Source organism: Fundulus heteroclitus, chromosome 10 (genome assembly GCF_011125445.2).
Source record: "Fundulus heteroclitus isolate FHET01 chromosome 10, MU-UCD_Fhet_4.1, whole genome shotgun sequence".
Lineage (NCBI taxonomy): Eukaryota > Metazoa > Chordata > Actinopteri > Cyprinodontiformes > Fundulidae > Fundulus > Fundulus heteroclitus.
The window spans coordinates 32,623,838-32,729,891 of record NC_046370.1 but is presented as its reverse complement, the minus strand read 5'-3'; the positions used below and the strand labels follow the sequence as shown (position 1 = coordinate 32,729,891).

The 106,054-nt window shown below is 41.3% G+C and overlaps 3 protein-coding genes across 7 annotated transcripts; all 3 read left to right on the top strand.

Moving 5' to 3' along the window:
- The first annotated feature begins 11,390 nt into the window (after nucleotides 1–11,390).
- On the top strand, nucleotides 11,391–76,200 carry abcc3 (ATP-binding cassette, sub-family C (CFTR/MRP), member 3). 5 transcript variants are annotated; one of them, XM_036142545.1, is made up of 31 exons: nucleotides 11,400–11,778; nucleotides 31,544–31,720; nucleotides 34,727–34,852; nucleotides 38,514–38,651; nucleotides 43,110–43,235; nucleotides 43,397–43,458; nucleotides 45,919–46,050; nucleotides 51,179–51,436; nucleotides 54,207–54,384; nucleotides 54,515–54,676; nucleotides 54,815–54,907; nucleotides 55,705–55,908; nucleotides 56,719–56,865; nucleotides 56,959–57,046; nucleotides 57,255–57,321; nucleotides 57,412–57,538; nucleotides 59,392–59,568; nucleotides 59,966–60,133; nucleotides 60,401–60,584; nucleotides 60,678–60,786; nucleotides 60,885–61,038; nucleotides 61,974–62,181; nucleotides 64,883–65,196; nucleotides 67,367–67,566; nucleotides 69,911–70,037; nucleotides 71,768–71,869; nucleotides 72,272–72,418; nucleotides 72,513–72,671; nucleotides 73,188–73,354; nucleotides 73,437–73,631; nucleotides 75,441–76,200. In XM_036142545.1, the coding sequence occupies exons 1-31, from the start codon at nucleotides 11,743–11,745 to the stop codon at nucleotides 75,550–75,552; spliced, it is 4,644 nt and encodes a 1,547-aa protein (XP_035998438.1). In that variant the 5' UTR covers nucleotides 11,400–11,742; the 3' UTR covers nucleotides 75,553–76,200. The 5 variants fall into 5 exon arrangements, with proteins under 5 accessions (XP_035998440.1, XP_035998442.1, XP_035998441.1 ...); XM_036142546.1 differs by lacking the exon at nucleotides 64,883–65,196 and adding an exon at nucleotides 62,602–62,912 and having other exon boundaries at nucleotides 11,401–11,778; XM_036142547.1 differs by lacking the exons at nucleotides 69,911–70,037; nucleotides 71,768–71,869; nucleotides 72,272–72,418; ... (2 more) ...; nucleotides 73,437–73,631; nucleotides 75,441–76,200 and having other exon boundaries at nucleotides 11,391–11,778; nucleotides 64,883–65,102; nucleotides 67,367–67,462.
- A 3,427-nt stretch (nucleotides 76,201–79,627) lies between these two features.
- Nucleotides 79,628–85,446, top strand: LOC105927365 (putative cell agglutination protein pfl5). Its single transcript, XM_036142601.1, has 7 exons — nucleotides 79,628–79,754; nucleotides 80,732–80,797; nucleotides 80,875–80,958; nucleotides 81,125–82,764; nucleotides 82,900–83,124; nucleotides 83,170–83,517; nucleotides 83,914–85,446. Exons 1-7 carry the CDS (start codon nucleotides 79,700–79,702, stop codon nucleotides 85,444–85,446), a joined length of 3,951 nt encoding a protein of 1,316 aa, XP_035998494.1. The 5' UTR covers nucleotides 79,628–79,699.
- A 7,165-nt stretch (nucleotides 85,447–92,611) lies between these two features.
- LOC118564313 (WAP, Kazal, immunoglobulin, Kunitz and NTR domain-containing protein 2-like) lies at nucleotides 92,612–96,472 on the top strand. The gene is made up of 2 exons (XM_036141703.1): nucleotides 92,612–92,878; nucleotides 94,303–96,472. Exons 1-2 carry the CDS (start codon nucleotides 92,693–92,695, stop codon nucleotides 95,848–95,850), a joined length of 1,734 nt encoding a protein of 577 aa, XP_035997596.1. The 5' UTR covers nucleotides 92,612–92,692; the 3' UTR covers nucleotides 95,851–96,472.
- The last annotated feature ends 9,582 nt before the right edge of the window (nucleotides 96,473–106,054 follow it).

Here is a 106,054-nt window from a genome sequence, read left to right as displayed (position 1 = left end):
TGTAAGGACTTTAGAACTGGGGTTATGTGCTCTACTTTCTTAGTCTTAGTGAGAACGCGGGCAGCAGCGTTCTGGATCAGCTGCAGCTGTCTGATCCACTTTTTAGGCAGACCTGTGAAAACACCTTTGCAGTAATCAATTCTACTAAAAATAAACGCATGGATTAGTTTTTCCAGATCCTGCTGAGACATTAGTCCATTAGTCCTTCAAAGCAACTGTTAAACACAATTGTTTGTGAGTTTGTAAAAGTACAGTTTTGTTTTCAAAGTGTTCAAGGTGGACATCGGAAACTGAATAAAACACTTTTTGTAAATGTCATTCCAGGCCAGAAGGACGTTCTGCCTGGCGGTAGCAGCTGGACTGATGGATGGAGGGGGATGAGAAGGATCTTCTCTGATCAGGGTGGCCTTCCTGATCAAAGAGTGGTCGTGAATGTTTGGAGAGGGGGGTTTGGTGGGAACCCTCTATTTTCCTGGCGTGCTTCGTGATCCAGAACAGTTTGGGTTTTTTTTTTCACCGTGAGCAAGTTGTACCGGGGGAAAATGCTGACAGGGATGACAGATTCATTGACTTTTGTATAACAGCATTGGAATGTCCTTCTTGATATTAAAGGTCATATTGGAGTTGAGACATTAATATTAAAGGAGACGCTGCTGTGCTTTTTATATATATATATATATATATATATATATATATATATATATATATATATATATATATATATATATATATATATATATATATAGATGTAAGTTCCTATCCCAAGGTATCGGACACTCCACCTGCTGCACCAGCTGGCCCTGGATAACAAGCGGCTGAAAGAAAGATCATCTGGACTCAACTCAAGAAATTCATCTTTTTGGGTTAGATTCTTGTAAAAACTGGATGTGTTGACATAAGACCTTTTAATTGCACGTCATGATTTGATTCATATATAAATGCCACCCTGTAATGTTATCTCTGACAAGTGTTTCCCAATGTAATCCATGTGAAAATAGTTGATTGTGCTAGTCATGAATTCATTGTTTTAGATGCTGTACAACCTGAGGGATCTGAGACGGTTGGTTATTATTCAGTTTAGGTTTGGTTTCCAGCCTGAAAATTCTTCAGATTCCTTAAATTGTTCCACTGTAGAGGGAGACGATGGCAAATCTGCATTAGACTGTCATTTAGTGCCTTGCAAAAATATGGTATGAATGAGCCATTTGCATTTTTTTTTTTTTTACAATAACCCCCCAAAACCAATCAATAAAAAAACAACACAAAAAAAATGTTTTATAGGGATCTTATATGACTGCAGTGATCGGCATTACTGTGAAGTGGAAGAAAAATACAGGTTTGTCAATAAGAAAAAGAAAAAAAACTCTGAAAAGTGTGGTGTTCATTTGCATTCATTTTGCTCATAGGCCCCCTAAATAAAAACAATACTAATCAACTGGCTTCTTACTAAATCTACTTTGTAAACAGAGTCCGCCTGTGTGTGATTTAATCTCAGTTTAAATCCAACTGAAGGCCTCAGAGGTTTGTAAGACTTTAGAGAATAAACAGAAACACAGCAGACGGGTCAGGGAGACAGCTGTGGAGACATTTAAAGCAGGGTTACATTATGAAGCAATGATGCTTTTATGTAAACACAATCACTTCAATAAAGATAAATAGGTAGTCTTTTTATGTTTAAATCTTAAGATTGTGGTACGTATTACCGTGGCTTGTTGTTTTTTTATGTAATGTGTTACAGCACTCCCCTCTGTCCAACATCAATTTCTCCGAAGGGAGACTAATAAGCTTACCTTTACTTGACTTTGACTAAGCTTTCAATGTTACACTTAACAAGACAGGGTCTCCCCGCCTAAACTGATTGGTCGGGCAAAGAGTTCATTAATCAGGGAATGAGGCCCATGGTGACTTTGGAGGAGCTGCAAAGATCAACAGCTCAGACTAGAGAATCTGTTTGCAAGACAACTGTTACTTGTGCAATTAAAAAAAAGGTGTACCAAATTATTGAGGAGTGCCAAAAAGAAAGCCATAAGAAGTCCTGTCTGCAGTTTGCCACAAGCCGTGCACTAGGGGTCAAAGCAAATTTGTAGAAGCAGGACAGAGTTGACGAGAAGTCAGCTGGAGATAATTACAGGGCAGTCCTAGATGAAAAACCTGCTAAAGAATGCAAAAGACTTGATGCTGGGGCGGAGGTTCACCCTCCTATGGAATGACTCCAAAAATGTAGCCAGAAACACAATGGGATGGTTTAAATGACCCCACCTTCATCAATCTGAAAATCTGTGGTATCATTTGAAAATTGACTGAGCATGACATTTCAAAGTAAAAGTGGCAAAATGGGACTAGATTACAAAGGTCTTGGACACGTTTCAGTTTTTTGGGATAAATATTTTAAAAACCACGCATCGTGTCCAAAATTACACACTGGTTTTCGTTGGCATCGCACACGAAATCCCAATGAAACACACTGCAGTCTGTGGCTGAAACGCTACAAAATGTGTATCAGTTTAAGGGGGATGAATATTTTTAAAACATTATAAATCTTTTGGTTGTTTTTTTAGTACCTGAATGGTGATAACTGTAAATAACTTTCTTATTTTTGTGTGATCCAGATCAAACAGCAGCCTGTTCGTGGGGGGGAAATCCCTCCTGGATTGCCCAGAGAGTTTAATAAGCTTAAGTAGGGGTGGGTGGAGCCTGATCGCATATAACAGGATACTGCTGATACCTGAGGACCTCCTGTCCTGTAACGACAACTTGAGGCCTCCTTCACAGGCCAAACCAGCTCCACCATCTTCAGGTAGCTTCCCACAGCGGGACGTCGCCCAAACAGAAAGCCATCTAACACGGGGTTATAAGAACCTTCCTGCAGCCGGGCCAAGGTTAACCGCTCTAACCCTGTAAGAAAGCGAGAACAGAAGGGCTTAACGATTCGTAATCAGATCCCCTGGTAGAGAAGGAGAAGGGACACCCACTGTATGCCGCCTGGAAAATCTCCAGCAGTAAATCTGGCTGGCAGCGCACCTGGTGGGTGGAAAAGTAAAACTTCGCAAAAAAATGACCTTTTCATCTGAAATGTAACCGCCTGTTCCAGGACCCTCTGAACAGCCGTGCAAAACTCACTCGCTTCAGAGGCGAGACACGGTGAAGAGGACCTTCATAGTGTCTCCTGTTTTGGTCTGATGAGTCAAAGCGTCACCACAACTCAAAGCTGAGAACATTGTCTCAGTATCTCAGGGCTCCTTATCTCCACTTGAACGCGCTCACGCTGCTCAACGGCTGCTTCAGGTACGCTTCCCTTTTGTTTGAGCCGTTACTTTACCAGACAGAGGTGGGGCGATGGAGAGGATGGGGGGGGGGGGGGTGTTCTTTGTGCAGAGTAGGCTACGGTGGAGTTTCAGCTGTTTTTACGAGCTGAGGTTTTGAATAACGCTTGATACGGAGTCGCATAGACTCTGAATGGACAAAAGAGCTGGACAGACTTTTTACAAACGTGTACTTAAGCATCGGCCCTGTCACACTACTTCTGTGCTCTCACATCCTAATAATATACAGTCCAGTCACGCAGAAAGCAAAGCCTGATTTCTCAGCCTTTACAAGAGAGTAAATTAGAAAATAATACAGATAATGTATTTTTTCAGTAATTAAATTCAAACAATAGGGTCCTTCCACACAGAGGGGTAAAAGTTGCTCATTTGTATATTATATATCCTAATTTGAATGACTATGTCTTCCAGCGAATTGTTCCGTTATTCAGAAAACTGGAATAAGACCACTAAAAACGACAGACATCCTGCAGACAGGCATTGACACTATGCATAGGGAGGGAAAGACACAAAAAGTAATCGCTAAGTGAGCTGGCTGTTTACGGAGGGCTGTATTCAAGCGTGTTTGTGGAAAGTTGAGCGGAAGGAAAAACTGTGGTCGGCGAACAAGCGACGGGGATAACCACATGTTTTGACAGGATTGTGAACAGAACCAATCAAAGAGTTTCAAGGGGATCACGAGGTGCAGACTGCTGCTTAAAGAGCCATCTCACACAGACGTATCTGGGACTCAGGCTATAGTTTTCCCATTGGTTCTGTTGAGCCACTCTGGAAGCAGACAGGACAACGTGAGAAGCATCTTCGTGGGCTAAAAAGAAAAAAATATCTATCTTATCACAGATATGTTTCACAGAGTCAGGAGGAAGAGTGGAAAAAACACAGAACCCAAGCTGCTGGAGGTCCAGTGGGAGGTTTCTACAGATGCTGATGATTCAGGGACTCCTGTCATCCGCTCCTGTCGGGCTATTGTGTTTTTATCTGGTCCAAAGTCAGCACAACCGTCTACCAGGAAATGTTACAGCTTCCTGCTTCCCTCCTCTGACTTTAAATGCTGATTCATTTTCTGGCAACATCTGGCACCTGCTCACACTGCCCAAAATACTATAACCAGCCTTAAGGACTGTGGTATCACTGTGTTTGATTGGCAAGCAAACTGGGCTGACTCACTGACAATCATCAGTCTAGAATATCTGAGGCTTTGGGACTCTAGTGAAAACGTGAGAGCCATAATCCACACAGAACAGTGGGGAACCTTCCCAGGAGAGGCCAGTCTGCCAACACTCTGGAGATCACAAGACGTTGTTCTAATGTAGTGTTTCCTAACCCTGGTCCTCAGCACCCACAGTTCTTCAGGTTTTAGATTCGTGTCCCCTCCAGCATATCCGATCCAAATGATTACATTATTTCTTCAGCAAGCCAGAACGTGCTGCAGAACCCTGTTAATCACCAGCGTACTTAAGGCTGAGGGGTGTGACTGTAGCGAAACGCCTAAAGCATACAGGACAGAGGTCCCTGAAGACCACGGTCCATAAACCCTGTTCTAATGATCCAAAGCCCATCGGCAAGTCCACTTCCTAATCTCCTACAAAAAGGCAAACCGTCCAGGAATTTGGAGATGCCTAGTCAAAGTCTGGATTTCAGTCAGGCCAACATGTTCATGCTCAGGAACTCTCCGAACTCCGCAACAAAGAGTTAGCTACAATTCCTTCACAGTGATGTCAAAGACTCGTTGTCTCCACCGCTCCAGGACAGATGTTTCCACCAAAATGCCGTTTGAGAACAAACATTTTAGCTACACAGGCTATCTGTGTCTGGTATTAAAACGGGTTTGATGATGGGAAACATTTGACTGAGCGAAAATAGAAAATCCCAGAACTATAGCTGTAATGCTGGCGTGGTGCAACACACCCTGGGCCTTATATTTGTATTACCATTGATCTCTGTGTGACTCCAATGTTTGCCTGCAGCCCACTGTGACTGATAGGAGGCAGCTACAGCCCCAGGGGAGCGGTTCTGAGATCACTGCAGTCAAATAAAACCCTCGCTGATATCTGTTGGAGTCACAAGCTGTGTGCATTTTAAAGCAAACCCGGATTTTGTGTTTTTTTCCCCTCATTTTCTTTTCTTTACATCCTCTGTGTCTAAAAGGCAAACCGGTAACAACCGTAAAGTTGCACGCAAGGTAACGTGCATTTTAGCTTTTCCTGAAGTCTAATTTCGCACTACTGACAAAACATGCAGGAAAGCAACACGACGCAGAAATTTGTCCTTATGGTATGCAACACAATTAATATCTCAGTTATTCCTAGAAGACTTTAAGACTGACGCTTTCTGTGAGGGCACACGGAGCTTTGTATTTATCACATCTTGTAGAACGGATATGATCAAATATACAATACTTGTGTAAACCTTGATTTGGGAAAGGGAAACTAGATACCAGTGCAGCTAAAGTTAATGTATGGAAAGTTCATTATGCACCTACAGTTGTGCAACCCTGCACATTGCTTTTTTTATTTAAAGATAAAGAAAAACTTTAGGCAGTCGTGTGAAAGCGAGCAGTTCTAATGGACAGACACGTCTCACACCTTTCAGGGAACCGCTGGGACTGTCTTGCTGTCATTGCTGCCAACTTGACTGTCAATGCTGTCTGACAACAGGAAGACAACTGAGTCATAAGTCCTGGGCCAGTGGCGGAGGGTTGGGCTGATCAGAGGGTGGGTGGAGCATCTGGTCCTTTCTCCCAGTAAATTCTGATCAAGGATACATTTAAAAGAAAAAAGAAAGTGTGAAAAAAAGTTGAAACAGTTAAGATTCTGAAAAGGTTTTTTATTATATTTTTTTCTCCTTAATTGTCCCTGAAATAGTTCTCAGTTGGATTGAGGTCAGGACTTTGACTAGGCCATTCAAGCACTCTCTAAATGTTTCTCCTTAAACCACCCGAGTCTTTCTTTGGCTGTCTGCTTTGGGTCACTGTCCTGCTGGAGGGTGAACCTCCATCCCAGTCTCAAATCACAGGCAGACTGACACAGATTCTCCTCCAGAGTTTTCATGCATTCAGCACCCTCCATCTTTCCCTCGATTTAGCCAGTGCCTCCCCACATTATGGGAGTCGCGCACATGTTCTTCTCCAAACTCAGAACATACATTCTTTCCCTTATTTCCCCCCTCTTATTAAAGTCCTATGGACAGATACTCCAGTCCTCTCCTGTGGAGCTCTGCATCCCCTTCAGGGTTACCTCTAGTCTCTGTGCTGCATCTCTGATTAATGCCCTCCTTGTTCATTCTGCTATGGTCAGTATGTGATTTCACATTTGAGGATCATGGATTCGATGGTGCTCTGGGGGAAGATCAAAAAATTGGTTATGTTTTTTTTTTTAAAACTCCACCCTGACTTGTTCTTCTCAAAAACTTTATCCCTGACTTGTTCGGAGAGGTCTTTGGTCTCCATGGTGTGATGCCTCTTTCTTTTGTGGTGCTGCAGCCTGTGGGGTCTTTGAGAAAAATATTTTTTTACAGCTATATATCAAGAGAAAACTAACCTCCAAAAACAGTTAATATGTCCCAGGTGATATACAGTGCAAATAGAACCATAGAAATGGTTTGTAAAATTAGGGTGTTTGGTAAAGAGTTAAATACAGCTTGTAGTTCTAAATGCCTCTACTGTTTTACAGAATGCCAAGTTTTTCTTTTTGGTTGGTGGTATCTAAGGGGGAGGGGTTGTTATTTGTCCCCACCTGTCAATAAGTGAAAGGCAGGGTACACACTGTACTGGTCGTCGCAGTGTCGTGAAACCTTCTGATCTTATCGCTTGTTCCTGAACTTTGATAAATAATTCTTTCTAGAAATGTTATTTAGCCCGTAGAATCATTTGTAAATGTCTCCAACACCCAGCAACCACTGGAATTCCTTGGATAAGGGGTTTGAAGGGTATGTCAGGAAGCTCTAACATGCATTTCAAAGTGAGTCTTTTCAGTCAAGCAGGTTTTAAGGTGCAGATTGCTGCTAAATAGATGGGGCGTTATGAGTAGGTGTGTGTCTTTGTTAGACTGTGAACAAAGGTTACGGTTCTTGGCTGAAAAGAGCTGTCAGGTACACAAAGAGCATTGTAAAAAAAAAAAAAAAAGTTTTAAGCTGTGAACCAGTGGGTGAGGCAGTTGTTACAGAAAATGGCTTTAGATCCTAAAAGCTTAAACTAAAAGAAACATGGCGTTTTGTAGGAAGGAAGGCATTTTCTTATGGGGAATAAGGATGCCTTACGTCTGCCTAAAAAGTCAAATTACTTCATCCATTTACCTCAGAAGGTGGATTGTTGAAGCAGCCCTGGGACCCTTTCCCCACCACAGCCTCAGATCCTATGTTGAGTTGGTCTGTTATATAAAATCCCAACAAAAATAAATGGAAGTCAGAGGCCACAGCCAACCTCACAGAAAATAACAAACATTTCCGGAGAGAAGAGAACGTGCCCAGATTTGACTAGAATCATCCATGTAATGACATTGTCAGGTTTGATGTGTTTGTAGCAGGACCAAAGCACAGACAAGAGCTGGGATGTTGAATAATGACTGATTAAGTTAAATAAAGAAAGCTTACAAGATACAAGGATGACAGGAACCAGGAGCAGGACACAGATGAGACCAGAACAGGGTGGTATGGCGGAGGACCTGACAACTGATGGCTGAGCTAACTGAATATATAGGAGGGGAGACGGCAGAAGCAGCAGATGGAACACATTAACGCAGATGAAAGGAGTAAAAGGCAATTAAGAAGAAGGAAAAGGAGGGCAGTGAGTTGGCAGGGCAGAGGGAGAACTGAATCTAAAGGAAACATGAAGACGTGAAGGAATAGCCTATCTAAAGTAAGGACGGGTAGGCAGAAAGTAAAAATCTAACAGAACTACTGAAATCATAATGAACAGAAGATGGTAAGGGCTGGTTCACGTGGCAAGATATTCCCCTTCTGACAGGCCCCAACTATCAGGGTGGCTCGTGAGATAATCTTAAGAGATTCCTGCAGTGTGTGGCGTGTTAAGAGCGATCTGGTCCGCTCGGGAGAATGTCGAGACCGCTCCCACCTAACATCGGGGATATTCAACATGTTGGATTGTCTTGCACTATTATCTTAGCGTGCGCTGTGTTCCCGGAGGACAAACCAAGCGTTGAATGTGACGTGCAGCCATGAAAGTCAGGTGAGGGAAACCCGGAGGAAACAAAAAACGGCTCACCTCTATATGCAGCAAACGCAGAGCCTCCACCCCCCGTTAGCGCTCTCCACACCCCTTTAACCAACCCCTTTTCTTTCTGTTATGTCTTTCTCGGTCGCCTTTGTTCTTCCTCACCATCCACGTTTACTTACTCTGGTCTCACGTTTCATCTTGAAAGGTTACGCAAGATTTCTTGTCTGACATCTGAATGACCCCGGGTGAAATCTGCTCGGGTGAGGTGTATGTTGTCCTTGGTGTCTCACCGGACACCACACACTGTACAAGCATACCTGTCTTATCTACGATTCTTTTCTTTCGTTATGTGTGGTGTCTCTCAGGCTTTGAAAACCGGCCGACTATTTTAAAACCTTGCTATGTGAACAGTTACTTAACGCAGTAACTGGGTTTAACAGATCCAAGAACGAACCACAGACATAAATACTGAACAGAAAACTAAACTAATGACAGAAACAAGGATCTAAGGATAGAAAATACTAAAAGTAGCAAAAGATAAACAGGCTGCAGGATCCCCAGAGTCAAAGGCTGTCTGAAATGGGCACAGCAGTCTGAAGCTCCTTTCCTCCCCATGATAGAGTTCTTACTGTTGACCTCATCAAAGGTAAAGGGACAGGAGCTAGGAGCAATAATTGGAGAGTTTCAAATGGAGCAGGGTTGTCAGGAAGTCTAAATTTTCAGTTCACATTTCCATGTCTAGTGGGCAGTCCTGTTGAATTCACTGATTTCAAACTCAATCATAATTTTCTCGATTTTGCGTCCTGTGATCCAAACTAACAAATATAAGTGATGCAAACAGATTTTAATGTGTTCCTTGATACGTTATTTATTCAAACTCTAAAGAAAAGAGTTCACAAAGAGTTTTAGCACCATGCTATGACTTCAAGTGAATGCATAACTCAAACAATCAAAATGCAAATAATAATATTTTACTGCAACTATGCTGTGCTTTAAGTAAGTACAGCATGTATAGTATGTTATAGTTTAGTTTATTCCTTAGTTTCATTACTTTCTTTATTCCAGACTCATAAGTGTTGAGACCAAAACTACAAAACCAAAGTCAAATGATTGTTACATTTTCCCACAAATCATCTCTCTATTTTAGATTCTTCAAAAATATAAACCCCTCACCCTGTGTGTGTATGTGTGTAAAAATACTGCAATAGTGTTCACAGAAGGCCTACTAGGTACTGGATAACTTAATCATCATCATCATCATCATCATCATCATCATCATCATCATCATCATCATCATCATCACCATCACCATCATCATCATCATCTCCCTGCCACTTTCAATTAGTCTAAGCATTTCGTCCCATAAAAATATGCATCAGGGGCCATGAAACTCCAATCCAAGTGGCCAAATGTTTGCTGTCAGATGATCGTTAACTCATGCCTCTTAGAATCCTATTTGATAGCCTGCCACATGTTGCATCTGAGCAGCCGTGTGCAGTTGCAATGTTGCATCCATAGATTTCGCACTGACGGTTGTGAGCGATCCATTTTAGTAAGGGTTTGTCGGAAACCACAGACTTAAACTCTGAAGTCCAATTACGGGAAAATAATGAGATATACAAGGACACGAAATGATCAAAAAAAGAATGACATATAAATACTATCACTATATGTTCCTACCCGGCACATGGACTGTTTCCCCTCCTGCTCTCAGGAATGCGCTTCAGAACCCTCTGGATGACCACCAGACCTAAGACCACTGCACTACTGGGCTGTTCAGCACACACACAATTCTGTTTTAACAGCACGCCTACTATATACTGGATATTGCACTAGCATACTATCATTAGGTAGCTACTGCTTATTATTTATGCAGTGTTTAATGCTCACTCTATCTGTATTTATATCACCTAATTTATAATATGCCTATTTTTCCCCTTTGTTGTGAATTATTATATATAGTCCCTGTGTGTAGTCTACTCGCATTTAGCACACAAATCCGTATGTTCATAGTACCTCAATCAATCATTGTATATGTTTTGCTCACTGCCTTTATATATGATCTGACCTGTATATAGGTTTTCATCTGTAATTATTATTGTCCACATCCTATAAAAAGAACCTGTACCAAACCTCTTATGTACAACACTAATTATTCTGGGTGCACTTACTGCTTATTGCACTTCTGCATTTCGTTTCTCTCTACCTGTACGTGGGTAATGCCAATGAAGTCGAATGAAATCTAATCTTAATCCAATTTTTGTGGTTTGGCAGCCATATTGGGTTAGATACCAGGATTGGGAAGAAATCTCAGAACTGTAAATTCTGAATTAACTTGAAATCTTGTTCACTTTGTCCAACATGGAACCCAGAAATTACAACTTACTATTAATGATCTAGTTACAAGTTGCAAAACCAGTAGAATTAGCTTATTTCTTGTGGACACATCTGTGTCGGTGTTTCACGTAATCTCACACAGGCAGCAGGATGTGACTATCATTGCCAACGGGGGCCAGCACCATCTGTTGCAGGATGAGGTAGCTTTTTATGGCTCTTCTTGTTTGCTTTGCTCAGTGCCAACTTTGGACCTTTGGCGCTTCACTTTCTGAGAACTTCAAACAACAATAATACATTTAGACCACTAATTAACTAATTTACAACTCTTTAATTTTGAGGGAAAAAAAATATCAAAAAATGTTTTGCCTCAAATTTTATTTTTCTCATGCGTCATCATGACTCTGGCTGCGAACCCTTTTCCGGGCGTCCGCTTTACTAGGGTGGTTGTGTGTTAATAAGGCGAAGAGTGTATGGCAGGCTGTTTTAACATAAAATCGGCTTCATCACAACAGCCTTCCATACTTTGGGGCGACTTGGGTCGAAGGGGGGCGGGGCCTAGTAGTAAACTGACGCCAGCCTTTCTTTTCCATCACCGTAGAATAGCCTCCTCCTTTAGAAATAACTCTCGGCTGGATCCGAATGACTCCCGTCCCTTCGCCAGAGCGGAAGGAGCTTCCCCCCGTGATACGTCTGCTCGCGCACGCACAGAAAGGAGACCGAGGAGCCCCTCCGTCCGCGACGCGTACCTGTCCGAGTGGCATGTGACAGCTCGCGAGCGCCTTTTGCCGCGTGAAGACGGGACCACAGGACAGCGGCTCCGCGGGGCAGGGCTCGAAACCTTCCGCGTAGACCGACGGGGGTAAAAGAGCTCCGACGGGGATACCCGCTCTCGTTCCCGCTGCGAAGGAGATGGAGCGGCTGTGCGGAGCAAAACTCCCTTTCTGGGTGAGTGCGTTTCTCGTTACCGTCGCTGCGAAATGCTCGGTATCTGACAGGGTCTGCTGCATCTCCCGGCAGCCGAAGTAACCGTCTCAGCTCCCTAGACTAGAACCGTCCCTCCTTTAAGGTATTTACCGGGTTAACAAAGCCCCCAATTAACCACGCCGGGAGGCGCTTTCTGGATACCTTTACGGGAGCAGGGGAAGACGTCTGTCGAAGCCAATGAGGTGCTCTGCTTAAAGTTGTTACACCTGGCGGAGGTTCAAAGCGCTTTGCCGACTTACTTGCTTGCAAGCCTGATAAGTTTGAGGAACAGTAGCCCTGGTCGGGATTATTAAAGCGATGGCGCCACGGTCAAGACAACTGCGCAGGAGTAGGAAATGACTAAAGCCCGTTAAGGTCAATTAAGCCAGGCGGGGAGCAAACAGTTGTCTGTTGTTGTTACAGTGGCCTCCATCATTTGGAGGCAAAGCTGCGCTCTTCTTTGAGCCTCTTCTCTGTAGAGTAAACAAAAACAAAATACCACAAAGGTTAATAGTAAATCGCGCTGATCTTTATTTAATGTCATCCACGTGCACTCCAGTTCCACCCTGCTTTACAATGCATGGCTTCGATCGTTTGCTGCAATGATAATATTGTCCCAGTAACGATGCAATAACATTACAACAGGGTTGCAAGGTGTCAGGAAAACGTGTAATCATTGTTTTCTTCCTGACCAATACTGCGATGACGCTGTCGGTTACAATTACCACCGTCCTTCCTCAATGTCATCATCATCATCATCGTTTCCCTGCCACTTTCAATTAGTTCAATTAGTTCGGCCATTAAAATGCGCCCGAAGGCCAATGAAACTCCAACCAAGTGGCCAAATGTTGTTTGTTGTCAGATGATCGTTCACTCATGTCTCTTAGAATGTATCATTTGATAGGCTGCCAAGTGTTGCATCCGAGCAGTCCATTTTGCACCGATGGTTGTGATTCAGCGTGCTGTGCAGCCTTACAGTCAAGCAATATTGCTCAATTCTGTGATGCATGTTGCTGGCATGCAATCATAACTTGTAGTTTACGATTCATACTTATCTCTGGTGATGTTCTGATGTTTAACACATAGATTCTCGCTTGTACTTACAATGTGTGTGTGTGTGTGTGTGTGTGTGTGTGTGTGTGTGTGTGTGTGTGTGTGTGTGTATATATATATATATATATATATATATATATATATATATATATATATATATATATATATATTATACTAGTGAAAACTGATTTGCATAATAGTCAAATCTGTTTTATTTTTAAATAAATAAATATGGTTTAAGAAATTAAAGACTACAATAGTTTAGATTTCATAGGATAAATGTGCTAATTTAAGATTTTGGTAAAGCTTAAAAAATACCTGACAGTTATAACTGTTTTTTTTTGTTTTTTAGCATAAAAAGAGCCCACGCGTTTGATATAAAAACAAAGAAACAGTCTAAGGATGGATCTTGAGCGGTTCCTTTCTTTCTCCACGCCTTTCTCAGTCCATCATTCTGCTACTGGGTCATTGTTGTCTGCACGTAATAACTTTTTCCAGTATTCTGCTGTCTGTGTGGTGAACTTTTCCCCCCCAGAAACTGCTAACTAGTCGTGGTCTCAGGCTTGCATTGTTGCCTCTATAGTTCAGTCTTTAGTAGATCGTCTGTGATGACACAGTTGGCTCCTGAGGGCTGTTTCGGGTCTGTTACTGCGGTGTTTGAGGCTGTGAGAAGCAGTACTTTTGACGCTCTCGATTTGACAAGCTTAGTGGATTCATGCTTTGTATAATTTCTAACCACCGAGGCATCAGTGCAGCTTTATTTTTTGTGTGCTTTTGCCGTAACTCTAACCTCAACCACTAATATCAACAGTACAAGTCTGTGTTTGACCTTTTTTTTCCCCCCTGTATTTGAATCAGAGGTGAAGCGGTACGAGCGCAAGTTCATCAGTGTATATAGAAAGGGGGAAGTGTTTTTGTTTTTTTTGGAAAGGGCGGCGTTGGGAAACGGGGAAAAATGTGCAAATGGTGTGATGTTGGACGGCGGACAGAACAGAGTCTTGTCTGTTGGATAAAACCAGAACATTTGCAAGCGGCTTGTTGAGGCTCATAATGTTCAGGTATCTGGTTTTGTCTTTGGAACCGATTCAAGAGCGAGTCAAAATGCAGAAAACTAAATAAAAAGTAAATGGCAGCTCTGAAACAGCTTCACCTTAACCTCCTATAGCGTCTGCTTTCTGCCGTTCAGTCAGACACAGCTATGCGTCTTGAAGGTTGATTCATGCACACAGCTCCTTGTCAAAGTATTGATGGTACACTTAGATTATTATTTATTTATTTCAAATTTTGGCTCAACTGCAAACTTAATAGTTTTATTGGGATTTTATGTGGCTGACTAACATAGCATAGGACACGCTCGTAAGACTTTTGGTTTTTACGTTTTCTTCACAAGTCAATCCCTAAAAATTTATGCTAGAAACAGGTGGTGGCAGCGTCATGCTGTGGGGATGCTTTTCTACTAAGAAGGTGGTTAGGGTTGATTTTTTTATTTTATTTTTTTTATCCAAAAGATGCAACCAGAACAATAATGGAAGAGCTTTGATCAAAGCGTTGCTAAAGCGCCACGCAGAATGGCCCAGTCAAAGTCCAGGGCTAAATCAAACCCATTCCCTGTTGCAAGGCTTAAAACATTGCTGTTCAAAAACACTCTCCAGTCTGAAGGAGCTTTGGAGGAACGGACAGATGAGTGAAGCTGGGAGACACGTGTTCCAAAGGACTTGCGGTGGCGTCTGTAGCTAAAGGTGGTCGGACGAAGTATTGACTCAGTAAGGCTGAACGCTGACTTCACTTTTCAGGTGTTTATTTTTGGAAAAAAAAAAGTGCAATTTTCCTCCGATTTCACAATTACGTCACATAAAACACAAACGTTTGTGGTTGTATGAAAATGTGAAGAAAGTTAAGGGGCATGAATACTTTGCAAGGCACCTTACCATTAACAATAACCGAGGGCCCCTATGCTATACATGAAACTAGAGACGCTGCACCGCGTTGCTGTGTGACTCAGAGTCGGAGCTGGTTCGCCGTTAATTGCATTTCCGGGACCGTTTCTAGTATTCTAAGAGGAAGCGCCGGCGTTGTTTATTTTGGAGCGATTAAAAAAAAAAATCTTGCTTTGCTACATGTTTTAAGCTAGCTTTTCAGGTTGTTGGATCAAAGCACCCGAAGCCCTATTTATCCAGCAGTTAGGTGACTAACGGTTGCTTCCGTGTCCTCGAGGACGGTTGTCGTGCGGCAACGCGTCAACAGCCAATCAGACGAGAGGCTGTCAGGAGTCGGCTTTGCTTCCATACCAGGTGACGTAACGTTTCTGCCAAACGGCGACGTCACAGTGCAGTAGTTACCCAAGGTGTCGGCATTAGTGGACAGAAGCGACTGAAAGTGTTCTTTGTTTAGGCTTGTTGATCTCATGGGAGATTACGGAACCACAGCAGTGATTCCCAGGCGGGTTGCACCACATCTCATTGGTAACTCAATGACGAAAGCTCCAGAGGTGTCCTGATGAGGATTGTCGTGTCCCTCCACAGATCCAAGGCAACTACGTATATAGCAAGAGGGTCAAATCCCAGCCTGGGGTCTTTCTGCATGGAGTTTAGCTTGTTCTCCCGGTGCATCCATGGGTCCTCTCTGGGTTCCTTTCCCGGTCCAAACACATGACCGTGAGGTTAATTGGTCTCTGTAGATTGCCCTTAGGTGTGCAAGCGGGTAGAAACGATGGATGGATGAATATATTTATATGAGCAAATATCAGTTTTCATGTGTGCAAAGAGTCATAAAAATATGAACTCAACAAATGAATGCTGTCTCTGCAGACGTGACAAGCTTGGGGGTCTCATTCACGCTGTACACGGCATGTCAGTGATTTGCAAATTTTGGTTTCATTTCATTGTCGAATTGCTTCTTTAACTTCTCCAAAGTTCACATTGTGTACCTCGCCGCCCCCTTTTCGCCGCACAGAGCAGTCAGCATATTCTCTTCCTCTCAGTATGTCTCGGGGTCTTTAAAGAGAAGTTGCTTCAGCGTTGCGCGTGACATAGTAAGAAAAGTCAGGGACTGAAATCACGTTATCAGCGTAATTCAAATGAAAGCCGCTGTTTGCACGCACCCGTGTCAGACAGAAAAGATAGCAGCTCGTTCTTCTTTTTCTTAGAAATGAAAGGCTTCAGGTTTTTTTTGTGTTGTTTTTTTGGCGTTATCGTGGTTCTTCTCTGTGTTGCAACATGCTTGTTACATAAATTCAGTAGTTTCAGTCAGCTTTGCCCGAGCAATATCTGCTTATTCGGTTCTTCTCCACCCGCATCTGTATAGCCTATATACATTTAACTAAAGCTGAGGACTTTGCGCGGACGGAAAGAAACGTTCACCATGAACGCATGGCTATGTACCTAAGTGATCCGCTCTGGGTCGACCTCACCCCCAGACGTGGCTGTTTTGTGGGGCGACAACAAGTGGTTTAAAGTAGCTGCTGCTATTCACGTCCACTTCAAACAAGCAGCAGGCATCAGTAATCCCCCAGCCTTCAGGAGTGGCTGCTGAGTGTAGGTCAGAGCTAATGCTTTGGCCTGATCAATTGCCCTATTTACAGTGTTGTTCTTTTTAAGACGTCTAAGGAGCAGCTTGAAGTCCGTTTGACAGCCCGAACAAGATTTATATATTACAAGTCCGTGAACCACCAACTACTGCAGTACATTTTGACACGATGCTAAGAAACAACAACTCGGTGTTCCTCAGTGGTGACGCAGAGACAGGAGAAGTGCAATGTCGTGAATACATTTAAGAATAGCAGGTCCATCAGTTTACTTGCCGTCAACGTGTGTTTTTTTAAGGAATTTCAAAACCATTGAGGAACACATCAGGAACTCGGCCTTCAAAACGGATTCATTCCCAGATGAGATGGGGAAAAAAAAAAGCCAAAGAAATACCGTTGGACAAACGTTATTTTACTAACTACACATCAAACTCTCTGCCGCCCCAATTTACTCAGATACCAGGAAAATTATTGCATCATTTATTTATTGATTATTGATAAATTGATCAGTGAAATGTTTTTTTGTTTACAAGCGATCAACACCATTAGCCATCCTCGAAGCAAGAGAAGACACAACTGCTTCTGATCAGAAGAAAATTGTATCTTTATTGATATCATAAAGACTTTTTGACACAATCAACCCCAATGTATTAATAAATAAATTGAACAATATGGGATAAGTGGAAAAGTGTTGAATCGAGTTACAGTGACAGAACAATATGTACCGTAATACTGGTAGAAGCACGCTCAAAATATATGCATCTTTCTCATGGGGTTCCCCAGGTTTCAGTGCTGGGCATTAAGTTATCTTAATAAATATTAAGGATGTACGCAAGATATCTAAAATAATAAAACTGCTTTATTTGGCGATGACCCAAATATTTTTTTTCATGCCAGAGATTATGTTAATCAACTGATAAAGACCCTAAATTAATATGTTTAAATAAAATTTGTGGTTGGATGTAAACAAACTAAAATAATGTTGTTGTTTTTTTGGGATATTTAGGTTTAATGTGGAACTGTCTGACTCCACGTTTCGCGGCTTTTATTGATGAACCGCTCATATCAGATATGCGAACAATAAAGTGTCAAAGAACCTCTCTGTATTGACGCACGCCAAAACCGCTTTTGGATTAAAAAGCACTCCACTTTCTGTGCTGTTCCTTAGTTTTGCCCTACTTGAGTTACTGTGCAGACATCTGGGGCAAGATTTATAAAAACGTGCTACAGTCACTATCCCTACTGCGAAAAAAGAGCAATAAGAGTCAGTAACAAAGCAGGTGTCTAGAAAACACCAAGCCACTATTCATAAAATAAAACGATTAAATGTTAGTGTCATTACTGAACAGCAAACAGCTCTGGGAAGGTTTCTTTTCAGCTCAGAAAATTGTAAGAGCCTTCCTGAGCCCTCTTTCAGCCAGCTGTCTGTCAGGGCGCAGCAAAAGGTGCAGGAGGGGCAGCAGCGCATTGCTTCTTGCTCTGTATAGCTAAACAAAATGTGAAGAAAACAAGTTATCCTTTTTTCCCAAGATTGATGTTATGTTGCAACTCTGTTAAGAAGAAAGCCGTATAAACTCAAGTTACCAGTTTGCTCTAAAGCGTGTCGGGAATAAACCAGGAAAAGGATAAATCATGTTCATGTCTCCGAATGGCCCAGTCAAAACCCACACCTAAATCCAAATTAGAATATGTGTCGTGAAAATGAATGTTTCCACTCTGTTTGATCTGACTGAGCAGGAAAAATGGCTGCGATCATGTGCAGCGTTGGTAGGGACATACCTAAAACAGACTTCCAGCTGTGATTGCTGTGAAAGGTTCAAAAGAATGAGCAAAAACGTCTCAAGGAAGTGTGCAGGTGTAACGTGGCACCATGTGGTACACCTCAAGGAGCAGGGCAACTTTTGCAAGGCACCACAAAAACCAAAAAGAACGAAAATGTTCTCTTCAAAGGGAGGTCTTATTATTCAAAGGGAGGTCTTCCCACATTGTTCCTTTACTGAACATGACACGGCAGAAGCAGACAGACTGCATGGCATCGAGCGCACACGTTCCCAGGCTCACCCAAAGCCGGCTCATCGGCAAGCTTTACAAAGCAGCGACGCAGACGGTCCTGCAGCCGCTTGGGTTACAGCTGAGAGGAGGAGCAGCCCGGCCGGAGGAGCGCCGTGCTTCATCCGCGGGTCTGGACTCGGCCAAAGCAGAAGCTGAATCGAAACTGCAAAGAGGAAGCCGCTGTAACGTAAGAAGTATTTGAGACACGTCGAGCTCGGTGGGAAACTTCCCTGCAGTTGACGAACGTTTTCAGGATCTGTGTTTTGTCTGTTTGGAAATGTTGCATCACAAATTTGCAGGAAAATCCCTGAAATGCCTCTGTATGACTTCAAGAATGCGAACCAGCCCAAAACCTGTAAGGGAGAGTTATGAAATGGGTATTTTCTATATTTCAACATTTGAAATAAGGAGGAATTTGTTGTTTAAACCACAGGTTATCAGAGTAGAACAAAACTAGCTTAAAAATTGGCACAATACCTTTTTTTTTTTTAAATTATTTTTATGTTTAACTTTAAACAAACTCCATGTGTGGGTTAAAAATAAAAACAGTTTTATTTCCAAAGTTGCTCAGTGGATCCCCTTTAAACGGCTGAGACAGCTGCAAATTGTCTGGTCCACTCATCGTTTATGATTTGTTAATGATTTCCATGTTGCCATGTTTGTGAACGCAGCTGGGAGAACAAGTCGCCATCTCTTCTCCTGAACTGTTCACGTTCAAAGCGCAACACCGATCACATACTTTAAAACGTGTTATTTTAGAGATTCACAGAGACAGCTGGCCCAGCCAAGAACTTAGGGCTGGGCAATATATCGAGATTTTAAAAATTATAGAAATTTTTTAAAAAAGAGATCTAAGATGAGACTATATCGTTTGTATTGACATGGTCTATGCTACATTATAGCTATACCTTTATATGTCCCAGCAGGTTATGTTTCAGCTGTTTCTCATATTTGTTTGTTACATTTTTTTAATACTTTTATGAAAGGCAAAACATATTGAGATAAATGACGCATATTGGTAGGGATGGGTACCTTTCACATTTGAACAGATACGGTACCGATTTCTAGGTATCTGTACCGGTTATCAACAGTACCTATTTTCGGTGCTTTTGTGTGTTTTATGTTGTAATAAATGTTAGTTCAATAATACAATCTCAAAAATGTTTATATGTACATAACGTCTAAACTTGTTTGGATCTACAAAATAACCTTATGAAATTTCTGAATTCATTCTGAATTCATTTCTGAATCATTTCACAAATAACAAATATTTACCAAAACAAGTAATCAGAGGTACACAGAGTGAATGAAGTGAATATGTGACATTTTCTTACTCAGTGAATGCATTAAAAAAACATCAAAATCTCACTTTTGTCAACCAAACCATCAAACAGGATGTTCTTTGATTCACTTTGATAAAATCAGATGAAGGCTTTCATTTAGAAATCTGGATAATCTTGCAATCCTTTCATTGTTGTATTGAATTCAAAAGGAAATACCTTTTTATCCTGGAAGCTCAAACAACATAGTTAGAATTTTTGTTCACAGCTGTTAGAAAGAAATGTAATAGTTATAAAGTAATACATTTTGAAGGTTGTGTAAAAATTTGATTTTGCTGTTTTTTTGGGGTTGATTTTACAAAAAAAGTTGACCTAAAGTTTCACCTGCATTGTAGGTTTGTTCCTTATGAAGCAGTTTCTGACCCAGTAGTTCACAAAAAGGAGGTTAAAATAATAATTTTCTGTGGGAACTGCAGGCCTGTAATAACTTGCCTTTAGGGTTACCTTTGGTCTCTGTGCTGCCACTCTGATTAACGCTCTCCTTGCCCATTCTTTTGGTGGGCAGCCCTGTCTTGGGAAGTTTGTTTTGGTACCATGTGCTTTCCATTTGAAGTTGATTGATTTGATGGTGCTCTTGGGGAACATCAAAGACTTTGGTTATTTCTCTCTAACCCCACCCTGACTTGTACTTCTTAACAACTTTGTTCCTGACTTGTTTGGAGACCTCCTTAGTTTTTATGGTGGGATGCCTTTTGCGTTGTGGAGCTGGAGCTACTGGGGCCTTTCAGAAAGGTGTGGTTATACTGACTGACAAGGCAAGGCAAGAACAGCCTTGCCTTTTTTGTCCAGAAAATACAAGCCTTTTAAAATCTTTCTAAATGTGACAACAGCACTGCGTGTTGTTGTGTTTGTACCTGCGGTCAGTAGTATGATGAGTTCTATTAATAAACATCTAAAAGTATGCAACTTAATGTTAGAGTGTGTTCCGATGGCGGAGGACTAGTGAGCACGACCCATATACGGAGGCCTTAATCTTTGACGTGGCTGACCCGGGGTCGATTCTGGCCTCAGGCCCTTTGCTGCATATCTTTCCCTCTCTCTCAAACCCCCTTTCCTGTCAGCCTACTGTGTGAAAAGCGAGCCACTAGGGCCGAGGAAAAGTTAAAGTTTGCCTTTTAATATTAAAGGCTTGATATTATTTTTGCCATATGAGGTTCATATCTAATTAAAGTTTAACTGCATGTACAAGTCGGGCTAAAGCCATTTGTATTGTCGTTTAAAGGAGCTTTAAGCAAGATATTTACTGTAAAATCAACCTAAATTCTTCTCATTTCTCATCCGGGATGGAAGTAACATTCCCTATAGACAATCGGACATCTCTGTCAATAATGTATCAGTCACGTTATTCTCCTTTCAAACCTAGAAGTACGGTCCAGAAATACTTTGGTTCAGAATGTAGCACGTGTTTACTTCCTGGTTCCTGAGCCAATCATGAGATTTCCCAAGGTTCCCAAAACAGAGCGCAGCATTTGGTGTTTTATTTTGGCAAAAGAGCAGCCGCCTGCAAACATGGAAGCCAGAAAGAGAAGCGGACCAGAAACGGAACAAAATACACCATCGTATACCTGTCCTGTGTTAGTAAAAATTCAGAAGGGTTTCACACCGTATAAAAACGGCATATTGGATTGTTGTGACAGGCAAGCTGTTGTACCGATTTGAGCCACAAGGTGCCAGTATTACTTATAGCTCCTTTAATATTATATAATATTGTGGGCTCTGGTACTGGTGACAAGCAGCAGCAGTAGTGTGTTGAGCGCGAAGCCTTTATGTTCCTTTTATTTGTCTTGTGAATGAATGAATGGACCCTTTCTGTGCAAAGAAGCACACAATCATTTCTACAGTGCAGTTTAACGCTGGATTGACTTTGTTGGAATATCAGCTATTATTCTTTTTACCTGTGTGCCTTATCTTTCCTGGAGAATGCATGGAGAGGGCGTCCTTCAGTATAGCTTTGACTTTATCTTACTTGCTGCAAACAAATTGCCCTTCAGGGACCTAATAAAGTAAAGTCTAACAAGTGTGTCAATTTTACCCAAGATTATGGGTAATCTTCAGAATAACAGCTTTAATGCATTAAAACAGAAAACGATAAAAGTTGCATTTCTGACCCATTTTATTGCGATAGGGGGGGTTGTAAAGATTTTTCCTTGTTCAACGGGGAGCGTAACAGATAATATTTGAGAACCGCTGCATTAATGCAAGAACTAAATCAGAAAACTGTCAAGCATTTGAACCTGCAAAAAAATGTGTGAAGCAAATGCCTTAAACTTGTAAGTCTTTTGAAAGCCTGAATTGACAGGTAATAGCCAGGAATATAATAACAAAACAACGGGTTTCATTTACCAAGTGAGAAACTAATTGATGAGTAATCAAAACAAATCAACATAAATAAAAAGTTTCCCCTTTCTGCATTGATATCAGTGTTAATTGCTTTATAAACTATATCCTTTCTTTGTTGCCTCAACCAATGCTTGAGTAATACCCAGCGTCTCGAAACTGCTGACATCTTTTACCATATCAGTATGGACTCAGCTAATTTTTACCCACTAAGGCCTGTGCAGGCGATTTGTTTGACTCGCCTCAAATTAGATTTTTCTCTGAACGATTCGCCAAATGGATCAGAACCTGGCGCCAGAGCTCTGTCCATGACCATACCTCAAAGTCTCTCTTGCTCCAGTGTTTTCTGTAATGTAGCACTTCTGGGAAGATGGTTATTATTCCTTGGCATACAACCCCATTCACTGCGGATAAATTGGGTTTCTAGCAATTCGACTCGGACACGAGCAGACGCATTACTGTCAATAAAAGCCCGCTGTTACTCTGAGTTTACTGATAGGTGAGCCGCTATCTTCAGACCAAACGCTGTTAGTGACAATCTCTCTCTGACAGATGTCTGTCCCGCTGATCAAACTCATCAGTCTGTATTTGTGTTTTTGTTTTTTCTGGCTGAGCATTTAGCAGTTTTAGTGCTTCTTGGCTCCTGATATTGAAAGCAAGCAGCATTTGCTCTTAAATATGATATGGAGCTGATAGGGATTTTTTTTCCTCTCCCAGAGGTTGATCTGAGACAGTTAAGCGAAAGCCTGTGGAGGCGTCAAATCATTGTCCAATACTTCAGAAAACTAAAATCAGCAGCCTGTGCAACAAAATACCACCCTACATGTGGTGGTGACTGCGTCATATGCGTCTCACTAATCAATAACGTTCTACACTCTCCTGTATGTGTGGCTAGCAAATTGAGATTCTGCTGGTCAGCTTTAATATGCTGCTTCAGCAGACGGTTAAACAAGGTTAATAAAGCTACGCTTTTTTTGATATGTCACCTACGAGGGTGATGGGTTTATATTTTCTTTCTGTACATCTAGCTGACATGACAGCTTCATTCTTCACATCTTGCTACTCCTGATGATGTTGTAATCTGAAATAAAACCCATGGAAAATGTTGCTCTGCTGCTTCATAAACACAGCTCTTTGTTTTAAAGGACTTAAAGTGTGTCATCTACTCTCTGTGCTCCTCTGCAGGAGGCTGGGGATATCTGAGCTGTATAATCTGAGGATAACCTGCAGAGCAGGTCGTATAAGAGACGGAAAACTCTAGGAGCCTCTTTTTACCATAGATATCTTTGGAAGGGTAAAAAAAAAAAAAAAAAAAAAAAAAAAACTAATAATGTGTCCTGCATATAATACAGATTTTATAATGCAGTGATTTGTAAAATGTGCTTGTTCAAAAAGGGTCTAGCAATCCTAATTATATCAAAAAGCTTGGATTTGGACACCCAAATCAACCCAAAAGAATATTGTATAAATGATTGCTACTATTGGAGCTACCTGTGAGCTTTCACCTCAGTGGCTTTGGTACTTGGAGTAGAACATCAGGCTCACAGGGTCAAGTGCAGACCAAGCGTGTTCCTGTGGTTGGTGCCCTTTAGGTTTGGTTTAAAATCTTGTAGTTGAGTTAGCAAAGTTTGGAATGTTGGGCTACACCAACACAATGTGAAATACTTTGGTGTTTAACTGTATGTATAACCTGCATGTTTCATGTCTTAATGAGCAGATTTAGCCTTTTAAAATAATCAGATCTTTGTGAGTATTACTACATTGTTCACAAAAATTTTTACTTTAGCAAACCTAGCATGGCAATATCAGTGGAGACGTTTGTCTTTAACATCTGGGCCTTCTCTACTGAAAAATCTGTATCTGTTTATTGCTTAGTTTGCAGTGTACTTACTGACCCAACTTACTGACGTCACTATACCTAGAATCTAGATAAACTAATAGACAACTGAAACCCTCCCCAATATAAATGAATGCCTAATAAACATTTCCATCAGTCATCAGTGCAAAGCAGACTAAACCTTAAAGAGAGGCACTATGATTTATATCATCATTCAAAATGAATGTTTAAGATTTAATCCATTATAACATATTTTTCCACACACAGCCAATGATCAGTGGAAAAAAGTATTCTTGCATCTTATTGAAGTTTTTTTTTTTTAACATCCAAGATGTTTAGTGTGTTTAGTTGTGTGTTCTGTCGATGTTCATCGGCAGAACACAAATAAATAATAATGTATTATTATTATTATAGGTTATGCTGAAAGCTTGACATAAGTGCATTGTGGGATGCGGTAGAGTATGCAAGCCAAAAAAACAATAATGGTGCATCTTCTTTGTAAAGCATAAAGCTCTGTGCAACTTAACTCAAGATAGATTTTCAAAAATTGTTGGGTATACCAATAAAACCGATGAACGTTGGATCTCACATGGTTTGTAGTGAGAGGTTTTGGTCCATCAGAGGTTTTCTCTGTGTGAAAAGAAGCCCAACCACCAGAAAATGTCTGCGGTCCTGACAAAGCCGTAGACAGTCATGCAAGCTTACTGTGTACAAGCGTTCATTTCTGGGTGGTTCCTCTGGGACAAAGGCACTATTGGGGGAAAATGTTACATTTTATTTTGCCTTGGATTCAAACTGCAAAACCCAAACAAAGAAGCAAATATTGGATTTCCTATGCATGCACATTCAAAGCTGATTTATTTCTCTCTTTTTGGGGGGACGATGGCACCGCCGGCCCGCAGTCTTTGAGAAGCACTGCTGAGGTTTTCCCTTCATGTTATGCACAAATGGCCAGATAGTTGCTAGGTAACCAGGTAATTCAGACCTCTTCACCAAAACATTTTGTTGCAATAAGTAACATTTTACAGGACACTGTAGTTTTCCTGTGCTGAAGCCTGTGTGCTATGCAACTCTCCCGGAGAGAGCTCAGTGGTGTGGAAATAACTCTAGCTGTAGTTTAGTTTGTGTCTTCTTCATCTCATAGCAACAGGAGGAGGAATGAAAAGGTGCGTCTGGCCGTCACACCGTGCTGTTCCATCTCTTTTTATTGTGAAAGATCAGGTTTCAGGTCTTTTGTGAACTTAAAGCTGTCTTTCAACTCTCGCTGATGCCCGGAACAGTCTTTGTTTAGACCATAAAGTGTCAAGAGCAGCTTCCCCTTTTTGGTGATTATTAGTAAATGGCACTTTTGTCATATTATTTTTTTTTCCTGAACACCCTTCACAGTTCTCCTTTTTTTATGCTTAGTTCTTGATTTTTCAGCTCTGTAATTCAATATCTCTGGTTAAGCTTTCCAGAAATGCTTCAACAGTTGCAAAATGTTGTTTCACACCTACCAGGAACTGTAAGCCCAGCTTTGATACGCTCTGGTAGAAGTCCGCCTGATGTTTCACGAAGGAAGCTTCTTTACGCAACAGCAGCATAACGTCATAGCAAGCAAGCTGTTTCAGCTCACAGCTAGTCCTCTCCTCCATTAAAGATCCTAAACGTCTTCAAAAAATGTCCAAATTGCTCTGCTTGAATTTCACTTAAAGGGAAGCAACAGAAACTAAATCACTCTAACTTTATGGACAGATCTTTATTTGACAGCTGATAAAACTGGATGTGTCTGAACTCTTACTGGGTTCGGCCATTAATCCTAGTTTTTGCTCTGCCTCCTTTGTTTGGAACTGACCCACAGTTTTAAATTTCACATTTTATGTTGAGCTCTGCTGGGCTGAAAGGAGGAATACGGTGGAAAAAAAAAATATATATATATAACGGATTTGTGGTGCAAGGAATGCAAACACAGGCTTAGGGTTCGAGAAATCGTACGAATATATGGGCTTAATTAAAAACCGCCATGAAACTGGGATGTTTCGTTCTGAACTGAAGTTTCAGGTCAGAATCCCGATTGAGGTTGTTAGGATTGAATCAGGAATTGCTCCGGGTTTCTGCCTGAAGGAAAGGAATCTAAATATCTGGTTATGTTGTTTATGGCTGACGGCAGGACGGCGTGGGAGACGGATAAACAGATGGAGGCAGCGTCTGCATTAGCGAGAGCGTTGTTCTGGTCCGCTGTGCTCGAGAAAGAGCCGAGCGTGTACAAATGTTTTTAAGTTCAGCAGATCTCCATCAGCAGATCACCTTATTTACCTGCTCAAATCGAGGAAAGATTACACACATCTCAAGAAAATGTTGCTCTCTTTTTGTTCCCTTTTTGCCATGCTTGAGGAAGACCTCAACAGTTTGACAAATTTGGCTTCTTTTTTCTTTTTCTTTTTCTTTTTTTTCTTTTTCAGAACCATTTCCCAGAACAAAAACAGCGTAACAGTCCTGACACAGAAATGAAGATAGCTCGATTGATCCGTCTTATCAAGGCAGCTGCTTAAAAACTACAGATAACAGGCTAAAAGCAGCGTGTCTGCTAAGGCTGTACCTGAACACATTGCCCAGCTTTTTAACCAGATAGTCTCACCATGTTAGTGTTAGTATTGCATGAAGTCGTGCATAAACTACAGAAAGTGACTCACTTTATTGTTCATTATGTCATTTAACTTAGTACCTGTCAGAGTAAATATTGCTTTTTGGGTTTAAATCATATTAATTAGAACATGTTACACGTTTTATTTTATTATCATTCTCGTGTCAATACTGTAATACAGTAGCATACTGACTACAGGTCACCATATCGTGAGAATCATGTTCACTCTACATGCAGATGACGCAACCTGTGCCTCATCTCTCTGTTTTATGGCAGCAGCGCTTAGCTAAAGATAATTAAAGCAGATAATTAAAGTAAATTTACACAGTACCAGGCTAACTCCCCGCAGTTATGTCCTTTTACTCATAAAAATGTCACCGATAGCATACAGTAAAAAGAGTCCCATCAGGGAGACGGTATGAAGTTCTGAATGCTTTTTAAAAATATATATAAGTCATAAGAGATCAGCCAAGTGTTTTCACTTTCACTGTTTATGATTGAACTGCTCTCATGCTCGTTTATGAGAACTGAACAAGGGCGTTCTCATCTATAGTAAAAAAGACGTTTTAACAACTCATATTGCTCCTTTATGCGTAATCTGGAACGGTGCGCTGTAGGAAAGGGAACACACGAGTTAATCTATTATCAGCTCATAATCCATCATGTTGCTGGTCGCTTTCTGGAGCAAAGAGGGAAATAAAACTTGATGGGGTTGTGCTTAAAATAACCAGAGCTAACGGACATCCTTTCCTCCCACGATGTGTTGCTGTCAGGTTCAACTGAATAACTTCTCTTTGGAAACAGCTTTGTTGTTTCACAGAGTTGGTGCGTTTCAAGCACGGCGTAGAAGTCTTTTTGTTTAAAGGATTAGCTGGAGAGTTTATCTATCGCATCCTGGCTGAGCTTTGCATGAGCGCTTTGTTTTTCTGACTGCTGTTAGCCGACAGCCAGGGACGGTGACTGCAGCTGGACTGAGCAAAGGAAAGGAAATTTGCCATTAATCAGCATTATGAATGTTGTGGTCTTAATCAAAACGTTGAACATAGCAACTGGGGGACTTTGAGCTTCTGTGGTTTTCTGTGACTGCTAACTTACTGTCAGATCTTCTGTGCCTTTAAAAAAAAGTACACTGCAAAAACAGATCTAAAAATAAGTAAAATGTTCTTAAAGTTAGTGTTTTAATCCTTGATTTGAGCAAGTAAATAAGATTATCTGCCAACGGAATGAGTATTTCTACCCCTAAAATAAGATAATTAGACATCCTGCACTTAAAATAAGCAGATGGAGATGAATTGTTCCTATTTTAAGTGCAAAAATCTTATTCCATTGGCAAATCATCTTATTTACCTGCTCAAATCAAGGACAAATACACCAATTTTAAAGAATATTTTACTTATTTCTAGTTCCGTTTTTGCTGTGTATTCATATTTTCTCTTCATTTAAAAATACATTTATCTGTTTTACCAACATAAAGTAATGCTAACTCCCCTGGAGTTTTAACATAGTTTTTCACTAAACATCGTAGCATAACGTAGGATCTCACAAAGAGGGAGAGGAATTGGAAGGAACAGAATACAAGGATTTCCATTTTTTGTACAAATAAAAATCTGAAGTGAAGTGGGGGACATTTGTTCCTGTTCGGGGCCTTTTAGTCTGATGGGTCTAAGTAATATCCGGTGCAACCTGCTGCTTTTAGCAGCTGTTTATGAGTAAATAGAGTCCACCTGTGTTTAATTCAGTCACCTACGTTCTGTTTCAGAAACAAGCAAGAATAAAGTGTTTGTTGGAATAAAACTATGAGAAGTCCTGCTTGCTACCATGATCCATGCAGGGGACCAGTAGGGCTGAAGGAAGAAGATGTCGAGGCTACTTGCTCTCCGGCACCGTGCCAGACTGGCAGCAGTCCTGAGAGATAAAAAAAAAAAAATCTGGTTCTCTAAATCTAACGGAGGTGCAGCTTTCACTCCCAAACCATACTAGACAGGCTAGTGTAGTGATGGGAACAAAACATTTGTTCACCGAAGCTTTCAGTTCATGCAACTACATTTTCAGTTCCCCAACTAAAATAGGCAGGCATGGCTGAGGTCACATTTAGTGTGCTATTTATAGAGCTTTAACTGCATTTTCTGTTCCTTTTTATATTAAAAATGGGCAATTAGCATGGCTAAGTGTGCTATTTATAGTAGTTAACTTCTGCCTAATTTGTTCCTTTATGGTTAAAAACAGGTAATAAGGATCAGACTGACTTTTCAGGTTCGCTCCCTGCCTTATTCTGAAGTTCTGGCAAACGGAAATCAGTCAGAGGAAAAAGGGGGGGAATGTGTCCCTAAATACGACTTTGGGATAAAAATGTTTGCACTTCTGCATAATTCAGATATAATTCCAGTAAAAAAAAATTAAATCTTGATTATCCAAAAATTAAATCTCATAAATTGCTAATTTGAATGAATCTATAAAATCGATTTATTGCCCAGCCCTAGTGGACAGAGACGTGTTCAGCCCCTCTCTCCGCTCCACGTTACACACTGTGTTCCTACTGATAGGTGTGGTTGTGGAGAGGAGGAGGCTGGCAGCTGTGTTTATCTTGGTTCTGCCTGTGGGTGGGTCTGTCCAGGGAAGCAGCGCTAGGGTCACATCTCCCTGCAGTATGAAATATGTTTACTTTACCTTTCAACTCCGGATGATTTCTGGCTCCCTCAACTATTGTTCCAACTCCTCTAAACCATGAGTCACAACTCCTTTTGCCGTGTTTTTCAACCCAGGTCCTCCAGGCCCGCTGGCCTCCATGTTTTACATGTTTCTCTCATTCAGATGATTGTTGTTCAGCACAAAACCACAATATCAGTTTTTGCATATTTACATTAACACTTGCAAATTTAAGTTTTTATAAGGGATGCAATTGATTGTACTTAATACAAATGATCATCTCCTCACTAACTGAAGCTTTTGACTTTGACCAAAAAGTACTTATTTGTCAATTCTCTTAAAAAAAAAAGTACTACATTCAGCATCACTTTTTTTTCCGACACCATCCATCTATCTCATCTGACGCATGACCCACTCATGTTGTGTTCACCAGCCCTGATCCTGGCTTGATTAATTACAGAAATACTCTCGGGTATTGTTTTTTTTTTTTTTTTGCCATCAAGCTTTAGTTAGTTATTTTTTTTACTTACTTGAAATTGAGTGGTGGGCCAGACAAGACGGCCGTATATGGCTGTAGTTTCCCCACTCCTGATCTAAAAGATCAGGCGCCTTTAGGACCAGGGTTGAAAAATATGAAATAATATAGTGAATATTGCATGGTTTACAGGCAATAACAAAAATGCAGAAAAAATGGCTAAATAGCATTTTGATGGACGCTTTGACTGCTCTGGGCATGCGCAATGAAAACGTCACACAGAAAATGTAAGTTCATTTGAATATTTACCTTTTCTTTGTACTTAACTGCACTCCAACAGTGTTGATCACAAAATGGATCCGTTTGCAGTCTTTTGTCACCTACAGCTATGTTTTTGTAAGAAATAAACGATGTGGCCACCATAACAAGAAGGTCTTCTCTCATCTTTGATTAGTCCATCAAAGGGTGCATTGACAGCAAAAGTATTTAACAGCTCAATATTTTTTTTGTTTGTTTGTTTTATTTTTTTGTTTTCCGAGAACCCAGGCTGGACTTGCATGATGTTCTAATTATGGTTGAAAAGTTAATGAGTAATCAACAAATAGGGAGCCCCGACAGTTTTGCTTCCCGACGTATTTCAGCGTCGGGCGCACTCGGTTGGCCACATTCAGATTAACTTGAGCCTGACGAGCGTTTATAAGCACAGTGATCAGATTATCAATCTGCATGAACCACCGCTCTCATTCAGATTACAATTTCATTACAATTGAGTTTAATCATAATATTTCGATTGGTGTGTTTACATGACTCTTTTTAATTTCGATCAGCCCTCTATTCTGATCATGTTTGTCCTTGTAAACGTAGCTTATAAGCTCTTTTACCTCAGCCATGGTAAATGGTAAATTGTTTGTACTTGTATAGTGATTTGACACGGTGGTGAGCTACATTGTAGCCACAGCTGCCCTGGGGCAGACCGACAGAAACGAGGCTGCCATACATCAGTCCCCGGGCCCTTCAACCACCGCCAGCAGGAAATGCAGGTGAACTGAGGTGAACTTGGACCCATTTGAAGGGAATCCCCATCAGACCACAGCTCTACGTTTCTACTTTTGTTCAAAGTAGGAAATGAAAAGGTTCTGCAGAAGCAAGCCAGATTTAGTGTGGGATTAACAGGCTGAGGATACAAGGACTTAAATGCCAATAAATAAAAGATAAGCTACGGTGAAAACTACACAATAGGAGCAGTCTTTTGGGGATTATGTTGAAAAAATGAGTCTTTATTGATTTATTCTCTTGTTTTAGCATGCCACATGCCATATTATAAAATCATTGATCTCAGTGAAATTGAAAGATTGTTAGCTTTATAAATCAGTCTTTACCTCAACATAGTTCTTGTTTCTTCATTTAAAGCTCTTGAATTCCAAGTGTTTGAAAACAAAAACACATTTATGTGCAGCGAATCGCTTCTGTCAATGAGACCACAAGGTAAAAACTGTTTGGACCGTATGATGTGGTGGGGGACACTCTCCAGCTGGGGCATTCAGCGACCCATCCCCTCATGTCCCCGTGCTCTTCAACATGGAGAGCCAAACACACGCATGGTTTTAGCAGATGGGTGTGGTGGCAACGTATGGAAAGCAGTTGGAGATGTGCTAATCTGAGGCACATGCTCGGACATGTCTTTGAATGTATAGGTTTGAAGGAGCGTGCTAACCACTTTGTCACAGTTGCCTCATAATGAGTGCTCATCACTTTTTGGCCCTGATGCTATCAGTAAAAGGGCCCATGTGTTGGAAACTGGTTGGGTTTCATGAGACTTGTTGGTGTGTGAACTAACCAGCCCATCATGTGTGCCTCACAGGTGGCCAATGAGACATTCCACAGAGACCGGCCAGACCTCTCGGAGTGTTTCCAGCTCTCTGTTCTGGCATGGCTGCCGTGCATCTTCCTGTGGGCAGCCTTTCCGTGCTACTTCTACTATCTGAGGAGGAGCAAACGAGGCTACATCATGATGTCCCTACTGAACAGGTTCAAAACGGTAAGTAGGACACCCTGCGTTGTATTTTATGTCTTCATAGCTTAGCTGGGTAGAACACTGCCATCATAATAACACGTCATATTGGGTTGTTGTTGAATATTGGCGATTGAATTGTGGCTAATGCATGTTTGATATTGTCTGGAGAGTCAGGCCCCATAACTTGCTCAGTATTTACTGTATGAAATGTGCATGATTGGTTAACCGACTAAAAAGATGATCTGTCCTCCCAGATTCATTAGATTCAAACTTTTTCTGATATTCAGTTCAATTCAGTTTATCTATATGACGCCGATTCATACCAAAGGTCTTCTAAGGGCACTTTCTAAGTGGGAGACTTCTTTTCTAAAAGGCATGCATGGTGAGAATATTGTGCCGAGACACTGAAGACTTCTGGGTCATGTCTGTGCTGTACTCTTACTGGTGCAGTCTATGGTGGGAAAACGAGGAAAAAGTTTGCAAGCTAGTGGATTTCCAACAGAGCCAATGGAGACCTGTGTCTAACAGAGCAGGGAGGCAGCAGTTCTGCTCTCCAAGGTTAAGTCAATACATGCCCATAAATCATCTTGTGACAGACAGAAGGTTAAATTAGAGCATTCAGACTGTTTAAGCAACCAAGTTCACTTCATCTTTTTTAAGAGAATAATGTTTAGCTAGATATATGTAGATTGATCAAAAGGGATAAACAGAGCAACTTTTTTCTAATTCATCATTTTAAACACCTCACAGATAGTGAAGTGGGCCTGCTTTGAGGTTTTTCCCTGAAGTAACAACTTTCACACCAAAGAGAGTTGTGGTGAAATGTGATTTCTTTTTTTTTTCTTTTTTTTTTTATCAATTGATGTGGTGCGTTTACTGATCAAAGACGGATTAGATTTATTTTGTATATATTTCCAAACGGTTTATCACTAATCAGTGGACCATCAAAACATAAAATCTCATAAAATGCACTCTCTCAAACACCCCACAGGTGCAGGGTTCCAGGTACTAAGTGTTCACTTCTATACAGAAAGCCCGTAATTTTTTTATTTTTTATTTATTTATTTTTTCTCAGGTATCACATTATACATGTCAGTTTAAATAATAATACATATGATTTAGCAATGGTATCAAGGTGTTACTTTATTGTATCTGTTATACTATATCCGTTGGTTGTGCTGTTCTTTTTGCGTCTCTCTTTCTAGGTGATGAAGCAGACGGAAGACGTTTTATCATTCTCTCCCTTTTATCTCTTCTTCCTTTCATCTCTTCTCTTTGTTTTTTTCCTCTTCTTGTTCTTCCTTTACTCTCCCATTGTAGTGTCCACATAATTTGAAATACTCCCTCCAGGAATCACAAAAAAACTATTTACATGCATAAATCAAGCGGAGCACCATGGCGAAAGCTGATTGCTCCACTTGTGAAAGTAAAATCTTTTGAGCTCTATTTGGCATTAAGACATCAATTCTTATTGCCACATTGCTAGACAGGACACTGGGAAAAAAACAACAAAAAAACATAAAATCTGATTCTGGTCACCTGGTCACCATCTGCATTTTAGTTGAGTGACATATTTTAAAACCTCATAGACGATCACACATGTGCATGTCTTAAGATGTCAGATATTCTGAAAGCGATATCATGTAAAAACTGAAATATTCACCATTAGGCACAAACGGGTTTATGTACCTCAGAGTGTAGCATGAAGCCCCACGAGGGGCAGCAAGCCAGAGAAAGGTTAGAAATTAGTTTTTTCTCAGCATTCTGCCTTGAGTATTGTTTAAAGTGGGAGCAAATGCAGTGTCATGGGGTATCTATGACAGGAGTCCTTTTAGCATACTTTCCTTTGTTAAACAAAGACAAGGGGGTTGCCCAGACACCGGTTGTGTGTTCTACCCCTGCGCCACCGCAGCGCGCCCTTATTCATACCATTTCTGAGCATGCTAAAAAACTGCTCTCCACTTAGAGATGCACAGTTTTCACCATGGCCTTAAAATGGACAAAAATGCGCTTGTTTACTCAGAGAAGAAGAAAACACAGTTACAATATCAGCTTTTGTCCTTCTAGTTCCAAAGCAATTAATTTGGAGCAAATTAAGTAACAAAAATGATACAAAATCTAATATTTATGTAAAAGCTATCGTCTAACATTTAAATAAGATCTTAGGGAAATGCATGTTTCAATAGGAAACTTTTTAGCCGCTTTTTTAAACCAGTCCAGGCTCTGAAGATAATGTAAAAACAAAGGAAGGTCTTTCCAAAGTCATGCTGAACAGTCTGGAAAGAGCAATCCTGTCAAGTTTTATACTTGGGCCTGCGACTAGATTTTAGCTTGAGGACCTGAGGACTCAAGTTGTAACGTGTGGCGTTAACAGTTCAATCAATTTTAAAATCATTTTTATAGAATGAACAGGTAACCAGTGCAAAGACGTTAAAACAGGAGTGATGAGAGCTCATCTGTTAAGTCCAGGTTTGAGTCTTGCTGAATTTTTGGACCAACTGAAGGCGATCAGCTTTTTTTTGTTGATATGTCAAAAGTCAATCATAATAGTCCAGACGAGCGGCTATAAAAGCATGATATACGTCTCAGGTTCCTGCTTTGACACAAACCGTCCCACCTTAAAATATTTCTCAAATGATACAGGTTCAAACAAATTGTTTTACAAAAGTTTGGGAGACATTGATTGAGCTAAAGCAACACCAAAATTTAAGTGTATTTGATGTGCCCTGTTGGACTGCAGGACCCACGCTCTCTGTGGCTATGATCAGAGACCTGTCTTGTATGCCGTTGTAATTCACAGGTAATCTGATCTGTGAAATAGACCAGGTGAAATAAAGGTGGGCTTCCTTCAAATCTTCTCAACTCAGACAAACGACATTAAAACAAACATGTTTTCTGGGCTGTTTTGTTTTTGCTACTCCAAAGCGTGAAAAGCAGAAATCTTTCTCCTCTTCTGTAATATCGCCAACTTCCTCTTGTTTTTATAGTAAGTAATGTCTGTGTTTCATGCTCTGTGTTTTCTTTGCTCAGGCGTTTGGCTTGTTGCTCTGGATTGTGTGTTGGATAGACCTCTTCTACACATTCTACGAGATGCGGCTGAGTCACAGCCGGCCCCCCATCTATTTCATCACCCCGCTGGTGCTCGGGATGACTATGGTAAGGAACATGTAGCAAACCGTGTCTGAAATAATAACAGCTTTAAAAAAAAGGAACATAGATGGTCTGCATTACCTGCGACAGCACATGAATGATAAGATTTATTTGTTGTTGTGTTTTGACATATGCAAATTCAAAATGCAAATAACACAATGAGGGTTCGCTATCACAGTGATAAGAGGATAAGAGCATCACTACACGCAGTGTTTTCAGTCTACATACTATGGCTACTGAGTCCAGCAGAAGTGACGTTTGGCCAACAAAACATCCTCCTGCCATCTTGATCATAGTGTTTTAATGTGAACTTCTGAATAAATGAAATTTGTCACCTGGGCAAATAATCCAGCTTTACTGGAGACACCTTGGCTTCTAACTGAAGCAGCAAATCAGAGCTCAGCACATAGTCTTTATCGCTGAAGTCAACATACACACCCTCTTGGCCCTGATGAGCCTCCTGTAGCTCATAGTTTTTTTTTTTTTTAGCAACCACAAATGATTCATAATGGATAAACAGATTCATACCGATTATTTAAAATGCACTTTTTGTTAAACCTTTTATTCTATTTGTTAAAATCTAAAAAAGGTTCCATTGGTGTTTTTAGGCTAGAGGAGCACTTTAGGTGAGGTCCTGCTGAAACAATGAAGGCTCTGTGCAAATCAAGCCTGAACTGAATTATTCTGTCTGATTAGGATTCGTTTTTAAAACTGGTTCGTGATTTAAAGAACCTTTACTCTATACAGGTGTTTGTTGGTAAATCAGAATATTTCAGACAAAGGAATTTCATTTCAGTATTTTTTTTTTAAATTGACAGTAAAATAGAGATTAATTAGACACAGAATGATGTATTTTGATAATTTTCTTAATTTTGTTGATTATTGTTCGCAGTCAATAAAAAGTCAGTTTCTCAGATTAAACCAATAAACATTTCTGTACTTTTAATTCAGAGCACAGTTTCCAACCTAATGACTAGAAAAATAGATCTTAAACATTTTTACTGTCTTTTTAGCAAAAGTCAAAGCAGTTTTTTTTCAAGAAAAAAAGAACAGCTGAAACCTGCATGAGTAATTATATCTGAAGTGATTAAAAGCCAAAGAGACACTAGCGGCTCCAGAGCTGCAGGTTGTCCAGTAGACAGTCCCTGACTGTCTCCCCAGGAATCTACGCCGAGATCCTGTTTGCAGGACTCGCTCTGCAGCAGGACAAGTTCTCCCAGCTGCCAGCATGGATCACTGACCTCCTGATGGAAATGAAGAAGTGTTGTCAAGCTGGGGAAACATATCTCTGATTCCAGCACCAGCATCAGTTCCCTTCAAGGCTGTGTTCATTCCCCTCTGATCTAGTCACTGTGTAACAACAGCTGCACCTCCATTCACCACTCCGTCAAGCTCCTGAAGCTTACGGATGACACCACCCTCACTGGGCTCATCTCTTGGAGAATGAATTCATCTCCACTGTCTGGAGCTCAACGCTCTGCAGGCAGTGGAGATGGTTGTGGATGTTAAAACGAGCCCAGCCTCCCCCTCCCCCATCATCCTGTGTGACTCCCCGGTCGTCTTCTGCTTCCTGGGCACCATCATCTCTCAGGACCTCAGGTGGGACCTGAACATCACCTCCATCACCAAGAACGGCCAGCAGACGATGCATTTCCTGCTGCAGTTGAAGAAGTTCAGCCTGCCAAAGACAATAAGGCTGGACTTCTACACCGCCATCATTGAGTCCCTCTTCACCTCCTCCGTCACCATCTGGTACTCTGGTGCCACCTCCAGGGACAAGGGCATGCTGCAGCGTATCATTCGCTCGGTATTGAAGGTGATTGGTGGCACACTTCCTTCTCCTTAGAAACTGTACGCCACCAGGACTCTGAGGCGAGCAGGAACGATTGCAACTCTCCCATCCAGCAGGAGGCTGCGGTCCATCAGGACCAAAACTTCTTGCCACAATAACAGCATCTTCCATTCAGCAGTTGGCCTCACTAACAAGGCCCGGGTCCCCCAAGGACACTTTTCCCCAGCAAATAATGCATAATGTCTCGGCTCATGTAATTATGGCTCAGTATAATCTCATACCATGCACAAATCTGGCATTTTGCACATATTTGGTAGTTGTCTGTTTATTTTCTGTGTTACATAATAATATACAATCACTTCTGCTACTGCCGAAAATTTCACTGCTGCTTTTATGGAGTTGCAGTTCTCTACTTCAGCCGGTCTGGGTAGTGGCTACCCCATTATGCACTAATGATATGATTTCCTGTTTTTGCGACACTCGTCGTGAGATTCTGGACTTTGTTGCTCCTGGTAAATTTAAAAAGTCCAAACCCAAAACGGAACAGCGGCTACACAACGATGCCACACGTGAACTCGTCTGATCGATCTCTGGTGTCTTTGAGAAACAGTTTTGCTCAATACCAGAGATCTGCTAGAGAAGCAAAAACTCTAGCTCTGTTTTAAATTCACCCTCGTCTGTGGTGCTTGATGCTTCAGTCACAACTGGTGAGAAATTTCTCTCCGTTTCAAGGCAGATTATGTTGAAATGAGCGTATGTTATCTAGTACACCCATAGCTCTGACTCTTTCAGTAAAGCTAGAGGTTTTCCCAGTTAAGATCAGTTTATTTTTATCTTAAGTCTCATCTGGTTTCATAGAAAATGTAAAGACGTGAAGGCAAACATCCCTCCGTCATCCAGTTCATGGGAACTGTAAACACAGTCCTGTCACAGAATCAGCTGCCTGTGGGCCCAATAAAATCTAGGTTTGTCTTCAGGTTCACGTGATGGGCAGATCTAACAGACCTGAAAAAGAAATTGTACCGTACTATAGAAAACACAGTGAAGCATTCACCTTAATCAACGTATTCTTGTAAAATCATTTTATATGACGTAAGTAACATCAGGGCAAGTTAGCTCTTAGCTCTCTTTTTTATATCTGGAAAGTGTGGTATGATTTCAGCTCCCTTTTTTGATTCCCTTTAGTAGAATCCAGTGCTACCAGTTACCTCCAGAAATCCCTTAATTGATAAACAGAAATCCAAATCTAAGGAAACATTGTAGTCCTTTTGAGCCAAATATCAAAACCTGCTCTTTGCCAGTAAAATGCCAGAATATTTGACCTTCTCTCTTCTGATTACACCAATCCGTAGTCACTAATCTGCTGTTCGGCTCTGATTTTGTATATTTTTTTGCAAAAACATCTGTAAATCTGGTGTTTTAAACCCAGAGATATTCGGTTTCCTATTTGATCTAGTGTGGGACAACAGAGCAGGGATGATCTGTTGGTTTCTTTAACATCACAGTATTATATAAAAGCATAGTTTGTGACCTCTGATCGCTGCTAGTTTCAGTTCCTCCCTGGCTTTGATTTCGGACTTGCTGTATTTAGTAGCAACAGAGCAATAAAAAGGCTCAGAACCATTCAGATAATCTGTGTAGTTCAGAAGAGCTGTACAGGCTTACAACAAATCCAGAAAATCTGGGCTTAGCGAGTCTGACCCTGTGTTTGATGGAAAACAGATCGTAATGAGGAGCCCGACCCCGGTCACAGGGCAGTTCACCTAACATGCCCTCTGCCGCCCTGTTCCAGCTAACCTAACTCCATTTCTCCATCTGCTTATCCCCCTTTCCTTCTTTTTTTTTTTTTTTTTCCTGTCCCCCCTCCCCGCTCAGCTGTTGGCCACGTTTCTGATCCAGTACGAGAGGTTACGCGGGGTTCAGTCCTCAGGGGTCCTCTTCATCTTCTGGTTCCTGTCTGTGCTGTGCGCCATCGTGCCTTTCCGCTCCAAGATCCTCAAGGCCTACAGCCAGGTAAGGACGCAGCGACGCCTGACCGCCTCCACAGCCTCAACACCACCCTCAGATCGCCGTCCTGTTTTTTTTTTTTTTTTTTCCCGTCACGTCTGCTTGATTTTGGTCTTTTGCGATCTTTTTCAAAACCCACCACTTAGACTTCTGAGTCGTTTAAGGACACTCGACCAGTCAGTGGTGCCTGTGTGTTGTTTTTAGGAGTTACTGAGGAGTTTACAGTGAGTGGATGTTTTAGAGGGGGCAGCTTAGGGCACAGAGCGGAGAGCGAATAGTAGGCTTGTTGTTCCTGACGTCCTTATCTCAGTTCCAGTGTGCATGCCGCACCAACTTAGCAGAAGCAAAACCTGCACACTGCAAAAACGGATCTAAAAATAAGTAAAATGTTCTTAAAGTTAGTGTATTTATCCTTGATTTGAGCACGTAAATAAGACCCCTAAAATAAGATAATTAGACATCCTGCACTTGAAATAAGATGATGGAAATGAATTGTTCCTATTTTAAGTGCAAAAATCTACTGATTTTAAGAACATTTTACTTATTTTTAGTTCCGTTTTTGCAATGCAGGATCCGGGGCGGCGGGCGCTCCAAAAGCATCCCACAGTTCAGCATGAAAAGTAATAAAGAACATATTATAACTTGTGCAAAGCAAACAGCATTTGCATGTGGCTGAATTCCCCCTGGTGCAGTTCTGTTAGTGCCTGGCCAAGTGCTTACCTTTCAGCACTGTAAGCCTCTAAAGACTCTGAATTACAAGACTCTCCTGGGAAAAAAAGAGCTAGGAACTAGTGACATAGTAAATATTATCGCTTCAAAGACGAGAACTTTTTTTTTTTTTTTTTAAAGCTCAAGGTCTTTTGGAAAAAGCCTCCACAGATTGGTTGTAGTTTTTTGAGAGAGCATGAGAACCAGAGCATATCAATTTCAAATAGCTGTGCCAGCGCGATAAGATTTGTGGAATAGTAACATTACTCTGGCGAGATACTGAGCAGACTTTTTCATGTTTCGTCCTGTTACAGCCACACACTTTGAGGCAACAGGTCAGCACAAGGTAGGGCATGATAGGAAGGAAAAGGTTACATGCATCAAAAAATATATTTTACTTAAGAAATCTTAAACGTAGCCCCCTAGGACAATAAGTCTTTCTAGCTGGTTTTCTGCCATCCGTCTGACCTGCTTCTGGGTCTCTGCAGAAGAGAGCATCCCCACAGCATGATGCTGCCACCACCTTTTCTAATATATCAGGCAGAATGTTAAAATGTTCAAGGGTTATGATTACTTTAGCAAGAGTCTTCTTTAAAGACACAGAGAAACTAAATCTTTTATATTTGCAGTAGTTTGTTGACAGGGCTTGGTGTTTACTTTAGTTCAATTATTTGAGCAGGAGATGATGAGAACTAAAAACTGCCTCCAGGATTAATTATCCGCCAATATAAAAAAAATAATCTAGGACCAAGATTTGTCACTCGGTTCTCAGAGGACTTTTTTCTCTCCTCTTTCCATTTTCTCATACACACTGTAATCCATATCAAGATGTAGATCTTGCCCAGCATTTATGGCAGCACTTCATTTGCTTTGATTGATGGTAGCATGCCAGCCGAGAGAGAGGTAAAGACAGGCAGTGCTGAGGAAAGCATGCAGTTGAAAATCAGCGCCGCCGAGGGAAGATAAAGTGTGTCACCCAGACCGGACCGGCATCTTGATTCCTCGTGTGGGTGGGGTTTCAAAACCTGTTTGTTACACACATCCAGAAACAGTGGTGAGAGACAAAATCACAAAAGAAACACTAAGAGTCTGAGCCGTCACGCCTTCTAAACTCTGTTTGGAGAGTTTTGTAACAATTCAAGGCCACCTTTTGACAGATGAACCACATCCTGACACATCAGTCGCCGCCAAGCAGCACACTTCTGTGAGCTGCGCGGCTCCCCTTTGCGGAGGTTTTATCCTTCATAGTCAAGCGTACCTCCTGCCTACTTTTCTTGTGACATCCCTACATTTCCCACACTTTCTACCAGCGGCACGAAGAGGGCGAAGGCATAGAAGTATGTGTGATTAGCTAGCTGAGTACCTATAGTCGTTTCTTTTCCAGCAGGCTCCCACCCTCACAGAGAAGGACTGTGATGCCGCGCGTCTATGAGACCGCCTGCTTTGAGAAGCTCAGTGTATCAAGCTGGGTATCAAATATAAAACAGTTTGGTGCAAAGACTTCTTGCTGACGAGCAGTTTGTAGGGTGGCACTGCGTACGTAAAAATTTAGCTCATTTGCGCAGTGTAGTTTTAAACCTTTTAGGTTTAAAGTCAACAAAAGCATCAGGAGAACAGCAGGTTTTTAACAGGGTAGAACCGTTTACTTTTAGGTTGTTGAGATGGTTTACATGTTGAAGAGAGGAAACCGGTGAATTTTTATTGAGGCACCACTGTATGCTTAGATTTTTAGCTGAAAAAAACAACGCTGAATAACTTAAATGCTCTTGCTCACCTTTAACCCTCACTGTTCACTGAAACCCTTAACATGGTTGGACATTCAGCCGCCAAAGAGAACCCCCTCAAGAAAGTCAAGTAATTCTCTGAAATGATGCGGGATCATAAGTTAATTGGCGGCTCAGGAAGCCCATCTGTATTGTTCCCACTGCAGGGAATTTTGCTCTGCTGCTCTGATTGGCACGGTGGCTTGCTTCCGTGTGAAGGTTTGAGCTTGGGTTTAAATACCCATAAGATTGGATTATGCTCCATAATCAGAGTACAGAGTGAGGTTTACACAAATTCTCTTTCCCCCCAGTTAACCTGTTTATCAGGGTAGCATTCTCATTCTTACAGAGGCAGGAATAAATGTGGGCCTCCTGAGATGTTAATTTATAGTTCATTTTAATTTCTACTGCTGCTAAAATGCGATGTTGATTATTGCAGGAGTGAAATGTGGTCCATGCCATATGTTTATTTTAACTTTGATACCTAGACTGAAGCTGTAACATAGAATAAACAACCAGTTGTATCACGCGCTAACTAAGCAGAATATTCTACCTTATTATTCTGCCCGTCCCTTTATAGAGCGCCGCAGGCTGATGCTGGCTTGTTAATTAGTCAGGCTGTCTGCTCTGATGAGTCAACAGTAGGCTGCTCAACAGATATCTCACTCAAACTTACTCAACTCTAGGTTTGAAGCAGAATTACATAGAAAAATGATGGGTAGTTCCCCTTTAGCTTCCACGTGATGTCTGATTTCATTTGTTTCAGCCGGCCGGCCGTACGCAGCAACATGTCGGGGAAGGGGTTCTTTGTATTACTCTATTCTCCATACAGCCAGAAAGCTGGAGTCACGCTGACGTCTTCTCTGCCATTTCACTTACAGGACTGAGCTGTAGAAAGAGCCTGACTGAAACTTGTTGTGAATTGGAAACCATAACCTTATTAAACCGGTCCATGCTTGGTGTGGAGCAGTCTGATTACTACTTATGTAACCTCAACCAGAAGCGGTGTGACCCACCACTTTGCTAACGCTCACTTTACTTTGGATGGGCCGATCACCAGTGCCATGGCGTTACAGCGGTCCAGGTTCAGATCCTTGAAACTGTTCCTGCCGTTTAAAGAGTTTTCTGGTTGCTACCCCACTTGTTGCTGCAAACTGCTGGTTCAGCTGGCATGAAGGGGGCTAACACAAGAAAGACCTGCTTGTTGAATATATTTCCACTGATGAAAAACACAATAGACATGGTGCTGAAGCTAAAAGAGTGCCACCGATTGCTGTTATAAAGCTGTATCTGATTTTATGCCGTTATAATTGTGGATATTCTTTAAATAAAAGAAAAACAAATTACATCGCCTTATCCAGTTCAGTTTCAAATTAGGTGTAAATACCATTAAGCTGTTGTTGTCTGCACTAAAGTGTAATCATACCGTAAGAATGTAATTCATGTTTTTATTTGTTTGCCTGTGCCTCAATTACATTAATGTCTTCTGCAGCTGGAAGATCTTAAAGGTCATATGACTGATTTCAACAGGCTCTCACTGTGTTTTCATCAGATATGATGGATTTGTGGCAATTCTAAAAGTTGATTTCTGTTTTTCTTTGGGCTTTAGAAAAGAAACACCCCTCCGATATCTCAGAATAACATTAGAATATTTGTGCCTGCCCTTATCAGGAAAAACTCGACCCGACCAAGGAGTTGGGTCTAACTCATTACATCCATGTGGAAACAGAGTGACTTTTCTCTGTGGCGGAGCTGGGAGAGTTAAATAGAGCATATTTACATATTGGTGTATATGACAGCCTGTAGTTTGTTTTTTTCAGTGTAAAATAATCACTTGGGATAAAACCTCCAAAATGGAACATAATTTTATGATTACTATGAATAAATGATTTCTAGCATTTCATTTTGACTTCTGTAAATGCACCATTAAACGGCTTGTGATTCCACCATCTGTCTGACCTCTCTTTTATTTTATTTACGTTTTGCATTTCAGACTGACGTTCCCGACAAGCTGCGTTTCACCACCTTCTATTTCTACTTCGGCCTCATTCTCTTAGAGCTCATCCTCTGCTGCTTCAACGAGAAACCTCCTCTCTTCTCCAGTGTTGTCACCGACCCCGTGAGTCCCACATATTGCAGCACTACCAAGCATGTTTACTGCTTCTATATACATGCTGACATGTCTTTGGCTCTGTGAGCAGCTCAAAGTCCCTCACAAGTACTTTTAGGTGCCTCTTATCCTCATTTAACTTCCCTGACTTGCTTTGGATTTCTCCTCAGAATCCGTGCCCTGAAACTACAGCGGGCTTTTTATCCACCGTTACCTTCTGGTGGTTCACAAGGTAGGCTGATGCTTCTCTCTGCCGTCTTCTGAATGTCTACACATAATGTCTCTAACACTGGAATCTGTCATCTCCGTTTAGTTTTAAGGAATTCTAACTATTTCTAAGTTGGAAAATAAAAGTTTGCTTCAGGCTTGCATCAAAAAAGTTCAGTGTTATTTATTCGTTTTTCTCCTTCAAGCTGAATCTTCTGCTGAGCCAAGCTGTGTTGACATATTTACTTCTCAGATGGAGTGTTTACTAAAGCAGACGCACCAGAAAGAGAAACACACTTTACCATTACAGTATAATATAATGCTGTGTGAACGCTTGCACCCTTCTCTTGACTGATTTGTGTTTTTTTTGTCGGTTTCCATGTTTCTATGAGGCAATGAAGAACAACTGCGACAGTGGAGAGGTTTTACAGACTTATATTAGCCAGTACATTGATTTTAGAATGATAATAAAGTCAGTCTGACTTGCTGGAGATCAACTTCTGGACCAAATTCTGACTGATTGTGACCCGATCTTGTAGCTTGGAGTTGATAAGGTTGTGCCGATTTCTCCCACTGCTTTTTAAGAACTGACCACTGCTTCTTAACGGGGAGTTTTCTAGCATTGGGTCCAAAATTTCAATGTTTCCTATGTTTTTTTTACTGCTTTTGCCTTGGGATATTTTGCTGTGTCATGCTGGAAAATACACAGGTTATCACCCCCAAGCCTTTGGAAAAGTTAGAAGCTGATCTTGGAGGACTTCACGGTCCCACTTCTTTAGCTCTAGTTAAAACCACAAGAACACCCACTCCTTTGTATGAGAAGAACTGCCACACATAGATGGTGTCAGGATGTTTCACTGTTGGAGTTGGAGGATTCACCAGAGAATATATGTTGGAACCAGTCTTTTGCTGTCCATCTTTACACAGCCTGCAGAATTTCAGTTCATCCTTGGTGTTTTTCTTGGACAGAAGTGGCTTCTTGGCTGCACTTTGTGTCTCAAGGCCATTGCTTAAAAGTCTGCTCCTCACTTGTATGAATGTAATTAAACTCACTTCATACCAATATGAAATAAGCTCCCCTCTTTTGGCAATTCCGTCGCCCCTCATCATCAGTGATCATCCCGGGGCTCGCTGGGCAGTCTTGGACGTCTTCTCTGCAACTTAACCTCCTATCTTGAAGTTCTTGATGATTCAGAGAACTGTTCATTCAGCTGCAATAGTTTCAGCAGCAGTTGTCTTCCATGCAGGATCATTTTGATACAAATAGTTACATGCTTTTCTATGGAGGAAGCCTAGAAACAACTTCTTGAAGAAAAAAAAATTTTTTTCTCAGTTCGCTGATTGGACTGGTAGTGATTTTAGTGGCAACCTTGTAGCTTCACCTGTGCAGATGATCTGCCTATACGGACATAAGGTTAGCAAATCAGTTTGTCTGTGAAAATGAGTTGTTTTAAAGTCTAACCTCATAAAACTTTTTACATTCAATTAATATGGATCTTTTTGAATGAAAATCTAAACACTATGAAAAATGCCCAATAGAACAGAATTCTCATATTTGACAAAACACAAAATGTATATCTGCAAACCTTACCTGTAATGAATCCACACAGAGGATTGCGACTGCTGCTCAGACATAGTCAGAGGCAAGTCTCTGCACGGTTACAATGACTGAGTGTGAGGAGGTCAGTATTCTAGGAAAAGATTTCGCTTCGCAGTTTCAATGTGTTAACTGCGTTGGTATTTCTCTGTATTAAAGAACAGTACATAATGCTTTTAGTATAGGAGTTTATATGTCCGTGCCCAAACTAAGGGTTTGTCTTGGCCGGAAGAAGAACTTTGAGTTTACAGAGAAATCCAGTGTAGCGGTGCTCATTTAATAATGACGAAGACTGAGAAATTTAAAAAAAATGCTCTTGTGTTAACAGTTGTTACTCAAATGACTTTGAAGTTGGCCTGAGCCAGAATTAAATTCTCTCGGTATAATAATTTGGAGATGAAATCCCTACATAAGAATTTCAAACAAAAATGTAAAACAAAATGTTTGTAGCTGCCTTGTAGCTGTAGACCAAAAAGAGTAAAAGGTGGCGCTCTTAGTTTCCACACCATATCTGTCTGTGTTTTCATGATTGGACATACTTCCAAAAACCACATTTGTCTTTTTGTAAGCCATACGATAGTATTGTCGCCCTCTATTAGCCACCTGATTGGCAGTGTGCAGCACTTTCTCTTCGCTTCACTGTAAGCTCATAGAGTAGTATAAAACCTTGAAGAGCTTTTAAAACCGCAACTTTTCCAGACCTTAGTGAATCTAGATACCAGTAAGCAGCCCACGCCTACCCTGAAGTTAACGTCTTGGTTCTAGAGTCAATTACGGGTTAAAGAATTGTATGGGAAAAATGAAGCTACAAAAGTGCAGTGTGGGGAAAACACTTGTTATATGGAATTAAATCATCTACTGAATTCATCTGTTGTTTCTCTCCCCCAGTTTAGCCATCAAAGGTTACAAAGTACCCCTTGAAGCCAAAGACCTGTGGTCTCTGAACCAGCGCGACAGCTCCGGGAACATGGTGCCTAAACTCCTAAAGGAGTGGGATAAGGAGCAAGCCAAGGCCAAGAGGTACGACTCTTAAAGCTATAGAGGCAGCGACCGGTGATGAACTGTTGATGTCTAAAACATGGAGTGCTTTCATGCAGTCTGTGGTACTCATTAAAAAGCCCATTTGCCAAAAATGAAAGACCAGCTCAATCTGAGTGTTACAAACAGCGGCGTTGGTGAATTCAATCTTTTTAATGCAAAAAAATCTGTTGTATCTGTCACTTTGTACTGTCTATTACAGTTTTCTACTCTGTATTTTCTTCTTAAAACAGTTTTTCTACATTTAAATACACAGGTTCACAAAAGGGGTCATTCTCCTTAAACTTTGTAGTTTGTCAGGTTCCAACCTCAAAGTGTAAATATGTTTTGTTAGTGTTTTGCAATAGACCAACACAAAGTCGAAGGAACAGTGTATGTGGTTTTTATTTCTTTTTTTTTTTTTTTACACACACACGGCACATCTGAAAAATGTTCCGTGTGTTTGTTGTCACTTGTCTGTAATTTAATCTCAGTATAGATCCAGGTGTTCTATGAAGGCCTCAGAGGCTTAGTAGAGAATATCAGGTAAAAAAAAAAACATTGTGGTGATCAAGAGGCATAGCAGCCAAGTCAGGGAGTTAGAGAGATGTTTAAAGCAAGGTTTAGGTTAGACTCCACAAATCTGGCCTTAATGGATGCCACAAGCCATGTAGGGGACACGGGGAAGAAGGTGTAAGGAGGTAAGATGAGACCAATATTGGACTTTTTGTGGCATAACTAACAACAATGGGTTCATTCTGTGGGGATGATTTTTTTTTTTTTTTTTCAGTGGGTAAAGGACACCTGGTCGGAGCTGCCTCAGGGATTGTGGCTAAGTGGGTGGTTGTCTTGCAATTTGAAAGTTGTGGGTTTAATACCTGCTTCCTACTGTCAAATTTTGATGTGCCCCTGGGCAAGGCCTTCCAATCTGTGTGTGAATGTGGTCACAACATTAAGCGCTTTGAGTGGTCGGAATCGCCAGAAAAGCTCCATGTAAATTCAGTCCATTGATTTATTTATGGAAAGATGGATCAAAACAGTCACTGGGGAAAAAAAAAAAAAATGTTGGAAGCTGCAAAAGACCTGAGGCTGTGGAGGAGGTTCCCCTTCCAGCAGGACATCCAGCTGTGTTACTGAATTGATTTTTTTTTTTTAGTTTTTATTTCAGACATTCTCCATCCAATCTGACTGACCCTAAGCTAATTTGCAAAGAAGAATGGGGCAGAATTGCTTTAAAAACATGCATGTCACTCTTTTTAGATGTGTGCAAAAACTCTTGAGTATAATGTTACTCTAACTTCATTATTATACACTACTTGGTGTAGTTGTATCACATTAATTGCCAAAAGATACATTACAGTTTGTAGTAATAAAATCAGAACATTGCTGCGGTTTGAGACGCGTTGCTTTTTGCTTGCTTCTTTGTAAAACTACAGAAAGGAGAGGAGGTTGTCTCAGGGGACGTGGTTCTTTGTGTTTCTTGCTCTTTGATGTTACCTTCCTTTTGCACGAGTGAAACTTTGAGCATGCTAAATGTAACCCACACAGCGGTATGGTTTCCTCTGATATGTCAATCTGCTTCCAGCATGCTGATTTATGTGATCTGAAGAGCAAAGAGAAAGGGAAAAGTAAAAAAAAAAACGTGTTAAAATCATTCCTGCTGATCCGTAGATTTATGTTCATCCTTGAAAAAAGGTTAATTCTAAAGTCATTACACAATAACAGGTTTTCAGCTATAATGCGTACTAATTGGTTTGGCTTCAGTAGTTTGCCTTGGGGCAGAACTCTACTACCACTTAAATGCACTCTGAAAAAACCCTGCATAGCAACTTTGCTGAACTCTGAACTCCCCAACAGGCTGTTTCCTGTTTCACTATCGCACAGCTTTCCTGTCTGTTTCATTATGGACTGAGATTAACTTGTGAAATAATATGGCAAAGCGACTTTGGTCTTTTCACTTGAGCTTGACAAACCTACAGTAAACCTTAGTCCCATGAAGCTTGTGTTATGATAGATTTGTTGTATTTAGATGAATACGTCTGTGCCTGAAAACCTGAATCATTTCCTGTATTATAGTGGAGGGCCTCAGGCCCTGTTGAGGGTTTTCACAGTCTTTATTAGTTCAACAAATTCAGTTCATAAGACAGGACATTTATTCATGTTTTTCTCCAGCTGTGTGTTGCGGCTTATTCTGAAGTTGTGAGAACCAATAAAAACGTTTCACATGGTAGAAAACGGAGCTAAAGTAATAAGCGATTTATTCATATAGTTAAAGCTGCTCTTTTTCACTTCATTTCTGTTACTACCAAAATCCACAAAGCGCGTTCAGATCTATTATTAATAGACTACAAATGCCAACTAGTGTTTCTTAAACATTTTAGATTGCTTTTTGTGGGGCTCTACACCTTTTTAACACATAACATTTTAGATCAGCTCATGACTGATAATTATCTTTTCAAGAAAGGTTTCTTATATTCTTCCTATTAATAACAGTGTAATGAGGCACCAATGTGAACATTTGGGCCAATATTGATTGCTATTATGGCCCATTACCAATCTTTATCAATATGATATGTTTGCCATAAGAAAAATGACCTATTCTCTGTTTTGATTAAACATCCTCAATTCTGTCCTGCGTCACGATCACTGTCGCATGTCTAAACAGATACCACACGGCCAGTCCCCTGTGGCCAATCACATGCAAACACTGACTAGAATCTGGGATCATACCATTATGTAAACAAAGTAATGGAGGAAGATGGAAAACATGAAGTGTAGGGATATGGTTCAGGGTTAGATAGCAAAGGCAAGAGGGATTTTTGAGGGATGATTGAGGGGAAAAAATTAAAGAAATTAGTCATAACCACAATATAATATCAGCCATAATAAAACCGTTATTTTTGCCTTTATTTATTTGATCTGTTTGCTGCGGTTGTCCATTTATAGGGTTGATTAAAAGTTGAATCCATAGTAAAGTTTGTGTTTCTTTTAACATTTCCCTTTTTTGTACAAATGTTTTTTATGATATTACTAAATCAAACATGTCTTACCAAACGCTCAACCCATCCGTAGTTGCAAATTTGGCTGAAATTGCCATAGTAGCCGGGCCTAAAGAGCCCGATATTAGTAAACACACAGGCTGCATCCCAAAAGGTCTAATTGGTAAGGACTTTTTATCCAACGCAGAAGCAAGTCAGCAGTCAGCATGATAAATGTCTGAATACTGCAATCAGTAAGAAGGGAGCAAGCAGTATGCTTCCTATCATAGTTCCTTTAGCATAAAACCCTTGAGATGTTCCTTGATGTGTAAAGTGCTGTCCCCTGGTGTCAAAGAGGGACACTGCAGGAAGGCTTAGCGCCATCACAACTCTTTCTCTCAATGTTTACTCTAATGTGTGAGTGTATGGAGACGTTGACGTGCTGATTTTCTTGTCTAACAAAATTATTTTAAATTGGATTTAATAGAATAACTTAATTACAATGATGTAGATGTGGAGACCTCCATTGGCCTGCTTTTGAAATCAACCACATCTCAGAAAGGAAATGTGTTATGGGTCCTGGAGATGACCATGTTTTGACAGGAAAAATGTATAAACTCCACAACAAAAGCAAAGGACTTTGTAAAAATGCTGAATAAAGCTGGGGTTATAAACAATTAAATAAGTCTTGTGGGGTAAATACGGTAGCCATCCGGCAAGGAAGAAACCTGGTCTCAAAAAGCAGAGTAAGTCAGATAAAATTTTCCTAGTGCACCGAGGGGCAAAAGGTGCACATTTTTTGGCAGATATCTTGTGCTCTGAAGAAACTAGAAGTATGTGTTTGGCTACAGTCTGTTACATTTAGAAAAAAGGGGGAAACTTGCAAGCATGAGAACGCCATTCCACCTGTGAAGTACAATTGTCTAGTGGTGTTGCAGCAGGAGGGACTGGTGCACTGCACAAAACGGATGGCAGCACGAAAAAAGAAAATAATGTGAAAATATTGAAGCAACATCTCAAGACATCCACCAGGAAGTTGAAGCTTGGATGCAAATAGGTCTTCCAAGTGGGAAATGACCCTAAGCATGCCGCTAAATTAGGAAAATGTTCTGAAGGTTCCCCAATTCTGTCTGGAGGAACGGACCAAGAAACTAACTATAATAGTATAAAACTAAATAAACAGCAAACTATTGTGAGAAGCTTGTTGAAGGAGACCCAAAAAAGAGAAATGCATGAAAGCATCGGACCTTGAAATAAGTTGAAGAAAATTCTCGGAAAAGTATAGTCTTCTTTAATATCAGACAATGTGGAAACAGCATATGTAAATATCTGGTTTCAATTGTAAGTGTTAATGTGAAAGATTCAATTTCAATTGGAATTTTTTGATTTTGGTTCTCCATATTTGTGAAGTTTAACATGTGCAGTCAGGGTCCAAACCTGATTAGCATTTTCTGAAAAGAAAAAAATATATATAAATTTTTTCTGTTATTTGTATGTTCAAGTAATCATAACTTTCCTTTATGAATCTTTTAAACAAAACCTGTTGCTGACTGGCGACAAGCTTCCAAACTCTGAAAACCAAACAAGCCATGGTTGTTTTCTTTCCTTTTGTTTTGTTTTTCTACTACATGCAGCACAGGGTCTTTTCGGGCAGAGGAAAGTGTTTTGAGCTGTAGTAGTTAAAAGAAAATAATTTTAGTAAATGTCAATGTGATTATGATTTTCCCCCGTGAGGATAAATACTTTCCATTCATAATTATTTTGATCATTACAAATACCATTAAAACAATGGGGGTCTGGACCTTCTGTGCTTCCTGCATGACTTCTTACCTTTTGTGAGACTATTTTGTAGTAAGAGTCAATTATTAATTATAGTTTTTTTTTCCTTTTACTAAGAATTAGTAATAATATATCTTTTCAAGGGGGGTTATAGAAAGAAAATATAATTAAACCTGGTGGATAGACAAAGCATGGGGAGCTTTATTTATGTTTTTATAATTGTTAAAATTATTCATTATAGAGCAGACTTAAAATCTGTCCTCCTTCTCGCCCGTGGTAACCACGTTGTAAATTGTGTGCGTCACGATGACTGTATCAACAGGTGAAGTCTATTTGGACATTTCCATTTACTTGTTGAACTTCTATCCCTACAGCAGCGAACAGAGTCTGACCAGCCAGGCAGTGTATGCTAAGCCCCAATCATCGACCACCAACCACGTCTCAGGAGGAACTGGGGCAAATGAAAGCAGCCCAGAGGAAGCGGAGGTGCTGCTGTCCAGTCACCAAGCAGCTCCCCATCAGCCATCCTTCCTGCGTGCCCTCATCAGATCCTTCGGCCCCTACTTTCTGATCGGCTCAGTCTTCAAGCTCATGCAGGATGCCATCACCTTCGTCAACCCTCAGCTGCTTAGGTAAAAGGAAAAAAGATTTGCGTCTCCTTCAGCACGTTGTCTATGCTGCCATGCATTAGCAAACAAAGTCGTCTGTTGTTCTGTTTTGCAAACAGCTGCTTCCAGCTAATTTTTTTTGCATGTTGCGTTTGCATCTATCCAAAGCAGGGTCGCTTTCTTTCAAGTAAAATGTGTACTAGCTTTGTCCGGAATGTAAATAGTTTTCCCGTTTTACGCTTTTAAATGGCCCTGGGTGGAAATTTGGTGAAGGCAAATGTTCTGTGAAAGCCTTATCTCCAAGTTTCAGTCAGATAAGATACTCGAGCTGGTCGACCACAAATTTTTTTGCGCATTGTCATATGACTCAAGATTGTTAACTAAGTCTGATTATATCTGTTGTGTGACAGGAAGTTTAAAACCGCCAGAAGCCTTAATTTGAATTGCAAAGTGTTATGTGCCTCGGTCTGACTGTCCTTGCATACCATGAAAACGTCTTTTGTGATGGAAAGATGATAAACTCTTAAGTTTATCATTATGTGTGCAGATGTATTTACTGAAGTATGTCAGGCAAATTCAAGATGACAGTTTATCCTAGTTTTCACCCCATGTGTTTGTGGTCTCGGAGGCAACTGTCGGGGCTGTCAATGGTCTTTTGTTTAAGCTTATCTGTGTTTAAGTTTCCCCTGCTGATACAAGAAAAACAGCATAGGCTGGCCCTACTGGCTTGACTGTGGCCTCAACAAGTACAGTACTACCTCCAGTCGTTGAATGGCTGTTTCTCTAGTTTTGCTTGTAGCTGAAGGTTAGAAACCTCCCTGAACAATGAGACGTGTGGTGTAAAAGAATGGCCGGTATTTAGGAGCTAAACCTCAAAACCTGACCAGGCTTGCGAGAAAAACAAAACAAAAAACGCACTGTTTAAGCTAAATAAACAAATAATACATAACTTGCTTTAAAATTGAATATCAGTAAAACCCTACTCAAACCATCCAAAAGGCCAGAAATCTGCTCATTCTACACATACGGCCAAAACTATATACATTATAAAAGTACATAACCATCTCACTGCCTGACATTAAATGAGGCTAAATTTCTGCTGTTTTAGGTCTGCAAGGATTACCAAGATTCTTTCCCCTTAATAACAGAATAGAGTTTATGTTAATAATTTATGTTTAACTTCAACCATATTTAGATGTTTAAATATAGTACCTCACAAAAGTGAGTGCAGCCCTCACATTTCTGTTAATATTTCATTATATATTTTCATGAGACAACACTGAAAATATGAAGCTTTGAGACGAAACAAAAGTGAGTATAGCCATTAGTGAAAAATATCCAAATTGTGCCCGTTTAGCCATTTTCCCTCTGTGTCATGTGACTCGTTTGTGTTACAAAGTCTCAGGTGTGAATGGGGAGCAGCTGTGTGAAATCTGTTGTTCTGGTCACTCAACATGGCCCAACAAGGTGCTCAACGTGCCACCTCATGACAAAGAACTCTCTGAGGAGCTTAAAAAAATAGTTAATCTACATAAAGATGACCGAGGCACCCTGAAAATGGGCTGCAGCATGATGGTAAAGACCATCCAGCAGTTTAACAGGACAGTTTCCAGGCCACACAGTGCATCAAACTGGTTTCAAAGACTGTGGTCGCGGAAGGAAGCCTCTTCTAAAGATGAGGCACAAGAAAACCCACAAACAGTTTGCTGTAGATCAGCCAACAAAAGACATCGATTGCTGGAACCATGTCCTGTGGTCTGATGAGACCAAGATAAACACATTTGGTTTAGATGGTGCCAAGCGTCCAGGTCCAAGAGACGTAAGGCAGTGCTGGAAAATAATGGTGGCCACACGAAATATTGACACTTTGGGCAAAATTACTAATTTTTCATGCCAGCTGCTTAGACATTAATGTCTGTGTGCTGAGTTATTTCAAGGGGATAGTGAATTTATACCGTTATACCTTTTAAACTGTTTTATACTGTTTGCCTTTTAAACTGGATAACTTGGGTCAAATGTTTTATCTATCCCTCCACAGACTCACAATAACTTGTCTTCCATTGACATTGAAACTGACAGCTGCACTTTCAGGACTTGTGTCACTGTGTAATGACACTCTTACCAGTGTCAGCCAGCATCTTGACACAGACCATTTCTTTTGTCACAGGCTTAATATCCACATTTCACACCAAACCACATTTATCTATCGAACACAGGACCAGTCTCCTACCTGAAACGTTGCCCCTTTCTGAACCAGACTTGTACTGGTCACCTATTATCTTCCTCATATCTTAGTGTTTTTCTGTTATGTCACAAAAGCAGGCAGTGTGTTTGAGACGTTTCTTTCAAATAGATCCAGTGCACCGCAATAAAACCCCAATGTTAAGAATGACCCTGATAAGAAGCTTACAAAGCTGTGAATTCATCATCTATGCTTTCCCAAAATGTTTACTCCTAGTAATTTTAGTATCTATTTAAGCTAGATAACAACAATGTTTTCACTCTGAAGTGCCTGGAGTAAAATAATGTTTTTTGCAGGCTTTGCAGCTTTGTTTTTAGGCTCGTATGCATAGCCTTCAGATTCATTGCAAAAGTATAAAGGATTAAACAGTTTCTGCTTAATAATGATTTGTGACCAGGCGCAGAAGGCTAGGGCAGGGCAGCTGATCTCAGTCTTACATTGTTAACAAGGGACAATTTATTGTATCGGAACAATTTCCTGCAGCATCAAGAACTTGCGAGGTTCAGTTACTGATCGCTACCAAATGTATTTCTTTCCTTTGTGCTTTTCCAGAATGTTGATCTCCTTCACAAAAGAGAAGGACACTCCTGATTGGTGGGGTTACCTGCTGGCCTTCCTCATGTTCTTCACAGCCATACTGCAAACCCTCATCCTCCACCGGCACTTCCAGTACTGTTTCGTCACTGGCATGAACGTCCGGACAGCCCTCATAGGAGCCATCTACAGGAAGGTAAACATCCAGCAGTGACGATATCATTTTCTCATAGCAGCAGTTTTCATCACAACTGTTGGTTTGCATGAAACAATGTCTATTTTTAATGCAGTGTTCTTTTTCCTGGCCATTTTTCTTTTCTTTTCAGGCCCTGGTGATAACAAATGCTGCGAAGCGTTCATCTACAGTGGGAGAAATAGTGAATCTGATGTCTGTTGATGCGCAAAGGTTCATGGATCTCACGACCTTCCTCAACATGCTGTGGTCTGCTCCTCTGCAAATTATCCTTGCACTTTATTTCCTCTGGCAGGTACGTAACACAAAGATGATGGCAGATTTCACTGTTACGAGGAAGGCCCAAGTGCTTGCTTGTACATTTAGGAAGCTATAGGAAGTTAAAAATCAACGCAATATAAAATGTAACATTTATTTATTCAATACTTTCCAGAACCTTGGTCCATCTGTGCTCGCTGGAGTGGCTGTCATGGTCATGCTCATCCCCTTTAATGCTTTCATCGCCATGAAGACACGAGGCTATCAGGTATAGACACTGAATTACTTTTTGTGCCAATTACTCAGTAATTTCATATGGTGTACCGTGAGTCCCAACTAGATTACAGAATAGAAAACAAGAGTTCTAGATTTAGGTTCCTGACCTTTGTTGGAATAGGTGGGATTGATTAGACCTAGGTGCCCCTGCTGAACAGACTTAAACTTTCTGAATTAGGGATGCAGCAATTAGATATTTTAAGCTGGTTTCTGACCTCCAGTTTTTGTGAGCATTTTTTATGATGGATCAGGAAAGGATCAACAGAGCACCTTTGCTGTGCTCTGTTTAACCTTCCTGTTATCTGCTGAAAGCTTTGCTCTCTTGTGGCCTAAATTAACTTAAGACATGCCTGGACATGTCGTCAAAAATACTGTTTCTCTTTGAAAGCTTTATACATCTCTGTCACTCCTATACGTTTGAATATTAACACCTCACAGAAATGGGAAGTTGCAAATTTTGGATTTTTCACAGTCAGTAACAGCGTCTACATCAAAGAATGCGGTTGTCAGTGTGACCTGGTAGCACTTTGTATGGTGTGTTCACTGATCAGAAATAAAATATGATTTTTGAGTCTCCAACTTGCTGATCACCAGTGGATTTTTATGAATTTTTGTTATTGCATTTTGAATCCAAATCATATGTGGAATACTTCCTGTGGATCCCTCTGGAAGGTACATTAAATGTACAGACTGCCTGCTTGCTTTTATTTACGTCAACTGTAGCTGGTGCGAAGGGGTTGCTCCAGGTCTGTAAATCAACAATTAAAACAACCTTTTTGTCATCCTCAGGTGGAACAGATGCAGCACAAGGACGCTCGTATCAAACTGATGAGTGAGATTCTTAATGGCATCAAAGTCCTGAAGCTGTATGCCTGGGAGAACTCCTTCAAAGATAAGGTCCTGGCCATTCGGCAGAAGGAACTCACTGTCCTCCGAAAGACGGCCTACCTGGGCGCGCTCTCCACGATGGCCTGGACCAGTGCCCCATTCCTTGTAAGTTTTTAGCATTTTTCTATTTACTACTGTGACATCTGTGACATCTCCAAGAATAATTTTCATATTGTTTGCAGAATTTGATCTGTAAGAAATAGTACAATTATAGGAAATTTGTTTGACTTTGAAAAGTATTATGTCTGTTAGTTGCTGTTTGCAACTTTGATGTGCAAGATTATCACCTTGAATACAGTAGCTAATTCTATTTTGAGGCCTCCTCACTCTTTTTTTTTTTTTTTAGCTGGATTGCTAACACTTATCTTTTCTTTGTTTTGATTTTCTTTTTGAAGTTTCTTTGAAGAAAAGTTGCTTCTTCTTGACACTTAAATGTATTAGAAGAATTGAATAGCTGATTGATTCATTCACCTTTACTTACCTGAGAGTAGAGTTTCTGTAATTTCCTGGATTCAAATCCTGGACAAACCCCAACAATGTCACAGAAACCACAAATATAGTTTCCATGTATATATTTCAGATTAAACTGGTTTAGATTATAAAAACAAAACATTTTTTAATTATGATTTTAAATGGGAAAATATATTTCCCATTTTATTTTCTTTGCAGTCAACCTTAGCATAGGTATGGCAGCTGATGCTATACTATAAAATCAGGCATAAGGGTAGCTAATAGATATTAAATAAAAGTGTCCAAGAATGGAGTCCTGAGGAGCCCCACATGCCATCTTTGACTGTTGGCAAAAACCCGAGCCCTGAAGGCTTGTTTTTCAAGGACAAGTTAAAAAAAAAAGTGCTTGCGTGAAGTTTATTGGTGCACTAACATAGGCTTACTGTTTTACCAATGTGTCTGCAGGTTGCCTTGACAACATTTGCTGTGTATGTCACCGTGGATGAGAACAACGTGCTGGACGCAGAGAGGGCCTTTGTGTCTCTCTCCCTTTTCAACATCCTGCGATTTCCTCTGAACATGCTTCCTCAAGTGATCAGCAGCCTCGTTCAGGTGTCATTTCTCCCTCCGTTCTTGTCTCACCGTCCCGCCTATGTTGCTCTGCAGCTTTAGTTGAATGTTTATTCTGTGTATTCTGCTCCCCAGGCCAGTGTTTCACTGAAGCGAATCCAAAATTTCCTTAGTCACGATGAGTTGGACCCGACCTCGGTGGACAGAAAGAATACCAGCTCAGGTTAAATAAAGCTCTGTCTCTACTTGCATGTTTTAAAGGGTGTTGTCGGAGTTTCTTTTGAGTTCTTTATAAATGAAATCCAATTTAGTCACCTAGCCTTTCACCTACTGACTCTAACCCTAGGGCGCAGTAAGACGACTAATGTTGTTTCTCATCTGTCATCGGTTCAAAAGCTGTTAAAGTGTTCTCTCTTGCTGTTGCCCTACAGCGTTTGCTGTCTCAGTAGTCAATGGGAAATTCACGTGGGCCAAAGAAGATCAACCTGTTCTCCACAAGTATGCCATGTTTAGCTGATAAAATATCTGCTTTCACATGTCTTGCGTTTTTATTCTGCCTTCTCTGACATGCTTGCTGTGTGTTGCCAGCATTAATGTGATGGTGCCCCCGGGCTCCCTGGTGGCCATCGTGGGCCACGTTGGCTGTGGGAAGTCCTCCCTGATCTCTGCACTGCTGGGTGATATGGAGAAACTGGAAGGCGAAGTTTCTGTTCGGGTATGACTTCATGAAGATTTTTTTTTTTAAACTACAGGTGACCCTACTTGGGGGCCGACAGGCCTTTTCTCAAGCGTTGCTAACAAGTGGCTGCACATTTCACTTGCTGTTAGAAAGCTTAAGATTTTATAATTTGGTGGAAAGAAGACATTTAGGATTAATGTGACCACAAGAATTCAGCAATTTAAATATTTTCAAAGAAATAAATGTTTCATAATTTCACACATTCCTACAGCTGCTGCATAATCTTGGAAACCAGTTGTAGTGTAAAATTTCAAATGTAAAACTTTTGTCCATATTTGATTAGTTTATGTTCCAATATTTTGGTTTTCCATCACTGGAGGGTGTGGCTCATCCACAAAACCAGACGGGTCAAGACTGCTACAAACAATTAGGTTTCATCAGGGCTCACCTTCCCAGCATCCTGGACTTGTACAGGCCTAGGGTTAGGAAAAGGGCAGCTAACTTCTCTGGAGACCTTACACATCCTACACACATCCAGTTTAGACTTTTACCTTCAGGTCAACACTGCAGGAGACTGTTCACAAAGACAGTCGCCTTACAGACAATTTCCACAGGCTCTTAATCTGATGAACACTAGTCAAGAGTGCCCAGATGTAATTACACTAATTCCCTGTGGTTTCTCTTTTATTAAAACACATTATATATACAGTATATATTTCTAAAAACTGTGTATTATTATCACCTGTCTATATTTAAAATGTATTTTGACAACAAAGTGAAATTCCTTGTTTCTGTGCACAAAGTTGCTGAATAAAGCTGACTTTGATTCTTTTAACTGGGATTTCCAGATATTTGCCTTTTTAGATGTATGCGTCCATTGAGCCCAACCTTATCTCATTCCCAAATTGTCCATATCCCCAAACAAACGATGAGTAAATGCAAAAATCAGTTTTCCAATAATCATTTTCTTTGTTTAGGGAAAAGAACTACTTACTCATAAAGCCTAATAGTGAAACCTAATTACTAGTTGGGCCACCTTTTGTAGGAGCAGCTACCATCAAGCATGCGTGATAACTGCAATAATGTCTCTGTGGAGGAGCTTTGCCCCATTTTTTTTTTTTTTTTGCAGGATTCTTTTAATTTAGCTACATCTGATTATCTTTGTGAATGAGGGCCTTCGTTTTGTTTAAAATGGGCCTTTGTGTTCTTTTTGGACAGCAGTGGGCTTTTTTTCCCTTGGAAGTTTCCCATGGAGACCATTTTTTGTCCAGTCTCTTTCTTATTGCTGAATCATGAACCTTGGCCTTCACTTTAGATGCTGTTTCCAGGCTGATAGATGTCAATGGTTGTGGTTACTGACTAATTCATGGTTTAATTTCACATTAAAGGGTTGGTCTGTGTGGCTTTTTTTTTGCTTAATAAATAAAATCTTCAGCTGAAAAGCACTTTTTGTATTTACCCAGGTTCTTTGCCTGATCCTGACATTTTTTAATGACCTGAAACACTTAAGTGTGACAAAAAAGCAAAAACTGAAGAAACCTGAAAGAAATCTGTACGTTCTAAGCTCATGTGCAATGATTTTTAAAAGGTCAACATTTTTACGCAGCTCCCAAGTGATTAAAAATAGATTAAAGAAATAAAAAGAGAGTTCAGATTTGGTGTTAAGACTTCTCCATGAGGCCGGTACCCCGGGTTGTCATTTTGAAGGTGTTGAGCTTTAGGTTTTTTAGTGTCAAGCATCAACGCGTCGCAGAGCATAAATGGTGGAAGAATCACAAATTATTGATGTCTTCTCACCAAGCTGGAGTCTCTAATGCCCAGAATGTAAACATTGTATAAATTGTGGAGATAAAAAGGGAGAACTAACAGTTATCTGAATGTATCCCCAGGGATCAGTGGCCTATGTTCCCCAGCAGGCCTGGATACAGAATGCCACCCTGCGGGACAATATTCTGTTCGGGAACACCTTCAACGAGTGTAAATACCACCGTGTTCTGGAAGCCTGTGCCTTAACACAAGATCTGAAAGTTCTGCCTGGAGGAGACATGACAGAGATTGGAGAGAAGGTAAAAAAACAAAAAAAACAGTAAAAGCACTTAGATAATATCAATGTTTTTAAAACTAGGATTTAGATTCCTTGAACTTTTCTGCTTCTTGTCATTTTACAACAACACGTGTATTTTGGCAGAGGCTTATGCGTTAACTAACTCGCAGCAGTGTGTGATTTTTAAAGTAAAAAGGATGCAAATATTAAAAGAATTCAGATAACCCCCCCCCCCCTTACAAAGTGTTTTTCAAAGCTTCCTAAGAGAAGTCTGATCGAAATTCTCTCCTCTCAAGGCTCTTTTTATTTATCGAGTTTTGTATTTCTTCTTTCATCATTTTTGTTATTATTTGTAGAACCCCGACAACAAAGTGTCCTTGGTTGCCATAGTGATAAAATATGGCAATTTCTTCCTGCAGGGCATCAACCTCTCCGGTGGTCAGAGACAGAGGGTGAGCTTGGCTCGAGCTCTGTACAGCGGCGCGGACGTCTACCTTCTGGACGACCCGCTGTCTGCGGTGGACGCCCACGTGTCCAAACACATCTTCGACAACCTTATAGGTCCAGAGGGTATTTTGAAGGGCAAGGTGAGCAAACTCTCTTACTGACCCAAAACCCCACGCCACAAAGCTGCTAGAATGACAGCGGTGTCTCAGCCTTAATTCGGCTGAGGAAATGGAATCTCATCATTTTCCCTGTGAGAAAGTCATATAAATTTTTATAGGTGAATGACTCATTCTGTGTCGTAAACTTATTGCCTGTGCTCTGATCAGAGCCTGTTTTTTGTGAGAGGTGTGTCTCTGTGGGTGGGTTTTCTTTACTGGTGTTGATTAATTTCCTTTGTTTGATCCAAGACTCGCGTCCTGGTGACACACGGCATCAGCTACCTGCCTCAGGTGGACAACATAGTGGTGATGGTGGATGGCAGGGTGTCGGAGATGGGCTCCTATCAGGAGCTGCTCAAACAGAACGGAGCCTTCGCAGAGTTTCTCAGGAACTACGCTATGGATGACATCATAGAGGAGGACGAAGCCACTGGTTGAGCAACACTTCTTTCTCTTCCAGTTGATCCCTTCTGACATTAATGATTGATCGTGATGGTGTCATACAGTCTCTTTGTGTTTGTCTCAGAGGATTTAATGGAAGACGAGTTATTCCCCGACGACGTGCTTAGCAACCACCACACAGACATGGTGGATAATGAACCCACTGTCAACGAAGCAAAGAAAACTTTCATGAGGTGCGAGAACACAAAAGTAGAAAATCGTGTTAGATATCCTCTTTTTTTTTTTTTTTTTGTCCACTGACATGAATTTATTGGCCCCTGTCCTTTTCCAGGCAGATCAGCATCATGTCTGGAGACAGTGAGAACCTCAGGTGTCGCTCAGTCAGGAGACACGGCTGCAGCCAGAGGAAGCATCCAGAGGCTCAGGAGAAGAAGTCCCCAGAGATGGAAAAGCTCATCCAGGCAGAGACGGCAGAAACAGGCCGGGTCGGTGGAGAAATTTCTGCTTCTCTCTGTTCTGTTTTTCTTTCAGCTTTCGTCTGTAATCAGTTTTTAAGTGAAAACCAAGTTTCCCTTTTTAAGTCACTTGTCTTTATATTTGGGAAAAAAAGATGTTAATTAATCTTTAAACATTTTTGTGCTCAAGTGTTTATTTTTTTATTGTTTGTGCCTGTTGATTAAATGATGAACAGCAGCAACTGCAGCTGTGAACCCCTTGGATTAGAGATTTCTCAATACAATCCCAAGTACCAGATCCATGATCCTGATGAGTATTTTTAAATTATCAGGATTCGAGTCGCTACCCTCACCCCACCAAGCTGTGCAAAGCAATTTGGTTGGCCTATTTCTTGAGATCTCTGCCTACATAATGCACCGCTTGTAATTTTTTATAGGCTATCAAGTTTCTAAAAAGTAGTTTTTCACGCTTTTAGGAAAATCCCTTCCTGTCTCTTTAAATCAAGTATGCTGTTCTGTGACCCAGACAGCTGTTGACATTGGGGCAAAGCTGAGCCGAGAGCAGCTGAAACACTAGTCATCAAATATTATGACAGTCAAAAAATAGGGATACATTTACAAGGGACAAGAATGTTTTCTATAAGATTTGTCCACAAACTATTAACAACCATATAAAAATATGTTACGAGCTGAATTATTTGAATCCTTTTAGTCACTGTTGCAGATACAGGAGCTTAACTGACCTTTTTTATGTTGCCCTCAAACATTTAGGCATCGATTATTTTTGACAAAGCTCCCTACTATATACCATCCTTGGTATCACTGTTACTGGTGCATAAAAAACGTAATTAAAATAAAGCCTGACTGAGCTCCAGGCTTATAATACAGTGGGGGAAACCCTGAGCTTTCGACGTCATAAAACATCTACACTGCTGACATTTGACTGGACCTTTGCTCTTCCACAGGTAAAAACCAAAGTGTTTCTGGAGTACGCGAAGGCCGTAGGACTTGTGCTGTCAGTGATCATTTGCCTGCTGTACGGCTGCCAGAGTGCCGCCGCCATCGGAGCGAACATCTGGCTCAGCCGGTGGACCGACGACGCGTCGACAAATAGTACCAAAGAAAATGTTCAAATGAGGGTGGGGGTGTACGCGGCTCTGGGCATTGCACAAGGTAAGAAACCAGACACCGGCTACCCCACTGAACTCTTATTAAAGCATCTTAAATAGTTGGAAATGCCTACTAGAAAAAAAAACAAAAACATTTTTGTCCTCATTATTTGTCATGAGCCTCTTGGAGTTCATGTTACAGTATTCCACTTCCACCCTCACAGCTTCTTGGTGCTGGAAATATCATCTGAAACGCTTTGATTTGCAGGTAGTTTTTTTTTGTGCAGAAAGGTTTCATCATGCTCACAGAAAGGCTTAACATTCCATGTTTGCCACTTTTTTTTGCAAGGAGGAGGCTGTGGATTTGAAACAATGTTCACTGTTATTCCTCACTTCATCATACTGCCTGTGTCCACCTTAGGTCTTCTTTTCACAAAACCCTTTTATTTCTTCTCCCTCTCCTTTGGTTTAACCCCCTCCCCAGGTATCCTGGTCATGCTCTCTTCCTTCACTCTAGCCATGGGGAACATCGGCGCAGCCAAGAAGCTGCACTTTAACCTGCTCATCAACAAACTTCACACCCCCCAGTCTTTCTTTGACACCACACCCATAGGACGGATCATCAACCGCTTCTCCAAAGACATCTACGTGATAGATGAGGCGCTGCCGTCCACCGTGCTCATGTTCCTCGGCACCTTCTTCCTTTCCCTCTCCACCATGATCGTTATCATTAGCAGCACACCCTACTTTGCCCTTGTCATTGCTCCCCTGGCTTTCATTTACGTCTTTGTCCAGGTACTCTCGGGCTGGGAAATTCTCCGTTTCCTGTGTGCCATAAAGCTCTCTTTCTTCCTCTTTGCAAATATGTGACTCTTCCTCTTCCTGGAGTGGCATGCAGCCTGCATGTTTGGTTCAGTGCATCCTCTAACCTTCCGGTTACGGCTTTTGTTTTCCTTAGCATGCGATGCTGATGATGATGGCCCCCTGCTGCTGCTGGTTTTCCTCCTCTTTGCTACTGATTTTACTTTGCTCTCTCCTGCAGTCAGTACCCTTCTTGTCCGGCCTGCAGCGTGCTGCCGCACCCTTTACACACACATCACACGCGCCTTTCACAATCCCTAGAAGCAAAAGAAAAAAAAAAGACATTAAGTGGTAGAACTCTTCTTAAATAGCTCATTACTGCCCTCTAGTAGTGGATCAGTGATGAAACAACAATTTAATGTCTGTTTAGAGTAGGCCAGTATTGCTAATATCGAGGTGTGCCGGTTTGTTGTCACGATTGCTTCAGTGATATGCTTGCTATCTGTATGCTGTTGTGCAATGTTTAGGTTATCACCATGGAAACCTAGAGCACCCTAGTTCTCAGATGGCATCCGAACATCTGGTTGGGTTGATTAAGGGGATATACGAGTTGCTCTTGATTTCAGACCATCGTGAATCGTTCTTTTGAAGGATTTTGTAAACGTTTAGGTTTTTAGATAAGCCCAGACATATTTGAAAGATAGTTTTTTTTGTTCTAAACAATTAATTAATAATCTTCCTGCATAGGCTTCTTCTTCTTACTTCTTTTAATGAATGAAAGGCAGATTAAACATAAACGCACAATAAGTCCTACACTGCTTTGACGTTTACAGTGGATTGCAAAGGTTTTTGTATTTCTTTAACTTCTTAACATTTTGTGCCGTTAAAAGCACAAACTTCATTGTGTTGAATTGGAGTTTTATATAGTTTCATGAAATAGTGCTGCTTTTATAAATGTACTACTCACTTAGATAAAAAAAACCCAACATATTTATGTTTTTGACTGGCCAAGTCAAAATCCAGATGATAATCTTTGTCAAGACTTGAAAATTCTTTCTGAGCTTGGGCTACAGTTTTCAGATGTTTATTTGTAAAAAAAAAAAAAATAATAATAATAATAATAATTTATACAAAGTTTAAGGAGTATAAATACTTTTGCAAGGCACTGTATTTCATTACAGACACTGTGAACTCTAGATATTCAGTATTATTATTTAGACACATTTCAAATTTGCTGCTACAGTACAAGCAGAGAGCTTTTAAAGAAGCAGTGTGTATTTTTTGAAAGCGGGATGCTCTGGAGAGTTTGTAACCAGTCAGTATGTTACCTGCAGTAGATGGCTTGCTGAATGAGCTTCAGTTTGCATAAATACAGATAACTTTCTTTCTTGGAGGCTGCAGAACTACTTATGAGCAAACCTCACATTCTCCACGGCTCATTTGACGCAAAACCCAGGAATGCATTATCATTTTCTCCAGGGATACATGAAGTGTAATTTTAATGATTTTTACACTGTTACTTTGTCTTTTAGTTGTTACTTTAGCCTGATGTGTTCATGCTTGCATTATATATTCTTCATAGAACAATGTCGCAGATGTCAAACCAACAGGGTCTACAGTGTAAATCACCAAAGACTTGGAAACATGCATCAAATGCAAAACTGCAGACAGTTAAAGATTCAGTTTAAACATGTAGGTTGCAAGAACTGAAAAATAGGCTGATTCTGTAGCTTCTACAGGTGTTTGGACATATTAATGTTGGATTAGTTCTGCCATTTGTAAAGATGCCCATAAGTGGGTGGATTTTAATGTGTTAAAGTGGGTCTTGCTTCATGGGGTGTTAATAAGCTTCTGTCTATTTAGGGAAAAATCAAAAGAGGCTTTTTCAGTAGACGATCGGAACAGGTCCTTATCCATTTAACGCAGGTGTTGTTGTGTTGTCCTCCCCTCCCCCCTTCTCGCAGGTGTGCTGGTTTTGGTTAACTGCCTGTTGTGCCGGGCCTACAGTATGCTGCAAGCGGCCAAGCTCACACACCAGAACATGCTGCAGGGGGTCCTGCGAGCTCCGCAGGCCTTCTTCGAAAGCACCCCGACTGGGCGGTTACTGAACCGCTTCAGCAAAGACGTGGATGCTATAGACACCCATATCCCAGATAATATTGACATATGGATGCGCACTTTCTGGTACACACTGAATGTGCTGCTCATATGCTCTGCCCTCACCCCAATGTTGCTCATAGTCATAGCCCCGTTAATGGTGTTCTATTGGTGGGTTCAGGTAAATAGGAAACGAGTGTGCTAATTCATTACTGCAACATGCATGGGCGTGAGTGTTGATGAGCGAGTGTGCCGTAGACCGCTGAACGTGTTCGAGGCAGTAATCATAACTGTTCTAGTGTTTTAGACCGAATGTCATTTGAGTTGTTGTGCTAGTTTGTAGTTGTAGTAGCTTTTCATGTAGCTGCTTCAATGGTAGAGTAGAAGCTCCAATCAGCAGCAGCATTTGGTTCGGCTGTTTACCGCGATAGAAGTTTTTTCTGGCCTCACTGTTCTATATAGACTCAGTGCATCTATCATTCAGTTGTGACAGACAATTCAGAAGATCAGGTTTTGAATTTAATTCAGTGAAGCTCTGCTAAAAAACATGTCAAATTACACATCTTCTATTTCCACTATCTGGTGTAATACACTTTTTCTAGCTAAATATTATGGCGTGATCCCACTGAGGCGGCCACTGATATTTCTGACACTGCTTAACAAGTCATTGTTTTTGAAGGCTAAAAAGACCTACACTCAATAATGTAATTATATGTAATTACACAGATAATTACAAGTCAAATGAGAAACACTTATCCCTGCAGCACTCCGAATTTTGAAATAAAGAACAGATATTGGAAAGTAAAATAAAACCGCTATCAGGTAGAGCTTTGTACAAATGTTTTAAATCTCTGGCCAATAAGCATGGAGCATCATATTGACTGTCACAAAGAGGATGGTGGGTATTACTGGTTACATCATAGGCTTGCTTTAAGGAAACCTAAGGTTTCAAAAGCGCTCCCATTCTTTTTCACATTTTGTTCTTTACAAGCACAGAATTAATCTGGGTTTTATTGGGATTTTATTTGATAGTCCAACATACAGTATCACAAAATGGTAAAATTGAAGTAAAATGTGCATGGTGCTAGAATCTGTTGACAGTGCAGCTATTAGGTGCACACCCGATAAGTCAGGTCATCCTGAGCATAACAGGAGATAAGTGATAGTGGGAGTATTATGTGATGGGGGTGCTTTTATCCTGCGTGGGGAGAGGAAACTGGTCAATGTTTATTAGAAAACAGATAATTACAGGTCAGTCCTGGAAAATGAGCCTTTAGAGGCCGCATAAGACCCGGGACTGGGGTTTATCTTAAACCTGGAACCTGCCAGAGCCATATTCATGTGTTACAATGGATCAAAGACCAGACCCAAATCTATTTGAGAATCTTTAACAAAACTTGATAATTGCCGTATTCAGACATTAATTTGCTTTTTCTTTGGGGGTGTTGGAGTAAAGCGGCTGGGATAGAAATGCATGTCGTCCTTTTCAGATTTTTTATCAACTTGAGAAATCTTTGGAATCCAAATCAAATTTTGTTGCCCTTCAACAATGTGCACTCCTTGTTGTTGGTCTATCACATCAAATCCCTATATAGTTTGTAAAGTGACAAACTGAGCATAATCTTCAGGTTATGGAACCTCCTAACCCATAAGACCAGTGTGAAGGTTTTCATTGGGGAGTAGTGAAGGAAGACTCTTTGTGTGTTCATGCTGTGATTCTACCTGGACCACCAAACGAACAAGATCAGTAACAACGTCGTCATTTCAGTCCTGCTGCTTTTTCATGACATCCACCCTGCATGGTCTCCTCTTTGCTGCACAACTCTTTTTTTCTCCCTCCTTTCTTCAACTGAGCTGGGAACTAACAGAGGACATACTGTTGGTACTAAAGGCTTTTAAGCTGCTAACACTTTCAAATTATTTACTTTACAAGGCAATACATGTGATTTTTTTTTTTTTTAAGTCAGTCTGCTGCATCTGTAATGAAAAACAAAACACCAGCAGTTACTCTCCGCCGGTGCTCCCGGCAGAAAGCCCGGCTGGAGTTACTGTTGCAACATCACAATCCAGCAGCACACACGGCTGAATTAATTAATGTGTTTACATGCCGCGGTGCAGGTTCTGCAACATTCCTGAGGTCGTTGGCACCACGTCAAAAATCTGAAACCGGGAATATCAAATAGCTCTGCAGGTGTTTTGTTTTTAAAAGCTGCTTTTATTATTGTTTGTGCATGTGTGGGTGTGTGGGCTCATCTATGTGCAGTGTTTTTTTTTTTTTAGTAATTTCTGAGCATGTGTAAAGCCTCATCAGGTTGTAATGTTTTGTTTCTCTCCTTCCCCAATGCCTGTAGAGATTTTACGTTGCCACGTCGCGGCAGCTTAAGCGTCTGGAGTCGGTCAGCCGCTCTCCAATATACTCCCATTTCTCTGAGACCATCACTGGCGCTAGCGTAATCCGAGCCTATGGCAGAGACAATACCTTTGTTCTGATGAGTGATATGAAAGTGGACGAGAACCAAAAGAGTTACTACCCTGGTATAGTGTCCAACAGGTAAGTCTCCTGCCTCTGCTCAGCTGAACAGCAGCTCTCGGTTCCAGTTTAGTTATAAAAGACTAACAACCTTGTAATTCATATTTACTGATATTGTGGAGGAAGAACTTAAAATATCAAAAATGTTCATATCTAACTGAGGAAGTTGAGGTCAGCTCACACAGTAATATGATGAGGAGCCCAGCGACATCAAAATAGAACGAGGCATTAATGTGACGTCAACTTTATTTTAAAAAAGCAGCATATTTTACACTATATTGCAAAATGTATTTCCCTTTCTGCCTTCACAAACATTTAAACTTAAGTGATATTTCATTCTTAACGCATGGCGTTTAACATGATGTCAGCAGCTATAACAGCTTCAGCTCCTCTGGGCAGACTTTCCAGAGTTCAGCCCTGTTTAATGGGGATATTTCACTATTCTTCCCAAACGGCATTTGTGAGGTCAGACACTGATATTGGGTGAGAAATCCTGGTTCACAGTCCCAAATCATCACAGATGTCATGGTCTATGTCTGTCTGCCACCTCTCACCACTCGGCTGCAATCAAGCTCATGCCTCACACCTGTTTCCTGGTCTTTATAAGCTCACTGCAGACAGCAAGACAGCGAGTAGATGTCCAGCATCCTTTCATGCCTGATTACCACGTCCAGACCCCAATATCATTTCCTGGGATTGCTTGCCTTGCTTATGTGTGACATCCACCAAGCTGCTGATTTAAGGACCTCGACCTGGATTTGTACCATGACCCAGGAACCTTTCCTAGACCCTGGATCTGTCTGTCCCTTTCGGGTCACAACCCAAGCCTGTCCCCTGGATCCCTATTAAGCTTCTACCTTTCTGGAACTAAGAGATTCAAGCCCAACTCCTTTAAAAAATAACCCACAACATAATCCTCTCAGCACCAAATCTAACAATTGACACGGTGCAATGTCCAATAGCAGCGTTCTTTGCACTATTAATTCCAAGACTTGATATTAGTGGCTACTCAGACATGGAAACCCATTCCCTGAAGCTCTCATTGCATACTCTTTGCTGTCGTTCCCAATCACTACCCCTCACTGCTGATTTAGGAAAATGTTGTTGCAAGAAAACTTCACAACTGCACTTATTGCACAGGCATCCTATCATGATATTAAACTGGAATTCACTAAGCTCCTGAGATTGTCTATTTCCTTTACAAATGTTTGTAGAAGTAGATTGCATGCCAGGATGCTGGATTTAATATACCTGAAGCCACAGAAGTGATTGGAACTCCAGAATTGGTGAACAAAAACGTTTACCAATATAGTTTGGGTTTAAGGAGGTACATTTTAATTAACCAGCTGTTTCATATTTTTAGATCCATAAATTCCAGCAGCAAACTCAATATTTTTGGAAGAGATAATCAGAGAAAAAACATATCCTGCATCAAACCGTAATACCAGAGTACTAAAGATTTTTCAATCTGGAAATTAATTTAAGAAAGCTGAGGATACCATGGCTCAATATAAAAGAAGCGCCAGCGAAACATTATTTTTTAAATGCAGTAAAATTTAAGTCATACATTAGTCTTTTTTAAAAATGGAAACTTGGTCAATTTAATTCTTAAAACTCTGCATGCATAAGGAAGCTTTAAAACACACACTGCACAACCTTAGTTTTACTTTGTTGACATCCTTTAAGTTTTATTTTGAATAATTAATTGATTTTCAGCAAATAAAGCTTTAGACTCTATGAAGAACCAAGTAATGCCTACTGAGTACTGTCCGCTCGCTCCCTCGACAGTGTACATCATCCCCAATCCAACAGTCATCTGGGGAAAACTGAATAATTTAGGTTGTATACAGAAAGAGTACAGCTTGTCTAAATGTGGTCAAACGTTGTCAGCACATAGACATGCTATTTAAATCTTTTTGGCAGTTTGAGTATTAAATGTCTTATTTGTGCATGACCACAAATCGCTCCTATCTAAATCAGGGCATTGACCAAATTTGCTGCAACAAGTTGTATTTTTAATTAAGTGATGATGAACAATAAGAGGATAAGAGCCGTGGACACTCACAACATTTTTGAAAGTGTTTCTAGCACCAAATCCCAGACTCACTTAGATTTTCCAAAAACTGTTATTGAGCTCTATTTAAAGGAAAGCTATTGCTTCCAGTTTTCCTGCACTAACAAGAGGCAAGATGTTAATAATTTCTACTTCATATTGTAGTCACATTATCTCCAAGAAGAAACTATAATTTTCTCTCAGCACACCAACGATAGAGTCTTTACTCCCTTCATGCTATTACCAGAGGCTATATTCCTCAAGTCTGCATGAAGTTGGACGGCTTCTGACTGGAACCCTGTTGTCATGCAGGTGGCTCGGAGTACGTATCGAGTTCATCGGAAACTGCATCGTGTTGTTTGCCGCTTTCTTCGCTGTGATGGGAAAGGAACATCTGAACCCCGGCCTTGTGGGCCTGTCGGTGTCATACGCCCTCCAGGTAACTTGAATGCTGGGATATGAGGTGTAGCGGGGAACCTTTTATGTACAATAACGCTCTGCATAGAGGTGAACCTGTGATCGTTTTATACCACTTATACTCTTTGACATTTTGTCACATCACAATCACAAAGTTGTGGATTTTGCTTGAGTTTTATGTGATAGATAAATAAAAAGTGGAGCATCCTTGTGAAATGGATATTGTGCACCAAGAAGGTTTTTTAAAAGGTTTTTATGTGTGACAGGCATTTATAATATAGCTTAAAGGGGCCTAGTCATGTACTAAAACACAGAAAGAAAACATATCCATCTAAAAATAAAACAATAAATGGCAAGTGTTTGTCCTGAAAGTGTTTACCTGTTCCTTTTTGAGCCTGAAACAAACTTTGTACTGGGAGCGATCATCAGACATAAACATTGTGCCATCTGCTGGCAGTACTGCAGAACTATCAGAAAGCAAGTTGGCGACAGTTGATACAGCCGCTGTTGGAGCCAGTAGACCGTCTTTCAATGTCTCACAGCAAAGTGACAGCTCAGCGTGGTTTAAGACCAACCTGATCTACAGAGTTGGGGTTACTTAACCTCTTTCTTTTTGCACCTCAGTTAAACATTGCTGACTCGCTAAGCTCCATTGCTTCTCCCTGTTTACTAATTGCTCACATGTGCAACATCGTACTTCTGGTCATGTGGTCTTGTTATGGTAAATATACACAAAAGAGCTTTGTTTACTAAAAAAATTTAGTAAAATGTTAAACACAGAAATAAAATATAAGGCAACAGTGCGCTATAATTTAATCAGAAAACCTTTGTAAGTAACCAGAGAGAGCTAGCGACATAGAAATTTGTAAAGTAATTGTACGTGACTAGTAGCCTGACCAGGTCTGGACAGGTCCAGACTCTCCGGTCCAAAACATACTGGATCAATCACCGTGCCGGAGGCGGGAATTGATCATGCGTCACTCTACCTGTAACGAAGCAACACTTTCCTGTAACCATAACAGTCAAGATGGCGGCCGCAACGGAGTGATGCTTTACTGATGCCCTTTATCATGTCATGAATGAGCGAGGTACATCTTTAAAAACTCAACAACTAGCTGCTCTAAGAGCTAAAACGGCACGTGTTGCTTGGAGTTTGTGTCACATCCATAGCTATCCGATTGGTTCAAACCTATTTCCACTGACCCTGTTAGTCCCACCTTTGAAATCAGGCTCTACCAGCACCTTTCCAGACTGATATATCGTGTTAATGGCGAAAGTCTGGATGGCTAGACTATATTACTAGGCTCCTTTTAATACCTCTAAATAAAATCCAGGGCAACCAAAGGCCTTCAGAAGTCACTTAATTAGTGTACAGAGTCCATTAGTGTGTAATAAATCCAGTTGTTAGTTGTGTGCTCTAAATATCTGCCAGATTATGGCTGAGCGGCAAGAAAAAAGTGATGATAAAAAAAAAAAAGAAGTTCAACAATACGGGTTTTTGGTCTACTATCAGAACGCAAAGTGTGGAGCAACAAAACAGCATCTCTATGGTGGTGGCAGTGTCAGGCAGTGGAGATGCTTTTCCTCAGCAGGGACAGATCAGCTGCCCAGAGTTGACTGGGAGAAGAAAGACACTAAGTAGGATATTTGGCAAAGCCTGTGTAAAAGGCACTGTACTGTTTGACATAACCTGGTAGGATAATATGACAATGTGGCGTTGAAAGACTTTTAAACCAAGAATTTTTTGAACAGGTGACCATGTCTCTGAACTGGATGGTCCGGATGACTTCAGACCTGGAGAACAACATAGTGGCCGTGGAGAGAGTGAAGGAATACTCAGAAACCAAGACTGAGGTATGTTGAGCGTCCTGCGTCTGCATGTGTGCAGGATGTTTCCACCGAGGCTGCTTTCTCGTGCTCCACAGAAGCTCACACAGGACTTTGCATGGGTTTGCTTCACATATCAGTGCTGCCTCCCTTCTTCACCCCGCCCCGCCCTTCTCCTCCCCCACCCCCACTCCATGCTAGACTGAAAAACTCAGGAATTCAGCCACATTCATAAAGCTGCTCTGCCGGTCAGCTCAAAGAGCACAGGACCTATAAACTGTAACTAGATCCAGAAGTGTTTCATTACCTGCTTCCAACTAGCCCCCTGCCTGCTGTATAACACAAACAGGGCATCTTGTGCTTTTGTACACTATGTGCTTTTGCAGCATCAGCGTTTCCCTGTCAGAAAAGCTGCGTTCTTGCTCACAGGCCCCATGGGAGGTGGAGAACAAGAAGCCCCCCCCTGAATGGCCCATGGAGGGGAACGTGGAGTTCAGCAAATACAGCGTTCGGTACCGTGAGGGTCTGGACCTCGTCCTGAGGAACATCACGCTGAACGTCAAGGGAGGAGAGAAGGTGGTAACATATTTCCCTTCAGACATATTTTTAATTTGGCACCATTACCGGTCAGAAAAGGGTCTTTGTGACAGCCGGGATTGCTTTTGGGCAGATCGGCATCGTGGGGCGCACAGGAGCCGGGAAGTCTTCCATGACGCTATGCCTCTTCAGACTGCTGGAAGCTGCTGGAGGGGAGATCACCATTGACAACGTGAAGATATCAGAGATAGGTCTGCATGACCTGAGGTCCAAACTCACCATCATTCCACAGGTACAATCCCCCTCACAGACCTCACTCCATACAGGCAGACTGGGGTTAACACAGCGAGCCTTTGCCCACATAAGTACAGTTTGAGCTGCTAGTGCAAGTCAGCACATGCATGAGGGGAACTAGCCTGTGATGTTTTTGTGACTCACATAATTAGCTCGTCTCTATTCTGCTGGAATAGGAAGCACTTCATGTCCAGATACTGAAAAAAATGCTACGAGGTGCTTCACAGTAAAATCTAATCTGAATGAATATAGATGCTCTCCCCAATGCAAACTGCAAGCTATGACAGAGGAAGGTATTAAGGGGAAAAAAGGGGCAGTATGTACAGGAGAGTTGTTTTTTTTTCACAGCAGAATAGCTGGCTACCCTGACCATAAAGTCAGGTTAACCTGGTGTGAGATTCTGCTGCTTTAATAAGATATTCATTTATTTTAAGACTTTTTTTTCTTTTTGATGTCTACAACAAGCCACTACTGTGTTTCTGCCAGCTTCTTCAAAGGTCTGTCTCCTCCTCAGGAGCCCGTGCTGTTCTCTGGGACGTTGCGGATGAACCTGGACCCCTTTGATAAGTACAGTGACGAAGAGGTGTGGAAGGCCCTGGAACACTCTCACCTCAACCGGTTTGTCAGCAACCAGCCGGCAAAACTGGACATGGAGTGTTCGGAGGGAGGAGAGAACCTCAGGTGTGTTTTAGTGCAGAAAGGAGCCATCGAACAGTTGCTCTCACTGCAGATTGCTTTTCCTGATCGGTTCTTTTATCCACAGTGTGGGTCAGCGGCAGCTGGTGTGTTTGGCCCGCGCTCTTCTGAGGAAGACCAGAATCCTCATCCTGGATGAAGCTACAGCTGCTATCGACTTGGAGACAGACGATCTCATCCAGTCCACCATCAGGACTCAATTTCAAGACTGCACCGTCTTCACCATCGCACACAGACTTAACACTATCATGGACTACACAAGGTTAGACACTCGCTCAGTATTCACTTCATTGAGGTTTGTTTGGACAGACTTGTATACAGCAAGTTTTTCTTCAGTCTTGAATGTATTTCATTGGAATTTAAAATAAAACAAGGTAGTACAAAGGTTGAAGTGTAAGGACTAGAATACATAGGTGTCCGTTTGAGCCCCGCCCCTTTTTGCTCTGATAGCCCTGAATAAGAAAAAGCCAGATAAACGTCGACTACCTGCTCAGAAGCTGCAGCTGCTGGTATTGGGTCTGGACCTTCAAGTGTTGGCTCCTTACCACCGAAGAAAAGTACCAACGCAGCAGCGGTGTTTTGCTGTTGCCATATTATTGTCTGTCGAAGTATGTGTGGGAATGGTCTATTCACCTGACCCAAAGCTGGCAAAGGCTCTCCATTCAGTCTAACTAAAGTTGAGCTATTTTGCAAAAAGTGGGCAAAACATGTAGTCACTAGAAGTGTGAAATTGTAGAGAAATAAAGACTGGCAGCTGTAAGTGCAGTGAAAGGTTGTTTTATAGGGTATTGACTGAGGGGGGGCTGAATACAAATGCTTGTCCCACTATTTTATTTTTAGGATAAAAAAAAAAATCTTCCACTTGTCGGTTACTAACCTTTGTTGGTTTGCCACAGAAAATCCCAAATAATCCACTGTGTTTGTGACGTGACAAAATGCGAAAAGGATTAGTGGGCATGAATACTTTAGCAAGGCCCTGGAACAGTGAACGGTCAAAGCGATTTAATGAGCGACTGATTATGAGAATGAGAGGACTCAATCCCTTTTTCAAGAGTAGCAAGTAAGACCAGTGAATCAGCAGTTTTGGGAAACGGATGCACAGATCACAATCACCATTTGTTCCTGAGTTACAGCCTCCTGACGTCACGGTAAAGTGAACGCTCAGATAGGCGATGTCAACACTCTGTCACACATTAATGTGAGTAATTGATCACAGTCCCCTTTGTCCTCTGAATGATCCCTTAATGCCTCCAGTAACGGCTGTTGCCAACACAGGAGTGTAAAAAAAGACCGGCCTCGGTCACGATGGTCAGGTGTTCACACGCTGAACAAACCTGCTTTTATTATACCTGCCAGCGTTTATTGTCGACGTCCATCTTGATGAATTGAGCTGAGATCTGATGGTTGGGAACGGAGCCGGTTGTAGCTGTTCTCTCACTGGGGACCAGGCTGCAGGATTCACCATCTGGTAGACGATAAAGACTTAGACTTTTAGACTTAGACAACTTTATTTGTCATTATAAAGTTGTCTAAGAAAGCAGGGGTGGTTATGGTTGAGACCTGACGGATAAAGGACACATCAGAGATCCTTGTCCCTTCCTGCTGCGGTTCTGATGTGACGGCTGCTCTGCAGGTGGTGCTGCTCCTCCACACACAGCCACACACAGGCTTTTTCCTCTGCTGTGACAGAACCCACTCTGTCATTGTGATTACACGTTCCCACTGTAACAGAACAGAGCAGCATCACATGTCCTCGCAAAATTATTCATACTTCTTTTTTTTCCAGTTTGCCAAGTTACATCCACCGACCTTAAAGCATTTTATTAGCATTTAATGTGACAGACCAACACAAAGTAGTTTATCTATTTCTGAAGCAGAAGCCCGACTACACGACGGTTCCCAGATTCTTACCTATAAAAATCTGAGTGCCTGGCATGCAGTTTAAAATGTTAATTTCACTACAAAACCCAGAAAGTTAGTTTCTTTACGGTGCGTCAGTAAAGTTTGCAACCTCTGCTGATTTGAAAGCTGCAGATTGTCAGTAACCCTTCTGTTATCTCTCCTCTTCCAGAGTGCTGGTGTTGGACAAGGGACAGATAGCAGAGTTTGACACCCCCACAAACCTCTTATCACAAAGAGGAATCTTCTACGGCATGGCGAAAGATGCAGGCCTGGTGCAGTAGAGGATCGGCTTTACACCTGGCAGCCGAGCTGTGCATCACTCCTTATGTGGACTTACTACACGCTATGATTGTTTTTGTTTATTTAGGGGCACTTCCTGCTCACTTTGAATGAAGCCTGAACTCTTTTGCAGGCTTGGGTCAAGCAGCACTTGGAAAAAGTTCTAGTTCCCGTCAGAAACCACGTCAGGTCTTTTTTATTCTGGACTTGCAGTCCACCCAACGATCCTTCTGTGACATAGATAGGAAAAACAAGCCATACATGCAGATGCTACTTGATCCAAGCCTGCGCCGTTGTGCCTTCTGCCAGTGGGATCAGAAAGCCAGTGAATGTATCATATTTTAACTCGGCTAACTGCTGCAAAACAACTAAAAGGAGGAACTTTTTTTTTTTTTTTGTTTACTATAAAAAGAAGACTGTGCCACTGTACCTTCCTCCAGAGAGACAAAAACATATACTTATGTGATAAAAAAAACCACGCTATTTTTGTACTGTACCTTTTATTTAAGTTACTTTTGAAAGATTTGTATTATCTAGGGATATTTGCTCAGTTAAACGTGTGATTCTTCTGTGAACCAAATCTATAAGAACTTGAATTCTGTACCACCAAAATATGGAAAAAAATAAATAAAATGCCTTTATTTAAAAAATAGATGTGCTTAGAGAAATATCTTTCCGCCGTAGCTCTGGTTGTGTGTTTTGGGTCATGTGTTCCTGCTGGAGAATGAATCTCTGCTCCAGTCTCAAGTTTTGTTTTACTTCCATCTGCATTCCCATCAGCTCTGGGTTGGACCCTGGTAATAAAAAGCTTCATGTGCGGTTCCATGTCTGCATAAAACTTTTTTTATGCTTTTGTTCAGTCATGCTGGAACAGGAAGGGCTGGGCACTGGGAGTATGTAACTGTCTAAAATGATGCTGGAGCATACAGAGTTCCTTTCACAGCTTGGGGTGGAGCCCAACTCCTGAAGAACAGCCCTATGCAACAATCCCCTCTGCAGCAGACTTCACCGCTGACACCGTGCAGTCAGGCAGGTGCCGTTCTCCTGCTGAACCCACACAAATCCATGTCTGGCAATTAGCAGACACAGAGAGAGAGGGGGGTATGGCAAGCTGTTGTGGTCATTAATCACGCTTTCCAGTATCATCCGGCGTATAGCTCTTCGCTGCATAAGGCCAGCAAACATGTCTTGGCGCCCCCTGGTGTTCAAAAACCACATGATCATCAGGGCTTAATCCAACATCTGATGACAATTAGTAGCTCCACCCTCTGCTTTTGCCACATAGCAGTTTTAAAGATTATCCAGTAAGATAAAAGCTAAGACCACATTTTGATTTTGAAAATAGAGAACATTTTAAAGGTCTCAAAGTAATCCAAATTTATGTTCAAAGTGAAGTAGCCGTAGACTTTGGAAAAAGCCTGCTGAGCTGGAGCATTTTGAAGTATCACAAATAGTCTGGCTCACTTCTAGGAAAGTTGAACAAATGAGGCAGGATATAAAACTTTTGTGTCAAGGACACACGCAGAGAGAATAATTTCTCAAAGAAATACTTGTGTGATATTTTTAATAAAGCTGATCAAATACAACTTAGATGTAATAACCATAATCTACCCATAGTCTTCTACTTATGTAAGGTTAGTCCCTCCTGGTTTCTCTCAGTTCCTTCGTCTCCAGCCAGTGCGGTGTCCCCTCTCAGTGAGACCTGCTTGGAAAACCTGCAAAGGGAGGCGCTCAGGAGGTATCCTGATCAGATGCTCTAACCCCTTCAGCTGGGCTGAGAAGCAGTGGCTCTATTCAAAGGGCCCCTCGAATCACGAAGCTCATCCTCCATCTCTAAGGAGAGTCCGGTCCATCTGACGCAAAAAAAAAAACTCATCTCAGCTGCTTGCATCCAGGATTAGCTATGATTAAATGCATTGATAGTTTAAAACAGAATTTAATACTATCTGATTATTTCTGTAATTGTGTAATCATTCTATAGAGAAAAGCAATCTGAGCTCATCACTGTGCCGCAAAAGAAAGGTTATGTCTTTTGGTAGATTTTTTTGAATATGCTTTTATGAATAAAATATTTCAATGAATTTCCACCTCAAATAAATGAAAACATTTAAACTTGTACATTTGTTTACATATTTAATGTATATACTTGAGGTTATATTTGCATTATTTCATTTAAAAATATTGATTCAGTTGTTTATGAATAGCAGTATTTTCTGACATTCAGAACACAAGTCTTGAGTTACGATCCACCTTGTTAACAGTCCTTCAGGCTGTCTAAGGGTTCCCAATGTCCTGGTGCATATGTACATATGAGGGCATTTATAAGAATGACCTCATGCAGTTTGGAAAGTGGGGACTAGTGTGCAGTTCAGAAGTTCTGCCTCTGATTTCAACTTCTTGTATGGGAGCTGAACAGAACAATTAGCAGCAGGCACATAATAATTCAACATTTAGTGGGAAATTATTATTATTCCCCACTAAGTGTTTGAATTGTTGCCTGGTGGTGCTATACTTTTTTTCAATGCGTCTATTGAGGGACTACAGGCATCCACTTAGCGTGCAGAGGCGCTTAATAAACACCAGGTGGCGCTTTTAGACCAGGGGAGGCGTGCTTTAAACCAGAGCATCCAAAGGATTGAGCCACACAGGATGATGCAAGGCTTTCATGCAGTTGCTCTGCCATGGAAACCCACTCCATGAAGATTTCTGTGCGATGTTCTGAGCCTTATCTGAAGGCCACATGAGGTTTGGAGGTCTGAAGCTGATGCCATATTTTAAATGGCCATAACACCACTAACGTTTGACTATTTAGTCACAAGGACATTTTCTGACTGGGTTTGTTGCACAGTGGGCATCCTATGCTATCACCCTTTAACCATTGCCATCTCCCCCGTGTAGGTGCTTCATTTATTGCACAGAAGTGATTGGACTACCTGAATTTAATGAGTTGAATGGGTGAATGAATACATTTAACAGCATAGTGTAAGAATTTTTATATGGAACATTCTGGTCCATCTCCAAATATCCAGGTACAGCCCACTTTGGTAATCATCAACGTACCTCTTGCAGAGAGGATCCTGCAGTAACCCGCAACCGTTGTTCTCGGTAAACCTCTTTCCTTTTTCTTTTTTTAAGCTCACCCTGTTTTTCTAAGAATTCCCCTTCTTATGTTCTCTCTAAACCCCCGAAGGGCTTGTTTTCCTACTGCAGTCTGATGGTGGCCAGTTTTGCTTCCCGTTTTAAGGCTCCTTGGACTGCATGCTCTGGTTTATCAGGAAAAAAAAAAAAAAAAAAAGCTTCCAAATGCAAATCCCACACCTGAAATGACCTCCACAGCTTTTACCTGCTTTGCCACAACACCGCACTGGTGAAACAGATGGAAAATGGTAATCATTTTAAAACTGTAACCGGAGTTCGGTTTTGATAGAACAGCTGAAGTAATTCGTTTATCGTTCTAATTTTTCCATAAGTCAGGTCCAACGAAAAACAAAGAGGCAACAACAGATCTTTTCGTGTATGCTCAGATTGAACAATAATAAACATTTCTGGTATTCTATATAGAGAAAGACCTTTTAAAATATGTGCTATTTTATTTACTTGTATAGTTTCTTTATTCTATTTTGTGATATGGATTAATAAAATTTCCGTTTTACATTTATATTACATTCAATTTTCTTGTTTGTATTGACTGTAAAGCTCCTTAGTTAACCTGATTTTTTTTTCAATCTCCTTATATAAATACATGTGATATTGACTTCTGCTATTTTTAAATTATTGATTATGGTTATATTAGAGATTATTATCAATATTAAGCTCAATTCACCATCTCATACGTTAGTGGCTTCCTCATTCCTAGTTTCAGCCCTGATTACCTCTACAGTTGCATGAAATACTTTTGAATCTTTTGTTTTATTACCTGTTCTCAAAAGACTTAATGTGTGCATATTTCACTGTTCATATTTGTGTTGTATAATAATCTAATTGGCTGCACCATTATCTTGCCACAGCAAGGACTGATTCATGTGCAGCTCTGACTTCTATGAAGACAGAGCCAATTAGCCCACTGATTATCAGCAGCTGAGCCACCACCACCAGAAGTTTCTTTTCTCCCTCAGCTGAGGTCGGAGCTTTCAGTCGGTGGCTGCCACAATGGGAACTGCTTGGCTTCTGCTGGTCTGGGTGCTGATGTGTTGCCCTACCAAAGGTTGGTATATAATGAGATGGTTTTTATAACACACCAGCAGGCTGAAAGTGTCAGAAAGAGCAATATGTTTTTGGTTCTGGCATTGATAGATGGATACTTTCTTTGTCTCGGTAGGGGAAATCTGTCTTGTGCTGTGTTCTAAATGAAGCTGCTGCCATAAAATAGAATAAATACACATTAAATATACACATTAAGCAATTATACCAAAGTAAATGCATAAAATAAATGTACTCCTAAATGAAAGATATTGCACTGGCAGCATATAACAACAAACAAATCAGACCGGAGCATTAACATTGCAGTAGAGCATCCTTCTACTAGATGCCTATCTTATTTATTAATTTGATAGAGGTAAGAACACATGGATATTCAAATTGATTAAGTTTGCTAATGGGGACTCTATACCGTTTGCCAGATGGTAGCAATTTCAATTGAGGATATTGGTGTGATCAGATCGTACTCTCTTTGCAATTCTGAGGACAGATTCCTCATATATGGACTGCATGGAGGATATATAAGTCCTCCCTATAGCCCTCATTGCAGTCTGGTCCAGATTAAGTTCACATTTTAGTTGCACTGAGAGGTTACCATACCAGATTGACATGCCATATCTTATGATGCTTCCAGGATAGCCTGATAAAATGTAAACACAAGCTTCTGGTCAATCCTGAAGACCCTGAGTTTGTCTCTGCTGTAGGTGGCAGCACAACATATTAGCACAAATTTCCCAGCTGAACAGGTGGACAGATATCTGTAAAAACTGACTTTTTTTTTCTTGATTTATTTATTTTCTTTTTTATCATGAATGGAGTTGCCACTAACTAACTTGTGGTCAAAGATCTCTTCAGTTTTCGCAACAATGAGATGGTGGTCAACACATCACTTGAAGAGCCTTTAGCCATAGAAAACTATTCTAAATGCAATAGTTGGTGCAACTGAACATACACTTCATTGCGCTTAATGCATTTTGTTTTCAGGCTTGTTCATGTCAGTTTTTGGAGGAACAAAAAGTGATAATGAGGAACTCCAGCAAAGAAGTAGAGGTAGGAGGGATCATTAGTTTGGAGCATTTATTTAAAGGCTACTTTTTCATTGCAAATGTATATCTCGCCTTTTACAGTACTTAATCCAAATCACAATTCCATGAAGACCCTTGGGCTGTTCAAGTCGATGGATTCTATGTCAGAGAACCAAGTTAAAGTGGGTAAGTTTAATTATGCTTGGAAGTTGACAACTGAAAAATGTTTTTTTTAAGCACACTGCTAGTTTTATCTTGCTATTAGGTAAGAGAGAAGACTAGTCCAAGCAGACTGTTCCAGTAGATGTTGCTAGATTCTAATTGTATTGTTTTCATGAAACTTTTTTTACAGTACTACTGGAAACTAATGCAGTTGAAACTCATACCTCACTTGGACATGTGAGACTTCAGGAGCTGGATAGCACAAGAAAGCTCAAAGCTGAAGAGGGAGCTAATGAAATAACTGCAACCTCCATCAATGCGACTGTGGCCACCATTACTAATGGTACCACAGTTGGAGGGAACAACTTTGTGACTGGTGCCATCAAGACTGTGGTTGAAGTCAACCGGACAGTGACCATTTCCAACAGGACTGAGGTTGCTGACAATGAAACTGAGGCTAGAATCAATGTGACTGTATTTGTGGGCAACCAGACAGTGGCCAGCTCCTATGGCACTGTGGTCAGAGGCAATGCTGCCAACAGTCTTGAAAACAAGGCTGTTGCCACCACCAATGGGACTGTAGTAGCTGGAAATGTGAAAGTGGTAAGTGGCAAAAACACTGGCAGCCCTGCCAACAAAACTTTGGTTGCCACCAATAGGACGGTGTTGTCTGCAAACAATGCTGTTGAAGTTGCCAATAAAACTGTGGTTGGCAGCAACAAGACTATGGCCAGTACTGATAGGATTGTGGTTGTAGGTAACAAGACAGTGGTCACCACCACCAATAAAAATATAGTTTCTGGCAACAAGATTGTGACCGCGGGCAAAGAAACAATAGTTTTTGGAAATGTAACTGCAGCCGCCGTGAACAAAACTAGCAACGTTACTGTGTCCACCACCACTGAAACTATGGTTTTTGGCAACGTCACTGTGGTCGCCACCAACAAATCTATGGTTTCTGACAACGTGCTTGTGGCTGCCAGTACTAATGAAATTGTGGTTGCTGGCAATGTGACTGTGGTTGCCAACAAGACTGAGGCTGCCAATGGTGCCAACAAGACTGAGGCTGCCAATGGTCCCAACAAAACTGTGGTTTCTGGTGCTGTGGCTGCTGAGGCCATTGAAACTGTAGTTTCTGGCAACATGACTGCAGTTGCCATGAACGAAACAATGGTCTCTGGCAATGTGACTGTGCCTGTCGTCAACAAAACTGTGGTGTCCGGCAACATGACTGCAGCTGCCACGAACGAAACTATGGTTTCTGGCAACGTGACTGTTGCCGCTGCCAACAAAACTATAGTTTTTGGTAACATGACTGGTGCTACCTGCACCATGGAGACTGTGGCTCCTGGCAAGGCGACTGTGGCCACCGGCGACAACAAAACTATGGTCTCTGGCAACGCAACAGTGGCTGCGGGCGACAACAAAACTATGGTCTCTGGCAACGCGACAGAGGTCGCCAGCGACAACAAAACGATGGTTTCTGGCAACACAACTATGGTTGCTAACGAGCCTGTGGCTGCCAATGGTCCCAACAAAACACTGGTTTCTGCCGCTATGTCTGCTGGTGCCTTGGAAACAGTAGTTTCTGGAAATGTGACTGAGGCAGTCGTCATCAACAATACTTTGGTTTCTGGCAACATGACTATGGCTCCTGGCAACACGACAGTGGCCGCCGGCGACAACAAAACTATGGTCTCTGGCAACGCAACAGTGTCCGCCGGCGACAACAAAACTATGGTCTCTGGCAATGCGACAGTGTCCGCTGGCGACAACAAAACTATGGTCTCTGGCAATGCGACAGAGGCCGCTGGCGACAACAAAACTATGGTCTCTGGCAACGCAACAGTGTCCGCCGGCGACAACAAAACTATGGTCTCTGGCAACGCAACAGTGTCCGCTGGCGACAACAAAACTATGGTCTCTGGCAATGCGACAGAGGCCGCTGGCGACAACAAAACTATGGTTTCTGGCAACGTGACTGTGGACACCGGCGACAACAAAACTATGGTCTCTGGCAACGCAACAGTGTCCGCTGGCGACAACAAAACTATGGTCTCTGGCAATGCGACAGAGGCCGACGGCGACAACAAAACTATGGTCTCTGGCAATGCGACAGAGGCCGCTGGCGACAACAAAACTATGGTTTCTGGCAACGTGACTGTGGACACCGGCGACAACAAAACTATGGTCTCTGGCAACGTAACAGTGTCCGCTGGCTACAACAAAACTATGGTCTCTGGCAATGCGACAGAGGCCGCCGGCGACAACAGAACTATGGTTTCTGGCAACACAGCTATTGTTGTTAACGAGCCTGTGGCTGCCAATGGTCCCAACAAAACTCTGGTTTCTGCCGCTATGTCTGCTGGTGCCTTGGAAACTGTAGTTTCTGGAAATGTGAATGAGGCAGTCATCAACAATACTTTGGTTTCTGGCAACATGACTATGGCTCCTGGCAACACGACAGTGGCCACTGGCGACAACAAAACTATGGTCTCTGGCAACGCAACAGTGTCCGCAGGCGACAACAAAACTATGGTCTCTGGCAACGCGACAAAGGTCGCCGGCGACAACAAAACTCTGGTTTCTGCCGCTATGTCTGCTGGTGTCTTGGAAACTGTAGTTTCTGGAAATGTGAATGAGGCAGTCATCATCAACAATACTTTGGTTTCGGGCAACATGACTATGGCTCCTGGCAACGCGACAGTGGCCATTGGCAACAACAAAACTGTGGTCTCTGGCAACGTGACAGAGGTCGCCCGCGACAACAAAACTATGGTTTCTGGCAACGTGACTGTGGACACCGGCGACAACAAAACTATGGTTTCTGGCAACGTGACTGTGGACACCGGCGACAACAAAACTATGGTCTCTGGCAACGCAACAGTGTCCGCTGGCGACAACAATACTATGGTCTCTGGCAACGCGGCTATGGTTGTTAACGAGCCTGTGGCTGCCAATGGTCCCAACAAAACTCTGGTTTCTGCCGCTATGTCTGCTGGTGCCTTGGAAACTGTAGTTTCTGGAAATGTGAGTGAGGCAGTCATCATCAACAATACTTTGGTTTCGGGCAACATGACTATGGCTCCTGGCAACGCGACAGTGGCCATTGGCAACAACAAAACTATGGTCTCTGGCAACGTGACAGAGGTCGCCGGCGACAACAAAACTATGGTTTCTGGCAACATGACTGTGGACACCGGCGACAACAAAACTATGGTCTCTGGCAACGCGACAGTGGCCGTCGGCGACAACAAAACGATGGTTTCTGGCAACACGGCTATGGTTGTTAACGAGCCTGTGGCTGCCAATGGTCCCAACAAAACACTGGTTTCTGCCGCTATGTCTGCTGGTGCCTTGGAAACTGTAGTTTCTGGAAATGTGACTGAGGCAGTCGTCATCAATAATACTTTAGTTTCTGGCAACATGACTATGGCTCCTGGCCACACGACAGTGGCCATCGGCAACAACAAAACTATGGTCTCTGACAATGCGACAGAGGGTAATGGCAACAACAAAACTATGGTTTCTGGCAACATGACTGTGGACACCGGCGACAACAAAACTATGGTCTATGGCAACGCGACAGTGGCCGTCGGCGACAACAAAACGCTGGTTTCTGGCAACACGGCTATGGTTGTTAACGAGCCTGTGGCTGCCAATGGTCCCAACAAAACACTGGTTTCTGCCGCTATGTCTGCTGGTGCCTTGGAAACTGTAGTTTCTGGAAATGTGACTGAGGCAGTCGTCATCAACAATACTTTGGTTTCTGACAACATGACTGTGACTCCTGGCAACAACAAAACTATGGTCTCTGGCAACATGACTGTGGACACCGGCGACAACAAAACTATGGTCTCTGACAATGCGACAGAGGGCGATGGCGACAACAAAACTATGGTTTCTGGCAACACAGCTATGGTTGCTAATGAGCCTGTGGCTGCCAATGGTCCCAACAAAATTATGGTTTCTGGGAAAGAGACTGCTGGTGCAATGGAAACTGTTGTTTCTGGAAATGTGACTGCGCCCATCAACAATACTATGGTTTCTGGCAACATGACTGTGGCCACTGCCACCAATGACACCATGGTTGCTTGCAATGTGGCTGTGAACAAGACTGTAGTGAACAGCAATGCGACTGTGGCAAGCTCCAACACAGTCACTTTACAATTGTTTGATTGCAACAAGACTGTTCATAGCACAAACAGGCCTGTGTTTGAGAGCAATGACACACTGTTGCCCACAAACAGCACTGTGAACATTGTTGCCATTGGGACTTTGGATCCAGGCAACAAGACTGTGACTGGTGCCAATGGGACTGTACTTGTTGGCAACATAACTTTGGCTGCTGTCAGTGAGACCATGGCTGCCAACAACCCCACAGAGCTGACCGCCAGCAGCAATGTGGCAAACGGGGCTGCTAAGAGGACTGTGGCCACCTCAAAGGAGACTGGAGCTACTGCCACTTATGCAGCAAATTTATCAAGATTTAGATTGAGCATATTTTTATGATAAAGCTAATCCTTTTCGACAGTAATAAAATGAATGTTATGTGAATACGTCTTTTTATCAATAGTATTATGAAAAAAGAGAAATGTATTATGTTTAAACAAAAACAACGGGCTAAAGCAATTAAACATCAACCATGGAAAAGTAGCTGCAAGTACTAAACTAAGCTGGACCATAACTTTGAGTAGCCTTTGAGCATACTAGCTCTTCCACTTTGTAGTAGGTGTCCTAGCCTTTTGTCTGTCACTAATGTTGACATTTATTCTGTGGTTTTAAGGAACTAGTGACAAAGCTTGAATCCTGGTCTGAATGGATGCCTCAATTATTTTGTGCTCATGCCCATTTGATTCCACAGCGTAAGCTGGTAATTTTCTGTATAATCCACCTGTAGCTATGAGATTTCTGTTCAGGGTTTTCAAGGAGTTTACTCAAATTTCTATACAAGGTATTCAACTGTTAAATAAGTGTTGGAAAATCAATTCTATTGAAAAAGGTGACTTATGTTTATGTATCAAAATAATGATCAATAAAGATTTTTTTTATGGAATTCAAATGTACCTGTCTAAAGTAAATTCTTTGTCAGTAAGCTCTTCTTCCACACTTCATATAAATTAGAGGATAAATATCTATCACAAGTGTTAACTTGATGAATTGATTAACCTATTAGTAATCACTATGTTTTGATAATGAATGATAAGCATGAAGAATAGGGCCAGTATTTTTCATGGAGGCACAGAACCAAAGTATTAAACAAAACATACCCTGGCAATATGTCATTTGCAGCTCTGGAACTGCAGGTTGCAGACCCGTGATCTAGTAGATGAAAACTGTAATCCTATGTTAATATAGCTGAAGCTAAATGTGCAACCCCTTAATTTTTAAATTTGGTAAAATATAACAGTGAAATTAGTCCAAGGGACCAATCAGTTGCAATTTCTGTGACGGTAAATATAATAAATTGATTTAGAATTATGTCTTCAGTAGCGGGCCCAATACAGGGGAAAGGACCAGTTCTACTCTGGGGTTGGCCCCTGTTGGCCCCTGTCTAGAACCGCCAATGATTGCAAGGCTTCCTCCTTCAAAGCTTATCTATCAGCTGCCAACTTGAAACTTGGGCAATATTTATCAATGTGATTTTTATTTTATTTTGTGTGAGTAAAGATGTTTACAACAATGTGAAAATGGCCAGATTTTAAGTCAATAAAATAATTTTGTCTGATCCATGATCAGCCCTTTTTTAATTTTTGCTAACTAAAACTGAAGATTCTTCTTAGTGGTTCCATGTTTTTCGCCAAGGGTTGTAAAAGCCGTTTAGGCCTGCAGTTGGTGACCACACTTGATGGATCACACACAGTAACCAGCAGTGTACATAAGCTGACACAGGTAATCATACATGCATAATATGAGCAGTTGTTTGTGATTAGTGGAGAGAGCGCAACAATTATAATCCTTCTCACAGCTTTGGGAACCGCAGCTCTGCCAGCTCGTCAAGTCCCAGGTAAACAAGGCTTTTGGTTTTTACGGACACACACATACACACACACACAGAGAAGTCTGCAACATAAACATGCACATATTCAGAAAAATCAGTGTGTGCATCAACAACAAACATCCCCACCACATACACTCTGACACAGCGTGAGTCCACAGTTATTGCACTGAAAGGCAGACTAATAGCTCCCCTGTCCTCAGCTGAACTGTGGGGGAAACCATTGAAAGCCGTTTACGCAGGAAAGGAATGAGCAGCCCAAATTATAATAACAGCTTCATTCATTAAACGCTGTGCCAACACACACGCCTGCTGAGGGGAACGTCTCCTGCTCTTTAAAGTATTTTTTTTCTTTCTTAAGTTGCACTGTCCTCACCTCACCTCTGCCGGCTCCAAAACTCAGATTTGTCAAGAAGCTCATTCATGTTTGTTGTTTTGAGTCTTGATAACTTGATGTGAAGCTAATATCACAAACTAATCACTGATTGTCAGATACTAGATTGAGATAGTGCTACAATAAAATTATTTTCTTGTACAATGGTTGCTGTTCTGGGGTCTTTTTGCATGTAGCTTGCATATTCTCTCTATGCACGCATGGGTTCTTTCCAGGAACTCCCGCTTCATCCCACAGTTGAAAAACCTGTTGGATTAATTGATCTCTCCAAATTGTGTTTAGGTGAAAATGTATGCATGGTTGTGTCTCTGTGTTCCTCTGTGATGGACTGGCGACCTGTCGAGCGTATATCCCGCCTCTCGCCCAATGACCACTGGAGATAAGCCTGTTAATCACCCATTACCGTAACTAGTTTTTATTAGCTTATGTCAAACAAAACTGTATTTTTTTTTTTTTTTTACTATAGAGTAAAAGAAACAGAAAAATACGACATGTATAATCAAGAGATTTCACACTATTCCTAGTATCATCGCTCAATGCTATGTTCAAAATGGGGTAGGAAGAAGTATAAACGTATTAAATCCTACCCCGGTATCTCAGAATCCAAACTGTCCTTATCTCATCATGTTGTTGGATCGGTTGGTAGCTATTAGGCATTATTCTTACGTTTAAACATGCAACATTGGTCTTTAACTCATGACAAAATAGGTTAATTATGAAGTTACAAGTAGCATTATATTATTCTTAATATATAACGTACACATGAAGACATCCACAGCAAAACATTGTAGATGTACAGGCCATATAGTACAACAGATACAAATACACGACGTATGAAAAATACACGATGTATGAATAAATCAGGCCTCCTCAACTGAAAACGGTTTCAGTGAAATATCTTTAAACCTTTTTTTTAAACTGGACGATGTTTGGAAATTCCTGTATTTCTACACTGAGGATTACTCCACAATTTCACAGATCCAAACACAGAATGTTTTGAAGGTTGTTCCATCACTGAGAATCTTGAGTTCATTTATTTTTAATTTAAATCAGATGTCCTCCTAAGGGTTATCTGGTCCCTGAATAAACAAAGCAAGAGCTGTGTTCACATTTTCTGCTGTCCAGACTCCACCAGAGCTGCCCCTTGCCTCCCCAATCCGACGTGTGGTGTTCACAGACGGGATCTTTGGCTGTAGGAATCGGGAGTTGGTGTCTGTTCTACGAACCTCTGGATCTTATTTTTTACATTTTGAGGATGATGTGTTTTTTGTTGATGGGACCTCCCTTGCAAATAATTCACAGCTGAGTGAGAAGCAGCTATGATGAGAGTCAAGTGCACCAACTCTGAGATGTGGTTCCCAGCTACTCAGCAACCCTTCCCTCTGACCATGAGATATAGTTTTTATCAAAGAAATGAGATCCTGGATAAAAATGAAGTACTCTATGAAGTTGAATACTACATCAAGTAGTATATTTTCCCTATCCAAAGGAAGAGCAGTGGACCTGACCTCAGAGTTAAGGCTAGACATATCGTAGATCTCATATAGACTCAATATTCATTCTCAACATAACCCTGATTAATATTTTGATGTTCTTTCTACTTTTTTACAAAGCAAAACTGTGTGGGCTAAATCGGGTTTAAACAGTACTTGGAGTCTTTGGGATATTTATATATCCCACATATATGTAAAAAGTCATTAGAGCCACAAAACACTGTAACCTGCTCTTGACAAAAATATGCTTGTTACTGGTCGCCCCAAATTTCCCTTGGGTATGAATGGTTTTTGGTTCTTTGTGTCTTGAGCCCTGTACTGGACTAGCAAGGATACCCTTCCTTTCTACTAATGAACCCCTGAAGAAGCACCAACTATTTATTCCCCAGGTCAACCTTTTATGGATAAGTGGATATAAATGATGAATGGAGGTGTTTTTGCTGCAAATTATAAAATACGTACGTCAAGTTGCAAACACCAACAATGTATTTTAAAGTAGATAGCTACAAGTTTAACTCCTTCCGGACAGTAGATGGCACACTCGCCTGTTCTTGTTACAACCTTCATTTGTACTGTTTGCCAGCTGGTTGCCAGGTCCTTTTGTTAGTGTTGGCAAATATTTAACTTGGTGTGATGCACTACACGCTCTTGTTCACCCGGCTACTTTGTCGAGTCCCCGCCGTAATCGACGCATTCGCAAAAGAACACAGGCTAACTTCAATATTTATAGCTTTCTTATCTCAGAAGACATTACGCCTCTAAACAAAAGACCTGTGCAATCACAGCGGCAGATGTTTTTCCTCTTCTCCAATGTAAGTGCACAACACCGGTGTCATTTCAACTGGTTGCCAGAGGGGGCAGACATCTGCAAAATTCCTGGAAATTACGTTGCGTTCCTTTAAGTCAGCACCGACGCTCAAAAACTTGCCCAATGTTCGCTTTTGTTTTGCTTCTTTTTTTGGTCCGATTGAATCTCAGAAATGTAATGCAGAGAAGAAGACATTTCTCAACACCATAACAGAGTTGCTATGATCTGGCAACACCTGGGCTCCGTCTCATGTGACTTCAACCTACTATTCCTATTGGTGCAGAATCCATTCTTGTCAATGTTGGCATCATAACCAGAAGTAAATATTTACATATTTTGGACCCATATAGATTTATAAAACAGTTATTTATGTAGTACATGTTTATTTTTTGGTAAATCTAATATTTTTATTTTGCACCATTCTAGATGCTCTGTGGATTTATTATTATTATTATTATTATTATTATTATTATTATTATTATTATTATTATTTTATTTTTAATTAATTTTTCGGATGAAAAGGTTGTAGCTATGACCTTTAAGGGACAAAATTGTCTAATTGTAAAGTGTATGGTTAAAGATACAAAATCTAAAACTCTAAAACATGCGATGAACATTTTTATTCAGCACCCCCCAGGTCAATGCGTTATAGAACCAACTACAGGTCTTTAGGAGTATGTCTCTATCAGAGTTGCACAGCCGGAGACATATTTTGAATAATAACCCATCCTTGCCTTTTTGTTTTTGCACTTTTGCAGCCTCTAACAGTTTTTTTCCCCGGGATGTATTTCCATTCATTTTCCTATCAACTCTGACCAGCTTCCCTTTCCTTGTTGAAGAAAGACTTTCCCATAGGATGATGCTTTCACCGCCATGCTTCACTGTGGGGATTCGGGGTTGATGTGCTGTGTTTTGTATATCTGACACAAACTTTAATTTGATCACCTCATCTGAATAAGGTACCTTCAATCTTTTCTGTGCTTGTCACACAACCCTCAAATGCAACCTCTGGCTTTCTCCCAATAACGGCTTTCTTCTAGCCACTCCTCCATAAAGGCCAGGTTTCTAGAACACACATCTGACAATTATTGTGTCAACAGAATATCTCACCTGAGCTGGGGATCTCTGCAGCTCCTCCAGAGTCACCATGTCCCTCTCAGATGCTTCTATGATTAATACTCTGCTTGTCGGACTTTAAAAGTGTTTTTATGTTTGGATTAAATTACAGACAGACTCTGTTTAATAATTAGGTGACTTCTGAAGGCCTTTGGTTTAATGGGATTTTATGTGGAGTAAAAGGGGATGATAACAAATCTATGTAACGCATTCACATTTTATTTCTAAAACTATTTGAAAATCATACATCCACTTCACAACTGTACACTACTTCATGTTGGTCTATTACATAACATGTGAAATACATGTAAGTTTGTGTTTGTGAAACAGTTCAAGGGTTCTGAATACTTTTGCATAATTTGACTGGAAGTAATATTAATGTTTTGGAGCAGCCCGGCCAGAGTTTCAAATAAAATCTGATTCTGTGGTAGGAGTCAAAGGTTAGGGCGATGGCAAGAAGGCCTTCCAGCCTTCCAGTTGGAGCTATATAAGTGGAATCATGCAACAAAAACAACTACAGCTACATCTAAAAGTAAATTGGAATATTGAATAAAAGTACAATACTTTTTGGCCTTAATTTGAAACAGTTATTTTATATAGATTAATTATACACAGAGGAAATTATTTCATGCTTTTAATTCTTGTAATTTTGATAATTATGGCTTACAAGTAAAGAAACCCCAAAAATAAATGTCTCAGAAAATTAGAATATTAAAGTAGACCAATCAAAAAAGGATGTTTTAAGTACAAATGTCAGGCTTCTGAAAAGTATGTCTATTTCTATGCACCCAGTAAACATGTACTTAGTTGGGCCTCCAATTACTTGAATTGCTGCATCAATACGTCTAATTGAAGTCCAGATTGCATTGATAGATGCCTGCAGGTCATTTGTCTTGTTGGGTCAGATGTCTCATCTTCCTCCTGAAAACAACCCATAGTTTTTCTATGGGCTTCAGGTAAGGGGAGTGTGCTGGCCGATCATAACAGGAACGCTGCGGTCATTGAGCCAGCCTCTGGTTCCTATGGCAGTGTGGGCAGGTGCCAGGTCCGGCTGGAAAATAAAATCAGCATCTCCAAACAGCATTTCCTGCTAGATCACTGCATTGACAGTAGACTTCAGAAAATACAGCAGACCAACACAAAGATGTCTGCTTTGATTCCTGAGAAGAGTGTACATGCTTTTTTTCTTGCACCTTCTGATCAGAAATGCAAACTAAACTGAGAAATGTTTTCTTTTCAAAATTGATACTTCTTTGACATTATTTTTTAAATTACGGCTGGAGAGATTCTTGTCTCATTTTCTACCAGGGACATTCTGGTTGAATTTTTTAAATCTATACCTGGATGGATAATTTCAGGCTCAATAGTATTTCTGTTTTACCGTCTAAGATTCGAGGACCTCGACCATTTGGACAAAAAACAAATGCTTAAATATAATTTCGGTTTTAAACCAAAGCCTTTATTTTTTTTATTTCCATCTTAAGACTGTGGATAAACAGAACATCTGGTTTTGGTCCCACCAGTCGTTAAATAAACCTTCTCAAAGCAACACGTTTCCTTTCTTAGCGGTTTCGCGGCGCGCCGTGCGCCCTGGCGCCGCAGGAGACCGCAAAGGGTTAAACGGGGTTACCAGCAATCCCTTTAACAGCAGGTGCCCCCCTCTCAGCTCAAACCGAAGTGGAGCTCCGACTTATTAAAACAGCTTCCCCAAGCATCGCAGGAGCAACTTCTAATTGTCATATTGCGAGTGTTGCTGACGGGCGATGGCAGCAGATTTGGCGGTATAACCACACAGTTCTCGCTGCAATTTAACCGGATTGAACAGCTGAAACGCACCGGGTTCGCTTTAAAGTAGTCTTCTCGCCTGGTATTACTTTGAGCATTTTTTTGGAGCTGGATAGCAGCTCTGTCTCTAACCTTTCACCACTTGAGTTGCGCTCCGCTCAGAGATGCGGTGGATGCTGTTTCCACGGTGGATCTGGTTCCTGGCGTGCGCGTCCGCGTGGATGGAGCTCAGCGTCGCAGTTCTGCCCCATGCCACCTATTCGCACGCGGGCATCTGCCCCAATGAGATGAACCCCAACCTCTGGGTGGACGCCATGAGCACCTGCACACGAGAATGTGAATCTGATCAGGTATTTTACATTTTCTTCCCTATGTGCAAGGTCTGTTTACGTTTGGTATTTGCATGCAGAAGAACTAGTTCAGTCAGAATAGTCTATAACAAACTATTCACACCCTTAATTTGTTTGAAGTCTGTCTCCTTATGACAAACTATATTTAAATTGGATTGTACTGATAGACCGAGACAAAGTACCTGCAAAATAAAACTGGTACGTGCTCTTCAGAATTTTTTTTTATTTCCAAAGAAAAATCTTTTGGGGGGCATTCTGTGCCAATAAGTCAATAATTTGTAGTTTCACCTTTCACTGCAAATTTATTACCCCTTCTTTGGAAAATAGCTCATGTTAGTCCCACACATTGTCAACTGGATTCAGGTCTCGACTTTGACTAGGCCACTCTGACACATGAATCCGCTTTGAGCTGACCCATTACATTTTAGATCTGCCCTCACATTTAGGGTTGTTGTTCTGCCTCCACCATGTCTCAAGTCATTCTCCTCTAACAGGTTTTCACCATGCATTTAGCCCCATGACTCTTAATAATGAGCCAGACCAGCGTCCTGTCCTTGTCCAGGATAGACATTGCCACAGCATGATGCTGGCTCCACCATGCTTTAGCCTGCTGTTAGTTTTCTGCAACTTCAAATTTGATCTCATCCGACCTGAGGACCTTCTTTCATAAGTGTGCTGTGTCCTCTACATAGCTTGTAGAAACTGAAATTGGACTTTTTATGGTTTTCTTTTTAAGATGGCATGCTCTTGTCAATCTCCCATGAAGGCAAGATTTTGGGAGTGCACAACTAATAATTGTATTGCCAACAGATGCTATGACCTGAGCTGTGGATCTCACTGCTTCTTCCTGCCATGGGAGTGTTGTCTGCTTCTAAGATTAATGCTTCCTTTGCCCGACTGTCAGGAGGACAGCGACATCTTTGCTAGTTTGGATTTGTGCTAACTCTTTCCATTCTTGGAAAATAGATAAAACAGTAAACAATTGAGATTTGCCTTTGGTTATACCAACCTAACGCTTTAAACTGGTTTTGAACATAATCTTTTACCAGTTTGCAGTGAGCCTTCATCTTAATGATGCTGTTGGTTCTCAAATGTTCTCCACCAAACCTTTAAAGCCTTCACAGAACAACTAGGTCAATAGTGAGATTAAATTATGCATAGGTGGACTCTGTTTACCAAATTAATTGAGTTCTGAACGTAATTAATTGCACTGGATTTTATTTAGGGGTGTAACAAGTTGATGTTTGTGTTTGTACCATGACAGAATGTGAAAAGGTTTGATGAGGGGGGGCTATTTTGCAAGACTCTGTATTGTTTTGATTGAATGCATAGTAGTGTTTGAGGCACTAATTACTACTAACTTGTAAAATCCACCACATGCACCAGACATCCTTAATAAGTGATTTTCCCTTTAATTCTTACAGGAGTGTGAGTCCTTTGAAAAGTGCTGCCAAAATGTCTGTGGGAACCACAGTTGTGTTGCTGCCCGTTATGTTGATGGGAAGAAGGGCCCTGTAGGAATGCCCAAGGAAGCATCCTGCGCCAGCTTTATCTGCGCCCAGCAGGGCTCCGTGTGTGTCATCTGGGACGGCCACCCCACGTGTAAATGCCGGGACCGCTGCGAGAAGGAGCCAAGCTTCACCTGCGCCTCAGATGGCATGACATACTACAACAAGTGCTTCATGGATGCAGAGGCGTGTTCTAAGGGCATCACCCTCTCGGTTGTAACATGTCGCTTCCACCTCACCTGGCCCAACACAAGCCCCTCACTTCCCCAGGTGACAACACTTCAACCTACAACTGCTCCACTTCAGGGGATCATCCCACTTCCGATAGAGCCCGAGCTACCTGTGCTGCTCAGCAGTCCTGTTCACCAGACTGTTAATGTGGGGGAAACGGCTAGCTTCCTGTGTGACGTCACTGGCCAACCCCACCCTGAGATAACGTGGGAGAAGAGGCTGCCCCTAGGAGTAGTGAGGGCGGTCATGAGACCCAATAACGTGTGGGGGAACATGGTGGTCACAAACATCGGCCAGCTAGTCATCTATAACGTCCGGCTGCAAGACTCAGGGGTTTATACCTGCATGGCTCAAAACCCGTATGGTTCAGTCCAAGCCCACCACCCACTCACTGTACTGTCGACACAGGTGGTCAGCACCCTGGAGCCCAAAAACCTGACCCACTGCCTCCCTGAAGGATGCCAAAAACCCCTCGATAGCCCAGAGGATTGCGGAACTGAGCTGGAGAAAGTCAGCTGGTACCATGAGCCCAAATCCAACAATTGCTTTCCCTTCACACATTGCCACAGCAACAATGACCAGACACCCAGAAAGGTCTTCAACACATATGAGGATTGCTTGCAGTGCTGCGGCCTGGAGCTGTCTAGCCCCTGTGGACTGCCAATCTTGCAGGGGAGCTGTAAGGCATATGAGCCTCGGTGGGCATACAGCATCACCGCACATAAGTGTCAGTCCTTCATCTATGGAGGCTGCGAGGGAAATGACAACAATTTTGAGTCAAAGGAGCTCTGCGACGAGATGTGCCCCTACCCAAAAAAACACCATTGCAAAGCTTGCAAGCCAAAGGGCAAGATGGTGACGAGCTTCTGCAGGAGCGACTTTGTAGTCTTGGGCCGCATGACAGACATTTCACAAGAGAAAAACTCAGGCCACGCCCTTGTGACAGTGGAGGAGATCTTTAAGGACGAGAAAATGGGTTTGCGGTTTTTCGGCAAAGAACCTCTTGAAGTCACTTTCCTCAACATGGACTGGAACTGCCCATGCCCAAACGTAACTGCTGCGGCTGCAGAAGGTCAGGTCATCATCATGGGCAACGTCAACGAAGGCATGGCCATCCTTCAGCCTGAGAACTACGTAGGCACTTCCAGTCCTCGTCGTGTACGGAAACTGAAAGAGGTCATTTCTAATAACACCTGCGACATTCTCAAAGCAATTACCAACAGCCCTCAGTAGTAATCCTCTTCTCAGTGCACAAAGTGTAGACTTGACAAAACTGTGACAAACATTTGTGAACTAAACCTCACTGAGGCACTGCTTGAAAAGTCTTTTGATATTTTTACAATTTACATTTCTGGGAACTCTTTGGTTTGGTTCTTGATCAGTCTTTTCCTGTTTCAGCTCGTCAAACAAATGCTTATGTCAATGACAATCTAAGGAAACTCAAAATGCTGTTTTAAATTTTGTTTTAATTTATTCAAAGATAAAAGCTAACTAAACCAACCTCGCTGTAGGTGACACAAAAAACTCCAAGCAACCCGTTCTGTTTTTACAATTTGTAGTCCATGAAACATGTTATGTTTTTTTTTTGCTGCTTTAGAATCAGTGGATACATGGTGTACTCACATGCACTTTCTTAATCTTCCAAGGCACCACGCAATTAAAATCTCCATCTGTATCTTGACTGTTCTGGCAGCAAAACATTGCTGCATTATGTGTAATTCTGCCGCTGAGAGTGACGCATTGTAAAGTCCCGCCTCCCGCACTGACATCGGTCCGGTCCGTTTTGGGCCGGAGGGATGGAGGATTACCAGTCTGAGTTGTTTCTCTGCCTTTGTCCACACAGCTGCAGGCCATCGGAAATTTTGTGCTTGATAGATGGTAGCGCTGTGCAGGGGAGGCTGTGTGAGCAGCATGTACGCAAAAGTAATTGCCACTGCTAACAACCAATCAGAGCCAGACATTCCTCCTGGCTCTGATGGTTATTTCTGTCCGGGAGCGGTGTATTTCTACAAATAGTAGTAAGACTACTGGGAAGAACCATTGGAGCTTTATTATTTCCACAGATTATCTGTCTCTTATTTTACAGTCAGGACAAAGTGACAGGTTTAACAAATATGTAAAAAATAAATTTATACTAAAGTGACCTAGTGCAGCTTTAATAGAACCTGTCTTACAATATTAAATAGATGAAAAGATGTGAAAATAGCAACTATTCATTCTCCAATCTAAAGGCATTTAGGAACAGAGGAAAGTCGTAGACATATCATAATGGAAAGGGTAACAAAGCCATGTCTAAGGCTTTGGGAATCCAGTAAACCACAGTTATAGCTCCAGACGGAGAAAATACGCCACATTGGTGATTTTTTTCCCAGGGCTTTTGGGAAATATTCTGTGGACAGATGAGTAAAAGGTAAAACTCCCTGGTAGATATCTGTCCATTTGCATCTAAAGTAAAACTCACCGAGCATTACCTGGATGTCTTGCTGCAATAAATGACAAATTCTGCTCTTTACCAGAAAATCATGAAGAGAAAAGGCCTGGCCATTGGTTTGCACCTTAAGCTCAAGCACACTTGGGTTACACAGCTGGACAATTCCCCAAAGCATACCAGCAAGTTTATCTAAAACAACAAACAACAAAAAGATACAATTTATGTTTTGTTGTGGCCTAGTCAAAGTACGTACATAAATCTGATTGAGGCCATTTTGAGTCTGAAAAATCTGTGGCAGAATTTAAACATTTCTGCAAAGAAATGTGATTCCTCCTAAGCAAATCCTGCTATTCATTACAAATGTCTTGTTGTCATCAGAGCAGTTTTTACGCCCAAAGGTTAATTGCTTTTCCGCATAGGAACAGAATGTTTTTGGTTGCTTTTATCCTTTAATAAATGAAATCATTCTGTATTTACCCAAGTTACGTGTGTCTGATATAAAAAAAATGTTGCTGTACATCTGAAATGTTTAAGTCCGAAAACAAAAGAGAAAACAGCAGAAATATGTTGGGGAATACTTTTCAGTGCAGTAAAAAAAATACTTTTCACTGCACTGTAGCTTATTTCTTGTCTTTGTTGGTCATTATATCCACTACTGCCTTTGCAAAAACTAGTCTCATTGACTTTTTTTATATTGCTCGGAACAGATCTTTTTTACATGTATATAATTTAAATGACCTTGTGTTTGTGTAAAGTCTATTATTACAGCTCTACTTCCTAAGAAGAACTTTGTATATATATATCTTGTATTACACCAAAGTAACTATTAAACATGCTGTAAGCTTTGATTTGTGTGGTTGAAAATAATTGTTTTTTATCTAGTTTGTTTGGTAAAACTTTTTCTTGCAACCAGTTTTTTGTCTTTTCATTGGCTTTCATTCTATTTTGGGGCTATTTATTGCCAAAAAGGCTTTGTAGTTTATTTTGTATGTAATATCTCTAAAAAAAATAAAATAAATGGAACTTTATAGTCTTTTGTGTTGCAGTATGTGCAAAGAATAAACATTTTCTATGTGACTCTTTGAACTGAGCGTACATTATTTTACTGAATAACTCTATTAGAATGCATTTCACTGTAAGCTCTGAACACCTCTGTGGCTTTTCTGACAGGCTCTGATAAAAGACAGTTGGGAGTTGTACATTCCCAGCCCACACTGCCCCCCCATACTCACCCTAAAAAAACTTCAAAACAGAACCGTTCATTCTAAAGACCCCAGTGGCGTTGTAAAAAAACTTCACCCTATTTTGCTTTGCCTGCGAGGTCCAGCCTAATTGGGTGAGGAGCTCGAGTTGTAAACCTCAGATCCTCTCCCATAGAGGAGTTATGTGTTTCATGCCGTGCCAACCCACTTCTCGGGGTTACTAGGAACAGGCCTTGGTGGGCTACGACGAGGGTGTTCTACTTCCCAGATGAGATTCTGTTTCCCCCATCCAGATTGATGACAGAGGCAGGACATCAGCGCCAGTGCAGACTTCCTTTTACTGGCTGCTGTTGAGTGGAGAAATATTAGATCTAGAGCACTTTGGATCAAATAACACAGTCCTCAGCAACACAAAGGGCAGCCAGGCAATTTATCAATTTGGGAATATTTCCCAATACTTTTGTTTCTGAAATATACTAATTAAATTAAGGTCAAATAAATGAAACATCCACACCATACATTGTGTTTTCAATTTGGACACTTTGTTCATTTATTTTCAGTCGGTACATAGTGAGTGATCCAATCGTGTTAGGAACCACAACATTTTAGCAATGCGGTACAAATAAGTGGGTCGACTGTGGCTCAGTGGCTAGTCGTCTTGCAAGTGGAAGGTGGTGCGTTCAATTCCAGCTACCACCGTTTCATGTCGATGTACCGCTGGGCAAGGCACTTAACTCCAAGTTATCTTTTGATCAGGGTATGAAAGTTTGTGCGACTGGGTGAATGTGGCTATGGTGTAAAGCACTTTGAGTGGCCAGTATGACTTGAAAGGCGCAATATAAATTCAGTCCATTTACCAAAGTAAATAGGAAGGTTTTGTACGAATTTCAAAGGATTCCATTTTCAATTTAAATCATATACAGTACATTGTTCTTATCTAGTAACGACTGATGTGATCTAGGCAAAATGAATAGTATTTGTGGCCACAGAATATGGTTCACACACTTGTTAAACAGATATGAATGACTTGTAAACACTGTGATAATGCCGAAGCTAGCTAATCGATAGCCGCTAATGTTAGCATCTGCTTTAGAGTTTCGTATTGGCGCTAATCTAAACAGGTGATTCAATGTGTTTAAGGTATCTGTGATAAGTCAAGCATCTCTAATTCAAAATCGGACATATATTCACATTGCTCAAACCTGAGCCTGATATTTTTTACTCTCTTTATGAAAGCCTCTCATCCTGTTGCCCTGTTTAGACGGTGAGTAGGCACCCATGGTGAAAATCCCCAAAAAACGATTTCCTCTCTTTCTCAGTCTCATGAACTCTGTATCACGAATCGTCTCATCTCATGAACTGGATGTAGGCTATCGTCTCACCTCTAGAAGGACATTTGTTTTGGTCAAAAGATTCGTTTGGAGCGTCTGACAGATGTCTAGAATGTTTCTGTGCATCCACCATGGGTGCCTACTCACCGTCTAAACATGGCAACAGGATGAGAGGCTTGTTCTGAAGGAAAATCTGGCCCCAGGTTCCAGACTTATCGTGTTTCCAGGTACCACCGCAACGTGCCGCCATGTCAGAACTGTCTTGGTGGCACACAGAGGTTCGACAGCATGCGAGTCAGGGGTGGTCATAATGATTTCCACACCAGTTTATTTGGACAACTTTGTCTCCTTAAACAACTTGAACTGAGGCCAAACATTTATAGCTACAGCCGACGGTTCAGCCGAGGAGAAGAGTTCAGTTATGAAAAGATGAAAACAAAAAAAAAACACCATCAGCTAGTTCGCCATCCAACACCATGTCTATTAAAGAACACCTTTAACCAGTTTAATGTGTGGTTCAGGGTCTACAAAAGCACAATTTATTATCAATTAAAATTCAGACATATTTGAAACATGTGTGATCTGTATTTTTCAAACACCCGCAGACTTTGAAGGTTCTCTAATTCGAGCCGGGCCGACTCAAAGGGTACACAAGTTATGCTTTGATATGCTGGGCCGCGTTTTCGCTCGCATGTATATTTTTTTCCCCCTCGGCGTCCTTTCTCTTTCGGGCTGTCGATCCGATCGGGGTCGTTGCGTTCACAGACTCGGTTCACACGAGGCCGAAGCTGTGCGCTCTGCGCTCGCATGTAGAGCTGGGTCGGGCAGAAAGGACTCGGGGAGGACGGCAGGCCTGCTCGGGGGGGGCGCCTCTCAGACTCTGCGTGTGTAGATCTGTAAAAAGTGTCCATGTTTTAGATCCAGGAGAGACTGGACAGGAGCACCTGTGGAAAAGATCAACTAGGCGGGTGGTTTAAGACCTTTGATTCATGACCCTGCATCTGTTATGTTCATACGATTCGGGATTCTATTGAAAAGATACAGTGGCCTCTCACGCGGATTGACTGGAGCTGCCGCAGTATATCATCCTGTGGCAGAGGGAGCTGAAAGGTTTGAAGATGGTAGGTGGTAGCGGGTTTAAAACTGATGTTCAAGTCTCCGCATGGGAAAACAACTTTACTGCGCAACATGCAGAGGGGGGCCCTGAGCGTTGCACTGCGGAGACCCCTTCTCATGCAAGGGGAACATCGAAAAAGTTATTTCAGTTCACATGCACGTGAAATTCGTATAAAAAGAGTCGACCTTTTCAATTTCAACCCGTCTTCATAACTTAATTGGTTCACTCTAACATGCTGAATGTCGTCTGACTGATGCAGACCTATTCATGTCTAATTAGTGCTTGGAGCTGTTCAATGGCTGCTTGTCTTTATCAGAACTGGCACGTGACACGGCGCAGCAGCAGGTTGGAAAATCCGCAGATCTTTACCAAAATGTCCCCGAAGTTGTTCTTGGATGATGATTTGATCCTTCTCTTTTTACTTGGCAGTGTTCCTGGACAGAAATGGGAGCATATCCCTTAATGTAGAAAAAAAAAACAGTGCATCGACTGTATCAGGATTAGGGCCGCAACTATTGAATATTTTGATAATCAAGTACTTCATGAATATCAGATTCTGTAACTGAGTACTATTTTCTACAAATGCTATGCATGGTGTCAATCATTATTTTCTGGGGCACACTATTTAAATCTACAATCTTAGCCCAACATCTCAGTCAATTTAGTGTTTTTTTAATACAAAGCTGCTTAAACTTCTTAGGGATCATTCAGATGTTTATTTATTTATTTTTTTATTTTTTTGGAAATGTGACCCTAGCCTTTGTGGGTTAGCAGTCATTTCTGTTGTGAAAATCTGCCATTTTCTATGTTCTGAATCAGGAACACTGACTTGTCCTGAGCCAAGAGAAGTCTCTTCTATCATTTGGGTTCTTTTGTGATATTCAGGATGAATTGTCAATGCACCATTCGAGGGAAAATTCAGGTTTGTAACTGATGGATGTCAGTGACTTTGTTTCTCCTCTTTTCTTGAGTGTCTTTGGGTTTACTGTTGCAAAAACACCTCATCGTTAGAGTAAAACTAACCTGTCTCACAGCGGTCATCTGTTCGGGAACACATGAGAGTATGATGTGGTGCTTTTAAAGATCCTTATCTTCAAGTTTAAATACAGGCTATATTTAAGTGTCTGTTTGATTCTATACATACCTTGCAATGATCAGACCTGGATAGGGCAAAAGATAAAAAAATAAATAAAGTAACTTAGTTGATCACTGTTAGCATATGATTGGAGCCAAGTTGGTTTTGATCACCTCTTCTCCTTTATGCTTCCTTAATTAATTAAATTGTCATTGAAAAATAGCACTTCCACTCCTCCACAAAAGATAAAAAAAGAAGAAAAAAAAGAAGGGAAACAGAATTTTTTTCCCAGTGATCACAAGTCAAGAGGTACACCCTGTCCATCACAGGGCTGAAAAAAAAAACTTGACAGCTGAAATGGTTGCTACATGAAAAAGGATTGAGTCTGAATATTTATGCAGCACACAGGACTCATGTAATGCACACCTTTTCTTCTCTGAACAGATGATTTTTGAGACGCCACAAACTGTCAGGAGTAAGATTCATCAGAGAAAAAATAACTCCTTGCCAGCCTCGTGCTGTGTATCCCTGCACTTCTTAAAATTAAAGGCACTCCTTCATGTTTTTCTTGTTTAAAAGTCACTTCTTTTCTGCTCCTCTTGTCACAAGCCCTTTGTCTAGCTGTTGTCCCCTTTGTGTGTGAGCAAATGCACCAATGTTGATTAGATTTCACTCCTCATCTGTTCTGGAGGTTTCTGGACAACGTTGTGCTATCAGAAGCCTTCCTCGCCGTGACGGCTCCTTTTACCCTGAAGTTCCTTCAGCTGTTTCCCTTCAGTGTACAGTATGTATATGATGTTACCACAAGAAAGGAAGTGGAAAAGTTTGCAAAACGCAATATTTTATCTCCTGAAACTCTTCCTTGTGTCTGATAAAGTTTTCAGACATTTATGCAAGAAATAATGCTTTTAAAATAAAATGTGATGTTCTTTCCCACAAAATATCACTGATACTGAGGCTGTGTGTTTCGTTCTGTTTTTGTTTTTGTTTTACATGTTCTTGATTTTTTTTTTTTTTTACCAACACATGTCTGCAGCTATATTCTTAAAACAGAAGAGCCTATTGTTCTTTCATTGTGGATGTTGACTTTTACTATTAGGATTTTGGCACCACGTTTTTCATTTATTGCCCATTATAGTCAGAACAATCCACTGAAACATACATGATAATACCTTGACAATGCAACAGTACTTAACAGCACGAAGAAAATACCGATCGGTAATTTCACTGAAACGGACCGCGGCACGAAGATCTGAGTTTAATGGTTTATTGAAAGAAGGGGTTGAAGGGATGGGTGAACTGGGTGTGAGGATGGGTGATCTGAGGAGACAAAGAGCAGTGGATGAAGAATAATGATAGAAGCAGGGATGAGGGTGATGGGATGAGAGGAGGAAGAAGAATGAGGTGAGATGAGGTTGAGGATAAGGAAGGCTGGGGTTTAAAGAACGTGAACGATGGGTAAACTGGGTGTTAGCAGACTGCTGCGTAATCAGAGACGTGGTTGAGGGGTGGCTCTGCTTCCGACCATGCGTTAACGTGTTAGCTTCACTTGTTTTACTTTGTAACAGGAAATGGAATAAAGGACATAAAACTTTATCATTCTGACTTTTTAAAAGCATACCTCATAAAGAGTTCATTATTTGGTTATAATTAATGGTATTTCTTTTTTCAGATCCAGCGGGGGAAAAAAATGTTATGGCTCAATATTGGAAGAAAAAGTGTGAGCTCATAAATCAAAAAACATGCCAATGAGGCACAGAGGCCTACACTTCATGAATGTAAAACAATATCTGTCATCGGGCAGTTTCCAACGTTCTCAGGTAGGGGTTAACAGATCAGCTCTGCAGGATGAAGCCTGACAACAGGCCGTAACGCTGAAAAAGCCTGGAAAGAAGAGGACAATTGAATTATAGCATAAATATGATATGAAATATTTAAAAATGAGTTCACGGAATGAGAAAATGTCAACCTGTTTCTATCCAACCATCCTCTGGTTTATTCCAAATAAGCCAAATTGGTTTGGGGATTCGGTTCTGGGCCGTGCGATTTCTACAGACTAATACCAATGACATTCTCCAAATGTAGAGATCAAGTCGCTTTGTCAGGTAATTTTTTTTCACAGGTGCCATACGTTGTATATCATTCCCACAAAATCCATCATATACATAGTGCCATATTTTTTTACAGGGACCAGCACATGACTGTCCCCACCAGGGCAGCATACAGTGTGAGCATCTTTCTGTTTTTATATTGCACATAATGTGTTTGCTGGTCTATAGATGGAGCAGGAACCACAGCATCCTCTAGTGCCAACTGTTCACAGTGCACCTTTATAAGAGGATGTAAGATGGCAGAAAACTGTGTTTGGATTCTTGTAGACATTAGGACAAAAAAAAAAACAGCTTTCTTGCTCATTTTTTATCAAAACTATTATCAGACATATTTCTATGGCAGTAATAACAATGACCATTGAATTGACTAATAGTAGTTAAACTTCTTGCTGATTTCATACATTAGGTGTTCAGTACGATGATAGTAAAAAAAAGGTTTGGGTAGGTCATATGATACTCCTAGATACTAAAAACTACTGGGATAGAGCTCCGTTTTGGTTCCTTCTAGGGCGTCAGCCATGCAGACCAGTTTGATGGAGGTCTGTCCTGTTGAACAGCTGGATGGTCTTGGCCATCGTTCTGCAGCTCAGTTTCAGGGTGTTTACAATCTTCTTATAGCCTCGGCCATCTTTATGTAGAGCAACAATATTTTTTTTATCACATCCTCAGAGAGTTCTTCGCCATGAGGCTCCATGTTGGACTTCCAGTGTCCAAAATTTAACACGCATGCTCCTCGTTGACACCTGAGACCTTGTAACACTAATGAGTCACATGACATCAGGGAAGGAAAATGGCTAAAAGGGCACAGTTTGGACATGCTTACTTAGGAGGGTCCACACTTTTGTTGCCAGCTGTTCAGATATTAATGAGTGTTACAACCCCCGTGCCATAACCCGGCACTCAAAAAGACCAAAGGGGAGGAGGGTAACCCATACCTGAGGTATTTTATTTCCTTAACCGTTGGGTTTTCAAATCATTACCGATCAATAGCTGCCTGTACATCTGATATTATCCTGTAAATGTTGTTTTAATGTCTTGATTTTTTTTTTGGGTGAGTGCTCATTGTGTGTTCATTTTGTGGACTCATTTCAATTCAATTTTATTTATATAGCGCCAATTCATGAAACATGTCATCTCGAGGCTCTTTACAAAGTCAAATTCAATCATATCATACAGATTGGACCAGTTGATTGCATCAAAGTCCCGACAAGCAGCATTCACTCCTGGAGAAGCGTAGAGCTACAGGGAGAGTTTGCAGCAATCCCTCATACTGAGCATGCATGGAGCGACAGTGGAAAGAAAAACCACCCATTAACTCTGTTGCAAGTGCATTGCCCCTTGGGAATTTGAAATTGGGAACAATTTCAAATTAAATAAATTCAATCAAACTCAATGGGACAACCCCAGGGAGCAGGACCAGAGCTGAGGCCACAAGCCAGGAACTTACCACGGCGTGATATGACCCAAGCCCCTGATCCTCCTTCCCTGTTGGCCTGCTGGAGCTGCCCGGGGCTGTCCCCTCAACAACAGTCCCTGCTGAGCCAGTGCGGGCTCACAGGCAGGAACAAAACGGGTTTACTAAATTTAGCAAAATAACATTAATAACTTTAATAACTTATTGATTAGTCTCATATAAAAGAAACCTCCACTTGTGTTGTCAGACATTCAGACAACACAAGCCTCGCTAGGTCATCGACTCCCCATGTTCTGATAGACAGGGCAGCCATTGGCACAGATGAGCGTTTGCTTTGACTAAATCTCTAAACCCCCAAGACCATTTAAGGTGAGCTTTTCTGTTCTTTGCTGCACCAAATCATTAAAATCATAAAGTTTCCTTTTGTATTAGGAAAAGATTCAACAAAACTTGGATGACTTTCCCGTCGACAAAGCTAGAATGTGCTGGTGAAGATTCTCAGTCATCCAAGCCATGGTCATTCCAAAAAAGTTATAAAACAAAACAAGCAGATAGAGATGAATACAGATCCTGTAGGCAAACCTCTGTCATGTATCCAGTGAGACCAGTGGACCTTTAATTTCACTAGAGGGCAGCATAAGCCCATAAATTCCTCCAGCATGCAGCATCGACGCGGAACAGAGGGACACTGTACTGTTAGTGCCTACACCAGTATGTTGTCCCTGTGCAGCTTTCCCAGGAAAACCTTCACAGGAC

What these genes read in the sequence shown, in the direction of transcription:
- LOC118564313 (XM_036141703.1), top strand. Translation starts at nt 92,693, where the DNA reads ATGCGGTGGATGCTGTTTCCACGGTGGATCTGGTTCCTGGCGTGCGCG. An exon ending in GAGAATGTGAATCTGATCAG is followed by an intron (nt 92,879 to 94,302) that starts GTATTTTACATT and finishes TAATTCTTACAG; the next exon opens with GAGTGTGAGTCCTTTGAAAA.
- abcc3 (XM_036142545.1), top strand. Translation starts at nt 11,743, where the DNA reads ATGGAGCGGCTGTGCGGAGCAAAACTCCCTTTCTGG. An exon ending in AGAGGAGGACGAAGCCACTG is followed by an intron (nt 60,585 to 60,677) that starts GTTGAGCAACAC and finishes TGTTTGTCTCAG; the next exon opens with AGGATTTAATGGAAGACGAG. An exon ending in AACTCACCATCATTCCACAG is followed by an intron (nt 72,672 to 73,187) that starts GTACAATCCCCC and finishes TCTCCTCCTCAG; the next exon opens with GAGCCCGTGCTGTTCTCTGG.
- LOC105927365 (XM_036142601.1), top strand. Translation starts at nt 79,700, where the DNA reads ATGGGAACTGCTTGGCTTCTGCTGGTCTGGGTGCTGATGTGTTGCCCT. An exon ending in GATGTGTTGCCCTACCAAAG is followed by an intron (nt 79,755 to 80,731) that starts GTTGGTATATAA and finishes TTTTGTTTTCAG; the next exon opens with GCTTGTTCATGTCAGTTTTT. An exon ending in CCGGCGACAACAAAACTATG is followed by an intron (nt 83,125 to 83,169) that starts GTCTCTGGCAAC and finishes AACAAAACTATG; the next exon opens with GTCTCTGGCAATGCGACAGA.